This window comes from Micromys minutus (genome assembly GCF_963924665.1).
Source record: "Micromys minutus genome assembly, chromosome: 8".
Lineage (NCBI taxonomy): Eukaryota > Metazoa > Chordata > Mammalia > Rodentia > Muridae > Micromys > Micromys minutus.
The window spans coordinates 39,673,621-39,817,799 of record NC_137977.1 but is presented as its reverse complement, the minus strand read 5'-3'; the positions used below and the strand labels follow the sequence as shown (position 1 = coordinate 39,817,799).

At 41.4% G+C, this 144,179-nt stretch overlaps 1 protein-coding gene across 1 annotated transcript; it reads left to right on the top strand.

Annotated features, from left to right (window-relative positions):
- Window positions 1-61,665: 61,665 nt before the first annotated feature.
- CEP120 (centrosomal protein 120) lies at window positions 61,666-125,311 on the top strand. Its single transcript, XM_080920133.1, has 20 exons — window positions 61,666-61,717; window positions 65,583-65,739; window positions 67,127-67,241; window positions 70,056-70,197; window positions 74,059-74,207; window positions 78,415-78,612; window positions 80,338-80,565; window positions 82,070-82,286; window positions 82,712-82,889; window positions 85,031-85,180; window positions 85,700-85,882; window positions 88,950-89,046; window positions 89,129-89,281; window positions 91,202-91,291; window positions 95,141-95,233; window positions 97,372-97,533; window positions 100,767-100,889; window positions 106,165-106,263; window positions 117,651-117,796; window positions 123,587-125,311. The coding sequence occupies exons 1-20, from the start codon at window positions 61,669-61,671 to the stop codon at window positions 123,819-123,821; spliced, it is 2,964 nt and encodes a 987-aa protein (XP_080776259.1). The 5' UTR covers window positions 61,666-61,668; the 3' UTR covers window positions 123,822-125,311.
- The last annotated feature ends 18,868 nt before the right edge of the window (window positions 125,312-144,179 follow it).

Here is a 144,179-nt window from a genome sequence, read left to right as displayed (position 1 = left end):
TACAGAAAATGTGGTTCACTTACACAATGGAATACTACTCAGCCATTAAGAATGAGGGCATCCTGAGTTCTGCAGGCAAATGGATGGAACTAGAAAATATCATTTTGAGTGAGGTAACTCAGACCCAAAAGGACATGCACAGTATGTACTCACTAATATATGGATATTAGCCAAAAAAATGTACAGAATACCCAAGATACAGTCCACAGAACTCAAAAAGGTCAACAAGCTGAAGGGCCAAGTGAGGATGCATACAAAACTATTAAAGAAAAACACATAGTACTTGAAAGACCTCATTGGATTTGAAATCAACAGATAATATGTTTACTTCTTTGATCCATTTCCAATGGCATGAATAGCCTTAAGCTTTGAATAGTGCCTAAAATAGCAAATAACAAACTAAACATCAACAAACACTAGTTAGTTGACAAAACCTTGCTTTCCATTGGTGACAGATGGGGGGAAAGGGGTTTCATTGGCACATAGCTTACATGCCATCATCCAGGAAAGCCAGGGGAGGAACCAAGGGAAATGCTGTTTACTGGCTTGCTCCCTCTCTCACATTCAGCTACCTGTATTATACAGGCCAGGGACAACTATGTAGGGATAGCACCACCCAAGTAGGCTGAGCTTTCCTACATTAATTAGAAATCAAGAAAATGCCCCCTTAGCCATGCCTGCAGGACCACCTGGTGGAGAAAGTTCTTCAGTTTTCCTCTTCTTGGGTGTATCAAGTAATAATATAGACTATTATTATATAGTACTAATAAGACTAGTTACCACAGTAGTATATGACCACTACTCCAGGCCACTTCTGCTCCTTGGCATCTAATAGGACCCAGAAATTCTGTAGCCTATTGGAGTATACTCTAAAGTCTGTGAAAATCACAGTGCAGGAATCATAGCAGAGGCACCGGGGGTATTTGAGCATAAGCATCTCCTCTTTGCCAAGTAATAATTCTCCTGACAACTAGCTCTTAGTTGCTATTGGCTCCTGGAAAAGAATGAGTGAGACAGATCTGCACTAAAATAAGACATTCTTGGACATACTTGAGCTTGCTAGATAAGCTTATGAAAACAATGGCCACACTGAGATAAATATAACTATGCCCCGGCTCCAAATGTGACATTTCCTGACTAAAGCTGGCTTGGTAATGCCACGGATAAGTATCTAATTTAAGTTTCTAATTTAGCATCTACAATAATCAGACCCGAGGTTCTAATGTGGTACCCAGCCTGAGTGGGAACTAAAGGTATTCAGGATCCCTGTGATTACAAGTCATCATGAGTAGGCAGTTTTTGTCGTTATTGGACAGACACTCCATATAGCTGTAGGGCATCCCTTTGTGGACTTAATAAACACTTTATTCACTGACAACGTCTTCAAAATATCCTTTGATCCATTTTTGTTTTAGGAAAATCAGGCAACATGTTACTTTCCATGAAACCACGCACATCACGTTACCTCATTACTTGAAAGCTATTTGCTGTCATATGGTAGAGTACCAACTGGATATTGCTATGTTACTTTTCCCGAGAAGACACGAACAAACATCTATTCACCTCGGATAAAGCCCTGAAAGAGAAAAAAAAATTCTACCCAAGTATAGTTAGTGAATTGTTTCCTTTATTTGGGGTTACTTTCTTACAGGATCACGGATGAGTTAAATTTAGCTATATCACAAAGCCTGCTTCAGTGTGAGAGATGAGCCACAAAGCCACATCCCTGGAGCTCCTCACACAGGCTGTGGACACTAGGAAGGTGAGAGAATCTCCTGTCCAAAGCAATTATTACTGATTCTTGGAGAAGGGTCTTGTGAATCTTGTAAGTTTTAGGAGCTTTCTGAGACTGTGAGGGTTGCTTACACAAGGAGTTTCCCTAAAAGAGGCAATGTTTTATTTCAGATGAAATAGCTATACACCAAGTATTCAGTTTTATAGCTCAGGAAATATCTGATCTATTTGGGGTGTTATTTCATGGTTACAGTCTTGGCCATCTGGGATGCAGTTCTATAGATGTACTATGTACTTTTATCTTGTTCTATTTTGCCACTGTAACAAACTGCCTGAGACAAGCTAACCTGATAAAGAAAAGAAGTTATTAAGATCAAAATTGTAGGCATTTAATGTGAAAGCACCAGAATTAGCTTGACACTAGTGATGAGAGGATCTCATTGTTGATCAATCACAATGGTAGGTCTCAGGCTGGAGGAAGAAATCATGTTATAAAACTATAGTAAGGAGAGGGTCAAGCAATGGCCTCCAGCTTTGTTCCACCTCCTAAAGTTTCCACCTCCACGAAATTTTCAGTGGGGACAAACCTTTGGATCAGATAATACCAAACAAAGAAACAACAAAAAGACAGAGTACTCTACCCTCTACTTCCAAAGTTAGTGCGCCCCTCACAATGAAAAACCCTCTCTCTACTAGTCCTAAAGTCCTAATTTGTCCCAGTATTGCTCAAATGTCCAAGCTGAATATGAATCACTCAGCTATGTGTTCCCGTAAAATAAAAGTTAACAACTTGCATGATTTCAAGACATATTGGGTGTGTATAAGATATACATTCTATTTTAAAAGGGAGAAATCCAGGAATAGATCAGAGCAAACATCACAAAGCCAAGTCAAATATAGAAGGGAAGAGAATTCCTATTTCATCAGCCTACGGTTACTATCACAAAATGCCTAAGGAAACGAACTTATACAGAGAAAGGGTTTATTTTGGCTGGAAGCTTTGCAAATTCTAGTCTATGATCAGTTTGTTTTGTTAGTTTAAGCAGAAGCATCATGGTAGAGGGGGGGAACCTCACCTCTTGATCAGTGGGGGAAAAAAGTAAGGGACTAGGGTTCCACAATGCTTCCCAGGGCTGTCTTCATTTCTTCTCCTGTTGCTGTGACAAACTAACATGACAAAACTCAAGAGAAAGGGGACTTATTGGTCTGACAATTTCAGAGAAAAAGACCATCATCATGGTAGGAAAGCTGAGGTGACAGGAACTTGAAGCAACAGTCTTATCCCACCCACAGTCAGAGTAATGAGTCAATGCATGCTCCCAGTTCTACATTTCCCTGTGTCCCCTCACATGCAGTGCAGAATACCCTGATATAAAATAATTGCAAGAGAGTGGGAGTGAGGAAATCGTCACCTCAATTGACATTCTCAAAATAATCCTTCACAGGCACTCTCTGAAGCACTAACACAGGGGCATGTCTCCAATGAGCCATGACGCCCACCAGGCTTTGTCTCTTGGTGGTCTTACTAACACACTGAAGAACCAGCATCTACACATAATCTCCGGGGCCCAAACTTAATTATAAACAAAGAGCCCAGCAGCTTTGAACCAGATACAAATCCTTTCTCTGCTCCCACTGCACATGTCCGAGTTGATACAATTGTGTAACAGAATACCTTAGAGTTGGTCACTAAAAAACAACCCCAACTTCTTCTTTCTCTCCAAGTTCTGGAAACTGGAGAAGTTCAGGGCAAGGTGCTAGCAAATTTGGTGTCCAGTGGTTCTTCTTCCTATATCGTCAGGGTTTCATTCCTGTATCCCTTTGAAGAGTATTCAGTAACTTCCCAAAGGTCCATATCTTAACATCATCGTCATTCTGGGAGCTTTGAACGTGTGAATTTGTCTGTAACATGATAATGACACCCTTTAACATCGAGTCTACTGGCCAAAGGTTTGGAATTAGGAGTAGCACTTCTAGTTTAATTGGAATGGTCCCGTTGTGTGATGGCGGCTCCCTGTAGTCTCACCACTTGCAATGCAAAGCAAAACAGAACGAAGATATCACTTCTCTAACGTCAGTAAAACTAGCATTGGTCTTTTATAAGACTATAATGAAATGCAAGATGAAAAGAAGAATCTTTAAAAATATCCATGACCTACGAAAGCTGTGAATACCTAAAGCAACCTTATTTCAACACAACAGAATTACTGCATTATGAAAAGGCTTTTTTTTTTTTTTTTACAAACTCTTAAAATTTATTGAAATAAAATTCAGCTGCCCACCTTTCCTCTTCATCATTGTGTCTATCTCTGTCTCCCTAAATATGTCTCCGTGTGAGTCTTTGTCTCTCTATCTTTGTTCTGTTTGTCTGCCTCCTCTCTCCTCCCCTTCCCTCCCTTCCCCTCCTGTTCTCTCATCTCTCCTCCCCTTCCCTCCCCTCCCCTAATTCCTCTCCTTTCTCTTTGAGATAGATCCTCATTTAGCCTAGGCAGGCCTTAAACTCACTTCATAGTCCAAGGTAACACTGCTGTTGCTGCCTCCCAAGTGCTGGGAGCAGAGGCAGGCACTGCTGTCCTGTCTACCTTTCATGTCACTTGCTGCAGCAGAACACCCTGACAAAAGCAACAAGAGGGTAAAGGATTTAGTTTGTCTCTCAGTTCCAGGTGGATAGAGCCAATGATGTCAGGGGAGATGTGGCAGCAGGCAGGGAAGGCATGGTGGCTAGAAAACGGTGATGGGGTGTGGCCATCAAGCCTAAAGGCCTGCCCCGGTGACTAGCTTCCTGCACAAGGCTATGCCACCTAAATGGTCTCCTACCATTCTAATTAGCATTACCAGCTGAGGACCAAATGTTTACTAAATGAATCAGTGGGGGACATTTCACATGCAAACCACAACATGCCTAGAAAGTGCTTTACCCAGGTCATCCCCCCTGATATGAGTTTTGAGGGCAGAATATCATATAATAAAGGCATGTTCAATGGCATCCTTCCTTACCATACTGGTGATGACTAATTCTGTGACTTGCTGGGTAGGTTCATTCTCTTGAAAGGACCCCCTTATTTCCTTGCCTAGATTCCACCCGAAGATGGGATGCCCCACAGGATGTTTCTGTGGGATCCTGGGAGGAAGCAGAGATCAAGGACAGATGAAATGTTTCTGCTAAGCAGTCAGAAATGTCAATACCAAAGAGTAAGTAAGTATCAGGTATGATGGGAGAGGGATAGCAAAAGCTAAGCGCAAATTATGAATGATGTCATATACTAGGAAAGTGGGATTAAATATCAAAGTGAAAATTCTGGAGAGAAGCTTTTTAGTATAGAGTCTATAAAAGAGGCTAATGTGCAACCATGGAGAAAATGGTAAAGACCAGTCAGAAGTTGTCTGGACTGGACAGGGAAGCTGGCTTACAGTAAGCTTGGAGTGTTGAAGCCTCTTGCTTTACTGTGGACAAACCTAATAATTTGTTGGCTGTGCTTTGCCTATACCTATGTTCATAGCAGTAGCTAGGAGGCAGAGCTTTCTGGTCCTGGATGCCTCTCATATCCCTTTCTGGGTCACTGGGCTACTTTTGCCTTTGAGAAAGAAAGGTGATTCCCTCCGGCACATCAAGTTACATGTGCACTCTCCACACCTCTTCAACTTTCATTTACAGGTAGAACTGTTCTCCTTTAGCTTAACGTTCCTTGCACCTCAGCATACATGCCAACCAGTTCCCTCTCTTTTTCTTGTTTTAGAAATTAAAAAATGTTCAATAACACACAAGAGAACTACCAAGGGTTTGCATGGTTGAAAGGTTTTTCTTTATAGAATTGTCTGAGAAAGATGGATGACATTCCTGTGAGGAATGCTATTTATGTATGTGGGAAATTCCAACAAATGAAGAGAGAAGAGGAAGGATCAAAGCAGATGCTAGGAAAATGTACAGTATTGAATAAACAGTACCATTACTTGGATATTTCTGAACTATTTGAATGTGAATGTTCCCTGTAGGCTCATACTATTGATGTTTGTTTCCCAGTTGGTGAGACTGTTTAGGAAGGACTAGGAGGTGTGGCCTTCTTGAAGAAGGCCTGCCACTTGGGGTGGCCTTTGAAGTTTCAAAAAAGTCATTCTGTTCTTGCTTGTCCAGGTTCCCTTTGCAGACAAGATGTAAGCTCTCGGCTACTGCTACAGCACCTGCCTTCCATGCTTCCTGTCATGATGATCATGGAATACCCTCTAAAACTTTAAGCAAGATCCCAATTAAAAACAAAAATAACCAACGTTTTTTTCTATCAGTTGCCTTGGCCATGAACTCTCAACACAGTAACAGAACATAAACTAAGACATGAACATAATACACTAAACAAAATTCAAGAACCATATTACATACATGCTGTCATAACAATGCCCAAATCATTTTCTATAAAATGATTTATAAAGACACTTATTATTGTATACCTGTCAGCATGAGTGTGGATATAGCTGTGTCAAAGCACATGTGTGGAAGGCAGAGGAGACTTCATGGGGTGGGTTCTCTCCTTCAAGTTTTTCATGGGTTCTAGATATTTAATTTGCCTCACCTGCTTGGATCGCATTTTTCTGCCAATACATAAAGACACTTAATTACCGATCAGTTATTCCTGGTAAACTCCAAATCATATTTTACTCAATATTTCCATGATCTTATTTCATGAAAAAAAAAAACAATTTCATTATTGCTTTTAACTTAAGAGATTACCCTTATTTTAAAACCTAACCTTTAACTTATGAGCCCTTGCCTTCCAGCTGCTGCAGATACAGGCAAGTACCACCATGCCAGACTTTCATTACTGTTTTGAATTTTTGATTTATGTATTTATTCACTTCCAGATAGCTCACACACATAGTCGCGGGCGGGAGAAAACAGTGTAAAATGCCTCAGACCCACACATTTCATAGCTCCAGAAACAGCCATTTCTACTGGAATGCTGTGCATTTGGGCACATATTCAATGTGCATTTGACTATGTTTTACACAAATAAATGATAACACACTATACATCCTATTCTGAACCTCATTCTTTGAAGAATTTTTTAAAGACCAGTCTCATTCATTTCAATAAAAGAATGTTTGATGAATATGTGAAAACCAAGAGTTTACTTAAATATTTCACTAGTATGGTAGTAGGGGTAGGCTAGATTATATCACAGAAACAATTCCACAAGTCTTCGCTGTTTACTGATTTGCTTTACATTTCCTGCAAAATGTCTGTTGAAGTTCTGGGCACCTCTCCAGGGCAAATGGCTTCCATGTGTCTGCTTAGTGTTGATTTGTTAGCAGTTCAATCATCCTACAGGGGTGTTCTCTGGAGCAAGGGTCCTTTGTAGTTGATGCACAGAAGAAGAGAGAGCTTTGAAATAGAAGTAAGCTACCATTCCTTCAGCCTAAAAGATGTACACACAGAGACTATTCCTTGCAATCCACCCACCAGAACTAGCCTCATAAACTCTTCTAAGTTCAAGAATTATAGGAAAGCAAAAGTCTATTATGCTTGCAAAGGCAGGGAGAGTTTAAAAATTCTTCCAAAATTTTTTATCTGAGGGGATGCTCACTGGGTAAGGTGCATGCTGTCCAGGCAAGAGAACCTGAATTCAGATCCCTAAATCCCAAGATAGACAGACAGACAGACAGACAGACAGACGGATGGACAAACGGACAGACAGACAGATGGATCAATGGATAAATGGATGGATGGATGAATGGGTGGATGGGCAATTGGATGGATTATACATGCATACATACATACATACATACATACATACATACATACATTCGTAGAAAGAAAAACAAATAGGGAGGGAGAACCTAGCTCAGTTGCACATTTGTATTACTAGCTCTAGAGACAGAGACAGGTAGACACTTAAATCTTACTCCAGGTTTAGTGAGAGAGTCTATCTCACTCTGCATCAGCTCCTCTTCTGTGATTGTTTTTACTTTGTTTCTACATAGCAATGATAAACCTAACTAGGACATTGCTTGATGCCAACTTCCTGGTCTTAACCTATACAAGCACACGCGCATGCATGCATGAAAGCACGCACACATACACCCTATACTTGAAAGCCACATTTAGTCTGAATCTTCTTTAGGGACTACATCACACATCTTTGGGAGCTCAGTGAATCTGCATTAGCTAGTCAGCTGTAATAGAACATTTATACCCATGGGAAGTATATTCAATCAGCAAACATTACTCTATAACTATAAAATGATTTGGTTGAAAAACAGCACTGTGGGGCTGGGCTGTAGTTCTCTTGGTAGAGTGTGTATCTATCATGAACAAAAACCTGGGTTTGACTCCCAGAACTACATTAAATTGACTTAGTGGTACATGTCTGTAATTCGAATGTCTAGGATTGTAGAAACAGAAGGATTGAAACCTCAAGGTTATCATCTGAATTTGAAGACAACCCAGCATGCATGAGACCTACTGATTCAAAAAAAAATAAAATGTAAAAAGATGCAAATGACTAGATCTACATTCATAGCAGCATAGTCCACAATACCCAAAAGGGAAAACACCCTGTGGTGGTTTGAGTGAGAATGTTCCCAATAGGCTCAAGCATTTAAATACTTGATTCCCAGTTTGTAGAACTATTTGGGAAGGATTGGGAAGTATGGCCTTGTTGGAGATGAATAACCAGGGCAGGCCTTAATGCTTCAAACACGTCCCATTATTCCCAACATGGTCCTTCTCTCTCTCTCTCTCTCTCCTATTTGTGGATCATGATGTGAGCTTTCAGCTGGTCCTGCTGCCACACCTTTGTTCTGCTATCATGGACTCTTATCAATCTGAAACTATAAGCCTAATTAAATGCTTTCTTTTGTAAGTTGACCTGATCATGGTGTTTTGTCACAGAAATAGAAAAGCAAATAAGACACATACTAAATGTTCATCAAGATATGGGAAAATTTTGAAAAAAAATATGCCATCTACATATAAAAGAATATTATTATCAGCACATGAAAATTATGGAAATACTGACACGTGGTACAAACATGAATAAACCTTGAGGGTTTTGTGATAAATAGAATAAGCAAGCCACAAAGGGTCACATACTACATGGTTCCACTTACATGCGGTACCCAGAGTATTCAAGTTCACAGAAACAGAGGGTAGAGTGTGGTTGTCTGTGGGTGTGGAGAGGGAGGAAATGGAGTTATTGTTTAGTGGGTATGGACCTTCAGTTTGGGACATAAAGACAGGTCTGGAAACAGATGATTGTACATTGTGAATATATTCAATGCTACTACTGTAATATGGCACTTCTGTTGTTAAAATAGAAACTGGAGAGATGGCTCAGTGATAAAGAGTACTTGTTCTTGCTGAGAACCTGGGTTTGATTCCTAATACTCATTATCAGGTAGTTCACAAATATTTGAATCTCTAGTTCTGGGATCTGATGCCCTCTGGCCTCCAAGGGCACTATATTCACATGGTATATATAGGGACAATAGAGACATATTCATACACACATATGAATTTTTCATTATGATATGAAAATGGCGCATATTATGTTAGGTACATTTTACCACAAAAAGAACAATTGATAAGTAAATGTCTCTTTAAAGGGACATTTAAAATAGAAACAAACTGTATTGTTTTGATTCCTTAAACTTATGAAACAGTTGACAATGAAAGAAATGAGCTAGCCCCAGACAGGAACAGGTTGTACTCAGGGAAGGTAACTAAGCTAATGATTAGCAGGGCCCAAAGGCTTCAGACAGTAACAATATGCAAAAGATGATCACAGGAGCAGGGAGCTGAGGTGAAGTGAAGGAAAAGCAAACAGGATACAAACTTGTCCAAGAACCAAGAGACTAGAACCCATGGTGGGGCAGACACCAGAGTGTTTAAATCACTGGTGAGATGTCAGAGTTTGGGATGAAGAATACCAAGAAGGGAGGGAGTGAAATCCTATGAATGAGTTTAAAGGAAAACTCTACTCCCGTTGATGAGCATTCCTATTCTAGGTTTCGCTTCTGGATATCCAGCATACACCAGATGTGCTCAAAAGGGATGGCTTATATAAATGGTCATGACAGGTCACTAGCTAAGAAAAGAAATGCAGCGATCCTGTGGACCATTCAAGCTGCAAAGGCAGCACATTCCTTCCCTGTGGGAAATGTGCGTGGGAAAGCACTTTACAATCAGAATCTGTTTAGTGAAGAATGTAGAGAGAAAGGGTGGCAGTGGCTTACAGGAGGAGGAAGGGGGAAAATACAATGTTTAAATACCCAGGGATGACATCGTGCAATATTTTGATGTCTTGACCTCCAAAGTAAGGTCATGTGCTACAGTTTAAGTTCAGTCTTGGGGTTCAAGCATCTCCCATTTATTGAACATTGGCTAGACATTGCCAGATTTTCTCCAGGTAGCATTTTTCATATTCATAGTCTCTCTCTCTCTCTCTCTCTCTCTCTCTCTCTCTCTCTCTCTCTCTCTCTCTCTCTCTCTCTCTCTCCTCTCCTCTCCTCTCCTCTCCCTGCCCCCAAACATTTCCCAGACATGCCAAACTTTCTCTGTAACTCAGGTAGTCCTTGACCTTGAGATGTTCCTGCCTTGGCCTCCCAAGTAACTGAGATTTTAGGTGTGTGCCACCATGCTTGGTTGGTGTCTCTTGCTCTACAGTCAAAGTTACAACCCCATTTTAACTGTTCATTTATTTCTGTATGAAAATGATGATGTCATGTAGTTGTGATTCTTTATAACCGATCTAAGGATTCTGACTTTGTAAGTCACATGGCCATTGGCTATGGAGTAAACGCACCTTGTTTCCATCCACCTTGATTTCCTGTTGAAGCTCGAACTTCCAGGATGATGCCATTGTCAGACAAGACCTTTGGAAATGTGTTATATGTAGATAAGATCATATAAATGGAACCTCTGAAATGAGATTGATGTCCTTATAAAAAAGAAGAAATACAAGATGTCTATAAGAGTAGCACCAAGAAAGTCCTTGGAAGAAATCATCAAGAAGATACTCTCACCAGGAACCTAACCAGTTGCCTTGGTATTGTGATAGGTCTCTGTTGTTTCAGCTCCCCAGTCTGCAGCATGTGTTGAAGCAGCTCACACTAAGACAGTACTTTTAGTTTTGTTAATACAGAGTCTTTAGTAGCCCAGGTACTGTGCTTCCTGACCTCTGAAAATCCAGCTGCCTCTCTGATATTATGTCTTACATCAACTTCAGTAGCTTGTAAAGAGTCATGTGTTTGGTTTACAGTGAGACAGACATTATTTTACTTTTCTTGTTTCTGCTATTCTTATTTCATCATATCCAACTTCTGAGCATGTCTGTGTCAGTTGACCCCAACAAAATCCTGAGGAAAACAACTTACAGGAGGAAACATTTCTTTTGGCTCAGGGTTTCAGTTCTGCGTCATTTTGCTCTGTTGGGGCTCTGAAGAGGACCATTATGGTAGAAACACTTGGTTGAGCAAACCTTTCACTCCCTGCTAGCTTAGGAGCTGAGGGTTGGAGCAGTGTATGTGGGAGAGGAAGAGAGAAGGTTTTAAGGAAAGGTCAAGTTACCACTTGCTCCAAGTAGATCCTATGTCCTGAAGTTCCTACTCTTTCAAGTAATGTCATCAAATTATGGATTTGTGGACATTAGAACCTGCATGATCTGATCAACTTCCAAAAGCCAAACCCCTGAGCATTGATGCATTGTGGGTAGCACCTTTAACAGAGGACCCTTGATTCAGGGGGTGGGGATGGGATGGGGGTTGAGGATAGTATTGTATTTAATATCTAAATCATAACAATGTCTGCCTGATTTATTTGTATATTTATCACCCATTATCTTCTAAGTTTAAGGTGCTTTTTTTATGTGCTGATGTCCCAAGAGCCATAAACTAAGCTGAGGCTATTGGAGAGACCTGGGTCTCTAAAGGGCTGATTAACTTGAGTCAAGTCCCACTGTAAAGAAATGGGCTCTTGTTTTAAACTCTTGAGGAGGCAGTGCTAACTGAATTTTACTCAGGCTCCTGTTCAATTTTGAAGGGACAATTTTTAGCATAGTCTATCTGGTTTTCTGATGGGTCTTTAGAGATGTGATTTAACATTCTAGAGAAAGTTGTAGAATAATATTTTATTTAAACAGATAAATCCTGTGGTGTCCCAAGCATGATATGAGTATTTGTATAAACCCTTCCAGCTCCAAAAACACTAAGCTACTTTCAGCTTTGTGATGGATAGTTTGTTATGTAGTTAGATAGGAACATTCCCATGTGTGCCCAAAATAGTTGGACTTTTAAACTTACAGGTGACTTTTTTTTCCTTCAGAGCAGTGCACGTGGCCGAGGAGATTGCTCAATACTTGAAGTGTTTGTCACACACTGTGAAGACTGAAGTTGGAATCCTCCAGAAACCAGTAACTGCCATGGGGTCATGGTGGCCTACCCATCGTTCTGGCCCTGAGAAACTGAAGTCAGGATTACTAGAGCAAGCTGGCTAGCTGTAGAAATCATGTTGGCAAACTCTGGGTTCAACTAAGAGACCCTGCCTCAAAGAACACGGTGGAGAGGGGTTGAGGGATTCTGACGTCTCCATGCCTCCACCCTCACACACATGTGCACCCATGCACATGTGAACACACACATACACGCAAGCAGACACATAAGCATGCACAATATACACATGCACAAATAAAAATAAGTAGCTAGTAAAAAAAAAACCAGACGAGCAATATAAACAAGTCACAACAGCACATGCCTATAATCCAAACAGAATTTTCAATCTAGGGCCAGTTCAAGCTACATACAAAGCTCCAGATGTCCCTGGGGCTCTGTGGCAAGATGCTGAACGAGAACTGACTGGGAAGACAGTGAAAGAGAAAATACAGTCAACAACCAAATAGGTAGAAAACACAAACAAGCCAAAAAAAAACCAAATGGTAGCTTAATCACATTGAAGATTAGATTCTAACATATTGCTTTGGTGGTGTTTTCTGGGGCTGAGGGACCACTAGTTACATCTCCTTTCAGACTGTGCTATAAAATAAATATTTTAATTGAAATCCTATATAATATACATACATAAGAAATTTACATGCTTTGTGCATGCCTTCTATGTTGATATACATAGTTTTTATTATATAACACTATACAAAAATTTTCCATACAAATAAAGCATATTTTAGGAGCTAGAGAAACCACTCGGTGGTTAAAAGCTCTGGCTGTTCTTCCAGGGGACCCCATTTTGATTCCCAGCACCCACATGGTAGCTCACAACCTAGCTGTATCTCTGGTTCCAAGAAATCCAATACCCTTTTTTGGCCTGGTACAGGAACAAGCCTAGGTTAAGGCCTAGGTGCTTATTAATAAATAAATAAGCCATGGTGAAAAAATATACATGCAGGCAAAACACTCATACACAGAAATTATATTTTTAAAAGACATCGCTACTTTAATTATTACTTAAATAGTGGACATTATTCTGTTTCTAAATGTTTTAATGTAAGTGATTCTGTCATGGAAATCTTCATACCAACATTTTTTTCCCTGTATATCCTTCAGGAAAAATTTCTGAAGGTAGACTTGGCCTTTCATGGCCTTGGCAGGGAGCAACACAGCCCTGCGTTAATCTCTGATTATGAGTGTGGATTTCCATGCTCCTTCTTCAGGACTGGGCATTATTACTATAATATCTATGGGTGACTTCGAATTTACACTGTCTGATCTTCTCTAAGAAGAGCAACTGTAGAACGGAGAAACCTGGATACCCAGGCAGGCAAGCCTCTCGGTTGGAGCCCCCCATCGCCCTGTATCTCCGTTTGTTCCCTGTTGTCCTGAGCAGGACAGACTTCATTTCTGACACTGAACTGAAGCCAGAGCCCCTGTCATTCTATTTCCAAATATAGTGGCATAGATGTAGGGATAGTTTCTTCTGTGCGATGTGAGAGAACTGCCTGTCAATAAAGAAGTGAACAGCCAATAGCAAGGCAGGAGAGGATGGGTGGGCCCTCTGGGGAGAGATAGGATTCTGGGAAGGAGTCGGTGTAGATGTTTCACCAGAGAGCTGTGGAGGAAGTCAGTTGTTTGATATTGAGGAGAGGGAACTAGCCATGTTGCAGACCTAGAATAGTATAAATGGGTTAGCTGAGTTACAAGTTAGTCAGAGAACAAGCCCAGGTTAAGGCTTAGGTGCTTATTAATAAATAAATAAGCTTCGGTGTCATTATTCAGAACTGGGGCAGATATAAAAACCCCAATTACCCACTGACTCATGCACACCTAGATTTGAAACCTAGATATGAAGTAACCCTGGTTTAGCTTCCTGTGTTGGATTAATCACTAAGTAAAATAATTTTTTGAGTGTGCAGACCAAACGCTCAGGCCCTTTGCCACCTGAAACAGCAGAGATCCGGGGACACAGGGCAGGTGAGAATGTGCTGTGAGTAACCAAAGCGCAGAGAGGGCTAGGCGGAACTCGCGGGAAACGTGCCCCTGCTGCCCACAGAGGAGCCGGACCTCTGGAAGAGGGACTCAGGGTCCACTTGGAAAGCCTGTGTGCTCGGACCAAACACTCAGGCCCTTTGCTACCTGGAAGAGCAGAGATCTGGGGACACAGGCCAGGTGAGATTGCACTGTGAGTAACCAAAGCACAGAGAGGGCTAGGTGGAGCACACAGAAAACTTGCCCCTCTGGCCCAAAATAGGGCCAGACCTCGGGAAGAGGGATGTGGGGTCTGCCCAGAAAGCCCGGGCTCAGAGACTAAACACACAGGCCCACAGTAAGGCACAGGCCCTTGTCGGTGGAAACTGGGGTCTACCCTGGAACAGCAGTGCTTGAAGTTCAACTCTACAGGCCCTCTTACACCTGGACCAGAGGGGAGCCTGGCACATAGGCCCAGGGAGAGCACATCAGGAGTTCTCAGAGAGCAGAAAGTACTGTGCTATCTAGAAAAGGGTCCGTTTTGGCCTAGAGAAAGAGCCAGGTCGCTGCCAGTAGTACTCAGGACCTGTGGGCACAGGGCTGAGCTACCAGAACAGCCTCACAAGAGCTCCCACACCGGGGCCCACAAAGACACAGCTGAGTCATGGCTACCAGAACTCACGGCTACCAGAACTCACTGCTTGCCCACTAAAAGCTGAACACACAGAAGCAATTTTCTTTTCCTGAGCCCATAGGCCCTCAGATCCACAGAAGAGACAGGTGCCAATCACTGACAACAAGACCACGTATAATCACAGATAACAAGATGGCAAGAGGAAAACAAAAGAACTTAAGCAATGGAAACCAAGACAACCTGGCAACATCAAAACCCAGCTCTCCCATCACAGCAAGCAGTGGATTGCCAAACACTCCACAAAAAGAAGACTCAGACCTGAAGTCATACCTCAAGATGATGATAGAGATTTTTGAGAAGATCATGAATAAGTCCCTTAAACAAATCTGGGAGGACAACCATAAACAAATAGAAGCTTTTAAAGAGAAAACATGAAAATCACTCAAAGAACTTGAAGAACTACAAAAAAAAAAAAAAAAAGCACAACCAAAGAGATGAAGGAATTGAAAATGAAAATAGAAACAATAAATAAAACACAAAAAGAGACAACCCTGGAGATGGAAAACCTAAAAAAGAAATCAAGAGTCACAGATGCAAGCATCTCCAACAGACTACAAGAGATGGAAGAGAGAGCTTCAGGGGCTTAAGACAACATTGTAAACATAGACAAAACAGTCAGAGAAGATGCAAAAACCGAAAAGCTCCTAATCCAAAATGTTCAGAAGATCCAGGACACAATGAGAAGACCAAACGTAAAGATAATAGGAATAGGAGATGGCGAAGAATATTAATTAAGAGGCACAGTAAATATCTTAGAAGAAATCGTAGAAGAAAACTTCCCTACCCTTAAGAATGAGATGACCATGAGCATAAAAGAAGCCTACAGAACTCCAAATAGATTGGACCAGAAAAGAAATTCTTCCCGACACATAATAGTCAAAACGCTGAGTGTTCAAAACAAAGAAAGAATACTAAAAGCAGTAAGGGGAAAAGGTCATGTAACATATAAAAGCAGACCAATCAGAATTACATCCAACTCCTCAAAAGGGACTATGGACAGACATCATACAGACCCTAAGAGAACACAAATGTCAGCCCAGGTACGATACCCAGCATAACTCTCAATTACCATAGATGGAGAGACCAAGATATTGCAGGACAAAACTAAATTTACACAATATCTGACCACAAATCCAGCAGTACAAAAAATAACAAATGGAAAACCCAACACAAGAAGGGAAACTACATCCCAGAAAAAGCAAGAAAATAACTAAGCAAGAAAAGCAAAAGGAGAAAGACACACAGACATAATTCTACCTCTAAAAGCAAAAATATCAGAAAACAGCAACCACTATATATTAATATCTATTAACATAAATAGACTCAATTCTCCAATAAAAAGACATAGACTATCAGACTGGATACATAAACAGAATTTGCTGGATACAGGAAACTCATCAACAGGAGACAAAGATAGACACTATCTCAGAGTAAAAGGCTGGGAAAAAAACCTTCCAAGCAAGCAGCACCAAGAAACAAGCTGGAGTATCGATTCTAATATTGAATAAAGTAGATTTTTAACCAAATGTTATCAAAAAAGGTAAGAAAGGACACTTTTTACTCATTACTAGGAAAATTTACCAGGATGAATTTCCAGTCCTTAACATATATGCTCCAAATACAAGAGCACCCATATTCATAAAAGAAACCTGACTAAAGGTCAAAACATATATTGTACCCCACACAATAATAGTGGGAGACTTCAACACCCCACTCTCATCAATGGACAGATCATGGAAACAGAAACTGAACAAGGACACAGTGAAACTAGAGAGGTTATGAACCAATTGAAATTAATAGATATCTATAGAACATTTCACCCTAAAACAAAAGAATACACCTTCTGCTCAGCACCCTCTCCAAAATTAACTATATAGTTGGTCACAAAACAAACCTCAGTAGATATAGGAAGGTTGAAATACTCCCATGCATCCTATCAGATCACCATGGACTAAGGCTGGTCTTTAATAAAAACAAAAACAACAAAAAGCTCATATACACATGGAAGCTGAACAATGCTCTACTCAACAATATCATGGTCAAAGAAGAAATAAAGAAAGAAATTAGGGATTTTAAGATTTTAATGAAAATGTAAGCACAACATATACAAACCTATGGGATGCAATGAAAGCAGTACTAAGAAGAAAACTCATGGTTGTAAGTGCCTCCAAATAGAAACTGGAGAGAGTATACACTAGCAACTTGACAGCACAGTTGAAAGCTCTAGAACAAAAAGAAGAAGATAAACCCAAGAGGAGTAAACAGCAAGAAATAATCAAATTCAGAACAGAAATTCACCAAATAGAAATAAAAAGAACCAATAAAAGAATCAACAAAACCAAGAGCTGGTTCTTTGAGAAAATTGACAAGATTGATAAACCCTTAGCCAGACTTACTAGAGGGCACAGAGAGAGTATGTAAATTAACAAAATCAGAAATGAAAGTGGAGCCATAACAACTGAAACTGAGGAAATTCAAGAAATCATCAGATCCTACTACAAAAGCCTATACTCCATCCACAAAGTTGGAAAATCCGGAGGAAATGGATGAATTCCTAGACAGATACAAGATCCTAAAGTTAAACCAGAACCAGGTAAACCATCTAAATAATTCCATAACACCTAAAGAAATAGAAGAAGTCATCAAAAGCCTCCCAAACAAATAAAGCCCAGGACCAAATGGGTTCAGTGAAGAATTCTATCAGATATTTATTGACAACCTAATATCAATACTCTTCAAATTATTCCACAAAATAAAGTCAGATGGAACACTATTCAACTCATTCTTCGAAGCTATAATAATCCTCATTCCTAAACCACACAAAGACCCTACAAGGAAAAAGAACTTTAGACCAATCTCACTTATGAACATTGACGCAAAAATACTAAACAAAATCCTTGCACACCAAATCCAAGAATACATCAAAATGATCATTCACCATGATCAAGTAAGCTTCATCTCTGGGATGCAGGTATGGTTTAATATACAGAAATCCATCAACGTAATCTACCACATAAGCAAACTCAAAGGAAAAAAAAACACATGGTCATCTCACTAGATGCTGAGAAAGCATTTGACAAAATTCAACACCCCTTCATATTAAAAGTCTTGGAAAAAACAGGAATCCAAGGCCCATACCTAAACATAAAAGCAATATACAGCAAACCAATAGCCAACATCAAACTTAACAGTGAGAAACTTGAAGCAATCCCACTAAAATCAGGGACTAAACAAGGCTGCCCACTCTCCCCCTACCTATTCAACATAGTACTGGAAGTCCTGGCCTGAGCAATTAGACCACAAAAGGAAACCAAAGGGATAAAAATCGGAAAGGAAGAAGTAAAAATATCACCATTTGCAGACAACATGATAGTATACTTAAGTGACCCCAAAAATTCCACCAGAGAACTTTTACAGCTGAGAAACAACTTCAGCAAACTGGCTGTTCAGCAAATTAACTCAAACAAATCAGTTGCCTTCCTCTACTCAAAGGACAAACATGCTGAGAAAAAAATTAGGGAAAAGATACCCTTCACAATAGTCATAAACAATATGAAATACCTTAGTGTGACTCTAAGTAAGCAAGTGAAGGACCTGTATGACAAGAACTTCAAATCTCTGAAGAAGGAAATTGAAGAAGATCTCAGAAGATGGAAAGATCTCCCATGCTCATGGATTGGAAGGATCAACATTGTAAAAATGGCCATATTACCAAAAGCAATCTACAGATTCAATGCAATCCTCATGAAAATTCCAACTCAATTCTTCATAGAGTTGGAAAGAGCAATTTGCAAATTCATCTGGAATAACAAAAAAACTTACATATCAAAATCCATCTTCAACAACAAGAAAACATCTGCGGGAATCACCATCCCTGTCCTCAAGCTATATTTCAAGGCAACTGTGTTAAAAACCACATGGTACTGGTACAGAGATAGGCAGGTTGATCAATGGAACAGAATAGAAGATCCAGAAATGAACCCTCACACATATGGTTCCTTGATTTTTGACAAAGGTGCTGTAAACATTCAATGGAAAAAAGGACAGCCTCTTCAACAAATGGTGTTGGCTCAACTGGCACTCAGAATACAGAAGAATGAAAATAGACCCTATCTTTTCTCCTTGTACAAAGCTCAAGTGCAAGTGGATCAAAGATCTCCACATTAAACCAGGTACACTGAAACCATTAGAAGAGAAAGTAGGGGAAACCTTAGAACACATAGGCATGGGAGAAAATTTCCTAAACAGAACACCAATGGCTTGTGCTCTAAGGTCAAAGATTGACAAATGGGACTTAATGAGATTGCAAATTTTCTGTAAGGGTAAGGACACTGTCAAGAAAACAAAACGGCAGCCAACAGATTGGGAAAAGATCTTTACCAACCCAACATCTGATAGAGGTCTAATATCCAATATATACAAAGAACTCAAGAAGTTAGATGCCAGAGAATCAAACAATCCTATGAACCAAAGAAGTACACAGCTAAACAAAAAATTCTCAACTGAGGAATATTGAATGGCTGAGAAGCATCTAAGGAAGTGCTCGACATCATTAGCCATCAGGGAAATGCAAATCAAAATAACACTGAGATTCCACCTCACACCAGTCAGAATGCTTAAGATCAAAAACTCAGATGACAGCAGATGCTGTCAAGGATGGGGAGAAAGAGGAACAGTCCTCCATTGTTGATGGGATTGTATGCTGGTACAACCACTCTGGAAATCAGTCTAGCGTTTTCTCAGAAAATTGGACATAGTCCTACCTGAAGACCCGGTTATTCCACTTCTGGGCATATACCCCATATACCTTGAAGAGTGTTAAACTAATTTTACCATGTGGAAAGGACACTCTTCAACAATTTGAGCTGCCTGATGGCTGTGATCTGAGGTCCAGACTTTGTGATCTGTCACCCCATGTTGGAGTAGACACTGATGATGCACCTGTCTTTGACCCATCTCTGCTCACATAAGTAACCCCTAACCCATATTCCTGTAAGTAACCCCAATAAAACACATTGGTTTGCTAAAGGAGAGTTTGGTTTGATCTGTCATTGCTTCTCTAGACTGAATAAACGCTTGCTCACATCAGCCCAAGAACAGTGTCCTAGAACATCAGGCTGGTCTATTTCACTATGTAGACCATGCCAGCCTCGAATTCATGGGCTATTGCTTTGCCTCTGTCCGGAGTCCCATGCTTACAGAAATGCGCCATTGCAGCTGACTTAAAATCTTCCTGCATCTAGGCTTCTATAAACAGAGCCCCGACATTGTCAGGCTACTCAGTTGCTTAGTTTATATATACTATACCCTCCCACCCCCGCACTTGGCCTCTTCTTCAAGGTAAACTTTACACATTGATCCTGTCACAGGTCTCCCTACTGGTACAGGGAGATTGGTGCTAATGCTATGAATCTGTATCCAGATGCTAAAGGTCCTTGTCCCCTATTGGTTTTTGATCTATCAATAAAGATGCCAGCGGCTAATGGTTGAGTACAGCGTGGGGCACTTAGAGTTTTGCTGATAGAACACAGAGAGAATCTCCTGGTTTGGGGAAAGAAGAACCAGATGCAGTAGCAGCAGGAGATAAAACCACCCAATCATGTGAGACTTCTGGTAAGTGGCCACTGGCTACTTCCCTGATTGGGTCTGGGGTAACAGAGGACGGTTTAGGAGTGATCAGCCTTTGAGTTAGCCAAGGCATTTTAAAATGAACTGGCATGTGTGTGTGTGTGTGTTTTCCATTCATGAATTAAGATAACTCCTGGGCAGGTGCATTTTGGGAGGTCCACTGGGAGCATAAACAGTTATAGTGAAAACTCGGCTTTAGAGAAGGATCATTCATTAATTTCTTTATAACATGACAAATATATTCTTTTATGGTCTCTCGTGTGTAGCTATTTTATTTTCTCTTTTTAAATTTTCTTTGTAAGCTGTAGCATTTGGGGAAAAATCTTGCAATAAAAATACCACACACTGAAATTAACCAGACCCAAAGTCTCTATGCAGCTATAGAATAGCCATTCCAGAACTTCGAAGGGTGACACTGGATTTTACACTTTCCTTATCAAATGTATTTTTGTGCCACCACCCAAAATGAAGACTCTGTGGCAGAGCTGGAACTGGAGAAACAGTTAACTTTATAACCTCATTTCCAGCTCACGTTCCTTGCCTGCATTGAGTCCATTCTTCCTTACCATTCACCCTTTCTTCTTTCACATCTTACACGTGTACATTTGCTTCTATGTTTGACTAGATTTAACATATGAAACAGAACATACAGGGTTTTTTGTGACCTTTTCATATGACACATTTCAAGTCCATTGATTTCCCTGCAAGTTTATGATTATGTTTTTCTTTAGAGCTGAGTAGTATTCCACTTTTATATACTAAAATTTCATTATTCATCCATCCATTGATGGACAACTAGATTTATTCGGATTCCTTGATATAGTGAATAATGCAGCAATAAACATGGGATGTAACTATCTCTATGATGGAGTGTGGAGTTCTTTGGGTATATGCCCAGAAGTGAAACAGCTGAAGTATATGGCAATCTTACTTTTAGTTTATAAAGAAGTCTGCAAACTGATTTCTGAAATGGCTGTCAATTTTCACTGCCCCCAACAGTGAATAAGGGTACTTCCTTTTTTCCCTCCTTCTCTAACAAGCTCTGTGTCATTGAACTGTAGCCCCAGCACTGCCCTTTCTACTATAGTACAATACTATAATACAATATTAAGTGTATTGTAAGTGAATTGATATCTAGCCCCTCCCACTTCAAATCCTCTAGAACTAGCCAAAGTCACCATTATTTTCCTTCCTTTCTTCTTCCTTCCTTCCTTCCTTCCTTTCTTCTTCTTCCTTCCTTCCTTCCTTCCTTTTTAAAGATAACACCAGGCCTTGAACTTGCTTTGCACTGGAGTTTGACCTTAACCTCCTGATTGCCTCCCTCTGTTTCCCTAGTGCTAGGATTACACACATGTGCTGCCACACCTAGTTTGTGCAGTAGTCAGAATGGATTCCAGGGCTTCAGGCATGCTGGACAAGCTCTCTACCAGCCAACATGCATCCACTGTATCTTCCTCTTCCTAACCACAGAGAGCTTCACATATTCTTCCTAATCCATTCCCTATCTCATGTTCTCACCACAGGACCCTCCCATAAAACATCTCTTTAACCGGCTTCAAACTGTACCACTTCCAATTTCGAACCACCTTTTTAAAAAAAAAAAATGCTAGGATTAGATTTTTATTTTGCACTGGGCTTTCTCTAAAGCAACGCAAACCATAGACCCTGATACTTAAAATGTATTTGTTATCAGAAAAGCAGGCTAAAGACTCAGCATGAATAACAAAGGTTTAGATCCTCCTTGGACCACAGTTTATGCTTGATTTCCTTTTCTCATACATGCATCATCCTCACAAATATGTCATGTTCTTACCCATGCCTTTAGCTGAAACTCCTCCTGATGTGCCTCTTTCCAGAACATCTGTTCTTACTCACTTAAAGACTGACTTTAAATACAGGTCAAGTGCCTGTGTTTAATATTTCACTGCCCTTCATTTGCACTGCGGTGCTTCTCGAATGAATAATTATTTTATCATTATGGTAGGTGTTTAGGGAATCTCTGCTCTATCAGACTACAAGCTTTAGGAGGTCAGAGACTGCATCTGTCTTTTTCTACAGCATATTCCTAGCTGCTAGGGAGGTGTGTTGCAAGGAAGGACTCCGTGTTTGTTAGGTAGAAGGTAGTGAAAGGAAAGGAGGGAAGGGTGGATTGCAGGGGAAGCAGGTAGGTCTTAAGATGATAAACTGAGGAAGTTGTGTTTCTGTGGCTATTCCTCTTAGTAGAGTGGGAGGCTGGAGAATCATCTAGAAATGTCTAAAAGTGAAAGAGAGGCTCATGGTGGCAGTGGCTCGTGTTGATTTGCCAAGCTTGGCAGAATGCCATTCACCTGCAATCCCAGCAATCTGCAGGTTGTGATGGGAAAAACTACAAGTTCAAAGTCAGCCTGGGCTACAGAGTGAGACCCCGTCTGAAGTAAACTGAAACAAATCAAATCAAAAGGAAACAAATAGTTGCTTATCGATGTGCCTGGATTGTAAAGCACCTAAAATTTAGCAAACCATGCTTGTCATGTGTCTATAAATACATTTTTAGAGAAGATTGGCATATGGGTATGAAAACTCAATGGAAAAGACTCACCGTGACTATAGGTTACTCAATCCAGTAGGGTGAGGCCCAAATGGAAGGATAAGATGGAGGAAGTTTATGTGTATTCACGCTTGACCCTTCCTGAACAGGTGCGACTCTTTTGTAACTATTGTTAGCATGGGTGTGAGATTCTAGATTCCTTGGACTTGGAATTGTGCTGGCAACTCTCCAAGAACTTCCAGGGCACTTCTTAGAGCAGGGCTCTCTCATTGGTCCCTGCCACTCTGAGACTTCCATCTGTTTTCAGCTAAGCTGATATTTATCTCAGTTTCCAGGCAGCCAGAGATATTCAGCCTCTAGGTATGTCAGCCAATAACTCCTCTCTGGTACTTGTATCTATTCTGTTGGTCCTAGCCCTCTGGAGAATCCTGACTAAGACCAGTTGCATCAGATTTGAAGGGAAAGATTTTACAATCACCATTGAAAAGAATTAAATATAGGTAATGTGAGGCTTAAGGTTTATAATCTTAAATATATAGCAACATTAGCCTGCATAATGTGGTATCTTTATTTATAGTTTCATTTAGGGTTGTTAAATTTCTATGTAAAACAGAAATACAATTGGGCAAGGAGTTTAGATACCAAGAAAAGAGTGTCCCAGATATGGGGCCCGATGTCTGGAAGTATAGGAGGCTTTAGAGAACCGTGGCTTATTACACTAACATGATGATTTCAAGCCACAGACACATTCTATTTTATTGTTCTTGGTTTGGGTGCTTTATTATAGCAATAGAAAAGTAATGAAGATACTAGGTTAATATACAAACCCGATTAACTTAAAGGAAGAATTCTTAAAGATTATATTAAGAGTACAAAGAAAATATCAAAATGTTACTATTGTGAATAATTAGTGTTGGATACTGTACTATTATGCTCTATTATTCTATTATGACCCTAAATACTTTCAGGAAAAATATTCCAGAATTATCCTATTTATGTAGATGAGAAATAAAACAAAAAGAAAACAAAAAAAAACAAAAAAAAAAAAAACAAAAAAAAAAAAAACAGATGTTGGGTAATCTGCCAGTAAGTAGTTGAATCTAGATTTGAATTGCCAAATCATTCCAAAGACTGTGTTTCCAAAGTATGTCAGAGTAGCAGGTGAATAAAAATGCTTGAAACCTTGTAATATCTGTTCATTTTCTATTGTGGTGAAACAAATTACCACAAATTTAGCAGTTTAAAATACCCATTTACTTCATTGTTCTGTAGTTCAGGTGGGATCACCCAGTTTCTCCTGAGTCTCACAGTCTAGAATCTAGGCAGTGGCTAGACCAGGCTCTTATCGGGAGACAGCAGAAGAAATCCATTTCTCAACTTTTATGTTGTCACTCAAAGTCATCCCTGTGGTATAGGAACAAGAGTCTTGTTTCTAGCTGTTGTTAAATTCTTCCCATGCATCTAAGTTCTAAACTCTTTTGATGTTCACCGAGTAAAAATTCCTTTCTTTTTTTTTTTTAATGTTTTCTTTCTTTACTTACATTTTTTGTAAACTTTATTGTATATTTTCTTTACTTATATTTCAAATGTTATCTCCTTTCCAGGATTCTCCCTCCCCCATCCCCTCCTCTCCCTGCCTCTGTGAGAATTTTTTCCTCACCCACCCACTTCCTCCTATCTCCCGGTCCTGGCATTTCCCTACACTGGGCTATTGAGCCTTCACAAGGCCAAGGGCCTCTCCTCTTGTTGATGCCTCATAAGGCCATCATATGCGGCTGGAGCCGTGGGTCCCTCCTTGTGTACTCTTTGGTTGGTGAGTGAGGTAACCCAATCACAAACGAACACTCATGGTATGCACTCGCTTATAAGTAGATATTAGCCCCAAAGCTCAGAATACCCAAGATACAAACCGCAGACCACAAGAAGCTCAAGAAGTTGGAAGACCAAAGATTGGATACTTCAGTCGTTATGAAATAGGGGAACAAAATATTCACAGGAAGAAATACAGAGTGTGGAGCAGAGACTGAAGGAAAGGCCATCTAGAGACTGCCCCACCTGGGGATCCATCCCATATTGTCACCAAACCCAGACAATATTTCGGATGCCAAGAAGAGCATGCTGACAGGTGCCTGATATAGCTGTCTCCTGAGAGGCTCTGCCAGAGCCTGGGAAATACAGAGTCGAATGCTCTCAACTAACCATTGGACTGAGAACGGGGTCCCAAATGGAAAAGTTAGAAAAAGGACTAAAGCTGAAGAGGTTTCCAACCCCACAATAAGAACAACAGTATCAACCAACCAGACCCACCAGAGCTTCCAGAGATGAAACCATTGACACATTTTAAATGAGGGAGAAAAAAAAAAGAGAGAGAGAGAATGCAATGAGAAAAAAGGCTTTAAAAAAAAAAAAAAAAAAAAAAAAAAACAAGAAAACGATGACTCTGTTCTGAGAACGTCAGTCACTACCACCATATTCATGGCTGTTCTCATAAGATGTCTGGTCACTTAAGCCAGTAAATATTGGCCATCGGCAGCAGAATTACCTACTGACCAACAGTTGCCGGCAGACTTGGCTGATCTGGGTTAAGACCAGAAGAGCCACTTAGCCGTGCCGGCTTTAAATTGTCAGAATGAAGCAGAGTAAGGGAAATGCATGGCTATGATTTCTGTCGCGTTAAATTTAGGAGTGGTTTGTTTCATGGTGCCCCAAAAGAATAAAACAACTGAAATCCAATGGTTAAAAACAGAAAGACATCCAAAAAGTCCTCCGTGGGTCACAGTATCCTACCGGATCCCCGGTAAATTGCTGCTCTCTGACGGATGGTTTTCAAGCACACTGAAGATCTTTGGTACGGTCCACATTGGCTGCCTCTCTGCAGACTGGCTTAAAGTCTGGGTAGCCCTGTTTCCCGGCTCAGCACGCTGTATTCCAGCTCTGTGTGCAGTGCCAGGGTACGGTTCTTGCTCACAGAGGGCAGCCAGTGGTAGAGTATGGCCTGTCTGGCCTCTTGGCGGGGGAGATCAACCAAAATCCTCTTCTCCAAGTGCTGTAACATGGTAGAGTCCAGCTCTCACGGCAGGTTCGAGGATGCTAAGACAAACATGAGATCCTCTGAGTGGGCCAAGCCCTCTATCATCTGAAGGCTCTCTTCGAGTCACGCCAATCTTCAGCAAAGATCCTTGGCCTGGCAAAGAGAAGTTTGAGTCAGTGTAAAGCTGTTGCCCCGCCTGACCTGGCCAGAGGCAGCCTAGAGCCTCCCCAGTGTGACTGGGATGGAAGGGAGGAAATTCTCCTTGAAAGCTGGACCAATTTGGACAGCTGCATTACTTTGGAAACAGGAGCTCTTGTGTCACAAATGTCAGCACAGCAGAGATTTCAATTGTGAATGTGTGCTGTTGGGTCAGGCAATAGAGGTTTTACTCACAATCCAACTTAAAGAAAGAAAGAAAGAAAGAAAGAAAGAAAGAAAGAAAGAAAGAAAGAAAGAAAGAAAGAAAGAAAGAAAAGAAAACACCAGAAAGACATGGTGATTATTTTGGTGACTTTATGGGAAATTGTAGAATGAATGCAAAAAAAATGGAATCTTTTAATAAATTATTTTTATTTTATGTGCATTGGTGTTTTGCATGCATACATATCTGTGGAAAGACGTCAGGATCTCCTAGAACTGGAGTTACAGACAGTTGTGAGCTGCCATGTGGATGCTGGGAGTTGAATCTTGCTCCATCTGGAAGGGCAGCCAGTGCTCCTACCCACCAAACCATCTCCCCAGACTGTAAAATGTAATCTTTCACCCAGTTCTTGTGGCACAGCATGTAAGAGATGAACCAGAACGTTTAAAAATATTTGCTACTACATAGGAACTTGAAGGCCAGCCTGAGCTAAGTGAGGGCCATTCAACTGCTACCTAGTAACATCTTACATCATTGCCGCAGCCCGCCAGGTGCACCAGCTAGACTACGAGCTACCAGACCTGTCTCCTTTCTCTTTCTTTCTCTGTATGCACAGGTTCCTGGGCAGCCTCTCCTCTCTTCCTTTATTTCCCCCCTTTCTCTGCCTCTACTTCTTTTCAGGTCCCTGCTCCTTTTTCCCTCAATAAATCTTTAATTAGGTCTGTCACATGGTGTGATTCCTCAGGGGGACACCCAGGCACTCCTTACTCCTGCCACATTACACCGCTTTATATTTCATAACAGTAATGATCTGCTTTACCCTTCTTTCTGATTCTCTGATTCTTATACAACTATAAGGCATAGAAAGATTTTTTCCACATTAAAACACCTGGGCCTATTATAATTATGAATTGATTTTACATTTTCTTAGGATACCCCTTCTTCTCTAGATAAACTACCAATTTGTTTTGTCCTAGTTTCTAAGTCCTTTAAAAATGAAGAAGAGGTCAGACCAGAAGAAGCCAGAGGAGCTGGAGGAGTACGGCTGGGGTGTGTGTGGGGGGGATGGGGGAAGACAGGGATAGAGAGGAGTATGGGGCGGGGAGGAGAGGAAAGATGGCGGGAGGAGGGAGAAGATAAGGATGGAAAGGAAAAGTATGGGGAAGGAGGGAGAAGAGAGGATGGAGGAGAGGGAAGAGAAGGGGGAAAGGAGTATGGGAGAGAAGGGAGAACAGAGGGAAGAGGGAGAGGGAGGGAAAGAGGGGGAAGGAGGGGAGGAGAGAGGGGGAGAAGAGGAGGACTGAGAAGGAGGGAGGAAGGGAAGAAATGAGGAGGAGTATGGGGGAGGGAGGGAGGAGCAGGAGATTATTCTGGTTCAAGCAGTTCTACTGTGTTCCTAATGAGAAACTGTCACATGTTACAAAGATGATTTACTCCACGGGGGGGGGGGGGGGGGGGGAATTCTGCTTATTCATTCAATTGTGTTTCTTTTGTTTGTTTGTTTTCCTGATTCCAAAATGACTATTTCCAAACACAAAAATTCCATCTAAATGTGAGAGAAAGTAAATGCCTAAGGTAGCACGACAGCCTTGCATCCATGATAGTCTGCAAAGGAAGGAAAAGGTGGAGGACAATGAACAGCTGCCCTGGGCCTCTGAGCAGCAGCCTGGCGCAGGCAGTGCATTTCAAAAGGCTTAGTGATTTTAACTCTACATGGACGACAGCAGTGGTTCTCAACCTGTGGGTCATGACCCCTAGGAAGGCTTTACTGTCCCTTTCACAGGGATTACATATCAGATGTCCTACATATCAGATATGAATATTACAATTACAGTTATGGGGTAGCGATGAAATAATTTTATAGCTGGGAGTCACCACAACGTGAGGAACTTTATTAAAGGGTCATAGCATTAGGAAGGCTGAGAACCACTGGCCTAGAGTAATGTGAATAATATTGCTCCATATAGAATATGGACTATTATCAGTACAATCTTCAGAATCTTATGAGAGCCTCAAGTTTATCACCAAGAATATCATTCACTATAGATATTTGCAGTTGTCAGAGGACAAAACACTGGGCACTGTGCCTTTTGCCACACATAAAGGGGTCACTTTGTAATTTGTACCTTACAGGATTTTTGGCATATAAAACATTGTGTGACCTTTTATTGTCCAAGGGACAAACAGTTACCACTAAAACCCAGAATTTTCTATATTATATAAACTACTTTTTAAGCTTTGAAAGGAATGTTTAAAGTTACATGCAGAAAAATACTTCACATGTTTGAGATTCCTTGAATCCAAACTTAAGGCCTGACCGGCGCTGAGTCAGTGGACCACTGTGGTTAGAGCAGTGGGCAGCGCTGCTCTTGCTTGCTTTATAGAAGGTCAGTGATGATGAAGGGTGGGCCGAACCGTAAGTGTCTAGATGGACAGCAGCCTGACAAAGATTATGGCAAGGGTACAACATTGGCAATTAGCTAATGTCATTGATACACTTAAGAAACACTGTGCGAGACAGATAATAAATCATGGCCTGCCATCATTAATAATCCATGACAGAAAGGGAGAAAAGGAGGGAGCAGTCAGTAACCAGATCCACAGTGAAGCAGAAGCGTCCTATAATTAGAATTATTTCTAATACCAGAGGACCCGGGGAAGGCTTTGTAGTGAGCAACACAATAAATGGCTTCGGGGTAGACAGTCGTGAGTTTAATTATTCTACTTCACTCTGGCCATAGACAGGATGCTCTTAAGGGCATAAGGTGCCGAGTTGTGTGGGTGTAATAGGGTTATCTATTCCCAGGAACTTTGTAGTTCCAAATGAAAAATGCATTTCTGGTTGGGAGATTTTATCTAGTCAGTCTCCCCCAAGACAGTGAGTACGGCTACCCACCACTTTCAGACTTTCCATACACAGAGAACTGAACGCTTTTCAATATCATCCAGTGTTATTGACCTTATCAGTGATGCCAAGGTCCATCGTAGTAAGTGCACAGTGCTGGTTGTTAAGCATAGATTGGGTCAGTAAACTGGCAGTATGGTGTGGGGTAAAGTAAGTAAGCCATTAGAGAGAGGAAGAGGCGGAACTGTGAAGATGAAGATTTTTGAAGGTCAAAGAAAGCTTCCTGAAGGAAGAAGGGGAGAATCAATGAAAGTGGGCAGCAGTCACAGCGGTATTACAAAATGGCTTCTGAAGGGATTAGTAGGGCTGGATTTAGAATAACAGATTTAATGTTGATTGCCGGAAAATAAATTCCTAATTATTCTTTCATCACTATTTCACGTAACAATAAATGTTTGTTGAATGAATAAAGATTGCAACCTAACTTGGGAGGAAAGTTCTCATCCCTGTTTCACTCTATTGGATTTTTAACAATGATGTTTCTAGGATTATCTTTCATTGAAGTCTAGAACATGGGGGATGAGAGACTATTTTTCCAAGTTTTTATTTTAGAAATTCTCAACCCCCCCCCATACACACAAACAACCCCAGAGGATAACCAGATACTATCTTTTCAATAATATGCTTCCCTCTCTTTTTCTAGAAAGTGTGTGTGTGAGTGTGTGTGTGTGTGTGTGTGTGTGTGTGTGTGTGTATTATTTGAAAGTTATAGTCAGCTGAACATATTGGCTTACCTATACTGCCAGCACTAAAGAGAATGCAGTTAAAAAACAAAAATCCCACAATTTTGTGGCCAGCCTTAAACTTAAAAAAAAAAAGTTGAAGCCTGGGCTATGTGGTAAGATCCTGTCTCAAAAGAAACAAAACAGAACAGAAACCTTCATTTAGCATACTTTACTCATAGCATCTAAGAATATTTGCATTTAGGCTGTATATTGGGTGCATTCCTATAATATCAGAACTTAGGAAGCTGAGGCAGGAGCATTGTCAAGAGATCAAGGCCAGCCTTGGCTACATAATGACACTTTTGAAAATGCCAACTAAAAGTATATATAACTACAGTAGCATTATTGCCCCCTAAAAATATAACAGTCTAATATGGCTTTGAAGTCTTCCAGTTAACCCCAAAATACATGGCCACAGTTCACAGTTAAGCTTCGTTGTTCTCTTGGGAGAATTAGAGCTTTCTAAATAATGAATAAAAGCAATAGAACAATTTAATCTGAGATGAAGATGCAGAGGATCATTTAATGTTCCGCAGGCAATGTTGAGAAAGCTTGCTTGTTTTCTGATTTCAAATACTTCTTGCTCTTTAGCCAATTAGTTCAGGTGGCAGGGACACTGTAATGTATAAATCTCAGGTCAAGGGCTCACCTTCCATATGGGTCCCCTCTCAGTCCTAGGGGACAATCTCTGTTGGCATGTCAGACAAACAGTCTGCTCTATGCCCCAGGTATTGATTTAAAACAAGAATTGCCCTTTGTCACTGGCAGGAACTGAATGGGCATGATATAAATGGTTATGTAAGATAATAAATATTCATCAGAAGCCATGTCTTTATAACCAGCGCCCTATATGCCTACATCATGGTGTGCTTTTTTCCATTTTGAGATAAGGTCTTACTATGTGGTCCTGGATGAACTATGTAAATAAAGGCTGGCCTCAAACTCTTAGAGATATAAATTTGTCTGTCCTCTGAGAACTAGGATTAAAGGCACACATCATCACACCTGGCAGGGTGTGATTGTTGTGTGTGGTGTTTGCACCGAAGGTTGGCTGGCAACAGAGAATAAACAGAGAAATACCAGAAGCAGGTGGGTGTCAGTCACTCCCATTGGACCTGTCAAGTCATCAGAGCAATATTAAGAAAAAAAAATCTGAGCTTTCATTCAAGGGCTAATATTTTGTCTTTTTGAAATGTATTTATTATTATTATTTTAAGTCAGGGTATTATGTGGCTGAATCTGTCCTTTAACTCACTGTGTGATTGAGGCCAGCCTTGAACTCCTGACTCTCCTGCCCCAGGATCTCAAGTGTTGAGCTCTCAAGAGTGCAGCATTCTGGCCTACGGCCTGAGTCTGCCCACTTTTCACTGAGCTTTATCTCTCTCTTCATCCTTCTTTGCAAACACCCAAGGGTGTATTAATGTGGGTTTTGTTGCTGTAACAAATATGAAAGGCTCGATACTTCTAAAGAAGTGGGCACTGGCAAGAGGACTTAGGCGGTAAAGGTGCTTGCCACCAAGCCTGATGTCCACAGTTTGATCTTTGGGTCTCACATGGTGGGAGAAAAAAAACTGACTCCTAAAAGCTGTCCTTTATCTTCACATGAGCACTCAGGCACATCCACACCCCCTACACACACACACACACACACACACACACACACACACACACACACATAACAAATAATGAATGAAATATAAAACAAAGAAACAAATGAATAAAAAGAAATGTGAAAACAAACCAAAAGAGGATTGTGCTGATCTCAGCCTCAGAGGCTACGAATCCCGGAAATATGACAGTAATTCTGGGGAAGAAACGTCCTGGGGAAGGAAGGTCTGATCTCAGGGTGCAGTAAGAAGCTGGGACAAGGGGCAGGTCATCTTGTGACCTTCCTCCGGATCCTCTCTCTCCTCTCAAGGTCCCAACACCTCCTATATTGCCACAGTGGGAACCAACACTTGAATACTTAGGAGACAAAATGTATCCAGACTATAGCAATGGAGAATTCTTGCTTTCATCTTCCTTTTAAAATGGATGTATGATAGCTACCTTCCTGTCCCATACAGTCTGCTTGTATATCAACACAAGCATCCTGTGCTTTTCCATGAATGCTTATATGGATGGGGATGATTGCATGCCCACGGTGGTTGTGGGATTCAGGTATGGTCCTCTTTGCCTGTGAATGTCCTTTCGGGGCCCAGGAGATGCTTCTGTGATATGTGAAACCTGGCCTTGGTGATGAGGGTTTTTCTCCCTTAAGGTCAGCCTTTGGTTCTAGTCATTGTGTACCAGGCTGTGCCGTCGCTTTTCTGACAATACATGGTCTTGAGGCTAAGGCTGAGGCTCGTCTCATGCAAACCTAGGGAATTCCTATTTAAAGCCTTCTGGTCATGTGCTCTGCTCATGCAGCAAAATAAATGTATGCACAGTCGGAATGCAGGGAGAGAGCATTCCCAAACCCAGTTGTTGATGCTTTTGAGTACTGTCCTTCCCTATTAATGCCAACTGAGAGGCAGAACTCACAATAAGCGTTGCCTTAGTCAGGATTTTCATTGCTATGAAGACACACTGTGACCACAGCAACTCTTACAAAGGAAAAACATTTAACTGGGGCTGGTTTACAGTTCAGAGAGTTAGCCCATTGTGGTGGGAAGCAGAGCCACATGCTGGCAGGTGTGGTGCTGGAGAGGTAGGTTCTACATCTGAATCCCTAGGGAGCAGGAAGAGAGACACAGGGCATGAGCATCTGAAACCTGAAAGTCCATCCCCAGTGACACACTTCCTCCAACAGAGCCACACCTACTCCAATAAGGACACACCTCCTAATAGTGCCACTTCCTATGGACCTATGGGGGAGGGTTCATTCAAACCACCACAAATGGAATCAGATTATGCTTTAGGGTAAATTGCTATTCTAATCATGAATCTCATATATATAGTGAACCAGGGATTCCCAGTCACTATTGCAGGGTAAATTAATAGAAAATCTAGGAAAAGATTCATAACTGGCCTTCAGGCTGTGGTGACGCAGGTACGCTGGCCTGTGTAAAGCCCTGGGGCAAAGAGCACTTTGCATGGCCCCTCATCCCAGTATTTGGAAAGCTCTCTAAATAGCCTCATACATATTTATTTCCCTCTCAGCTTGTCATCACCGTGTATCTCAAAGAAAAAGCCTTCTAGGTAATATTAAATCTGTCTGTTGCCTGAGCTGGTATAACTTTGAATTAAACATTTTATTTTTCTTTTAAAGTTAATTTAGAACCTTGTTAATATTGTGGGAAAATGTGGCGGAAACCGGTTTCAAGGAAGTGTGCGTACTCGGGGCTATTTAACAGCACTGCACATGCTCCGGGGCTTTTCCTGTGCTCGCTTCGTGCTATGCCAAAAATATCACAAAAGCATATGGAAGGCTTTACTTTGTTTAGAAAATATATACATGGAAAATAGTACAGGAATGTTCCATCGCCCAAAAGGGATCACTACGCAGGCGGACATCCACTGCTTGTCCATATGTGGTTTCAGGATTTCCTGACCCCTATGTGCAACCTAGAAGGAGGGCACCGAGCCGGGGCCATTTGTGGATTTTCCTGAGCATGTTTGCAAGGCATTTTCTCACTGAAGAATAGGAAGGAGACTGGAAAGATAAGGGGAACTCTGCCTCGTGTTCCACTGTTGGTGAGCCAGAGCCCAAGCATGGCGCTTAAAGAGGAACAGATGGGACTTAAAGGTGAACGTCCTTAAGACTCCATGGTCAGAAGGGAGAGGGAAATGTCTCTCCTTCTGCATGAAAGGTCATGGCTTTGGTGTACTGAGACTCCTGGCCATCCAGTTTGGAAAATATCTCAGTGGTGTAGGGCCAGTAATAGGGGAGTCCAACGTACCCTGAGATAGCATAGACCCAAAGTGAGAGAATTAGGGCTGGGGTGGGGATAACTTATGAAAACCATATCTGGCATCCCAGAAACAAACTGCTGAGGTTTTAAATGGAGCTAGAACCCCTGCACTAGCTATCAAGGGAGTGAACCAGTGTTGTCCCGTGAATATTAGCCCGTGCGCAATAATGTTAGACCATAAATAGCAAGCCCCAAGCCTGATCATCTCATTGCCCTGTGAGATGGACGCTGCCATTTATTTTTTATGAGAAAACTAAGGCAGAAGTGAAACAATGATTTGCCTAAAGCCCTGGAGTAAATCTATGCAGAACTGCAAATCCTGCCCACCCGGGGTGGTTTGGGTTCAGACCCCACCCCTTACTCCTTTACTGCACAATAACCTGGCCGAGACTTTCAATTTCACTTTTATAACATCATCTGTTCTTTGTAAACCTCAGTGAAAGACTGTAGTACCATAAACCAATTATCATTGAAAGATTTCTATATATAGTTTGATTCATAAGATACATAACTTTTGTGTGGTTACTTACATGTGTGTGTGTTTATGTGGTTTATATATATGTGTGTATATACATATATGTATATGTGTGTATATATGTGTGTGTGCATGTATAATAAATATGTGTGTGTTCATATGCGCATATGCATGCCATAGCATGGATGTTGAGGACAGAGGACAGCTTGTAGTAGTCATTCTTCCCTTCCACTATGTGGGATACAGGATTCAAATTCAGGTCATCAGGCTTAGCAGCAAGCCCCTTTGCTCACTGAACCATCTTGTTAGCTCAGCAAGTTGTATTTACTTGCTGTGGTTTTGCATTAACAGCCATGATTATCTGTATACTGGTATTCTATACAAGCTGCAATAGAAGTAACTCTGTAGCATACTTTCTAAAGGTGTCATTAGGCATTTTTCCCTTTCTTCCCTTCCAGCCAAATGACTTTCTGTTTCTGCACTTTATTCTTTCCTAGCATTCAAGTAACTGGAGGTCAAGGAATACTGGAATTCTTTTATTCATTCATTTATTTATTTAGGCATAGAGGCGTGAAACCAGGACCTCATTATGCTAGACAGGCACTCTGCTATGGTTATATATCACCAACTCTTTTAAATAATTTTTAAATATTTAAGGGTCTTGTCCAGTTGTCCAGGCAGACTTTGGACTCACTCTGCAGCTCAGGCAGGCCTCAAACTTTCCATTCTCCTTCCTCAACTTCCCCGGTAGTTTGGATTCCAGGCCTTTGACAGCAGGTATGACTGGACTTATCTGTATCCTTAAGCTCCTGCCAGGGAATAAAAATACAAGCTACCAAAGAATAAATATATAGCCCATCTATGCCTCGTGAATAGTCATCAAGATAAATATATGAAAAAAATAGAAATTTTCAACAAGTGAAAAATGTAGATTCTTAATTCTTGAATGGAAAAAAAAGTTGTATGTTTTTAATTACCGTATGTTCTCAGTTCTGGTTTAAATTTACGTGTGTGTGTGTGTGTGTGTGTGTGTGTGTGTGTGTGTGTGTGTGTGTCTTCAAACTCAAGTTGCTGGATGGCAAGCCCTTACCTGATAAACTAATTCACTAGCTCCTCAGTCCTAGTCAACATGCTTAAGGATATATAACTTACTTTGGGCTATTGGAGTCCCTTTTAAGTTAAAATAAAAACTCTTCCTAAATGGTACCCTAATGACCTTTAAGCATTAATGAAAATGATTTGACATATTCCCGAGGCTAGCTCATTTTTTCCAGTGAAGGTTCATCCACAATACAGACATAAATAGAAGCAGAGTTAAGGTCATTCCACGGGAGATGAAGCTCCTGCTCGGCCTGCCAGGGAACTGAAGAATGTGGCTTCGTGAAGAAGCATGTCCTAGAATCCTGCCTACTGCCAACTGTGCTGTCACGTTAGCCAATCCAGGTTGAAGCCACCAGTGCCTCTCAGCTGCTGATCATCCCAAGAACAGACAGCGTGCTAGAATCTTCTCAACAAATTCTAAGACACCTTCATGGGAGGAAGCATAAAACTCAGAGAAAATTTTGTTTGGGTTTTTATTGCTATTATCTATTGGTTTTCTTGTCCTGGGGGAACCCAGCAGCCTGGGAAATCAATACCACTTAAGATATTTAAAATCTGTGGAATGGCTAGAGATGTGGCCCAGTTGGTGTGTTAGTTTTTCTTGTGATAAAACACCATGACCAGGACAATACTCAGTAAAAAGGATTTACAGTCTCGGGGTTGTCCACTACAGCAGATATAACATGGCAGTAGGCAGCAGCGTAGGGAACTGAGAAAACTGCACTATCAACTGCAAGCCTAAAGCAAAGACAGAGAGGGAGGGAAGGGGAGGGAGGGAGAGTGAGAGAAAGAGAACTGAACTGAAAGTGGAGCAGGTTTATAAGCTCTCAAAGCCCATCCTCAGTGATACAATTCTTCCAGCAAGGGTCCACCTCCTAAAAGTCCATAACCCCAACACATAGCACCACCAACTGGGGACCAAGTGTTCTAACATATTCACCTCTGGGCAACACTGCTCATCCAAAGCACCAGTTGGTAAAGTACTTGCCGAGTAGCCATGAAGTTTGAGATTTGATTTCCAGTACTACATAAAATGGGAGCTGTGATTTACAACTAGAATACCAGCATTCTGGAGGTAGAGGCAGGAGGATTAAGAAAAGAGTTCAAGGTCATTCTCAGCTACACAGTGACTTTAATGGGATACAGCCTTGGGGGGGTAGAAGGAGGAGGAGAGAGAGGGAGAGACAGAGAGGCAGAAACAGAGATAGAGAGACAGACGCAGCGACAGAGATAGAGACAGTCAATGAAACTAGATGAGCCCTAACACATCTTTCACACTGAACTTGTGGGCCTCCTCTGTCTACAAATATCTGTGTGGAAGAAAGCAAAGCTGTCAATGAGAATTTGTTCTCACTTTCTGGCCGAAGCCGACCCTTATAATATTGAGCTGCCGAAGAGGCTATGAAGTTTTATATCTACAGTGAGCAGTCTGCCTGTAATAAAATAATACCTGACTCTAAGAAGGGTGCTTCGGTCTCTACAAATCTAATTTTATATCAAACAAATCTACCACAAACAATCACAGTTGCAAAAATTAAAAATGGTATTTATGTTTTTCCTTAGATTTTTAATCAGGTGAGACAGGAAATTTTTTCAATACCGCCTGTTGTATTTTTAAGAGTTAACCGTTTTCTATTCTGTATAAAATGCCAGGTCTTTTTTAAAAAAGTGAAACAGAGTAAAATCATCTCGTCTGCATCTCATTGACAAAGAACAACACAGAATGTTCCAATTAGCATAAACAGACAATAGAGCGTCCCTTCTCCCACCTTTGTCTCAAATCTCACAGGAGACGCTGTGTCTGGTGCACGTTGTCAGCTTAGGATCTAACATGTTTTGCAGAATGACAGAACAACAGAAACAAAGTTACAGAGAACAGAAAGGACACAGAAACTGTAGCCACTGGAGTGATAGTGAAACCAAAGCATGTTACTACTCTTCCCCAATGTCTGAGTTTCAAGAGTGAGTCTAGACTGAAAAGTAGCTGTTTTGTAGAACTAAAACCAGAATCTGGATATGTCTTATAATCCTGAGAAAGAAAAAAAAGCAGAAAGGAAGTGATTGTAATAAAGCTGAGAGTGGAAAAGAATGGAACTATATGGACAAACATATATGCATATGTACATCCATAATGTATATGTCTATACACATTCCTTTTTATGAGATAGACAGGTTCTCCTGTAGGTCAGGCCTTGAACTCCATATGCAGCCAAGGGTGTTCTTGAACTTCTGATTCTCCTGCCTCCAATTTCGGAGTGCTGGAATTACAAGCTTGTACCACAACCTTCAGTTTTATGTGGCAGTAGAAATAGAACCCAGGACATAGGGTCGGGTGTGTACCTCAGTGGTAGAGCACTTGTCTGGCACACATGCATCTCTAGGTTCAGTCTCCAGAGGTGAATGGAACAAAACAGAACTACAACCCCCCGACCCCGGGTTTCCTGATGCTATGCGAGCTCTATACTGACTGAGCTAATACCAACTTCGAGAGTGAGCTGGACCACTGTTCTCAGTTCCCAATCCATATGCATGTGTGTTCTTAGAGCAAAATGAACTTTACAGTTTCGTGCACATAAATTAGAGCCCGTTGCCCAGCCTTGCATACTTTAAAGTAAATTTGTAAAGTAAAAGTAAAGCAACAGGCTCTAATTGATGTGCATGAAACCATAAAGGAACATTGTAAATGTGAATGTCACTTTTATTCTCTCCAAGGAAGGGATGAGATGAGAGCTGTGCCTAAGTTGTGTGAGCACATGGCTTGGACTGAACAAGAGCATGACTATCTAACTATCCCCAGGCCTGGAAGTTTCTAGCCTCCATACAATCTAATCTTATGCAGACCCGGACCATGAAGTCCTCGTCTTTCAGTGTTTATCTGATAACTTAGGCCTAGAATGTTTCAGCTCTTGAGACTTACTGCTGGATAACTTGCTCTTTCTAAATCTTTCTGAACTCTGGCTGGCTTGTTTAACTCAGCTGTTTTGGCTCAAACTTCTCTCCAAGCTGACTGATTCAAACTGGCTTCTCTCGGCTTCTGACTAAATTGTTCGGCTTTTGAAAAAACTGCCTCTGAACTCCACAAACTTAACTTCCCTGAACTGAAGTGCTCACAACTTAACTAAACTCAAAGGACTTTCCTTCTCTTTCCTGTCTGTTCTTGTGACAGTTGGGTGTATCCTATCTCCGACCCATTCTGTCTAATCTTTCTCTGATTTTCACTTTGCCTGCCCCTCAATTAGCTGTCAGCGTTTAGGATTAACTGTGTATACTAAAGGCTTGTCTGTATTCCAGTCATATGAATTAAAGGTGTGTGGCATGTCAGCATTACCAGAGCAACCATGCTGCTGGATTACAATTCTTCTACAGAACATGATTTCTAGATGCTAACTTTATGACTGAAACTGTTGAGTTGCATGAGAAGCTGAGAAAATTATCCTCCTTGATCTTTCACATTTCTATACCTCTTGCAACTATATGTTTTACACTGGAGGGTTTCATTTCCAGAAATTCCACAGAACCACATGGAGTGCTGTTATTTTCAGTGTGCCGTTCATGGCTGCTCTCTAGTAATTTAATTTCATTCTACATATAATCTGTTTTTCTGCCTGAAATGGAGTTGGCTATTCCCAGTCCTTTCCTGTCATACATTTAGAGATAATAAAATGATAGTTTCAGCAGCTATGTTTCTGGTCTCATATGAGTTCAGAGTTATTTTGCTTTGCATGCTAAATACATGAAATGAGCCCCAGGCTGTGTGATTTTCATCTTTGGGTTCTTAACGGAGTATCTCCAGGCCCCATCATCCCTATCACTGGCTACTCCTAAGGCTAAGTCAGTAATGTCTGGAATTCAAGGCGTGGAATCTAGTAAGTGTCTTGACGTGTCCTGCATTCTAAAGACATTGCATTAGGTAAATCTCATTAGATGAATAAGGCAAAGTCCAAAGGACCATTAAATTATTAGAAAGTATCTGATGCTTCACTGGGAATAAATCAAGCATCAGCTAATGCCTAAAGCTGGAATACTTTGCTTTATATAAAAATACTCATGTTGATCTTTATAGAAGCTGAATGGATATACATGGGGCCTCTATGCTGTTTTATAACTGGTTGTTGTGAAGCTATACATATTTCACAATAAATGTTAAAATTAAAAAAAACAAAACAAAACAGAAACCTCTCTGGATGTGGCAGTAAACACCTAGAATGATCATAAAAGTGTGGGTGGCAGCATGAGAGGGCTGTGCTCTATGTGTGAGCCAGTCTGAGAAGACAATGAATTCCAGGCCAGTCAAGGCTACATGATGAGAACTTGTCTCAATACAACACACACAAACACACACAAGCCACACACCACATACACCACACAAATGTACACACACACACACCGTACACAAAAACCACAACACATACCACACCACACACAAACATACACACACATATACATATACACCACACACTACATACACACAAGCCACAACACACACATACACCCACACACACCACACACCACACCACACACAAACACACACACCACACCACACAGAAACACACACACACATACACCACACACCACGTACACACACACACCACATACACACAAACCACAACACACACACATACACACACATCACACCATACACAAACACACACACATACACACACATCATACCATACACAAACACACATACACACACATCACACCATACACAAACACACACACACATACACATATACCACACACCACATACACACACACCACAGACACACAAACCATAACACATACCACACACCATGCACACACACATACACACACACATCACACACAAACACACACACACATATACCACACACTACATATACACTCATACACACCACATACACACAAACCACAATACACACACACAAACACATACACACACACCACATACATCCACACATATACACACACATCATATCACACATCACATCACACACCACACACATATATTCTACTTTTTAAAACGAGTTTGATTTGTATGGAAGTCTAAGATGTTCTCACAGTACTTAAAGGGACATCAGAGATTGGGCAGCCAGTGTTACACTGGGATGTCCGTAATGTGTTTGTTCTTCATACTGTAGAGAAGGATATTGATATTTGTCCCTCTTATAAACATCCAAAGTCTATTCGGGAATGATAATGACAAGCCACAAACAATTAAGCTGTCATTTCCAAATGAAAAATCACAGAGCTTGTGACAACTGTCTCAGAAGACAGTTGGGTAATTTCAGATGAGAATTTTCTATTGCATCCCAAGGCGAAAATGGAACTACAACCTTCACACTTCTAATAAAAGACCTATTGTCATTCCTGAGTCCACCACTCGTGTTCTGTATATTGCAAAAAAGACAAAAAAAGAAGAGGGGCAGCGGCGGCGCGGGAGGGCATAAGAGCAGCACCTGAAGGAACAGGCCTCGAGCCTGGGCCATGCAGAGTCCACTGTGCCAGTACCACTGCTGTGCCTCCCCCGGGGCCCCGATGGCTTCAGCCGAGGCTTTGCCCGTGATGGATGTAGGACCATCCTGAGACCAGAAGTCGGAGAAGGTTCTATTCAGTATCCCCAAAACCACAGGAGCAGAAGTTGTGTGGTTGACTTGACAACTTCCTAACAGCATGTGTAATACCATGTGCTGACCATTCCAGTCTCACATAGAATAGATTCATAGTGCTAAACATCCAGTGTGCCGGTGTGCGTTTCCTCCCTCCACCTCGGTTAATTATGTCTCCTTGTTGCCATGACAAAATACCCAACAAAAACATCCTAAGGAAGGGAGGGTTGGTTTTAGTTCAGCTTCAGAAGGGATGGTGTCCATTATCATGCCCGGGATGGCACGGAGGCAGGGGTGGAAGGCAGGTAGATGGTCACATTGGGTCCCCAAATAGGAATCAGGAAGAGGTGAAGTCTGGGGCTCGGCTCAGAAATCCCCAGGCATGGGCTGGTGCCATGACACTCTGTATAGACCTTTCTTTCCATCATCTTAGTCAACCTTTCTAGAAATATCCCTGTAGGCACACTCACAGGTGTAGTTCCATGGTGATTCTAGAGCCAAGGAAGCTGACAATGAAGATTAACTGCCGTCCTACGTCACACCCTGGTAGCCGTAGACCCTTTTGCTCTTGTTTTTGCCTTCTCCAGACCATCATGCAGGCGGTATATTCCAGTCCACAGCCTTCTTGAATGTGCATTAAAGATACAAATTTAAATGATAAGATGTAAGGTTCCCTCAAGTCTTTTAAAACTTGATATGTCTCTGGATGGCTATGCCAGAGTTGGCTTATGCATTCATGCACCTGGTGAGGGACACTTTGGTGCCTCCACATCTTAGCAACTCTGAATAAAGCTGTCATTATTATTCATATAGAAGGAAGGTTCTGTTTGGATGTAAAATTTCAATGCATATTGTAAAAGTCATACACCAGATGATGGTGGTGATGGTAGTGGTTGTGGTGGTGGCTGCGGCAACAGCAGTGGTCTACACCTTAACCCCAGACTTGGGAGGCAGGGGCAGATGGATCTCTGAGAGGCTAAGGTTAGCCTGGTCTGAAGAGTAAATTTCAGGATAGCCAGGGCTACACAAAGAAACCCTGTCTCATAAACAAAACCAAACAAACAAACAAGACGAGGAGTATGATGGGACCCAGTATGGTGCCCTGATTGCATTCAGCTTTGAAAGAAAGTGCCAGGGTACCTTCAAAAGTGGCCACACCCCACCAACGAACTTCCCTCCTTTATCTCCTTCCTTCCTTCCTTCCTTCCTTCCTTCCTTCCTTCCTTCCTTCGTTATTTTTTCCTTTCTTTTGAACTATTCTGACTCTAAAGAGCAAAACTAGCAGTTTTTGAAACATCTTACCTACTTAGAAACTCAAATATATTTTCTCTTCATGTTGAGGAGATTAATAAATCACACTGGTCACGGTGGCACAGGCATTTAAACCTCACACCCAGGAGGTGGAAGCAGGAATTCAGGGCCAACTTGGGCTACAGGTGACCCTGTTTCAAGCAAACAGATAAAAAGAGAGAGGAGCAAGAATGGTTTCTTAACTCAAAAGAGCCCTAGAACTCACTTCCACAAAACAAAGCTAAAGTCCAAGTGGGAATTTGAATTTCCGAACACAATGTTTACAGCTGTTTCCACTGTAACCTCAGATACTAATTAACTTCCTTTGCAAAAGGACACTTGATGCTGTGGAAATGAGCCCGAGTCACATCGTAGCATTCCAACGCTTTATGCTCTGTTGGAAGTTTCTAAGGAGTCCACAGAAAATAACAACCAAGGGCAGTGCTAGACCATAGGGCAGGTATTAATTTTCTTCTCCTGCTTCTCAGTCAGCGAGGGTAGAACTTTTAAATCCTTTTCATCCCTTAAAAAAAATAATCTCCAGAAAGAGAAGCAGATGGTCTGCCCCGCCCAGCACACCTGTTCAACTGGTGACTCTCCAACAAAACTTCAAACACAAGCACTCACGTGGGTTTGCTAAAAATACTTGGTAATTATAACATGTATGTTTTCTTTAGACAATCAAGGAGCTCAGGTGTTTCTCAGCTTTTAGACACTTCCATTGTCAGGAAGGCATGGAGCTGATCAACAACCTCTCATTCTTACTGGAAAACATGTTATTGTTCTAAATAAGGCAAAAGAATATTACAAGTATTATGTTTAAATCGACATCAAAATTTAGAACCAAGAGATAGTTTTACAAATAACATGGTAATATGTTTCCAGGCATCTCTTAACAAGAAAACCACAGGTGAAAAGTTGTATTACCAGTTCTTTCTATTTCTTTAAGTATTAAACCTATTTTCATTTGTCCATTAACCATTCTGTCCTACCCTCTGGTCCAACGACTGCTGCATTAATTAGCCAGGGTGAACTTGGATAGAAAGTAAAGTGGTCTCGGGAAGAAAAAGGTAATGGATAGAAAAAATAGGAAACTGTGTGTGATCGAGGAAGAAACAGTTTTAGAAGGAAAGTCATGAGACTACGGAATAGCTAGGATGAGAAAACAGATTAGAGAATTAACAGATGACGTAGATGCATATAAAAAGTTACTATCCTATTGTTTTGGCTGAAGAACTGGAGATAGTGTCTGGAAAAATTATAGAGACAGCTATTAGATAACAGTTTTCTTTCTTTTTTGTTTGGTTTTTGTTTTAATTTCTTAAGTCAGGGTCTCACTATTCAGCTCTCCTGACCCAAAACTCACTATGTAGAACTTGATTCCTAAATGTGCTGGTAAGTTACTAAAGTTCTGTTGGAGAAGATGAACATTTCTAGGGCGGAATGACCCAGAAGGCTTTACTTTTTAGTCTCAAGATAAAATTTGGATGATGGTTATAAAAATGATTAATTTCATTCTTTTTATCTTGTGTTTAGACAGGCTTTTACTGTGCGGCCCTGGCTGGCCTTGAATTTCTTATGCATCCCTGTGGGACTTTGGGCCAGGCTGGGTGTCAGAAGCCCCACACAGATGGGAGTGGCTTCTGCCTCCTCCGCTGGGCGTGCATGGGTTAAGGGGACCAGGAGAAGAACAGGAAAAAGGGAACCTATTCTGCTGATTCCTATTGGCTTGGCCTGAGTGCTTGGGAAAACCTTGTCTACATATTTGGGGATAGTCCTGCTTCTGTCCTGAGTGTGGTCACATCTTCACCTATGGAGGATAGTCTTGGGGTGTGGCTGATGCCACTTTATGACCAAGAACCAGGGCACTTTTCAAGGCCTGCCAATTGCCCCACACATACCAGTCTTAGCTGGAATTAAGAGTGACCCTCTTACCTCTGTCGCCTGAGGGCTGGGATTAAAGGCAAGCACCACCAAGGAAGTTCTATTTAGTGATAATTTCTAATTGTCACTGTTGATAGAAGTGGTTTTTACTGGCAGTGAGAATGAAGGCTGAAGAAGACAGAAGTGACTTGTTTATATGTGCATGCAGGACATGGATGGCCTTTGTGCATTGTTCTTGCCAAGTTCTTTTCTGCTCTAAGATGACAGAGTGCGGCTTGTTGTCTGTTTCCCTTACAGAAAAGACTGGAAACTCAGAAGTAAACCAGCACATCTGTACAGGCACGGAGCCACCTGCATCTCCAGTTGTACTTTAATAGGTTCTCTCCATCAGACTGGGAGAGCCAGCCTCCCTAAATGAATGCTTTCCCTTTGACTCCTGTAGAACTCGGTGAATGCAGACACAGACTCATCTAAGGTTTGCTTTATTACATCCACTCTGAAGTATTTGGCAGAGGCTGAGAAGAGCTTCACCAATTGTCCCAGAACCTGGAAAATAAGTGGGTTCCTTTCTTCCTATTTGACTGAGAAGAATAAAAATATAGAAGATGAAACTCTGTGACAGATGTAGGATTATCATATATGTATGAATATATATATGATATACTTACTTACAGATATATGCATTTCATGAATATGTATTACATTTGTATATATGTATAAATGTATATTTCTGGTTAACTTTTACAGTGATTTATTTTCAAATATATAGAATATTTTTTAAGTCATTGAAGATGAACTAAATAAATGCATGTGTCTTCCTTAAGGCAAGATTTTGGGTTGAGCCTCTAATCTCATTTGTAAGAGTCAAGTCCTCTATCATTGACCTACAGCCTCAGCCATAAATGCACATTTCTTGTTAATAGAAGCAATCACTGGAGCTGGAGAGATGGCTCAGCGGTTAAGAGCACTGACCACTCTGCCAGAGGTCCTGAGTTCAATTCCCAGCAACCACATGGTGGCTCACAACCATCTGTAATGAGATCTGATGCCCTCTTCTGGTGTGTCTGAAGACAGCTACAGTATGCTCACATACATAAAATAAACAATTCCTTTTTTTTACAGAAGAATGAGAGAAAGAAAGAAAGAGAGAGAGAGAAAGAAAGAACGAGTTACTAGAGACTTGGGTTTTGGTTCTGAATCACAAAATCAGATCTGCAGCAGACTCAGTCTTTACAAACTATAAAATGGAGACAGACAGTGTAGTGTTTTTTCAGGCTCTCCTCCAGCTTTCTTTCTGACTTGGGGTGTGCGTCGGTGCGATGGCACTGTTTGTTTGTCTTGCAGCACTAGGAATTTTGGACCCAGGGCCCAGCACATGCTAGGCAAGTGCTCTACAGTCTCAATAATGCTTCATTCCTGAAGGACACGGGGTCATTAACCAAGGTCACGTTATAAGGAATTCATAATGAAAAAGGAAATCCTGGTTTTTCTTATTCTTTTAACGCTTACAGAAAGAGTAAAAGGTATGCAACCTCTGTGTGAGAACAGAATTACAATGTCATTTTCTTTTTATTCCATAAAACCCTGGTCTGCTTATACAGTTACTGCTGATTTGTGACGATGTTTTCTTTGCTAATTGCAGTCAACTCCTTTGAGGCAGGGGCCTTTGGTTATTTTCTTGTATTCTCTCAGTGAATACCTATTGTAAGGCTTCAGAAAAGTGGGCTAACAGTATCTAATGCATGTGACACAGTTTGGCAATAATTAAAAAGTGCCTTGAAATTTTATAAACTCTCTGAAATTCCAGGAAATATGGCTAAATTGAAAATAAAGGCACTCTTGCTCACTTTCATAGAGCATGAAGAGCCTGCTGTCAACAGGGTCTAATTCATACGTACCGAGTACTCATACGTATGTGTATCTCCCCTGTAAGACTGAATATGACTTTTTACCCTAAACCTTGTAAGTATCAAAACTGTAAGCCATGCATGGGGACCATGCCTATGATCCTAGCAATCAAGATGCTGAGGCAGGAGACTCACAAGCTTGTAGTCATTTGGGCTACTGAGCTAGAGTCTGCCTGGAAAATTGAAACAGAACATTCTGTGATGTTAGGTAACAGTGTGTTTTTTTTTAAATCATTGTTTTTCCTATAAAAACAGCACTCGTCATAGAGATATGGTTGATGCTGTTGAATATGCACAGAGCGCTTCAGGCTTCACTAGTCTTTATTTTTTAATCACAGCCTTGGACCATAATTAAAGACATCTGTGTTCCTATGAGCTTCCTTAGACACTTGCTTCCAAGTGACAGGTGTCTAAAAGATTTACAACATGGTGTAGTGGCCCAAGACATTAATCTTGGCCCATGGGAGGCAGAGGCAGAAGGAATACAGTGAGTTTGGGGCCAGCCTGGTATAAACAGGAAATTCTAGGGCTACATAGCTAAGGATATATACATCTTATATAAAACAACACCAAAATAAGATGTACAACACACACTTCTTAAATATTTTATTAAAGTTGTAGATATGTGAATAAAGGTGCCATGGGGTTGGGAGTGTTGAATTTCCTGGGAATTACAGGTACTTGTGAGCCACATTATTTGAGTGTGTGCTTGAGCCCTCTTTAAGAACAGTACAGGCTTTAACCACTGAGCCATCTCTTTAGCCACATACACTTTCATTCACAAAAGCATCTTATTAAGATACTTAGAGGTCAGCCATCATTTGACATATTTATAATAATCTATATTAATGCCCTTATCCTGTTACCTTGAATAATATCTGTTCAATGAGAGTATATATTTAAAAATATATACTATCAAAATAGATATCCTGAATGCTGTAGTAACTAATTTTACTGAATCCCTGGGTTGGCCGTCTATTTATAATTATGCATAAGATAGTTCCGCTGGGTTCGAAGATTGAAGTTCTAAAATTAAAAAACAAGCAGTGGGTGTTATAGAAAATATAGTGTAACATCCTGAGTATTTCCAAACGTGTTCTGATGCTCCATTTCTTTTTAAATGGGAATATGGGGTGGGCTGGGTCCACCAGGGCTCAACCCCGGAAACTCCATCTCCTGAGGTTAGGTATTATGTACTTGACTTTGATTCTCTCAGCATGCACTAGGGTGTGTGGCATGGGGAAATGGATATAAGCTAGAGAGGATTTCTTACGTCTCAGTTTTTCATCTGTAAAGTAGCTTTAGTATAACGCTTCATTGGCAGGGGAGATGGTTCAGTGGATAATGTACTTCCTGTGCACGTTGAGGACCTAAATTTGGATTACCGGTACCCATGTAAAAACTGGTATGTTGGTTACTTTTCTATTTCTGTGGTGGAACACCATGACCAAGGCGATTTACAGAAGAGTTTATGTAGGTTTACAGTTCTCATTCAAGGCCCAGAAGCTCTGGGGATGGAGGTTGGTTTGTGTGGAGGGGGTTAGCTAGTCTCCCGTAGAGGTCTCTGTAGGACAGCATTCTCAGGTGGGTTTAGGAAGAGAGTCTGGCAACAAAGACAGTTGACTGATCTCATGGTGCCCCAGCACCTTTAGTTCATAGAGTAGTGGTTCTGATGATTTCCTCTGCTCTGTCTCGGTTTCAAGGGGCTCAGGTAACAGAAGCAGGCAGATATGTGTACACTGGGACAGATGGTTATCAAAAGAGTTGATTTTATGATTTTATGGGAGCAACATCTTTAAAAATGTATTTTATGTGTACAGATGTTTTACTTGCATACATTGCTTATACCGTGAGTCCACCTGATGCCCGTGGGGGGTCAGAAGAAGGCACTGGATTCCCCACATCTAGAGTTTCAAAAGGTTGAGAGTCAGTATGTGGGTGCTGGGAATCAAACCCAGATCCCCATTAAGAATAAAAAGAAGAAACTATTATAGACTTTATATTTTTGCTGCATACGTGTTTTGTCTATATGTGTGTCTATGAACCAAGTGCGTGTGTAGTGTCTGTGAAGGCCAAAAGAGGTCACTAAGTCCATGTAACTGGCATCACAGATGGTTGCGAACCACCACGTGGATGCTGGGAATTGAACCTAGCTCCTCTTGAAGAGCAGTCAGTGCTCGTAACCACTGAGCCATCATCTCTCCAGACCTGTATCACTTTTGACTACACATTAATTGCTTCTGTGACAGGCACCCCTACCCTGTCAATGAGATCTACAGTTCCACTTTTAACCTAGGGTCGTCTCTCACTGAGGCACACTCTCCATGACACCAGTGATGCAGAGGACAGCTTGTGCCACTGGACTTAAGCACCTAATGTATCCAGGACATGGCTCCTCATGCACATCTCTATTAGGAGCCTGACAACTGTTCTTCACTGTAGATCCTCACATAAATTATACCTGCATGGGCTCTGAACTTCAGTTTCCTCTGTTGAACTGATTCAGGGACAGGGGAAAGTGTCTTCTGAATTTGTTCCAGTCAGGAAACATGTTGATTTTTCAGAGAGGCACAGACTAGGCCGTTTAAACAGAAATAATTTTTCCTACAACTCTCAAGACCATGATGGCGCTGTGAGCTCACCTGAGTGCTTCTAGGATGCCTCTTCTTAGTCTGTAGGTTGTACTTGATTCCTGCATCTTCACATGAACTTCCTTCTTTTCTGTATGTCTGTAGCCTACTTTCAGAACACCAGTGACCCTGAGTTAGGGCTCACCCCAACAAGTATGCATCCTCTTCAAAGTTTTTTTAGTAGTTATGGGCCTGGACTTCAGTGTAGCTGGGCGGTGCTGGCCTGTCCTTTCAATCCCAGCACTCTGGAGACAGAGGCAGATGGATCTCTAAGTTCAAGGTCCATAGAAGGAGGACCAGGACAGCCAGGGCTATTGCAGAAAGAAACTCTGTCTCAAACAAACAAACAAACAAACAAACAAACAAAAGATGACCCCAGTTTGAGCATTTTGTCCAGGCATGTTGACTCAAGTTTGAAATGCCAGCACACGGGAAGTTGAGACAGGAGGATTCGGAATTCAGGATTATCCTAGGCCACAAAAGAGGTAAGAGTTTGTCTCAACACCCTTTCACCTCTCACAAAATAAAACAAAACTAGTTTGGATTACATGATCCAGTCCATAACACGAGAGTTCATAAACATGGGGCATATGCTGGCTGGCGTGGCAGTTACAGAATTCTGAGGATATTGTCTCTGCTCCTCAGTAGCTGTTAGGGCTGGCTCAGGGCCACCCCAGTCTCCTTTTACCTAGAACAGCATCCAGTAGCACAGTGTTTGCTGGAGAGGGGTGTGGGTCCCTGGGCAGGACGTTAGGTGATATAAATAACTGTGACTCACATAGTAAAAGTGATTTAATTTCCTTGCAGTTCTGGGGAAGTCCTTGGACTGACAGTCTGGGTTTGTTGGTAATGCTTTTAAACGTTGTTAATTCCTCCTTACCCAGTCCAGGACCGTACTTTCTCTTTCTTAAACAAATGGAAATCTGGCTTCAGGCTCAGGAGCCTTTGGCAAACAACAACATCTCGGTTTGAATCAATTTTTTTAAGATTTATTTTTATTATTTATTTGTATATATGTGTCTTCTGCATTTGTCTGTGTATCCTGTGCTTGCAGAACACACAGAAGTCAGTAGAGGGCGCTGGATCCCTGGGAACTGGAGTTACAGCGGAGGTGTGAGCTGCTTGTGGTTGCTGGGAAGTGAATCTAGCTCCTCTGCAAAAGCCGCTGGTGTGCTTAACCACTTCATCCCGAGTGGTTTTTCTTTGCGTACTTATTCTCATTGAACTCACAAAGCCGTCTTGCATTCTCATTTGATACTGTTTTTCCAACCGAAGCTGCACAACAAAGCCATACTGTCTAAAAAGAAAATTGGTGTGCCAATAGGGCAAAACAATAAAGGTGGTTTGTCCTGGAAAGCTGCCCTACTGTGTGGTTCCTTGTTTCTCTAAGGGACGTTCCTTAAGGTGATGACACTTGTTGTCCCTCCCCTTTCAGTGTTTTGCTCCCAACCAATCTCCAGGTGCCATGGCTTTCCTCCTCACACAGTGATTTAATCGCTGTCTCCACCGGGGCTGTGAGGAACAGAGTATGGGAACGTATATATTCCGCTTAAATGCGTCCAAACCCTGTCACAAGGGCCGCGGAAACAAGCTCTTACTCTCAGACTGTAGTGCACTGTGCGCCTCCATTTCTGATTTCAGTCACGAGTGTGAACGCAGTTTGATGCAGACCACTACCGGCAAGCAACATTGCTTACCTGTATCCAAAATTCCAGACAAGTCCCTACCTTATCCACAATTCTTTCCCGTGCTTGTTTTATTTGCTTTACACTTGGGCTGTTTCATTCCTTCCTTCTCTGGATTCCTGGTTTGATGCTGTGTGCAGAGCTCAGGCAGCTCCATTAGGATGTTTGTGTTGGAGAGTTTGGCTTATCCTCAAAAGTAGTTAAATAACCTATTTGTGCAACTGTGAAAGTTTTAGCGGAACTATTAGTCTATGAAAACTGTGAATGGTAATTCTGAACAAGAAAAATGGCATTTCTGGAAAGAGCATTAAAACTTTAAAAAAAAAAGTATACGCAGAGTGGATTCATTCATGATTTGAAAACTATGCTCACTGTACAAACTATATAAACAGTGGCTAGTTGTTCAGTGGAAGAATTAGAGATTTAGTTTTATATTTTTTTAAAATAGTTTTTTAATGTGAAGCGTTATTATCAGTATGTGGTTGCATTTTGCTAGATGATCAGGTGGACACCATAGTAAAGAAAATTATAGTTGTGGATGACCTTGAACTCCTAATTAATCCTCTGGTCTTCATCACTAAAGTACTAGGCTTACAGAATTGCATCACCACACATAGTATTTATAGGGTCTGGGGATCAAACCGAACCCACGGATTCTGCGATGCTAAGAGGCAAGCACTCTACCTACTAAGCCATATCCCTATGGAGAAATACATAGCATTTCTCTAAATGCACTCAGTCCATATTCCTACATCTCTCTTCCTGATTATACCTTAATATCTTCCTTCTAAAAGTTTCTGTCAAACACTGCATTCGATGGGGAGGTGAAGAGATGAGGTTTTCAGCTATCACCAAGCACCAAAGACCTTAAAACTCAGTGAGAAGATTTGTACTCGGAGTCTGTTTTTGCCTGTAATGTCCTTGGCACTGCTCTTAAAATATCAGTGCTGATAAGAAGTGATTAAAATACATCCCTTGGTGAATAATTCATGTGTTACATCATTAAGTTGAAGAATTACATTGAAGAGAAATTGCAAGAACTCCTCGGAGGGGAAGCAGAAAATAAGCCTTGTGCTTTTTGAAGGCAGCTCGTTGTCAAATTGTTTGCTCTCTTTAAAAGATTGAGATAATTAAACTGACATTATCATTATAAAAAATGCAAGTGTTGAAATAAAACTAATAACAAACACAAGAGTAGCAGTAAAACTACGAAATTAAAGATGACACATTGGGCTAGACCCACCCCATCCCCCACTCCATCAAAAAAGAAAAAAAAAAAAAAGAAGAGACAATGAAGGCGAATTCTGTTAAAAGAAGGTGTGGAACTATCCCTTTTTGAAGTGAAATTGTTTCATTGTCTGTTTTGTGTCTAGGAGATCAGTACGTAAAGGAAGGGGGATTTTTCTTTTAAAGTTACATCTAAATTGGTTAGTGCCAAACTAACTGTGGGCTACAGTTGGTTAGAAAATCTTCTGACTTTCACCCACACTTCTGTGCAGTTTGTATTTCCTTTCCATAAACAGGCTAGTGTTTATTTTGTATCCTATGAAGCCTTATGCGCACTCCCCCTCCCCATCATCCACCACCTGCTTTAATTTGCCAGGCTTATCCATGTTTACATGTTATAATAGCCCAAGAAAGCAAAGGAAAAAGCATGTCCACAATAGCTGAGTGTTGATAAGTGGGACTTAAATGCATTTCTATTTTGTTGACACAGAAAGTGAGAGAAAGAAATAACTACACCAAAAGAAAGAACTCTTGAGTTAAGGAAAAGTCAGTTAAGTTAGTTCTGTTCTTTTCATGTACTTAAAGAAGGTAGTTATCTCCTAAGGTCTAAAGAAACCACATGAGCAGATTTGTGCTTTCTACTTTCAAAAGTCGAATCCATTGAGGAAAAAAAAAGTGCATTAAAAAAAATCTCAGTGAGTGAAATTTTAACTGATATAAATAATGTATCTGGATGCTATTATCTTTGAAAATAGTATGGTTGACTTATTTAGGGGCTGGGTGAGGAAAGAAACATTGTGCTAAGAAATGAGGAGGGAAACATGCTGCCCTGTTACTAGGTATCAAATTAAACTCCACTTGTCTCCAATGGATTTGGAGCTAATGAAAGAACTGGCTCCTCGGCAGCTCTACCCTTTCATATGACAATGATAGCATTAGGGACCCATACTCCTGAGAAAAGGTTGGACAAGGGGAGGGTTAATTGATCTTCACAGAAACACTTCAAGGGAAAGGGCAAGGAGAGAAACTTGACCACGTGTGTAAAATGAGTGCCCCCTAAGCTCTACTCCCAGAAGTGGCTAGCTATTGGATGAGGTTATGAGAAGGTTCACTGAGGTCCGTTTGTTAAAGCATTTAATACTCTTAAATGGGAACAGATTTGAGCCCTGAAAAGTCTGCTCAGCTTTCCTAAAATGTAGAAGCTTACTTTCATAAAAAACAAAAATTACCAGTGAACACTCCTGGGAATGGATCTGTGGCAAATTGGTTCGACTCCCTTTTGTTGATTCAGAGGCCGATTACTGAGATAAACAACTATGTGGATTTTAGTGTTTGAAATGTGAAGAAACTCTCAGGAATGTTACCATGCCTGGTGGTTCTAAGATGGTTCAGAGGAAGGAGAACGTTATGGAAAAGGTCTGCTGAATAAATAGAAAACATTGAAGTGAAAAAAGCCAATAAAACAAACAAACAAACAAAACCCTACTATTCACCTATAGCAAACTGGTACTATGATCTTCTGTCTTAAAGAATTTCACAGACCAAGACATGGTTTATGGTTTTGGTGACTATCCGGTGGAAGGTAACACTCACCTATCCTGTCAGGATAGGTTAGAATCCATTGTAACCCCATGTGTGCTACAGCCCAAGTACTTTTCAAGGCCTTGGGACTCAAAAAGAAAGTGAGCAGGGTCAACAGATCACAGAGCTTAACAGATACACCTCATTGTCACTTGTGCTAGCGACATCATTCATTCACAGATTTGGAATGCATTATAAGCCAACAGTGTTAAGGTGTCTGCAGGAAAATTAGTCAGAAAGTGTTCTTTTAACTTTGATCTGTTGAAGAGACCATTTTTTGTTGCGTATATATTTCTTTATCAAGGCAATAGGAACCAGTTGCCTTCATCTGGGACGGAGAAATAAATGCCTCACACCCCAGATCTTTCTTTGGGGCTGCTGTTATGGAGCTGTTAGATAAGAATTCATAGGAATGGCTGACAGATACTTTAAAAAATTAACTTATAAATTTCTTGTTATATCTGCAGGTATTTCGCATTTTAGATAATTTTTTAGATACTAGATTGTTTTTTGTTCTGTCTCTTCTAATGTTTCTCTCTTTCTTTCTGTCTCTGTCTCTCTGTCTCTCTCTGTCTCTGTCTCTCTCTCTGTCTCTCCCTCTCCCTCCCCCCCCCCCCCCTCTCTCTCTCTCTCTCTCTCTCTCTCTCTCTCTCCCACTGAGCCATATGGTCCCATTCCTCTTATATATACAACTTTCAAAATACTTTCAATGTTTGTTTTTGTCTTTCTGAGAATTTCATATGATATTTAGATCATATTCTTTACCCTTTCTTAGCTCCTCTCAGATCGTTTCAATCCACTCAACTTTACATTAGTTCTCTTTTAAAAACAAGACAAAAAGAAAAAGAAAAAAAGGCACACACACACTAAACGCAATACCCATGGAGTCTGCTTTGTTGGCCAACAGCTCCTGGGTGTGGGGCTTGTACTGGAGTGTGGTTGACATGCCCAGTGTTACTCCATTGGGGAAAATGATTCATCCTTTTCCAGAAGACACCTTTTCCAAATAGCTTCCTGGTTAAGGGTAGGAGTTCCTGTCAACTCCCTCTGTTTTGTGCTGCAATTTTGTCTAGTTTGAACCTGTGCAAATCTTGTGCGTGCCGACAGTCTCTGTGAGTTGCTACGTGCATCCTGTTGAGTGTGGAAGATGCTTTTATCCATCATCCATCAACTCTGGCTTCTACAGCCTTTTCTGCTCCTCCTCCATATAGATTCCTGACATTTGAGGAGAGGGCTCTGATAGGGGCATCCCGTGTATGACTGAATGCTCCCAAGTGTCTCACTCTGCACTTTGTCCAGCTGAGGCCAGTGTCTTACTGTGTTGCCTAGTGTGACTTTGAGTACAGTGTAGCTGTCGAGAGCCACCATGTGATTTCTGGGAATTGAACTCAGGACCTCTGGAAGAGCCATCAGTGCTCTTTAACTGCTGAGCCATCCCTGCATCCCCCCCCCCCAATCATCTCTTTATAATCAGCTTTTGTAGGTTTTCATTTATTGTGGTTTCATACACAAGTATAATGAACTTTGGTCACATTCATCTCATTACCTTTATCCCTCTCACATCTGCCCCTCCCCCTTTCCTGTCTCCTTTGTGCATATGCCCTACTGCATTTAATCAGGCTTGCTGCTGAGCAGGGGGGAGGGGAGGGGCAAGGGCAGTTGGCTACTACCTAGACCCTGAAGCCCCTTCTCCCAGCAACCACTGACTACGGTTCCTCAAGGAACTCCAGGAACAGTTGGTCCTTATCTGTGATGGAATGTCACTGGGTCCAGTCATCTGCAAGTGTTTTTCAGGTAACCAACCCTGTGGGTTTATGGAGACAGCAGCCATGTCAAGTTCAGAAGACATTTCACGAGCATTCACTGGCTCTGCCATTCTCCCTTCCCCTCTTCTATGTTCCCGGAGTCTTGAAGGAGTTGACGAAGATGTCCCATTTAGATCTGAGCATTCAGCAATGATTGAGTCTCAGCATTTGACCAGTTAGGAGTCTCCTCATCCGGGGCGAGCTTGTTCACTACACACAGAAGCTTCTCTGACGAGGCCGTGGGTACCACCAATTAACGTGTGTTAGCATACATGCTTAGGAGGCAGTGTTGCACCGTGTCGCTGAGGAAAACAGCAGAGGTAGGCTCCCTCCATGGACTATGTCCTCTCCAGTAATGGGCTTCTCACCATGTTTTCAGTAACTCAACTTAAGTTGTGTTTTCTATATGTTCCGACCGAGCCTTCCCCAGAATTGAAAGAGGTTGCCTCCCTGTGCAATTTATTTGTTGAATTCATTATATCAGGGAGGAGCACAGGACAGCATCATATCCTCCCAGTGAATTTATAATATCTGCATCCCAATGCCCTTCTGACACCTTCAACAACGTTCCCAACAGACACTGCCAGTTACACAATCCGGCGGTCCCTTAATCTACTGCAGGTAGAAGACAGCCTGGGCTAAGGTCTACGTTTAGGGCAACCTGGGCTACACAGTGAGATCCTGTTTTAAAAGTAACAGACCAACACGCTTGCTGACTCAAGAATGTCATTCTGCCAGTGGCATAGTCTCATAAATAAATAAGTGTGTGTGTGTGTGTGTGTCTCCAGGAGTGTAAGAGCCTTGTATGTGGTACACTAGCTGCAGCATGCATATTGAAGTCAGAGGACAACTTTATGTAATGGTGGTCTGCATCCAGCTTTACATGGCGTCTGTGGATGGAGCTCTCAACCATTAGCCTTGCATGGAAATTACCTTTATGGACTGGGAGAGATTGAAGCAGTGGTTCTCAACCTGGGGGTCGCGACCCCACAGCTACCCTGCGAATTAGATGTTCACCTTCATAACCATAACATCTCCGTAACACCCACTTTTTCTTTTCTTTTCTTTCCTTCCTTGTTTTTATTTTTTTCTTTTAAATAGAGCTTCATGTATCCCAGGCTGGCTCAAACTCACTCTGCAAAGAGGCTGGCCTTGGAACTTCTGGTCTTCCTGCCACTACCTCCAGAGTGTTGCAGCTAGTGTGGCCACTGTTAGGCATTGATAAGGACAGAGCCCAGAGCCTCCTGCATGTTTGGCATGTATTCTCCCAGCTCAGCAGCATCCCTAAGCCCTGAAGTTGCATTTTCTATGGCTTTGTCACAGTTCCAGAACTGTCCCTAGGTCTGCCTTCTTCTTCAGAGTAAGTGATGACATTTCCCTCCACATTACTCCTGCCCTCAGAAGAGCTACTGAGACAAACAGGCCGTTTCGGAGCCCTGTCGCCACACCCAACAATCACGCACAAAGCAGGCGCCACAAGGATAACAGGAAAAAAAAATGCTGCTGTTCTTCAGCCCTTAGGTTCAACCCAAACTCCCTTTAAGCTGAAAATTGGTTCTTGTAGTCACTGGATTTTCCCACCCTAGAAACAGAGTTTACCATGGCCACGCTGCGTTCTCATCCCAAGCAAGTACTGGGGACGTCCCAAAATACTGGGAGAAGTCTCGCCAGGTTTTGTCTTGCTGGTCACTTAGGAGATTCGAATCATCTGAACCTGCTTGGTTCTTGGAAGTCTAGTGCGTTTGTTGATCTGGCCTCAAAGCAGAGGCTTGTGAAACTGAGGCAAAGATCCCCGCCCCCATCCCTTTGTTTGTTTGTTTGGTTGTTGTTTTTGCGCTGCTCTCTAGGGTTCGGCCTGGGAATAGACTGTTACAACCTCCTGCCACACTCACTCCGCCCAGTTTTAGGTAATCTCTTCCTGAAAACACTTCTCTTTGCGGGCTGGAGGCGCTAATTGTGATAAACGCGTCAGCAAATTGGGGCTAGAGGTTAACTAGCCCGCGGGCAGCGCCTGCTTTGTTGTCGTTGCTGTTTTACACCGAAACTCATTCCCCAGATTGTAAAATGTGGATGGTTTTCACAGCAGAATCTAGAATTCCTGCTTCTGGGGGAAACTGGAAGATTGTGGTAAACAGCCATAGTGCCAACAACCAGCCTGGGAAGAGCCACCTCCTGCACCGCTGTGGAGTGTCCCCTGGGCTCAGGGACCGGCAGAGTCACCGCTCATTCCCACTGAGCTGTTCTGGCTTCATAAAAGCCAGAGAGTAAGACTGTTTACAGAACCTTCCCTCCAAGGACATAGGTCTAGGCCAAGTTGAGAGAATAGAAAAAAAATTGGTTGTCTTTGCAGACCTGGAAAGAGAGAAATGTGAAGATAACTCTATAACAAGTGATCTTTTAATATTGAAACAAAAACCTGTCACACTGAGAGGTTTTAATTGTGCCCGGGCCCCTCCCAGAAAGGTTGCTGCTTAATCCTAATAAAAAAATCTCGTGAGGCTAAAACACTTGCTGACAAAGAGGACTGACGTTTAGAGCTCCAGAACACATACAAAATGCCAGGCAGATTAGACTAGCAGGAATTGGTGAGCTCAGGGTCGTTAAGAGACCCTGGCTCACTAAATACATAAAGTGGCCAGCAATTTAGCAAGCTGTCTAGTTATGGAGCCATTTCACAGAAATGAATCCATTTGCACCTGTATACATGTGCCCCAACACATGTGGATGCCCATACACTGATACATACCACACACTCAAACATAGGCAAAACAAAGCAATGTAAGTACAATTAACCTAAGCCGGGCAGTGATAGCAAAGGCCTTTGGTCTTAACAACTCTGCAGGCAGAGGCAGGTGGATCTCTGTGGGCTACAAATCAAGTTCCAGGACAGACATGGCTACACAGAGAAACAGTGTCTCAAAAAACAAAACAAGTTAACCTAAGTTTGCTGATGGAAGAACTGAGGCTCAGACCAGAATTACTTGGGAGAGTCATGAAGACAGAAAGTCGTGCTCGGAACTCCGGTATTCCTGATACCCGGCTTTCTGAGTTTTGAGTTCTACAGTCCTAAATGGGTATTAGTGGCTCTTTCTCAAGAGATTAAAGACACCATATTTAATTGTCTCATTTACTGATACAGGATCCTGGTTTGAAGGGCTGTTTACCTTGCCACTGATCCAGTGTCTTTTCCTCCTCCCTTCCCTGCCCTCCCTACTCTCCCTCCCCTCCCCTTTCTCTCTCTTTCTTGAATATTGTTAATTTTTGACAATTTTATATAATGTACTTGCTTGCATTCCAATTCTCTCTCACTGCCCCTAACACCCTCCAACACATCTGACTCCTTACCTTCACGTCCTCTCCTTTCTTTTGTCTGTCTGTCTGTTTGTCTTTGTCCTGTGGTCACTGAGTCTGATTAGTGTTGCTTTCTGGGATGCTGGCTGATCTTGTCTTGACCAGGTGGAAGTCTAGCCCGTGTAACCATAACCACAGTAAGTCCGATGGTCATGCCACACCAGCTGTCACAACACTTTATTCTTCAGGTCTCACACTCTTTCTGTCCTCTCTTCAGTGGTAGGCCCTGAGTCTTGGAGCAGTTGTCTTTCTGATTTAGAGTCAGGGTCTCACTCTATAGCCCAGGTTGGCCTAAAATTTACAGGAATCCTCCTGCCTCAGCCCTTGAGTACTGGTATCACAGAGGTGTATGCCTCCATACCCAGCTCATTCCTTCTTCCAAATGGTGGCTGTTTTTCTAAGCAGTTCTCAAAGGTCAGTTTCTGGTATGGGATTTTTACAAACAGCATGTATTCAATAAGTGTGCTAATTTTATTAGTCCTGGGAGCTCATTTTAGTTTTATTAAATATATATATATATATATATATATCTGGGTCTGTTTACATACACGGAGATGGTCTACAGAAAGGAAATACTAATATAATTTATAATCTCTTCTGTAGTATGCCATAGAAGTTGTTGAAAATAAAACAAAAATACTACAAAGTAGGGTTTATCCAAAATGTGAAATAGATATAGAAAAAAGGGGGGGCTGGCTATGAACCGATGTCTCTTTGATTGCAGAAATTTATGGAAATAGAAAGCTACCTAATACGATTAGTAGGTTGACACATTAGTGAATTCAGTGACTGTCAGTTTGAATTTGCATTCATTGTATGCTCATAGTGCCAGGATGAATCTTCCATTGTTTAATAGATACAAGTTACATATGCTATAAACATTTTCTCATGTATTTGGATACAGTAATTGGTACTTCATAAACCTGTAACAAAATTTCCTCTCATGAACTTAAACTAATATGTGATGCTTTATGCTAGAACCTAAGCCTCTTGTTTAGACAACAGGAAGGGAATTAGATTATGGAAGCATGGTCTTAGATGATGATGGAATTACAGTCTGTGAAAATAAAGGCACCACGTAAATGGTGCTGGCAACTTTTCAGCAGCTCCAGTGAGGTGACTTTACAAATGACGTTTAGGGAGGAAATCCTGACACAGAGAGCTGAACGGCTACTGCAAAGGCTCAGCGAGCAAAGGCTCCTGCTGCCACGCTTGACGACCTGAGTTTGATCCTAGGATCCCACACAGTAGAAGCTGAGAACTGACTTCCAGAAGTTGTCCTCTGACCTCTAAGTGTGCTCCCACAACACACACACACACACACACACACACACACACACACACACAAGAGAGAGAGATCAAAAATTTTACTATAAGAAAAATATCTGTGTGTGTGTGTGTGTGTGTGTGTGTGTGTGTGTGTGTGTATTTCACATGTGTTCATGTGCTCTTGGAAGCCAGAGATGTCATTGGAACTCCCCATGGCTCGGGAATTAGTTGTGAGTTGCCTGCCTAGGTGTCAGGAACTGAACTCAAGCCCTGTGGAAGAGCATCAAGCACTGTTAACTTTGAAGCCATCTCTCCACCCTTCCCTTCTTACTATTTTTCTGGAGTGTAGTGATAATCGAATCTGGGTTTTCAGCCTTGATGGAAATCCTAAAGAAAAATAAGTGTATGTTTTAAATAAATATAAATGATAAAACGTCAGTTTTTATAGGCATGAGATTATTCATGTAAAAAGATAATATTTAACATAACACCTTGGATAGAAAAACAAACAAACAAACAAAAAACAAAAACAAAAACCCCCAAACAAAGAAACCTGCTTCTCACATAAGCCAGCCCTGATTCTTGTTACTTTTAGATAGCCACAAAAGAATACAGCGCTTAACAATGCAAACAAAACTGAACGTCACTTCTAGTTTTATATGAACACCACATTTCAGAAAGAACTCCCAGGATCCCTGAAGGGCTTTAGGGGTAATCTAGCTCAGTCTCTATATCGTTTCCTTTTGGAGACAGAAAGATCACAGCGTAAAAGATAGCAGCAGGACCCAGAGAATGAATTATAATCGCTCTCAAAACATCTAGGTTTACAGAGCAAGAAAGCAGCAGGTGTCAGCATGCTTAGTCCTCTACTTGATGAGACCTCGCTTCAGCTATTTTATTTTTCGCCCTGTTACCTGTTATTGTGTTTTACTTTTGACTTTCTGGGAGGAATTCTTGCAAAGGTTAACTCTTAACAGTGTCCACGACCGCTCCAGCCGATTCACTGTTTAGGCTTTAAATTAGATACTCTTCAGAATACGTCTAAAGATCGGAAGGGGAAATGTGGGTTCACGGCACTTTCCACGACTTAACTAGTTTTTGGCCTTGATTTTGCAAATTTACTAAGTCTGCCTAGAACTTACTCCTTTAAATATTCTCGCCCACGTGACAATGTTTTCTTTTTTCCTCTCCTTTGAGAGGTGTTTCTAAAGTACCGTTTAATCTGGGAGAGATTACGTCAGCGCCAGCAGTTACAGCAACTATTTATTGACGCTACTTGTTTTCATAGGACGTGTAGTTGAAGTGATGAGCATGAACAGTTCACACTCAGGCCATTATTATTTGTGTCTGTGTGAGACAATACATTCAGTTCTGTGGATGTCAGGTGCCTGAGAACTAGCATTTTAAAAAATGCTATTGCTTTACTTCTCGCCGAGCATAACGCTCAAAACACACAGCCGACCGACGCAGGACCCGGAAGCGTTTAGAGCTGTGGTGCGCTTGCGCGGCCTGCGACGGGGGCGGGAGGAGTAGTGGTTGTTGAAGTTTCCTGCCTTTCCGCCTGCGACCAGCAGGAGGCGCTGCGGGCTTATGCTGCCCCGTTTCTCCAGGGCTCTTGGAAAGAGCGTCAAAGGGCGGGAGGTGAAGCCAGCTGATGGGGCGTTCTATCCTCGACCGCCCTGGTCTCTATCGCCCTTTGTCCTCCAGCCTCCCCCGGGCTGTCGGCCTGCGGGCCTGGTTGCTAGGCGGAAGCGGGGCGCGGTGGCGTCCGCTGCGGCTGCCGGGGCGTTTGAATAGCGGCTTAGCAGGCGGCAAAAGGTGCCGGGGAGGCGGGCTTTTTGGGCTGCAGGGCCGGGCAGCGGAGCGGCGTTCGCCGAGTCGGGGCTGGGTTTAGGGCCTAGGCGGCGGCCCCGGGAGCGGGTCCGGCCTGCACACCTCACTCGGCCTCTTTCCTGCAGACCCCGCCGCCGCGACCATGGTCCCCAAGTCCGACCAGCTGCTCATCGTCGTATCCATCCTCGAAGGTGAGCGGCCTCGGGTTTTTTTTTTTTTTTTTTTTTTTTTTTCTTTCTTTCTTTCTTTTTTAACTGCTGCTTCCCGAACCTCAGCAGAGTAATGTGTGACCGAGGCTTTGTTAACCTTACGAACCCTGTCATCTCTGTTTTTGTGGTCCCCAAGGACTTGTTCAGTTGCATGGAGCGAGGTCTGTTAGGCAATTGATTTAAACGTCTCTCCGGGGAACGTGAGTGCTATTAGGGATAAGTGATATTTAGCATGACTAGCCGTAGCCCCAGAGAATGTAGAAAAAACGATTTCCATCAGAAGCAGCCTGTCGATGGCTTTTATATATGAGCTAAAAGTGCCTGCAAAGCATGTTCTGTTCAGCAGTCCCCGCTAATGCCATTTGTAAGAACTTTGCCACTGACTTTAATACACGCTTTGTACCATTTCAGATATATTGCCGAGACTGTTCCCTTTATGTGTCTTGATGGCCTACCCAGGGGACTACCGTGGTTAAGGTGCATTAAATGATCCTTGCATGTTTGTTGAGTGAGTTTATCGGGGACTTACTGAATGTCAGGCGCTGTGCCCGAAATGCAGGTGGCTCAAGGTCTAGAAGCTTAGGGAGTAAGTAAAGTGGGTAGTGTGGGATGACCACCTCTTTTGGGGAATGGTTTCCTGAGGAGCTGGCAGTTATGTGGATCTTGAAGCTAATTAGGAATGGGTCCTCTGACAAAGGCTGGACAGATGGTCTGTCTAGCTGCATAAAGCACTTAAGGTGTGGGGACAAAAAGACATGCTTTGCTCTCAGATTCACTCAGCAAATGCTACTTAGATTCATTGTAGTTAGCTGATTGCAGCAAAGTGAGGTTTCTTAAACTAGAACAAGTTACCAGTCAGGAGAGTTTAACCACAAGGTGTTGTTGGTCCAACCCTTCTCCCTTTGGGAGAAGTCTGATACTGTTTGAGGAGAGGGAAGAAAAAACAGTGTAAAGATAGTTTCTGAGTTTTGGAACAAGAAATTGACCAGAAGCTATTAAATAGTAGGGACAATAATAATAGTCTCTTTACTGCTTAAAAACACAAGATTGAGCAGGGAGTGGTGGCTCAGGCCCCTAATCCCAGCACTCAGGTGGCTGAGAGCAGGCTAATCTCTGTGAGATCAAGGCCAACCTGGTCTACTATTGATTTTCTGCACCCCACAACAAACAAATGAAAAAAAAAAAAACCAAAAAAATTCCCAAATAAACAAAACTCCACAAGGCTGAAATAATCTTCTAATAGGTTGATGGAGCTGTTAAATTTAAAACTGGGCCCGTCTCTATAAAAAAAAAAAAAAAAAAGGAAAAAGAAACTGTAGTGGTTTCCTGCCTTCTGAGATATAAGGGTCCATAGTGTGTAAGACACTGTATGTTGACTGCATTATAATAATGTTGTGACACAGACCATAAATGTGGGTTTGTAAGTAGAAGTAGTGATTAAGTGGCTTTTTTCTTAAGCACCAGATAGACCAGGGTAGAAGAAAGTCACTTCTGAGGACTATACAAATCCAAGATAACAAGAGTGAACCTGGCGGGTGGAATGAGGCCGGAAGAGGAAGGTGAACATTTAGGAATGTTTTACTTGGTCAGAAAGAACCAGAGTGAATCAGCTTTGGAGGACCTCAGAGGGAGTGTGTTACTCTAAGCAAAGTGTTCATGGCTATAGTCTTACCTAGAAAAATGAACTTAACTCGTGCTTGGTTTACAAGTTGTGTTCAGGAAAGAGAACCAGGAGTCAGGGATGTCGGTTAGGTTGTTACCATAAACACACCTAAAACTGGGATAAGGTCCTCTCCCCAGCTCTGGTAATGTTACATTCAACCTGGGCACCTAGGATTTCTCACCATCCTTGATTCCCTTTCCATCCCTATCTCCCAAACGATCACCGAGTGTTGATTTTATTTCATGTTGATTTATACACAGTCTCCACTGCATGCCTGGGTTTAGACTTCACTGTCACCCAACCTGTAGCAATGATCTCAGTCTGTTTTCCTAACATTTTCTTCCTTTTCAGAAATAGCTGCTGCCCTGAATTACCTGGCAATGATCTTTCCGATCCATAGATAGATTTTTTCAGAGTTCTAAGAGGTTGCTACAGAGTTCTTGGAGTAGTAAACATGGCCGTTCCTGTTAGGAACTTCTGCCCACCCTTTAGGTTTCCTATAATGCTCCTTATTAAAAGGACCTGAATTTTTCCATCAAAAAAAACATGTGTGCTGGGTTCCAGGAGAGAAACACGGGGCTTCTGTTGTCTGCCTTCTCACTGAGGTAAAGACAAGGCAGCCTGGGGGAGGAAAGGCTTATCCCATCCTACATCCAAATCACAGGTCATTATTGAGGGAAGTCAGAGCAGTCCATGGAGGACTGACAATGCTTACTGGTTTGCTTCTCATGGCTTCCTCAGCCTGCCTCCATTTGTACGACACAGACCACCTCACAACTGTCATTTGTCAAATGAATGGCCCACAGACTTACCTACAAGCCAATCTGATGGAGGCGTTTTCTCCATTCAGGGTCCCTCTTCCTAGATGACTCCAGCTTATGCCAAATGGCAAAATAAAACACAAAAACAAAGACAACCAACTGAAAAATCCTAACCAGCACAGAGTTTAAAATAAGAGCCTCAGGCTGACTTTTTTTTTTTTTTTTTTTTTTTTTTTTTTTAAGATTTATTTATTTCATGAGTACAATGTAGCTGTTTTCAGACAAGTCAGAAGAGGGCATTGAATCCCATTACAGATGGTTGAGCCACCATGTGGTTGCTGGGAATTGAACTCAGGACCTCTGGAAGAGCAGTCAGTGCTCTCAACCTCTGAGCCATCTCTCCAGCCCCAGACTGACATTGTTAAAGGATGTTTTCAGATTTATTTACTTACGTATCTGTGTGATTGTGTGCACATGTGTGCATACCTGTTCATGTCTTTAGAGACCAGAGTTAGCTTTGGTCACCTCCTCAAGCACTCTGCCTATTCTTCCTGAAGCTGGGAGCCAGCCTACCACAGTGATCCTGATCCTGGTGTCTCACAGATGATGCTCTAGGACCTGCAGTTACGTCACAGGATGCCTGGCTTGCTACTCCAAACTCCTGTCCTCAGGACTGAGCAGCAAGTCTGCTTCTTGTCACATGGTGCAGTTCCTTTTCGGCCTCTTCTGCTGACAGACCCTGGCTAGCGTTTGTTTTGGGCTCTCATTATCCAGGCTCTTGATTTCCACTTTGAAAGAGTTGAGGTTATGTATGTGCACCATCTCAACAAATTTGGTCTTTTCTACCCTTTTAATTTCTAACCAAGGGTAGAGCATGTGTGTTATTTAACTGTGGTTAAAATTCTCTTCTCTATGATTCCCGCAGCAGAGTAGAAGCCACATTCATTGCCTCAGTGCAAGATGTCTGGGGTTCTTATTTGCTGTTTACTTTCTTCCAGTTTTGAAATTTTTCTTTCTTGTAGGCCCTTGGTTTTCTTTTTAGGACAAGTACATTATTTTTTTTGAAGCCATTTATTTTTGCCATTTATCTTCTTTTTAATGTACTTTTCTGTGAGCAAGTGAGTGGTGCACTCCTGCTGTGGGTCCTGATAACCTGTCAGCAATGCAGGCTTTCAGGCCCACCTAGACCTGCTGAGTCTGAATCTACATCGGGACAGGATCCGCAGTGATCCGTAGTCACATTAGTGCTGGAGAAGCAGTTAATTGCTGAATTACAGCTTCTAGTTTATGAAAATAAGTGAAGATGCATTTGTGAGATAATTTATACAATATGCCAGTCAGCTACCTGGAGCACACATCAATATTTAAACATACACTAAGTGATCCTACTTGATTTCTGTTTGTGTGTGCATTCTTTCTTCAGGCCGCCACTTCCCCAAACGTCCAAAGCATATGCTTGTGGTGGAGGCAAAGTTTGATGGAGAGCAGTTGGCTACTGATCCTGTCAGCCATACTGACCAGCCAGAATTTGCTACTGAGTTAGCCTGGGAGATTGACAGGAAAGTCCTTCATCAGCACAGGTGAGGCCGCTCTTCACTGTGTCAGCCTCTTTGTCCTTTCTATGTTTTATAAGCTTTTTATGTTTTATAGCTTACTGATTGTTTTGTTGTATGTTTCTGCATTTTTGCTTTTGAGACAGGGTCTGTCTTAGTTTCATTTCATGTTGTGATAAAGCACCCTCATGAAAGCAACTTAAGGAAGAAAGGGTAATTTTAGCCCACAATTCATGTTACCAGCGTCACTGTTGGGAAGTCAGGGCCGCAGGAACTGGCAGTGGCTATCACACTCCATCTGCAGTAGAGGAGAACACATGCATGTTTGCACTGAGCTCACTCTCCCCACTCCAGCAGTCAGGGCACCCCACCTGGGAATGCAGCCACTCACCATGAGTGCGCCTTCCCACCTCTGCTGGACTTACTACATTATCTTAATGAACTTTATGACTAGAAACAGTCAAGAATAACAGTACTTTTATTTATTAAATGATTAAAAATATATTCCTAAAAACTGGACATAGTATGGTTTGCCTTTTATCTCAGTACTTTGGAGGTGGACGAGTTGAAGACTAGCTTGGGCTACATAGAACCCTGTCTCAGAATAAAAGAACCTACCACCATCAAAACTCCTGCATAAGCACTTCAGAACAGAAAATTAGTAAGATTCAAAATTCTTACTGCTTTTATTGCTAGATTAGAATCTGAATTTATTTGAAGGGCTGTTCTTAATGAATGTTAAAGTTTTCTCTTTGTACTGGCATTCAGCGTGTTTACCTAGGCTGAGTTTTGTTATGAGATGTAATTTTATAAGCACCATGTGATACAGTCCTTTCGTTATTTAGGCTAAGAATTCCTAAGTGAATTTTGTGCTAAGTGGAGTTAAAGAGAGAGTCCCTTGGGTCAGTGTTGCCTGCGTCTGTTCATCTCTGTGTATGAGCTGGAACAGGGTTTCCCAGATTCACAAAAAGACCACGCTACCCCCGTCATTGTCATCTAACAGAGCAATGCCACGTGGTGTAGTACTAAATTTTAGTGGTTAGATTTTGTGGCATTTGATTGTTAAGTTTACTCGTATTTTTTATTTTTTAGCTATAAAGCTGAAAGCAAATATGTATCTTTTATATGGGATAGTACTGTATAAGAAAAATATTTTTTTGTCATTTTTAAATATTCATGATAATCTCTGACTTGCAGAGGGTCGGATATATCACAGAAGAATAGACCTAGTTGGTATACAGATAAATCAATAAAAGTAATAGTTCTTTTCAGTTAAGGCATTGTTTAGAAAATACAAACTAGATAGAGTTGGCCTAGCAAATGTGCATTCTGGAGGATAACGTTATCTTAAGGCTTCGGTAAGCTAGCTTAAGACAGCAAAGTCTCACTGTTTCTTACGTACACCACTGTGCAGGCTACAGCGCACTCCTATCAAACTCCAGTGCTTTGCCTTGGATCCTCAGACTTCTGCCAAGGAGACCATCGGCTACATTGTCTTGGACTTAAGAACTGCTCAAGAAACAAAGCAGGTATTGTCCTTTTGGCTTTGTTAGTTATTACAATAAAGAGTTGATTAAATAAATACCATAAAGAGCAGAATACCAAGCCAGTTGTAAATCATGGCCTCAGGATGATGTATAGACTGATGCTTGAGTTTTTGAGTTGGATTTGAAAATTCCAACCTTTACTTGTTCTTATGAGCTGTCTTTCTCCAAGAAACTTGTTCTGGAGCTCAGACCTGTGTAAAGTGACTACCATCCGCGGCATGGGCTGAGCGTTTCTCTTAGATGCTTGTCCAGTGCCCTTGGTTCAGTGAACATTCTGCACCCCTCTCTGTTTTCCCAAGTTCTAAATCCAGAAGTCTCCTAGACACTTTTCTGCTTCCTCCTTCACAGCCCTCCGGTATAGGTGATTTTGTGCACTTGTGACTTCCCTTCATTTTCACCTCTGCTCCATCTAAGGCTCCGCTGTTTCTTACCGTGGCTATCACCTCGTCCTGGTTGTCCCCTTGATTTCTACTTGTATCTGATTCTTGTAGCTGAGTTACTCAGCTGTGTCTCCTAAATCCTGACTCAGGACACTGCTTTCATCTTCCTCATGAAACTTGATACTTTTCCAGCACTTTTGAGGCTGAGGCAGGAGGATTACAAGTTTGAGGTCAGCCTGGACTACATATATACTAAGACCTTGCCATCTCCAAAATAATTCCTAAAAACATTTAAAAGTTTGTATCAAGCCAAAATAGCTGATTTTAAAAGGCAGTTTGAAGGACAGCGGTCTGGCCCTGGTGCGCAGACGTGTGCCTGTGGCACTGAGAACCCTCCTGCTGCCTGTGGTCACACTCCCCACAGCATCTCAGCTTCTCAAACGAGCCACAAAAGCCTTGGGTGGTGATGCACCTTAACCCCAGCTTTGGGAGTCACAGTCAAGTGGATCTCTGTGAGTTTGAAGTCAGCATGGTCTTCAGAGTGAGTTCTGGGACAACCAAAGATACAGAGAAGACCCTGTCTTGAAGCACCTCCCCCCCAAAAAAGCACCAACAAAATTGTACCAAAATAGACAGTGTTTGTTTTCTGTTCTGCTAAAAACATTGAGTAGGTTTGTTGTTGCTTCTGGCTCTGCGCCGAGTCTCAGGGCTGAAGCTAGGGCCTTTTTCATGCTAGACATGCATCCTATACTGAGTTGTATCTGTAGCTCTTACTTATTTTGAGATAGTCACACTGAGTTACCTCTGCTGGCCTTGCCTCCTAAGTAGTTGAGATTACAGGTTTGCCTTAAGTTTTCCTTTTTATTGATGTGCCTCTTTCAGGCTTTATAAATCTTATATTTTTTATATTATTGTCAACATGATAATGTTATTATGATATTGGGCTCTTTAAAAAAGAGCCTAAAGGTTTTTATAGAACTTTGGAACAATAGCTCATTTAAGGACAGGCATGTGGACCAAGGTTAAACTTGAACTCCAGGCACTCTTGCCTCGGCTTCTTACGTATATAGCACCTTGTGCCAGCTACATTAAGAAATTTAAACTTTAAAATCAGTGTCTTCTCAATCTCCTTCATTGTTGTTGTTGCTTTTCTTTCCATCCTTTATTTATTTTTAAATTATTTGTGTGTGTCTGAGTGACTCTTCTTAAATGTGTGTATAGGTGTGAAATGGCATCCCTGCTGCCTGGTTCCTATACCTGTGGTACATCTTGTCCTGGCTTGAGCCATGTGTTCTGGTTAATCTGGGCACTGGAAATTCTGAGTGTGCGGTCTTGGGGGTGGTCGGGTAGTTTAGTATGCCACATCCTTGGAGAAGGCCTTTGCTGTCAGAATCAGCCCAGCAAATGGGTCATGACGCAGAACCGAGCCTTTTCCTTAACATTCTGTGCTATTGATTAGTGGTGCCTCAGTCACTGTTGAAATGCTGTGAAGAGACTGTGACAACTCTTGTGAAGAAAAATGTTTAATGGGGGCTTGCTTGCAGTGTTAGAGGCTTTGCTCATTACTGTTGTGTTGGAGCATAGGAGTAGGGCAGCAGGCGCGGTAGGCACAGTGCTGGAGGAGTCATTGAGAGCTGCCTCTTGTTTCACAGGCCGGCAGAGTGAGATTGGCCTTGGTATGGGCCCATCCCCAGGGACACACTTTCTCTAACAAGGCCACATGTACTCCAATAAGATCACACCTCCCAATCCTCCTAATCCTTTCACACGGTTCAACTCCTCAGTGACTAAGCATTCAAATATATCAGCATATGGGGGCCATTTCTACTCAAAGCACCGCAGGTCATAACATTTTCATTTTCTTAGTTGTTAGGAACAAGGTAGAGTAGAAAGAAGAGGTCTACAAGCAGCAGTAAGCAAAGGGGTTAGTGGAACGGATGACTAACTAGGCTTATGCTATTGACAGATGGCATGATACCGGAGATAAAAGACTGAAGGTAGATCCATATTGTTTTCTCCCCTGTGATATTTACTTGACAAAGTGTTGGAATGGGAACAAAGATGACCCTTTGAATACTTGAGTATGTTTTGTGAATGGAAATGTAGTTGATGGCTTCCTAATCAATATTAATTTCTTTTGAAGAAAATGTGAAAAGAAATTTTGTACTCTGAGACAGGGAGTCACTGCAGCCTTGGGCTGGAGCTCTCTGTGTAGACAGGTTGATTTGGAACTCAGAGATTTGTTTGCCTCTGCCTCCTTAGTGCTAGGATTAAAGGCTGTGCCACCCTATGCTGCGTTTATATTCTCTTAGGGAAAAAGTACTGAGAAGGCTGCAGGGAAAAAGTGAAAACCTCAAAGAATATTCTGAGTACTTAACCCTGTAAACATCATGGTGCTTTCTGCTTTGTTATCTAGGCACCCAGATGGTACCAGCTGCTGAGTAACAAGTACACCAAATTCAAGTCCGAGGTACAGATAAGCATCACTTTGGAAACAGATACAAAGGCACAGGTGGATAGTTTTAAAGCAAAAGGAGCCCCGCCTCGGGATGGAAAAGGTTTGTACATCCTCTTGGTCGTTTCTGTTGTTGTTGTTTTGCTTTGTTTGTTTGTCTTGAGAGAGGGTCTGAAGTAGACCAGCCGGTCTGGACCTCACTGTGCAGCTGAGGCAGGCCTTGTACTCCTTGTCCTCCTGCCTCTGCTGCTTGGCTGTTTGGGTTATAGGTGCGCACTGGAGTATAAAGAGTTTCTTACACAAGGTCCTCTGTGCACTCACTTTAGGGAGGTTGTGTCCTGGGAGCGGTGCAGGAATATAAGCTGATTCAGCAGTGTGCCAAGTATTGTGGGTACATGTAGCATGTGTGACACTTGTTTACAGGTTAGCTCTTACTTACAAATCTTAGAACTTGGGATAGCATTTGTTTTCTTTAGAGATATTAGAATGGAGAACACTGTATTTTAAAAATTGTTACTTAGAAAAGGTTTCTTTCCAGGATTAGTATAAGAAAACCCTCAAATATAATATGTTTATTTAGAATCAGAGTCTCATTGTATAGTTTACTTGGAGACATATATGTGTGTGTGTGTGTGTGTGTGTGTGTGTGTGTGTGTGTGTGTGTGTGTGTGTGTGTATGTATGTATGTATGTGTGTGTGTGTGTATACATAAACTCACTGAGATTTGCCTGCCTCTGCATGCCAAGGGTTGGGAATAGAAACATGCACCAGCACACCTGGCACACTTAGCCATCGCAGCGAAATTGGAGAGTACAGACGGTTCCCATACCTTCAGTTTGTGTTCATAGGAGTAACTCGTCCACCTCAACTCAGCACTCCAGTGTTGGTGCAGTAATGAACCATCATGGATGCATTCTCACCAGAAGTCCAGTTCGCATTCGATGTCAGTACACACACGCGTACACGTGCACACACTTTAATTGTCTGTATGTATGTCTTATGTATTCTGTGTGTGACTGGTGCTGGTAGAGGTTAGAGGGTATTAAATCCCTGGAACTGGAGTTACAGTAATGAGCTATCATGTGGGTGCTGTGAACTGAACCCTGCTCTTCTGCAAGAGCAGCCAATGCTGTTAACTGCTTAGCCATCTCTCTGGCCCAGCTTTCACTTCTGGTGTTGTCTGGTATTTGGGTTTTAGTAACTGGATACTAAGTTGGTGGGTTTTGCTTAGGGTGATGCCGTGTGCCCAGTGTAGTTGAATTTAGAAGAGGCTCACTGTTGTGCGTTGGGCTCTGCCTGGTTGGAGTTTAGGTTCACCCTGAGAATCATTCATGGGAAAGGGACTTAATTTCTAAAGTCCTGATGGAATTTAGAATTGGGTCCTTTGAGAACTAACTGGACTGCAGGGCTCTGCCTTTATGAATGAACGAATTCTGTTCATGGACTAGTGGATTCTTATGTTCCTGGGAGAGTGAGTTAGGGATCATTAGAGTGGGGTGGTCTTTAAAGTCATAAGCCCTGTACTACCTCAGGACCTGAAGAATCCCCATTAATAAGTGTCTTACAATGGTCATGACTTCTCTTCCATGAGAACTGTAAGATATTTTCTTTATAACATATTGAGTCTCAAGTACTGTGATGCAGTAACAGAAGATGTACTAAGACAGCTATTTATCTTTCTTGCTCTCTGTATGGCTTTGCCTCCCAGGTCAGACTACTGGAATCACAGTTTGTGCACAGGAAGGTATTCTGGTTTTGTTTTGTATTACCTGACTTTCAGCTCTTGTTCAGCCATTCCTCTAAGGACCTCCACTTCCTTTTACTAAAAATGTTTAGAGGTAAAGGCTCAGGTGTTAAGTGTGCCCATTACCACTTCATTGTTGCTCTCAGATGCATTTTGTAGACAAAGTTATGCAATGTGTGCACATGTGAATACATGAATAGTCTTAGCCTGTGATGATGGCTGATGTGTAAGGAACAGAAGTGTCTCACAGTTCTGGAGGTTTGGATATCTGAGAAGACGCCAGTATCTGATGCTGGTCTTGTTGATGTTCTTCATATGACAAAAGCCACAGGCAAGAAATGCACACACTTCCTAAGCTCCTTAATGAGCACAGCGAGCCCCATTCTAAAGGAGCTGTCCTGACTTTACTACTTCATAAGGACTCTGCTGCCCTTTAAAATCTTACTATTCTGTGTGTGTGTTCGCCTGCATGTAGGTGTGTACAGTGTGCTCAGTTCTCAGAAGAGATCATTAGATCCCTTGGAAGTGGAGTTCCAGACAGTTGTGATGTGGGTGCTGATGTAGGATTTCTGCAAGACCAGCCAATGCTCTTAAGCATCTGTCCAGCCTGAGACTCTGATCTTAAGACAGTCATCACAATTAAGTTTCAGCTTCTGAATTTTGGAAGAGACACATGAACTATAACGTACATGTACCTATTTGTATGCATTTATCCATGTTTCTAATGCTACATAGTATGCATTCAAATTGACACTTTTAGTTCCTTTCTATGTCACAGATTTATCTTATTTTCATATTTACAGCTTGTTTCCTTGGTCAGAAGAAACCTCATGCTTTCTGTTTTAAGTTAGTTTTGCAGTGTAATACTAATGTGTAGCCCAGGTTAGCCACAAATTTTTATTTTCTGCTTCATCATCCGAATGTTGTTACACCATGAGCCAGCACTGGAGAAACCGGTTCTAGATACTGTTTTTTAGATCCTGAGCTCGGCCTTATCTCACCAATTCCTCAGTGTCACGCTGAGCGCTTTGCTGTCAGAGTTTAATTTGATCTTCAACAACCACATGAAAGCTTTGTAGAAGGAAAAATGGAGACTGAAGAACATACAGTTTCTGATACAAGTCATAAATTGGGATTGGGATTTCACCACCTGGCTTACGTGTCTGTGCTCCTAACCATAGGCTGTTCTCGGGCAGTGCTACAGTAACATGTTCCTCTGTGAGCCGCTCAGGGAGAGGGCTTGCTCGCTGATGGTGTGCACATGCAGGATTTATAAGCTGTGGCTCAGCTCCCTGTGGTTCATGTTGGCTGCAGCTCTGAGCATGCCCGCTCTGCTGCCTCCCCCGGCACTCGTATGCGGTTCTTTCTGTAGTCAGTCCTCACTCAGTGATCTGCCACTCTTGTCTCAGGACTCGGTTTTGTATTTAATAATGAACAGTGAGCATGGGCCTCAAGCTGCTGGATAGGCTTCCTACTGAGGACCTGTGTCATCAGCTCTTGGTACCAATTTTTTCTTGTTTTGAAATAGTATTCTGGTTGCCCAGGCTGGGAGTACACTAGACCTGTGTTGTGCAGGCAGGCCTTGAAGAAGGAGTCCATTTGCTTCCCAGTATTTGGGGTCATAAGGCTACTCCATGAGGCTTCCTCAACCTTGATTTCTCTGGCTTTGTTAACTTGTGCTTGCTCCTGGGTCTGTTTTGTACTATGTCTGTCTGGAACATGCCTGGTCTGTGTTCATGTACCCTTTTCTCTCAGCGAAGTCTAGCATATTCTTCATTCCAGAACTCATAAGTTTACAAAGAAACCTGTGTTGCATTCCTTTTCTATGTGGCCTATTTAGGAATTTTAAAAATACTTTACTTCAGAACATTGTTTTTATGTATAGAAAAAAAGTTAAAGCTTCCTAGTACAAATTAAAGGAAACCGTTCGTAATACTGTGTCCATGGAAATGGCCAACTTCTTAATTAAATCCCTAAAGTGAGTTTTCAAATGTGTATAATGGCCAGGCATTGTGGCCCAGGCTTGAATTCCAGCACATAAGAGGTGGAGATCAGAGAATTATGAACTTAAAGCCAGCTTAGGCTGCATAGTAAGTTCCAGGCCAGACCGGGTAACACAGTAAATTCTGGACCAAACTGGTCTATATAACAAGATCCTATCCAAAAATAATAAAATATGGGAAATTATGGTCTAATGTGGTTGTGTTTTTGTCTGTGTAGTTCCTGCTAGCCTGTCAGGAGTTGACCCAAAGGACATTGTTGCTGTGTTGAATGAGGAAGGAGGCTACCATCAGATTGGACCAGCAGAGTGTTGTACTGACCCCTTTATTTTGTCAGTGACCATAGCATTTGCCACCCAGTTGGAACAGGTAAGACATTCCCTCAGACTAACGGTTTTTATCAAGTGTTTGAAATCACTCGTGTCTTCTGTGAGCACTTGTACTCACATGCAAATACCCACATGTGGACTATACCCCTCAGACATGTTTAAAAAGTATAAAAATATTTACAAATGTTTTCACGTTAGTAAGCATTTTTCTGTAGATTCGAACATCTTGACGACAAGAGAGTAAACCAATTTCAGGGTTAAGGGACAGTGTCTGTGCTTGTGCATGTGGCGCTTTGAGGAATAATGAAGGACCTTTTTGAAGAAATGTAAGGTCAGGGACATTTGGGTTGGGGGTTATATTTTATTGCCTGTGCTTACAGACACTAGCCTTTTTTCATGGGTGCTAGCAGAAGGTGATGTGTTCCTGTCAGAATCAGGATTGTCTTAGGCTTGGCGTAGTGAACAACATAAAAATGGATGTTCTATGAGCTTCTCTCCCCCCATCCATTTGTCACTTTTCTGTGATAAGTTCCCGTGATAAAACTAAGCAAGGCAACTGCAGAAGAAAGGCTTCTTCTGGGTGCAGCAGGTCCAGAGGGACAGAGCCCATCTGACAGCAGATGGCACGTGTGGTGACAGGGAGCAGAGCTGTGATTTTCTGCATCTGGGGACAGAAAAAAGGAGGTTGAGATTGCTCACTGGTTACATTGTTTCTTTTCGTTTTAAATGTTTTATGAACTCAGGACCTCTGGAAGAGCAGTCAGTGCTCTGGACCACTGAGCCATCTATTTCTCCAGTCCAGTTACATTGTTGTGTTTGGGTAAAACCAAAACTTAAGTGTTTTCCTCACAGTTCTTACTCAAAGGCAGGGAGAAAGCATTTAGGACAAACTAAAGTCCCTTTGCAGAAGCCAAGCAGCCACTGGGAGAGTTTCTATGAGAGTGCACAGAGGGGCAGCTTGTTCACTGCTGTATGGTTAACTTCACTGCCCTTTTGAAGTCTTGGAAGCTTTGAATGGCATCCTGTGCCTGAATTCTAGTATGTAAAAGAATTTCTAAAAGACTCTGCCTGTAGTAGGAATTACTTGGAAGTTAGACATACTATAAAATATAAATACAATTTTTATATCATTTTTTCATCATGAAAGAAAAGAAATAGTTTCCTGGCGAAACTTTCCTGAGGCAGTTGTTGTTGACACCAGTGCATGTCTGCCAGGCACTGTCCTGCTGTCTCAGCCAGTGCTCTGACTGGGCTCTCATGCTGACATAGCCTTTCCTTTCAACCTGACCAAAACACGAGGCACAGAGCTTTTGTGTCATTTTCTGAAGGTTTCTCCAGAATTAGTGTGATGAAAATCCTCTTAAGAACATTAAAATGTAGGTTAAAACAACCAGCGCACATTTATTGAATGTTAGGTGTTCAGTGCTGTGGTATCAGTGTTTAGAGTTTTTAAAAGAATGAACTATAGCTCAACCTTGAAAGAAACTTTTTTAGGTTTATTTTCTATAAATGTTTTTCCTGTGTACATGCATGCCTGCACACTATTTGTGTGCTTGCTACCCTCCAAGGCCAGAAGAGCATGTCATTCCCTGCAGTTGGAGTTGTGGATACTGGTGAGCCATCCTGTGGGTGCTACAAATTGAACCTGGCTCCTCTGAAAAGCACTAAGTGCTTAAACCACTGAGCCATCTCTCCAGCCACTCTGTCATTGTCTTAGCCTAGACTCCATTTTACCTACGTTTCCTTTCATGGCAGTGTGCCATTGTCCACCACGATCTATGATACCTGACTGTACTTCAGCCGTTTCCTATTGAGACATGGAATGTTCATAGTGTAATGCTTGCAGGGTTTTAGTGAACATTCCTAGTTGTTAGGACATGTTTTCTATTTTGCCTGGTGTGCTGGCTCATGTCTGTAATTCTGTCACTTGGAAGGCTGAAGTAGAAGGATTTGTTTGAGACCAACCTGGGCTACGTAAGACCCTGACTTAGAAACTAAAACAAATAAAAAGACAAGAAAGATGTTTTCTATCTTATAAACAAAAATACTATCTTTTAGTCATATATTGCCACAAGCTAGCAGCTGAGAAGTGACATTCCTAGTATATTGTGGAGCCACTAAGGCTTTGGCAAGTGCTTTACAACTGAGCTACATTCCCAGTTTTTGGTTTTTGTGATATATGGTCTTGTTATATAGTGCAAGTTAGTCTGAAACTCAATCCTCCTGCCTTAGACTCCCGAGCGGTGGGTTTTAAGCATGTAGCATACTGCTTAGTTCTAGAATTGCTCCCAAATTACTTATTTGATTAATTTTATGTGTTTGTTTTGTTTTAAAATCAAAAGCATAAACTAAGATTTTAATCTATTAGGTAGCTTGGATCAAGACTTAGCATGTTCTCGTTTGTGAAAGTAGAGCCTTTTACTAGAATGCAGGTACAACTACATGATAGTGAGAAAAGCTTAATTTAAAACACATGGTTTCTTCCAAAAAGAGCTTTCACACATTCATATTAAATGAAATGGAAGTCGGAAAACAGTGAAGTCTTTGGTCTCTTTTGGACTTTTCAAATGTTAATTAATTGGTTATTTAGTGTCTCTTTTAGCCCAGGGTGGCCTCAAACTTAATTGCAATGTCCCTGAACTCTTGATCCTCCTGCCTTTACCTCTGAAGTACTAGAATTACAGGCTTGCTTCACCAGTTCTATGTGCATTTATTTTATCAAATTAGGTAGCTGAGTGGTGGCGTTTGTCTGTAATCTTAGTATTAGGCAGAGAAAGGCAGATCTCTGAGTTCAAGGCCAGCCTGATGCACATAGCAGGTTCCAGACCAGCCAGCTGTACTTACTGAGACTGCCTGTCCCACCCCCAGAATATTAGGGGCTGGAGAAATGGGTCAGTGTTAAGTGCATCCTTGGTTTGGTTTCCAGTACCTAGATGAAGGCTCACAGCTGCCTATGATCCAATCCAGGGACTCCATTGCCCTCTTCTGGCCTCCATGGGCCCTGACTACAAATGGTGCATTTATATATATGAGGGTAAAAATCTCATGTAAGTAAAGTGAAATAAAGCATTTAGGATTAATCACATTGGTAATTTGGAAGCAATTCTAGAAGTAAGTAGTATGCTACTTGCTTAAAACCCACTGCTCAGGAGTCTAAGGCAAGAAGACTGAGTTTCAGACCAACTTGTATAGTATAACAAAACCATATCTCACAAAATGCCAAAACTGAGGGCCTAGCTGAATTGTAAAGCACTTGCCTAGCATTGTAAGACTCCTAGCAGCACCTCCAAAAGAAATCACTAACTAAACGGAAAGAAGTAAAAAAGATAATTTGGCAGAGACTTAAAAATTCTTTATGATTAATTTTTAAAAATTAATTACTCATTCCATTTGTTTACACCTCAAATAATATCTTACTTTCTGCTAACTCCTCCACAAATCCTCATCCCACATCTGACCTGCCCCCCTTTGCCTCTATGAGGGTGCTTCTCCACCTACCCACCTTTTTCTGCCCCACCATTCCAGCATCCTCCTACGCTGAATCAAACCTCCACAAGACCAAGGGCCTCCCCTCCCATTGATGTCAGACCCTCTGCTACACATGTATCTGCAGCCATGGGTCTCTCCTGTGCACTCCTTAGTGGGTGGTCTAGTCCCTGGGAGCCCTGGGTTGGTCTGGCCAGCCAACATTGTTGTTTCTGTGGGGTTGCAGTTCCCCTCTGCTCCTCCAGGCCTTCTGCCAGCTGCACCACCAGGGTCCTTGAGCTCAGTCTGATGGTCGGCTCCAAGCATCCACATCTGCATTGGTCATTTGCTGGCAGAACCTCCCAAGGAACAAACAACCACACGAAGTTTCTGCCAGCAAGCACCTCTTGGCAACAGCAACAGTGCAGGGGTTTGGTATCTGTAGGCAGGATGGATTCCCAGGTGGGGAGGTCCCTGGATGGTCCTTCCTTCGGTTTCTGCTCCATTTTTTGTCTCTGTCTTTCCTTTGGACAGGAAAATTTCTGGGTTAAAAACTTGACTGGGGGGGCATACCTATCTAATGGAGGTGGGGCTCAGTAGGATCTATCTCCCGTTTGCTGCGTATTTCTGCTAAAGTCATCCCCATTGGGTCTAGGGAGCATCTCACTTCCCTGGCTTCTCTGTATGGTTAATTTTAAAGCTTGAAATCAATGGACATTCTAGAAATATTTTTTTGGAGTTCCTTAGATTCTAATACTCTTTTTCCCCCTTTACATATTTAGTTAATTCCATGTACTATGAAGCTTCCGGAAAGGCAGCCTGAGTTTTTCTTTTACTATTCTTTACTGGGAAATGATGTTACAAATGAGCCTTTTAGTGATTTGATCAACCCAAACTTTGAGCCTGAGAGGGCATCTGTTCGAATCCGTAGCAGTGTGGAGATTCTTCGTTTGTACCTGGCTCTTCATTCTAAACTGCAGGTAAGTGCCTGTGCACATTGTTTCCTACTGGAGATGTTTTTAAAGCATTGCACATAAAGCTGAGGTTAGCCCTAACCTGCATTGTTTCTGTAGTAGAGATGATTTTACCCTTTTGTGGGTATTGAAATCTTGAAGTCATTGGAATTACAGTTGCTTCAGGATTTTTGGAGTTAACACATTATTAAGTTACTGAGAAGAGCTACATTAGTTATTAGCCTATACATTATGAGGTAGTACTTAAAGCTGGGTGAGCCTGTTCCTCAGGCAGGGTGTCTGTACTGTTAGTGGAAGTGGTTACTGTCAGTACATAGATCAAATTCTTGATAACAGAATTTACATTTTTATAAAACCTTCCCACAGGTGTTTTTTGTAAATATGTTTCAGTTGGATTCTGTTTAAATACAGACCTTGAGACTAGAAGAAGTTAGTCTGCTATCTTCTCTGATAGTTTGCTTTGATCGGCAGGAAGGTATGGTAATGAGGTAAACATGCATAGTTACACAGCCATTTACAAATCAAGCTCTGTCACTAGACTTTGCATTTTGGGTGGCTCATAAGGTATTAAATGTTAGAGGTATTAAACCTTAAACTATTTAACCCAGTATCTGATAAACCCAAGATATCTAGAAAACTAGAGACTGTATGAAATATTAATATTTGAGGAATAGCACTTTCAATTTTATTCTGCATTGGCTTACCCTGCCTCAAGAATACGGTGGGAAGTGATGAAATGGACCCGGTCCTTGCCTCCAGCTGTTGCCCATGTGCACACATGCAAAGGTGTGCACATAGCACATAATAAGAACTAGAAAAATTTCACCAGTGAAGCTTTATTACAGTTATGTTTGCATACATCTGTATAAATCTGTAGTGCCAGCATACAGGAGACAGAAGCAGGAGACTACAGTTCAAGGCCAGCTTTTTATGTGTAGTAAGACACTGCCTCAAAAGGTATGGTGTGTCTGTTGTAATTCTGTCACTGCTGATATGAGAGGAAAATAATGTAGCGATTTTTTTATTGTTCTTTAGTGTATAGTCTCCCAAGACTTGAGCACAGTAAAGGAAAAAGAGTTTGTGTGTGTGTGTGTGTGTGTGTGTGTGTGTGTGTGTGTGTGTGTGTGTGTATGATCATTAAGGGGTGGTAACGTTGAGCTCTGGTTTGTTGTCGCTGACTAATAGCCTTCTTTCCCAGTGGTTTTCTCTCACCCTTTATTCTTTATAAAGAAAATCAAAATGAAGCAAAAGGAACACTCAGTATGTTTGATGAGTGATTAATACAAAAATTATTTGTGTTTTTAAGATCCTAAATCTAGCTGACTCTTTAAGAACTGTGTTTAATTAATGAGTCAGTGGAAGAAAAATTCTTGAGGTATTCGGTTTCTATTTAAATTCACACTTATTTTATTACATAATTTGCATATTCAAAGTAGTATATTTAATTAAATATTAAAATAAACACAGCTTACTAATGAGACTAAGCATAAAGTTTATGTTTAAGAAACAGGGGTGCTAGAGAGATGGCTCAGTGGTTAAGAGCACCAGCTGCTCTTTCAGAGGTCCTGAGCTCAATTTCCAGCAACTATAAGGTGGCTCACAACCATTTGTATTGATTTCTGATGCATCTTCTAGCATGCAGGTAGAGCACATATACTCAGTCAATCAGTCTTTAAAAAAAGAAAATGGGGGAAATGTAAAGCCTTGTTTTGATTTTTTCCTCCCTGTTAGATCCATCTCTGCTGTGGAGACCAGTCACTTGGCAGTACGGAGATACCTTTAAATGGATTACTGAAGAAGGGCAGTGCAGAGATTAACCAGCATCCAGTCACAGTCGAGGGCGCCTTTACCCTTGACCCTCCAAACCGAGCCAAGCAGAAGCTTGCTCCTGTTCCTCTCGAGCTGGCCCCAACTGTGGGAGTGTCAGTGGCTCTGCAGAGGGAAGGCATCGATTCCCAGGCAGGTGGTGACTCTGCTTTCATTTGTCAGTTCTCCCATGCTCATGATTACAAAAGTTGAATCTTTGTACAATCCCCTGGCACACAAGTATTTCCTTTTTCTTTACTAGGCTGTGTATTTTTACCATATCTCCTTTCTGAATCAGCTTTCAGAAGGCCTACTGACAGTTTTGCAGTTTGTGACTGTCCATTGGGCCTTGCCTTTGGGACAGTCTTCTGCAGTGGAAACTGTGTTTTCCTGCTCCGAAATCATAGCTGTTTATGGTGCCAAAAGGCAGCTGGTGGGAAGATGGTTTGGAGTCTGTAGTAGTGCTGTCTTCTGACCTCAGCTAAGGCATGATTCTTGGCATTAGTGCCTCCTCTCTTCTTCCTCTTCTTCCCTTTCCTCTTCCTCTTCTTCCTCTTCCTTCTCTCCCTCTTCTTCCTCCTCTTCCTCTTCTCCCTCTTCCTCCTCTCCCTCTTCTTCCTCTTTATCCTCTTCCTTCTCCTCCTCTTCCTCTTTCTCTTCCTCCTCCTCCTCCTCCTCTTTCTCATCCTCCTCTTCATCTTCTTCCTTCTCCTTCTCTCCCTTTCCTTCCTTCTCCTCTCCCTCTTCTTCCTCCTCCTTTTTTTCCTCTTCTTTTTCTTCTTCCTTTTTCTCCTTTCCATTATCATCCTCCTCCTTCTCCTCTACCTCCTCCCCATTCTCCTCCTCATTTTTTTCTTCTCTCCTTCCTCCCCTTCCTTCTTCACCTCATCATCCTTTTCCTCTGCCTTCTCCCTATCCTCTTCTGTCTTCTTGTCCTCCTCCACCTTCTCTTCTTCCTCCTCCTCCTCCTCCTCCTATTATTATTATTATTATTATTATTATTATTATGTTTAGCTTTATTAGCAAGTTAACTGTCTTGTTCTTTGAAGGGATTTATATATATATATATATGTCATATATATGTGTCATATATATGTCATATATATATATGTCATATATATGTGTCATATATATGTCATATATATATGTCATATATATGTGTCATATATGTGTCATATATATATATATGTCATATATATGTCATATATATATGTGTGTGTGTCATATATATATATATATATGTCACAAACTAAAGAATGGAAAACTAAAATGAAAGTTTAAAGTACCCATGGGAAGAGCAGACTGGGTGGAGAGGGCATGGGACCTGATGTCTGGGCTTGCTTCCATTGCCCTGCCTTGGTTCCCGGGGCCTAACCCTAACATGCCAGGCCTCACCTCTTTTCTCGGATACCCCTTCTTAGCCATTAGGATGCTTTTGGTGCTCAGCTCTGGATACTATATTTCCTTTCTGTTCATCTTCCTTTTTCTGGTCCTAGATGCTTTAAGGACATTTGAAAATTATGAAGAAAAATAGACTAGGAATATCCAGACTGGGAAAGGAAGCGTGTACTTTCTAAAAAGCAACGCCAAGTTTTTTGCTTAATTGTGAAGGAAAGTATTTTGCAAATTATACTTTATTTTTAAAAATTGTTTTTAGTCTTTAATTGAATTAAAGACCCAGAATGGACATGAGCCAGAGCATTCACAGAAGAGAGTTTTAACCCCCATAAAGGAGAAGACACTCACTGGGCCAAAATCACCAAGGGTGTCCCCTGCCCCACCTCAAAACCAGACACCTCCAACCAAAGACGATGCAACAGAAAGTGAAGTGGAGAGCCTGCAGTATGATAAGGATCCAAAGCAAACTGTGAAGGGTAAGGTGTACGGCTCACTCGTACTCAGGGGTGGGGTCTGCAGTCACTTCATGGCTTAGTGAAAAATCACAGAACTTTGTCTGGGAATCAGAAATATGTGGGGATGTAAATATTTCAATTTAATGTCACTTTAGCCTAATAAATTTTAATAAGGGCTTGATAAGAGAAATCCCCATTTTACTTTTATATTATAAGTAGTTTATTCAAAAGAAATAAAATAATATATATCTTTCAAATAATTTTTTACACTGAAATTTAGCCATTAACTGCTTTCTTTAGTAAATTTTGTAATAGGAAAGTTTGGGAATGTATGTATTATTTAAATCTTTAAACTGTGCCCAAGGTAGCCTCAGTTCCTATGTTCATAAAGCAGAGCTGTCAGATTCTGTGCTTGAAGGTAGAGGTGATTATTTCTTAATGTTTAGGCATTGGTTCCATACCTGCTTCGCTGGCCCAGCCAGAGGCAACCTGCAATGCGTCAGAAGGGGTGACATCAGGACAGAAGATTGCTGTTCCAGCAGCATCACACCACTTCTGCTTTTCAATAGACTTAAGAAGCATCCATGGCTTGGAAGTGAATTTTCCAGTCAACTGCATATTGAGGTAAGGTGTGGTTTTTGTTCTAGGGAAATTGCCCTTCCTGTATAGGGAGGTTACCCAAGAAAATAGCTGCTGTGGAACCAGGTTGTAACCCAGTTGTACCCTAAAAGGCAGCAAAGTATCCTAATGACTAAGTTTGAACCTGAGTGGCTCTGTGGATAGGGACTAGGAAGCTTATCTACTCTGGTGTAATATTTATAATCATTTATTGATGCTGCCATTTAAGATGCAGTGTTAAGATGCTTTAGTTGCTTGTTTTCTGGAAGAGAGGGACTACAGGTCAAAATCATGGTTTGTATCTGAGTTTTCTGTGAGACTATTCCCGTGGATGCTGTATTCCTAACCTATAGCAATAGCAATATAAAGCCATGCTTAATAAACGTGAAATGAAATTTTGATAGAAAGAATTTCTGCATATAATCAGTTAAATGGCTTCATACAGCACCCTGTTTTAATACTGCATGTTTGCAGACATTGTAGACTGGGATAGAAGTTAAATGCACTACAGTGCTGTGACTGGAGGCACACCTGAATTGAGCTGCAGAAGTCAGTTTATACCTGAGTGTGAATTTTCATTTGATGCTCTCAAGTTGTTTCTCCATCTCCCATACTTTGGTATGAGTCATTCATAGAAGTAGATGTTGTACTGTGTATGGCCAGGAATTCATTGAGTGAAAGTCTTCCCATCTTTGCACTGTTCTTCAGTCAACATACAACATACTGTGGTTATTACTAAGATGCTCCTCTTGAGCCTCTGGGGAAAAGTGTCTCAGGAATGCAACTTTCCTCAAAGGGTTTGTTTCCTCTGTTTTAGAAACTGCATTGTTACTTACAGGGTTCTCTTCTGTTTGTTTGTTTGTCTTTTCGCCCCTTCTGCTGCCTTAAGATCTTTGCTGCAATAGCAGAGTATGGTCTTAGTTCACCCAAAGAGGAGCAAGAGCATGCAGATAAGTACAACCTCAGACCAATCACGAGAGGGAGCCTGAGACAGCCCCTTTAGGAAGTATGCATCCTGACTCTTGCTGACAGGACCATTTGTGTGATAATTAACTGCCCACATTAAACCAATACTGACATTATACCAATTATATCTGGTGTTAGGGTTTATAAGAGAAATGAACCAATTAATTTAGGAGGGAGGGTGACAGATTTAGAGATGAATCTATGCATGAAGGACATTAGTACTTCACTTGGTAAAGAAAGAGGGAAGTAATATTCTAGGAAATACATGCTCATGACCTATTTGGCACTTAAATGGAATTACCCCATGCTGGATCGGTGTTTGAGTCATTGGAAGCACGTTTTAGAGTATTGGCCATTTGTTCTGTTTGACCAACCTTTTATCATGTTCCACATATGCAACCATGCAGTGAAATTGGTGAGGTAAGACTGGTGTTTGAAGATGAGTATAGCCTGCAGACAAACCCGTTTGGATATTTCTCTCCTTGCTGGATGCTGTAGTAGGACAGGAGGAGCCGAGGGAGCAGGGCATGAGGCTGAGATGACTGGCTCGTTGGTGAGCAGTTACAGGACTGGGGGGGACACATGCCGTATTTTTTTGTAGGAAGAGCAGTTCTTTTGCTAGTTGAGTTTAAGTTTGATTATAGTTTCATATATGAGTAACAAAATGCAAAATGAAATTTAAGCAAGCATTTCAATACTATAAATTTGTGTTTAAATTTAGTTTACAGGAAATATATAAATTAAGATTTAAACTAAAAGCAGTTAGCCTTCTTATATTTAAGTGATTTTGATGATGACAAGATGATATTGTAGTGTCACTCATTTGGTGAATGTATAATAATATATCTGTATTGTTTTTGTCTGGATTCTCTGTTCAAAGACAGAATGCTATAAATGTGTCCTTTTGGAATTGCAGAAGGACCTTTTAGCCCATACTTATTAGGCCATTACTGTATGAAGGAAACTAGGTCTGTAGTTCAGTATATCAAGAATTTCCCAAATGCCTACTAGGTCACAGAAATTTCTTGTTCCTGAATAACCTTCTAAACAAGTCAAAGTCAACGACTGACTTTATCTTAAAAATTGTTTTACGCTCATAATTTATTGTATGCTGTTTAAAACCATTTGGCCTTCTGTGTCAGCCACCGAGTACCGCAAGACCCGTGTTTCCTGTGTTCTAGGTACTCCTACCCATTCTTCGGCAGTGCAGCTCCTATTATGACTAACCCTCCTATAGAAGTTCGGAAAAACATGGAAGTTTTTCTTCCTCAGTCTTACTGTGCATTTGATTTTGCAACTATGCCTCACCAGCTACAAGACACCTTTCTACGGTAACATATAGACCCTTGCAAATGAGATTTCTTTTTTGAAATCGTCTGTCCTGTTGCAGAACTTTATGTGGTTTCTTGTAAATCCCAACGTGGTAAGGGTCAAGGTGATCCAAGGAACGATAGGGGAGGAAGACTATTTTTGCTAACCGAGCCACCAAATGTAGTTAATATATTCCTTACTTTCATTTCAATCTAGTTATGGGAAATAGATTTTTCAAGGAAAATTGGCCTGTGGAATCTGCTTTTCTTAGAGTATCATACTTACAAACATACATACCCCAAACTCACACATTCTTAAAGGAGGAATGGAAACTGGCTCAAGACTCTGTGATGACTTGTGAAAATAAGTGTTCACAGTTCTCTTTACTGCTTAGAGATACAGAGGACAAATAGTGCTTCAGATGTGTTCCCTGGGAGCTGAGCCTTTAACTGTGTGTTAAATAACTTCCCAGGTAGCAAAGGTCTTGTTTGGAAAGGACGGCTTCAGGCTTGATAACATGCACATGTTCCTCTCCTTAGGATTCCACTGCTGGTAGAATTATGGCACAAGGATAAAATGAGTAAAGACTTACTCCTTGGGATTGCAAGAGTTCAGCTGTCTAACGTCTTGTCTGCAGAGAAGAGCCGGTTTTTAGGTGCTAATGGTGAACAGTGCTGGCGGCAGACTTGCAGCGAGAGCGTGCCTGTTATAGCAGCCCAGGGGTAAGCCCTGCACAGCAGTGCCTTCCTGCCACAACCTCAGTCCTTCGTGTGCTCTTGCTGGCAGATTTCCTTTGACCTGGGGGTGGGTTTTTTAATAATTTCTTTATTAGCTTTTTGATATCCACTTACTTAGAAAAGTATAAGAATTTTTGTGGCTACAGCATCATGATTCTTTTTCAGACTAAGTATTTAAATATTCTTTCCACCCTGAGCCTGATAATTGTAAATTTTATTATGTATTTATTTACATTTTGTGAGAGAGAAGCACGAAATATCTCTCTCTCTCTCTCTCTCTCTCTCTCTCTCTCTCTCTCTCTCTCTCTCTCTGTGTGTGTGTGTGTGTGTGTGTGTGTGTGTGTGTGTGTGTGTAGAGGTCAGAGGACAACTCTTGTGGAGTCGATTCTCTCCTGCCACCTGTGGGATATAGGAATTGGACTCAGGTTGTCAGGCGTGTGTATGAAGAGGGCAATCAGATTCCTTGGCTCTGGAGTGACAGGCCCTGTGAGCTGCCTGATCTGGGTGCTGGGAACAACACTTGGGTCTTATAAGAGATGGGAGTTCTCTTGACAGCTGCGCCATTTCTTCAGCCCCTTAGTTTGATGATTTTATAATTAAGGAGCTGTTATTTGTTGTTGATTTTGCTTTTTTGTTTTGTTTTATTTGTAGCCCTGGGGGTTCTTATCCAAGGCTCTGTGTACACTGGGCAGGTGCTCTACTGCTGTGTTCTAGCCCAGACTTTAGGATCTACTGTTTGATTGGATTATTTCAAGTTAAGCTTATGATGTATTTTGTATTATTTTTCAGGAACAATGTGATTGTTTTTTCATTTAAAAATATTTTAAAGATTTGCCTGAAATTTAAAGAATGAGAATGTTATAAATGTCAGCCTTCAGTGGAAGTTTTGAAATTATATTTTTAGTGGCTTGGGATATAGCAGAGGTAAAACACTTGTCTGGCATGCACAATTGCTAGGTGCAGTCACCAGCACTTACAAAAGAATAATGCCCAGGTTAGCTTTTGTTAGCTTAACATAACCTAAAGTCAGCTGGGAAGGAGAATTCTGACATGAAGTATGGCCTTGATCTGATAAGTGTTGACATGTCTATGTGGTATTGGCATAATTGCTAACTGATGTAAGAGAACTCAGCCCTCTATGGGTGATACCAGCCCTAGGCTGATGGGTCAAGAGTATATAAAAAGCTTGGTTGAACATGAGCCAGAAAGATCCAATAAGCAACATTCCTCTATGCTATTTTCTTCTGTTCCTGCTTGAGTGCTTGCCCTGGTTTCTCTCAGTGACCAATTGTAATCTGTCAGACAAATAAATGCTTATCTTTCAAGTTGCTTTAGGTCATTGTTTTATCATAGAAAGTAAAAAGTGAACTTTATTGCTACAGTGAAAATGTTTACCTTTTTTTAAAAATTAACAATAAAAAGTTAGGTTCAAATTAATATATTATAGACCATTTTTTGGACGTCAAACAGTTTTTAATATTTTTAAAATTCACAGTGTTCAGTGATGCTTCAGGACATTTGTATTGGGAGGGGACATAGGATATAATGTTACTCGGGCATTCAGGAAGCATGACATTAATTTACCCATTACCGTCGGGGCACTTGGAGTACAAAGTGATAAAAATCAAAGCTATGAAGATGATATTAAAAACTATCATTTTAATACCCTCCCTAAGGGAAGGGAATATGACTCTCCTCTACTCAAAGATGGTCACTTACCATTTATTCTTTAAAAAAAAAAAAAAACTAGTAAGAATGTGGAAAAAAATAAGATTCAGCAAAAATTTGAGAATGTACCACTCGAAATGTCCTCCTTACTCCTATCCATCCAGACCACATCCGGAGACTGGAAGGTTTCCCCTTAGTTTTGTGGGTGCTATGGGACACACATGGAGGTCAGAAGACAACTTTGTGGGGTTGGTTTCTTCTTCTGGATTTCAGGGATCCATTAAGTGTCATCAGGCTTGGTAGCAAGTGCCTTTCTTTACCCAATGGGCCATCTTGCTAGCCCAGGGACTCCATTTTATTTAACAACTTTATTTATTTATTTTAGTTTGTAAAACTGGAAGAAAAAGAATGTGGATTTGGTTAATTAAGGAGCTGTTTGTAATATAAGATCTCTTTGTTATAGTTGTGTTTTAAAGGGGTGTTTGGGTTAGACAATACTATTTATGAGCTACTAAATATTTTTTCTAGAATATTTTGTTTTTTGTTATTTAGTAAATAATAGAGTTCTGTGATACAGAAGATGATAATTATGACCAAAGTAGCATATAATTATCTTACTTTCATGGATTGTCTTGAAGCAATATCTGTGTCCAGGAGAAAGCTAACGTGTGTGTACTCATTCTAGGAAAGCAGACAGTTTCTGAATAACTTACATAACCCAGTGTAGCGAGGCTGCTCAGTATATTTTACTCTGTAAATTCATCAGTCTGTTTTAGAGATAGTAAAAAATTACAGTATTGTGCTGGATGGAATTCAGTGGAAGAACTGTTGCCTAACATGCATAAAACCCTGGCTCCCTCAACAAAAAACAAAAAAACAAAAAAAATGCACATATTTAAAAATGAATGCACATGACATGAGAACTCAGGCCTTATTCAAAGGAGAGAAGGTAACATTGTCAGTGTGCACACTTTGTCTGTCTGCAGCAGAGGAGAGAAAGGCCTACCCACGCCTTTGGTCCCAGCACTCAAGAGGCAGAGGCAGATCTCTATGAGTTTGTCTAGCCTAGTGTACATAGCAAGTTCCAGGTCAGCCAGAGCTGCTAATACTTATTAGCAATACTTATATGGGTTGTATGACTTTATTTTTCAGAGCAAATGCACAGCTATTTAGGTAAGTTTTAGTAAATGTAAGTATTAAGGTGCTATGTTGGTCAATAAAAGCACACACTTGAGAACTCCTAAAGCCCATGGAGGCTGGCTCAGTTTGAGCATTCAAAGTGGGGTATGAGAATTATTCCTTACTCCTGCATACTACAGACAAGGGAAGTGGAAGGAAATACAAGTTTCCATGAACTTTACGATAATTCTCATTTTGTTTGTAGGTCAAATAACAGGATAGTAGACCTTTCTTACACATTGACTCTGGAAGACTATGGCCTAGTGAAAGTGCGTGAGATCTTTGTATCTGAGTCATCTCAGGTAAATGCAGTTGTTTCAATTCCCAACCCAGGAGCTAAGGTGTTTATGAGTGTGTTCCATTCCCTTTTCCTTCACATCATAGGGTGTACCTGCTGTGGAGCAGAAGCCATCTTCTTGTCCTCCAGCTCCTTGCCCTTCTGAGATCCAGGTGGAACCCCGAGAGACCTTAGAGTACAAGGCTGCACTGGAGCTAGAGATGTGGAAAGAGATGCAGGAAGACATATTTGAAAATCAGGTAGATTGAAATTGTACTCTAAAATCTGTTCTACCTACCTAGTTTACTTTTTCCTTCCCTACACCTGGGCTTTCTCTCTATGTTGTTGTCTACAGTTTCTTTGACTATCAACAAAATCTTTCTGAGATTTACTTTTAGTTATGTGTATGCATATGTGTTGGTGTGGGTTTGTGCACTTGAGTGTGGAGCTGCCAGGAAGCTGAGAAGAGCCTTGGATCCCTGGAGCTGCAGTTGTGGTGCTGAGATGTCTGATGTGGCTGCTGGGAAACAAAGTTGGAACAGCTATAAGAGCAGTCTGAGCTCTTAATGGAGCCCCCTCTCCACCCCAGAGCCTCTCTCAAAGAACAGGGTTCTAAAGCATGAAAACACTTGAGATATGGCAGTTTCATAGCTACTACTCAGAAAGACTTCTCTGAATCTGACCACTATTGTTGGAAAAGTTAATGATGAGGTGGATTTTGGTTTTTGTTTGGCTTTGTGATAAACTCTGCACCTCTGGCTGGCCTGGAACTTACTATGTAGACCCGTCTGGCCTCCAACTCAGAGATGTGCCCGACTGTCTCCCAGGTGCTGGGATTAAACATAAGCTCGTGCTGCCATGCCAGGCTTATGTTTCTAATCTCAGGCACTTTATTCTCCTCATCTCCTGAGACTACCATCATGAGTCTCAAGGCAGGTGAGTTAGAGACCAGCACTCACTATCAGCTCTGATGTTCGCAAAAGAATACTCATAAGGGATTAGTTCACTCAAGAAGGTTTCTTTTTTATGCTTAGATTTTTTAAAATCACATTGTGTGTGGGCCTCAGGCTTGACCACAAGCACCTTTATGCTCTGAGTTATGTCACTGGCCTCTGATTTTGAGTTTTGAGAGCATCTCACATAGGCCAGGCTGACCTTACTAAAGTAGGATGATTAGTGTCAAGGATGACTTTGGATCTACATCCACTTCAGGTGCTGGAATTATAGGTGTGTACCACCACTATATGTGGCCCAAGCTCCATTTTATCTGCCTGCCTGTCTATCTGCTTATTATTTTAAAGAATAAAATGGAGGGACTGGATAGATGACTCACAGTTAAGAGCACCCATGTGACAATTCACAACCAACCATAACTCCAGTCCCTGGGGATTTGATGTTTTACGGCCTCTGAGGGTACCAGGCACATACATATAAACAGCAAAATACTCTTACACATTAAATTTAAAAGTAAACTTAAAAGGTTTTGGGGGTGGTGCGATGGCTTAGCGGTTAAGACATTGGCTGCTCTTTCAGAGGACCTGGAATAGCACCCAAATGGAGGCTGTCCTACTTAGAGTCCTCTGGCTGTGATGAAGCACCATGACCAAAGCAACTTGGGGAGAAGGGGGGTTATTTTGCTTTCACTTTCATATCACTGTTCATAACTAAAGGAAATCAGGACAAGAACTCAAACAGGACAGGAACCTGGAGGCAGGAGCTGATGCAGAGGCCATGGAGGGAGAGGTACTGCTTGCTGTCTTGTTCAGCATTCTTTTTTTATATAGCTCAGGACTACTGGCACCACCCACAGTGGTCTGGGCCCTCCCCCATCACATCAGTCATAAGCTAAGAAAAGCCTTACAGGCTTGCCTACAGGCTCACCATCTTCCTAATTGAGGTTCCTCCTCTCAGGTGACTTCAGCTTGTGTCAAGTTGACATAAAACTAGCCAGCATAGAGGCTCTGAAACTCCAGTCTCACAGGACCTGATGCCCTCTTCTGGCCTCTTTTGGGCACCAGGCAGAGAGAAATATGCAAATAGATCATCTATATACATGATATAAAAATAAAACAGAACACTTTAAAGATATTGGTGAACAGTATTAATTCCTAAACTAAAAAGTTCTTTTCCTCATTTGAAATATTTGTTATTTTTACATGACTGTTTTTCTTTCTTTATAGCTGAAGCAGAAAGAACTGGCTCACATGCAAGCTCTAGCAGAAGAATGGAAAAAAAGGGACCGTGAAAGAGAGTCACTAGTGAAGAAAAAGGTAAAAAATTAGCTTGTTTAAAACCCGAGAGAATCTGGTAGTAGCTTCTTACTGCATTATAGAGTCTTTGGAAGGAATAAATGTTTTAGTTCTTAGCACAAACCAGACTTAGACTTGAGTCCTAATGCTCCTTTGAACTAAGCCAAAAGAAAAGGACACTTTAAAGTCTCCATTTCTAAGAAATGTTCATCTAAATGGGCCCACACATATCTTAAATATTGTCCTGGTTTACTATTTGAGCTTTATATATATAATAAATGATGTGGCTAGAACTTATATATTTTTATTATTGAATGCAAAGATAACATTTTGAAGTTTTACTTTGAGACAAGCTAAGTTCCTCCTTGGACTGTTTCTTTTCATGTCGTTGTTCTTTAAAGTCAGATGATAAACTAATTTGAGAAATTAATAAAATTGCTACAAATCCAGCTTGTGACCTTGCCTTCCCAAAGAAGTTGTTTTAATATCATGAGGTTAAAAGTAAAAGATAAAAAAACCCACCATACCAAACCTAGGATGTAGCACAGGGGCAGGCATGCATGCCTAGCAGGTGGTGGCCACATGTTCGGTCCTCAGCACTGCAAAGCACGGGACAGGAGACCCTCACCAAGTAACTTTGGGTTTGTTCTTATTTTGGTGATACTTTTTTTTAGTTGATTTTTTATTGGTTTCTATGGATACTACCATTTCTAGCATCTGAGCTTGAATTTATGAGCCCATGATTACTTAGAAACTCTTCAGAAGACAGTGAGGCTGGAGACATGGCTGTGTCAGAGCACCTACTGAACAGGGACACAGCATCCTGGGTTCCATCTCCAGCTCCACAAATAAAGACATGAAATTGAAAATAAAAGAAAGCAAGTAGATTTTAATGCTGCCTTACATATTTACTCCTGACATTTGAAGGCTGATGTGGAGTTGCTGTTTCTTTAGTTCCAAGTACATTTTAAAAACTAAAGATTTTGTTGTCTTAAAGTGCTTTCTTTTAAAACTTGGGAAGTGCTAAGATACATGATTGGTCTTAAAAACCTTACAAGCCACTGTAAAATCAAGTCAGCAGGGGAAAGACCAGTGTGTGCAGCAAGAGGCCCTTTAGAGCTAGAGAAGCTCACTATCCTGTTTGTGTGAGCACAGCATTTGAGCCCTTTCTGTCACCTTGTTGTTTTCATTTTACCAGCACATGAGTTCTATAGTACTTCGATAGTTTACCTTTGCTGGTTTGAATGAATATGGATGTCTGGTTGCTGTTTTGCATTCTAGAATAAATAGCTGATAGAATTTTAGTCTGCCTTACACACTTGTTCATCATCTAGCTAGCTGTCCTGTCTCCCCAAAGCAGGCTGCACCAGCCGTGTACATAGGGGGTAAGGAAATACTTACTTGGTAAGCTCAGGCCTGCATTTCTGGAATTGAGTAGATACTGTCAGATAAGGCCTGAAGGCATTTCAGACAGAAAAAGCTCATTGAAGATGCTTGAAAACAGGCTCCATATTAAAATTTGGATGGTTTGTAAGAGACATCTCAGCACATTGTAGTTTATAGCATCCTTTTAAAAATGGGCCACTTGATACTAGCCCCAAAAAGCTTTAAATACCCTCCCCCAGAAACAGCTCACAGGCCATATGAAGCTCAAAAGAAAAAAAAAACAAAAAACAAACAAACAAACAAAAAACAAAAACAAAAAAACAAAGGCCGAAAAGTGAAAGCCTCAGTCCTTAGGAAAAAAAAATAAGTGTATAGCACCCTCTCAGAGTATGGTATACCTAGACCTTAAATCATTAATAATTCAAGAGTTAAGAATATAGCCTTGTAGCAATTTTTGGTATTCAAAAATCATTATGTTTAATCTATACACACCAAGAAAACTCTGACTGTTTCCATGTTATATTCTGTTCTACATGTACTTTATGCTTATAGTAACTAGTAAGATTTCAATGCATAATATCAAACCTCTAAAAGAATCAAGTACTGACAAAAATATATTCATATAGTTTTATGCCAAAATGCTTTTAAAAACCTGTACATGTATCTATCTTTTTTAAAATAAAGTTGTAAGAAAAAAAATAAGCAACTTGAAGTCAAAACCTTAGTTTAAGAAATGTACTTAGGAGGAAGGGAAAATGTGGCAGAAGTGCAGTGCAGGTTGGTGAGGTCTGAATGAGCAGGTGACACATGGAGGAAGGGACAGCAGAGTGGAGGCTTGCTCACCAGTGCTGCCACTGTCAGCTTTTCAGCCCATCGAGACTGTAATGTACCATTTTAGAGAGGACAGTAGCTGCATTTTCTATGTTCCGAGGTTTGGATGACCCCATTGAGAAAAGGTGATTTAGAAGCCATTTAGATGAGGATTTTATATACATACATACATACATACACACACACACACACACACACACACACACACACATACACACACACACACACTGTACGTAATGAGGATTGTGGAGAAGAGGGAGTGGATTTGTAAGAGCTGATGGCTCCTTTACAGCCACCCTACAATCCCACTGCTTCCTCTACTCAGTTTACCCTCTGACTCCCAAATAGTTGCTGTCACAGCTTTTCTCTTTAGACAATGCCTGCTCATCCTGGCCTGGCCTGTGGGGACTCTGGGTTTTCTTCTCTGTGTGCCCCTCACATTCTGCTGTCATTACTTGTCTTGTTCCTGATTTTCATGCCAGGTCCGACATCTCCATACTGAATTGACTGGTTTGTTTCAGGTCCCCGTCTGTGTGTGTCTTGTGTGTCGTCTTTGTTTTGTGTGTCCTCACCTGTTTGGTGATCTCATCCTTGCTTGACATTGTATATATCAAATTGTATACATTATACACACGTGTGAGCTACACCTTTTCTGCTTTCATCCCTGACTTCTTCCCTGGAGTCTGCTTGGCCACTGAGCTGCCTGTGCTGACTGTCTGACATGCACCTCAGGTCCTGCATACTGAAGCCAGCTTTCATCGCATTCTCTCTGGATTTGTTCCACTTGATCCCCATGTAAATAAATGACATTTTCTTTTCCTTGGTTGTTCAGACGATAAGCAAGTACTCTTTAGTTGTCTTTTGCACCTGGTCCATTAGTACATTCATTGGCTCACATTGAGACAGTGTTTCAGAAAGCAACCACTTTTCATCACATCCATCACTATTTCTTCCTCTAAGCTATTTTTACCTTGCTTTTAAGAGTGCAGGTTACATTCTACTTGGCTTGTCTCACTCCTTTATGGCCTCTTTACTTTGTTGTGCCCTTGTCAGCCCATGTTATCTGTGGCACCTTAGGAAAGAGGAGATTTGGATAGGGCCTGTGTCCTAGAACCTGGGGGTTTGCAAAGGTAGAAAATGTCTTTGGAGAGTCCCAGACACAAGTTAACTGAGGAAACGGAGAGTCCTCCACCCTGAGTGTAAGCTGAACTGATAGCTTTTTATCCTGAATAGAGCTCTATTCGTAAAAACAGACCTTGGGTTGAATGTGATGGTGTACACCCTTAATCCCGGCATTTGGGAGTTGTTCTTGGCCAGCCTGATCAAATTAGTGAGTTCCAGGATAATCAGAGCTTCCAAGAGAGTTTGTCTCAACAAAACGAAACCAAAATTCAGGTTATAGGCCTAAAGAAATGGGCTACTGGTACACAGGATTTCTCCAGCACTTGACATCTCATCTCATTAGGAGAATGGGCTTTCTTGGGAGACCCCAGTGCAAATGTCCATACAGAAGCATGCTTGTCTTCCTTTCTCAGAAGAATTTTCTGCTTTGAGTTGGTATATATTATGTTTCCTTTTCTTTCTCAAATCCTGTTTAGTGAAAGTATGTGTTGTCTTGAACATGAAGATCATTTTTCTTTTTCTGTGTTTTAGGTAGCTGAATACAATATTCTAGAAGGCAAACTTCAAAAAGCCCTAACGGAGCTCGAAAACCGAGAGCAGCAGCTTGCCAGTGCAGAAACAGAGGTATTCACGCCTCTGAGACCTTAATTCCCTAGGCTTTGGAGTCCGTACCCTTTCTCACTTGTTCTGTGCATTAAGTGATAGGTGTTGCATGGAGACTGTATCTTGGCCATGGAGACCACTGCTCTGGTACAGAATGATCGTAGTCACAGAACAGCCAATGTCACTCAACCAGCTTTGCTCACCTCTCAAAGCATGGTTTTACTTTAACTTCATTCTAAGTAAAGAATCATTATTTTCACTGCCTGGAGAAGAGAAACTGAGGTTTGTTCAGAGCCATTAAAAACCTGATTGGGCTTCAGAGGGAAAAAAATATTCCTTTTATTCATTAAAGGTTTGATCCCATGTGCCTATAATCTTAATATTCAGGAGGCAGAGTCAGGAGGACCATGAGTCTGAAGCCAAACTTGGCTATATAACTAGTTCCAGAGCAGCCTGGCCACATAGCAGGGAAAAAAATGGAGAAGATTGGAGTCCAAGATACGTGAAAATTTATTGTAACATTATACATAGTCAGCAGTACATTAGGTCTCAATTACACTGTACCCTAGGTCTTTTCTATCATATATACATTTAATACACATAAACTTATAAGTATGTAAAACATGAAAGTAACTATTTTTCCGTATTAAATTTATATGTCCCTTCTCTAACCATGATGTTTCTTAAGATTTCATTCTGATCTTACCACTGTTACATTTCTGGAGGGTTTTGGTAAATTAGGGGTATTGGCCTGTTTAAATCTTTTTTCTACAGCCTTGGTTCTCAACCTTCCTAATGCTGCAACTCTTCAATACAGTTCCTCATGTGTGGCAACCCCCAACTATACAATTTTTGTTGCTACTTCATAACTATTTTTGCCACTGTTATGAATTATAATGTAAATATCTTTGTTTTCTGACAATTTTTCATGACCCCTATGGAAAGAGTCACTTGACCCCCTCCATCCCCACCTCCAAAGAGGGTCTCAGCCCCACAGATTGAGAACCATTGTTCTAAATAGTTAGGGAGAAATTAGAAACTTCTACTTGAGGAAGTAAACTCAGTCACATTTTTATATAATAAAAAGAGTTTTAAGTTATTTTTTAAACGGAATTTATGTAAGCTGTGGCTGTGTAGATTTTTCTATGACAATTGTATTTTGTAACTGGCATTGAGTTATTGAAAATCAATATACATAAACATTTAAGTCTAATAACTAAAGAGTACATGAAGCAAGTTTATAGGTGTTCTTCATTTTATATGCACATGTGCATACATTTTGGCATGCACATGCACTTGTGTGCACATGCTAGTGGAGGCCAGAGGACAGCCTTTAGTCATTCTTAGGAATATCAACAACTGTTTGAAACAAGGTCTCATTGGCTTAGTGCTCATCAAGCAGGCTGGACTTGCTGTAGAGCTCCAGGATCTGCCTGACTCTTCCTCCCGAGCACTGGGAATATAGTATGCACCACTGTGTATAGTGAGCCGTTTTGCCAACTACCTGAATCTAGTATCCTAAGCTTGGATTTCCTGCCACACATTGGGTGCCAAATGTAGTGGGATTTCTTGGACCCACCAGCAGAAAAATAACACAAAGACTTATTAATTTTGTTATAGCTTAGGCTACCTCCCACCTAGCTCATCTAACCTAATTAACCCTACTATACTAGTCCATGTGGCCCGTTACCCCTCTTTCTCTGGGCACGTCCAGCTCCCTCTTGCCCCTATGTTCTGCTGGTGAATCCTCCTGCCTCTGATTCTTCTCCCAGAGACCCTCTCACAGACCAGAAGTCCCACCTTCCCTTTCTTGCCCAGTTATTGGCCATCAGCTCTTCATTAAACCAGTCGGCAAGCGAGGAAGGTGAGTATATTTACTGAGGCACAACAATCCCAGAGTCAGCCAGTAGGCAGCTCTCTGCCAGTACAAACCTTCTAGTAGATAATATACCGCAGTATTTTCAAACAGCACAGTCCAGCACCCGTGCTTCCCTAAGTGGGTGCTGGGAGTCATGCTTGGCCAGTGTTGGTATGAGACAACTGCTTTATGGACTGAATTGTCTCCCCAGCTCAGTGTACACTGTTTTGAACAGGGACTGATCTGAGGTGGACCTTGCTAGTGGGATAAGCTAGTCTCCTAACGGTGCTTTTCTTCTCAGCTTCAGAGAGAGAGAAAGGAACTGCAGCTAGAACGAGAGCGGAACCTTCAAGAGTTGCAGGACTCTGTCCGAAGGGCCAGAGATGACTGTGTGCACCAAGTGGAGCTGGAGAGGCTGAGGCTGAAGCAGCTGGAAGAGGACAAACACCGACTTCAGCAGCAGGTGGGAGAGCTGTCTGCTTCTAGAGACACTTCCCCGGGAAGTGCTCACACACTGTGCTTTGGACTGCTGTAGCCACTGCCCAGAGAGCCCGACTAAAGTTGCTTTTTCTTTTTTTAGTTAAAGCCAAGGACTATGGTAGTATGATTTTCTTAACTCTTAGAACCATTTTTGTGAAACCATGATTTCAGGTAACTTAAAATGTAAGCAGTTTTTCTGTAAATCTCTTTTTAACAATGTAGACATTCATTAAGGCATTAATGCCTTAAGTATTCTAAGACAATCCAGTGCTTTCTGGAACCTACATTTTGTAAGAAGAGTTCTGCTCTCCTCAAGACCTTTCTGTACACTCCAGTCTCCAGCTCAGATTGCTGCTTCGCGCTCCTTACCTGGACATTTCTGAGGCACTTTAAACCACTATGTCTTCCCAATATACTTCACCTTGTTCATCTCCAGCCTCAGCCTCTCCAGCCCCACTGGGTGCACACAGTGTCATTTATGCCAGTGATGGGCCATCTGAGCTTATGGTGCAGCAAGGTAGTTTTGAAAACCGGAAGCGTCCCACACTGAAAACCTGCTGCTGCTTCCCCCTCCCCCCCGTTTCTAGGGTAACAGTCAGGATCACAAGCCTCACAGCCTGTGCACAGTTTCTACCCATCTGTCTGATGTCATCCCCACTCTGCACCTCTGCTGTGTAGTAGAAAATTATTAAATTTCTACTAATCCTGGCCTGGGGTTTCTAGTCCACCTTTGGCTATTGAATTCCTGGGTAAAACCCACACAAATAAGCATTAATACATAATAGGTGGGCAGCTGCCCACCCTCCATGCTGTTAGAATCGACTTTCCTATCTGTAACCCGTGTTATTACTTACTATTTTCTGTATTTCATCTGGGCTGTTCTTAATTCCAGCTGGGCAGCCCTCAGGGCCACATTTTTATGGCTCAGCTAAGCCATGGCAGCTTCTCCGTTCTCCCACAGACCGCATTGTGTTGTCTTCCACGGGCCTGTGTACTCCGATTTCTTCCTTTACTTACAGTAAAACGTCACGTACCCCAAATAATATGTTCAAGCTCATGTTAAGTGTACTATCACTTAACATGGAATATCACTTTCTTGCTCTTTTTCTTTACAACGTGCCAGTTTTCATTTTCATTTAATGATCACTTAATCAGCCTCAGACTGTTGCTCCATAAAATCCTTTTTGTTTATAGTTCTGTCCTGGAGTTCAGCCTGGTGTCGGCAGTGATAGGAACTCAATAAATATTTGTAGAAAAGGGAGGGAAAAGATCAGGCTGTTAAAAATTCAGCTTTTTTCTTGAAAATTTTCAGTGTGGATAGATGTGTATGATGAATGTTTCAGGGCCTTCTGCCATGAAGTTACCAATAGCAGCTCAAGGCTCTCACCCACATTCTTTCCGTGACTGTAAGTGCCATTTGGTTGTTACTGGGAGTCTCTCACCATCTAAAGGTGGGTGTGTTGTGGGCCCACCAGTAGTAATGTTCCTACTCCAGCTCAAGGTTTAGGCATCTAGAATCAAGGATGGCTTGGAGCACGCGCCCCCTTCTGTCCTGTGCTCGGTCAGTCCACCCCAAGATGGTGCCACTGACTCACAGTTCTGTAGCAGGAGTTAGTGTGAAATTGGTAATTTGAAAAAGTTATCAAAGGTACATCTTTATTCTTGAAGCTCCATTTTCATCAGGGAAGAAACTGGTGAGTTGTCCAGTTTGCTCAAGGGAAGTGTTTAAGGGAAATTTGGGGCCATTACATTGACATGGTTGCATATATCAAATATGTCGTTCCAATTAGACTGGTAGAAGAGACAGGTAAGCACAAGGAGAAGTATTCACGTGAGAGCAGGCACCAGAGCTCTGGGTCATGGCAGTGATGACAGCCTCCCAGGGACTGTCCTCTGCCCTAGCAGCCTTTATCTCCACTGCTGCATTGTAACAGCTATTTAGTTGCTTAATGTCCTTGAATGGCGAAGAACCAGATGTACTTACTATTAGTATTTTTTTGTTTAAAGTATAAAAGTGGAGGCCGGGACCATGTCTTGGTCAGAGAAAGTGTTTGCCAGGCAAACATGTGGACCTGAGTTGGGATCCCAAGCACTCATGTGAAAAGCTGGTCCTGGTGACAGTTCACTGTAGTCTCAGGGCTGAGACAGAGGCAGGAGGACCCTCTGGGTCGCTCTCCAGCCAGTCAGTCTGTGGGAGCTCCAGGTTCAGTAAAAGGCCTCCTTCACAGGGTAAGTTGGAAGATCGTTGAAAAAGATGCTGATGTTGACCTCTGGCCTCCACACGTGTGTATACACACAAAAACATGGGCAGACACATCATGCGCACAAAACAGATGTATTTTTATAAGTGAAATCATTTCTAAATGTTTTTTGCTGGTTTTGGAAAAGTGAATTATGTGGAAACTTTTTGTGTTGGGGACAGTTTCTTGTAAAGATGCAGATGCTTCATTAGGACCAGGCAACTTCACAAGTCTGTCACAGTTTTGCTTTCGGTTGTACCTTAGTCATGTAACTTGTCAGTGTTTCAACCTAATTACATCTGACGTCATAGAAGAGCCTGTCAGTGTATGTCTTCAGAAGTCATCTTCAACAATTGTCATTAGCATTTTAATCTACATTTGAAAAGATCTTACAAATTATTATATACTTTTGTTTAGTTGCCCTTTAAGACATCCAGGCGCTCAGGCTAGCCTGGAACTCATTGTGTTCCCCAAGCTTACCTCCGACATAGGGCCGTCTTCCTGCTTTGCCCTCTCAAGCATTAGGATTAAAGTATTACGTAGTCACCATCCTCAGCCAAAGTGAATGTCTTTCTGCCCTCAGTTACAGTTCTTAAGTAAGGCCATCCACTACCTGCCTGTCCGACTGTTCCCCTCCCCACCTTCCTTGGCTGCTTCAATTATTTACCAAGTATTGGGAGCTGTCCTCAGAGCCAGTCGTGCAGGATGAGGTGCCTCTGCTCCTGGTTAGCCCTGGCGCCTTTGCTATGCCTGTAGGCATTAAGCCTTTCAACTTTTCACCTAGTTTAAGAACAGAAAATGCTTTTCTGTTGATTTGTTAATTTGCTGAATTCTTAAGTACTGTTTTCCTTTTCTATGTGCTTTCCAAATGTTCTGCCCTAACATGTTTTAGAATAAAAGTGATGTCATTAAATCAGATTGTGCAGTATTGAGATTTGCTTGTAATGGCTATAACATACTTTCTCTTTAAATACAGCTTAATGATGCAGAAAATAAGTATAAGATTTTGGAGAAAGAGTTTCAGCAGTTCAAGGATCAACAAAACAACAAACCAGAAATCCGGCTGCAGTCAGAAATAACCCTCCTCAGCCTGGAAAAGGTAACTGTGTCAGCTTCTGCCAGTGTAGCCAGCTGTGGCCACCAGCTTATAAAGTCACTGAGAAACACATGTGCTTACCTCTGTTCTGATATAGCACAGCAGGACCAGTGTGTGGCACTGATTGTGTTTGAATTGGTTGTGTGCTGGCAGTTACAGCTTGCATTAATAGAGCTGTGAACAGAAGTGACTACTATTGGAAGAAAGGAATCAAAACTTGCCAGAAGGTGAAAGACCCAGACCCAAAATCTGAGTAGGAATGTGTAGAAGCAGGGTGCAAGTCATGTTCTGTTCAGTTTGCCCAGGGTACCCCTGCTGCTAGCGCCATATCCTCATGGTGAACATTCAGTGTTGAGGTGGTCACTGGGACTGCTCTATTTCTGTACTTTGTGGATTCTGTGTCTTGCACAGGAACATTCAGGGCAGAGACCCATACTCCTAGCCTTTAGCTTGGAAGAAAGAGCATTCACTTCCCTCCATTTTCTGTGTTTGAAATGCAGTCATGGCTGCCATTTATGTTAGAATTCCTCCACAACCAAACTGTGCAGGAAGGCATTACAAAGTACAGATGTGGGGTACCCAGATGGTACAGTGGGAAAGGGCACCTGCTACTCGGCCTGCTGACCTGGATTTGGGCTCCAGCAAAGAGAAATGACTACTGCAAATTTGGCTTTGGCTTCACATGTGCTTTCTGGCACTGGCAAACACATACACACACTATTTCATAAGATTTATCTTACTATTTTTATTTGTGTGTGTGTGTGTGTGTGTGCCATAAATGTACAGGTACCTACAGAAGTCAGAGAGGGCATCTGCTCCTACAGCTGGAGTTAGGTGCTAGGAACTGAATTTAGGTCCTCTGTAAGAGCCACAAATGCTCTTAAATCATGGCTCCAGCCCCATAAAATATTGTTTAAAAAATTGTGGATATCTAACAGCCATTCAGTGGTTTTGCACTGAGATCTGAGAGGAGGAAGCAGAAATGCAGAGAGCTGGGAGAAGTGTCCAGGGAGATGGTCAGCCTAGAGTGTGATGTGGACCAGGTAGATTTTAAAGCCTTGGCCAGTGAGCTAGGTTTTTCTGTTGTGCAAACGGCAGTCACCATCTTGAACACATAGCCATATGACTTCTACCTCTTTCTGCCTCAGCCTCTTCCCATGTCACAGTGCACAGTTTCTTCTTTCTGTCTATTCCATATCTTTTAAACAGGATTAATAAGATAGACAAAATGCTTAGCATAGAACCTGGGGTATTTATTGTCTGCATTTATTTAGATACCAGAAGTGTGTTGAGAGAAATAATTCTGGGACTGTCTGTCTTAGAACTAAGGCATTCGTCTAGCATTCCAGTTTAGAATATACAGTAAAACAGTTTTTTAGGTTTTTTTGTTTTTAATTCCTTGTAAGTCTCTTTGGAACCAGGAGAGGGCAGAGTCTTATTCTGAAATAGTAACTGATAAAAGCATAGAAAGACTGGGCAGTGAAGCAGTGTCTAAACGTGACTCTCCAGGCTGCCAGTGTCTGAGGAGGAGCTTGTCTCTCCCCTCCCCGCCTCCCTTCCCCAATCTCTCTCTTTCTTTCTCGTTTTCTTTCTTTTTTCCTTTCTTCTTTTCTTCTTTCCTTTCGTTTTTAGTACAGAGTCACTGTTGTAGCCATGGCTGACTTGAACTCACAAAGATCTGAGCTCTGTGATGAAAGCTGTGTGACACCATAGCTGCTCACCTATTAGTCTAGCATATCCATTTTCATCTTCATTTTTATCTCAAGGGTCTAAATTAACACTAAGATACAAATTTTACAAAATCTTGATTCCTTTTATTATTACAAAAGTAAATCATTTATGGGTTTTAAATTTTTCATTGTGTGTGTGTGTGTGTGTGTGTGAGAGAGAGAGAGAGAGAGAGAGAGAGAGAGAGAGAGAGAGAGAGAGAGAGAGACAGAGAGAGAGAGAGAGACAGAGAGAGAGAATGTACAGGCACCATGCATCTGAGCCATCTCACGGTACCCACACCCCAACCACATTTTTCACTTGTTTTGAAACTAGATCTTAATGTGCAAGATGGTCTAGCACCCACTCCATGGCTTAGATTGGCCCCAAACTTGCAGTGGCCATTGGCCATCCTGGCTGCTGAATTATATTTGTGAGCCATTGCACTCAGCTTTGTGGGTTTCCTTTAACCTAGGAAATATTTTTTACATAGTTTGTAAATTATTAAGGCTTTAAAATCTAAAATATGGAAAGCATATGTTTTAATGGGGCATACAGAACTTGAAAAATCCATATATTAAAAGAATGTCAACATTTTAATCATGCTAAAAGTTGTATAGTATTGAATGATATTTTGGCATGCGAATGTGTCACCAATCTTAGAGAAATAAGAGAGAGAGGAAAAGAGAGCGAAAGTATTTATTATTTTTGGGGTACTCATTGTTGCATGGATTCAGAGATGACTTTGAGGAGTAAATGACCATGACTAATCCAATCCAAAGGAAACCATTTGGTGTTTCTTATTGTAGCAGATTCAAGATACCCTTCATTAGAGGTATCTTGAATCTGAGGCCAGCTTTAAGGTTTATGCAAGCGGAAGAAAAGAAATAAAACAATCAGTAGCCTGGGCATTTGGATGAGGAGAGTTGTGGGGCACATGGCTGGGCAGTAGGGTTTCTTGTTGAAGAATCCTAAGGACAGTTGATCAGGAAGTACAGAGATTGTTTTCAATCCTAGGAAAAATAGATGTAGTAAATTTTTCAGTAGAGAGTTAATTAGTAGCAGTTTGCAGAACTTAGAGACAAATTGAAAACTATATGATAAGAGACACTTTTATAGTTGAGGTGAGAAGAGAAACTTGGGCTGCATAAAGTGGTGATAGGAATAGAAAAGGGAAATCTGAAAGTATTTCAAGGGACGAATTGGTAGTTCCTTGTGATAAGTCAGACTGGGAATGGACTCATGACAAAATGAATGCCATGTCTTTGGTAGGGGAATGGGAAGTTTATCTCTGCATTCTGAGTTGACTTAGGTCTTGAGTGATCCGTCTCCTTCCAGGGATATTTAACCTAGCTATGGTGTGTGACCTTGGTCACAGAGCAGTGAAATCCTAAATAAAATTGCAAGTGCGGGTCCAGGTGCATACCTGTACTGCAAGCACTGTGGATGTAGGAGGTCAAGAGTCACGGTCAGTTCCAAAGCAAATAAAGTCCTGATATTGTATTAACAATTTGGAAATCTCCTATGAGAAGGTGTGCCCTATAAATGAGAAGGAAGCCCCCCACCACACACATACCTCAACAATATGGCTGCCTAAGCAAGGCCTGAACAAAGGCAGCATAAGTAGACATGCCAACTTAGAAGGGGAAGTCTCATGAAGTCCTGACTGCAGACAAAGAACTACAGGCACCTGCGGACTGCTGAGAAAGGGAGAGATGGCTTCTCCCAGGGACGATCCCCACATTAGTTCTCCAGTACAAATGGTCAGCTGTGGAACTGTATACATACAAGCAACAGTAAGTGGTGTGTGTGTGTATACATATAGATTTAACAATAGTAAAGAAAAGAGGCCATGAATTTTAGAGGGAGTTAAGGAGGCCTTGGGAGCAGATGGAGGGAAAAAAGAGAACAAAGAAATGTTGTAAATATATTTTAAGTTTTTGAAGTTTTAGTAAATAATAAAAATAATTAAGTTAAACCAAAAGAAACTTTAGTTACATGTATTATTCTAGGAATTAGGTCTCATAATTTTTTATAATCACAAGCACCATATTCTTAAAATAAAAATTAGGGATCATTGATAGTAATGAATTTGTACTTCAGATTTGCAAGTAAGTTTTTAGGAATAAAATATGCAGAATGATGTGTGTGTGTTCTAAATTAGTGTGTATAACTATGAAAGTATGAGTTATTTTTATATTTATGCAAAACTGGTAGAACTGCCTAGTTTTTACTGTTAGAGTGGGTCTGTTAGGCCTCATCCTTGATCTGGTCCCAGATGCAGACCTTGTCCAGGACCCATATGCATGCTCTCAAAGACTGTCTCCACTCTTCTGAGGTATGGCTTGTTGTTAAAGTACCAAGTAATGTGTATGAATCACTGGGACAAGTGGAGGGATTATCTCCAGTGATCTCAGCAATATCATTCAACTCAAGATGCTTGAGACTGGTTGTGAAATGTCAACACATCTGAATCCTAGCACTGGGGATTTGTAGAGCAGGAAGACCTCGACTCCAAGTGTCATATATAACTGCAGAGCGCTCTAGCCTTTGTGATGGGGACTTGGCAGTCTGCTTCTCCTGTCATTTTATTTTGCTCTGAGTTTTCTAACATTCGAGTTTTTATAGTGTCTTCGTCTTTTGTTTTTCTGTAAAACATTTGGAGTTGTATGTATGGGAAAAAAACTAAACTTGATATTTAAAAAAAATCAGCTAGTTCAGAGTGACAATGTTTTACTGTAATTCAAGCAGATTATTACATTATCACTTAACAGTAAAACTGTCTTCTGGCTGCGTGGGTTTGTTTGGTACATGGTTTGAAGCACTGAGTGAGTACATTCCAGAACATAGCCAACTTGGCTTTAGTTCAGGCACAGCAGATTGCCTGCTGCAAGCATAAATAACCAGATTTTTAATTGAATCACTTTAGTGTTTTTCTTTATATATTTCAGGAAAGATAGAAAATAAAAGTGAAATGTGTGTTATTAAGGAACGTTATTTTTCTTCCTCTTGGGTTTATTTTTACATTCTTAAAATATTTTTTCATTTTTGACTTTGCACCTCTTAGTAAATTGCTTTTTGATAAAACACTGCACTGTTTCCAGTGTTCTGTGGTTTCAACAAAAGTTATGAAAGTATCTCTCCAGCTCTCCCTATTACGAGACAGAATTCTGCCTAATGACAGGCTTCCCAAGGAAAATCCTCCTGCTGAGATTGGGGTGCCAGCAGAAGCGGAATGTTAACAGTTGGAGCTGCTTTTTGTTAAAAATGAATGTATTTTTACTCTGTAATATACACATTTAAATACATTTATAGTAACTGTCTAGAGGTTAAAACTAATTCAGTTCTTTTTAGTCTAGCCTGCAAGGCAATAAAAATAATACTATATTTTAAACAAGAAAATGTTCATGTGCCATAATATTTATAGTAAGTTATATAACAGCTTTAGACGATGTCATATGTCACGCTGTATAAACTCTTTTCTTAAGCCCGACTCTTTGTATATATTATCTTTCAGTGATTGCACACAGTGGTATAGTGTTTCACTTGATACGATTTTAATCACTGCTAGGTTGAACTTGAAAGAAAGTTGGAATCTGCAACCAAGTCTAAACTGCATTACAAGCAGCAGTGGGGCCGAGCTTTGAAAGAACTCGCCAGACTCAAGCAGGTACGTAGTAGAGAGCGGCCCCTGTCTTCCTTCGCAGCTTTGTTAGTTTCACAGTTGACGCTGCTGTGTCAGAGGTCTGCATTAGCCTCTCCAGTGCTGTGTTCTAAGATCAGAGGCACTGGGTTCATTTTTTTAATGTGTTATTTGCAGAATCGTGTTTTCACAATTGAAAGCTGACACTTTTATTTTTAGTTGCCAGCAATCTTGTTCAAATAGTTAACTCACCTTCACTTAGAAACACCTGCTTCTTTCCTTAGGGTTCATCTCCATTAGGGACGTCTCTGAAGGGGACCATTTGGGGATAAACTAAATTTAGCATTTCTTAATATTTATGAGCCTAACATATTTTAAAATAATTTTCCTAGGAAGATAAAATTACTCAATTATGAAAGTTGTCATAGGGAAGTTTTGCATAATTTTAAATTTAAAAGATTTTATTTTTTTTTTTTTTAAATCCCTGTTGACACTTTCCTTTCCTAGACAGGAAAGTTATTTTCATCAGAAGTTAATCTTAATTTGGGCCAGAAGTTTTTTAAATGATTAAGATCCAAAGGACTATGAATGAGGCTTTGACTTTGAATGTGATTTATTGGACCCGTTGAAAGACCATGAGTATTAATTACTCTAAATTCCAAAAAAAAAAAAAAAAAATCAGCTTTATTCTGAATGAAGTCTGGTGCATAGTGTCTTTCAGATTTTTAGTATGTTTCCATATTATATTATGTAATATTAGAAATCTGTGATACTACGCGAATTCTTACCGTCTTTTTAGAGCTGCCAGCAGGACGGAAATTAAGGGCTAGTAGAATATGAGCAGCTGTAGCCACATCGAGATTGTAGGCTCTGCAAAGTGGGTAGACTCAACTTGTTTGTCCTTCATTTGAAATTGAACCAGAAATACTGTGAATTTCAGACTTTTTCATATTTTTTATTTGCATATATGTAAGGAGATACCATAAATGTTACATCCTAATGTAAACACAAAATTCATTTGTGTTTCAGTTGGACATCAATTATATAGCCAGGAGGTAATTTTTTTCTTTAGAGTATTTTTAAATGTGCTTGTCTCATGACCACAGTGTTATTCTTATCATGCTAGAGCTCAAAAGTTTTGGATTTTAGATTTATATTTTGCATTTTCAAAATAGCAATGTGCTATTTTAGTGCTTACAGACCTAGTGTGGGTATTTTGTACAGTAATAAGTTCTTCCTAAACTGGAAACACTGTGCTCAGTGTATGTAGGCAGGTAAGACAAGGGCCTTGCCCACTAGAGGTGAGAATTTAGAAATAAGGAAGAAACAGTAGTAGCAGTTAGCTGAGCACTATTCAGAAGAGGAAACATATTTGTTGGGGATGACTTAGGGATGGTGTCTAAAGGGCAGGCAGTGTTTCAGATGGACCTCTGGACGAGTCATTAGAATATTAATAGCAAATCTGGTTGTGACTAGCAACGGAGTAGGGGAAGTGTGGTGACTTTCTCGTTATTACAAAGAATCATGAAGTGAGGAAGCATGATCTCTTGTTAGGTACAGGAGGGAACAGTTTAAAGTCATTTCCAGGAACAGAACCTGGAACTGTAGCAATAGAAATGAAACAAGATTCTTGTGAAAGATGATGCTAAGGGCTCAGCCAGAGAGTCTGGGAAGCATTTCCAGTTTGGGAAATACAATTAAAGAAGCCAATGGAGACAAGAATTCAGTGCACACCTGTAATCCCAACATTCTGGAGGTTGAAACAGGAGGATTACAATGAGTTCGAGGTCAGTTTGGATTACATAGTAAGTTCCAGGCCAGCCAGGTTTTATAACAAGACTCTCTCTTAACTGGAGCAGAGGAAGGAGGTAAGATTTGCAAATGTGAGTGGGCATTTTAAATTTTAAGTTTAGAAATGCATCTTTTTGGAATCTGATTGACCTCAAGTGATGGAGTCCTTGGCAAAGGAGCGATCTGAAGCTGTATAGAATAGAGCCTGGAACACTTATGCATATCACATAAGTGGTATGAGTAGCGTATCACAGGGAAGAAGTTGAGTGATGATGGTATAGTGGTGATATTAGTTCTATAATCCCTAGTTGGCACATGACAAAATGACTGACAGTTGTCATGTGTGCTCAGGGAGACACTAGTGAAAAGACTTAGGTGGAAGCATGAGCGAGCTTGTCCTGTTGTAGTTTCAGTGCCTAGAGGACCAGGGTTTCCCACAAAAGCACTGGAGCAGAGTGATGGTTGGCATGTCCTAGTAGAAAGCATAGTGTCCTTGCCTGCTAGCGAGAACAGCACTGAGAACTGTCTTTGAGGAAGAAATGGCTAGACTTATAAAGTTACAATGCTATGGTTTTATACAGAAGCATAGGGAGGACTTGTGGAATGGATCCAGGAAAGTGGGGAGAGAAGTAGGTAGCATGCTACTTTTGAAAAGGCTTCTTCCTAAGCTGCTCAAACTGCAGTTGAATTTACAATGCTCCTGCCTCAATCACCCAAGTAGTTGAGATTGTAGGCATAAGCCACTGAATGTGGCTGAGGTAGGTTTTCAAAGTAAGAAAAGGTGGGCGCAGAAGGCTTGAGGATTCGAGGTTTTCCTTGACTCTGTGGCTAGTACAAGGTCAGCCCAGACCAAGAAAGACCCTGTCTTAGAGGAAAGGTGGTGTGTCTTGGAGGTGGGTCAGTGGGTCATGGCAGCCTGAGCGTGAACACCAGTACCCATCTGAAATAGCAGGTGCTGCTGTTGTGCCTGTTGCCCTGGCACTGGAGGAGCTCTTACAGAAGGCTCTTGCTGCTTCCTGGATAGCCAGTCTAGTTCACTTTGAAAGAGTCCTTCCCAAAGAAATGGGATGAAAAAGACTGAGGAAGGCACTGATGCCAACCCCTGACCTCACTGGCACGTATGCATGAAAACAGTCTCAAAAAGGAACAAATGAAGCCAACAGATTATGAAATCTCCCCTTTGCTAATTCTACTTCCTCACATCTTGGTGTCATCTACTCATTTGCCCTCTTACTTATTTATTCTTTCTTCCTGTCCATTTTTACCCTCTGGCTCAAATAAATATATTATCTGTTTCTAATAAGTGAGGGTATCACTTTCAAATTTTTCTTTCTCTTGAATTGCTATAAGTTTATTAAGTAAGAAAACTGTTGAATTAATACTTCTTCAAAACTTACAGTCCAGTAAAGAAACTAAGAGCAGTGGGACTGGGGTGATGGCACATTGGGTAACCATACTTGTGCTGAATATGAGGACCTGCGTTCGCTTCATCAGCACCCATATAGAAAACTGTGTGGTCATGTGTGCCAGGAACCACAGCTTTGGAGGAAGGAGTCCATCTTTGGAACTTGCTGGCTGGCAAGCCTAGCCAAAACAGCTCATGCTGCTAGGTCAGCAGAATACCTTGTTTCAACATAGTAAGGAAAAAACTTCTTCCCAGTTTCCTGCTCTGCCCTTCTCATGTGCATGCATAGACATGAGTATCTACTCACGTGTATGCATCACATACATGCACACACACACCACACTGAATATTAATTTACAAATAGCAGTCAGAATGAATGCAATGTGTTTAGTGCTTTGTACTAATTTTATTCTTTATCTTGTAAACTTTCTGCTTTAGGAACATTATAAACAAGATTTGAGATCACTAGGAACCTTTGATGTTTTGCAGGCCATACTGAGATGTGGTAATTTAAGAAAAGCAATAGCCCTTGGGGTCTTCATAGTGAATTATGCTATGCCACTAACAGTTTTTGGAAGATTAAAATTAATAACTTCATTAAATTGGCACATTTCACATGTGTGAAAATTACTTTAAAAATTTCCCCTAAAACTCTTTATTAAAAACACATTTATTCTGTGTTTGAAAATAAAATTGGAAGTGTCTCTTTGCTTTTTGTTCAGAGAATTGTTTGTGCAACTTTTTGTTTAAATTGGATTAGTACCATGTTAATTTTACATTGCCTCTGGTGAATAGCCACGAGGCTATAATCTCTGCCAGTAATTTGTCACATTGAATCCCTCTGGAGGGCCATAGAAAACATTTGTGTAGTGTGGATTAGACGGTGAGAGCCATATCTTAGATTGTTAATAAATGTTAATGACAAAACCCAGCTGGTATGGCTTGGAAATAAGATCTAATGCTTGGTGCCCACTGCCAGACAATGTTTAAAGAGGGCTTGCCATTACTCAGAGGCAGCCGCGTATAGTCAGTTTGTGAATTAAAAAATTGTGACCTCCTGATTGTTTAGAAGAAAACTTTCATTCTCAGCCTCAACCCAACTTGGAAGTTTTCTACAGTGTTTTACTAACTGATGGCAGTAAGTGTAATCAATACATGTGACGTGAAGTGAGCCCCAACTTAGAACAACAGGGAAACGATACTCTTTTATTAAAATGACTTGTTTGATATACAGGGGCAATTTAGTTTCCTTTTTCCTCTTTGTGAAAATATGCTGTAGAAATATTTTTAAACAGTACCTAAATAAATGCTTGGATGATAGCAAATACCAAAGATTGTCTGCACTGGTCTTCGTGTTCTAAATGAGAACCTTACCAAAGCCCCTTCTAGAATGTAGATCTTGTAAGCAGAATAAAAGCTGCATTGTTTAATTAATGAATCATGCTATAAGGCATGAATTAGTCATAAAAATGTAACATTTTCACTATGTTACTTACTTAAAAGCTCTGTGTATTTGTTCTCGGGACAGGAAACAGAACTAAGACTTTTTTTAGTAGCACGTGGGTCTCTTACCATATTTGTGCACAGTAGATGTGTTTAAAACTCAGCCAGTATATTTAGTTAAAGCAACACAGACTTCATCGGCTGACATCAGCACTATCTTGTCCAGCCTCCTGCTTATCCACTCAGAGTAATTAATTTGATTCATTTATAAGTAATTTAGCCAAGGATAGGGATGTAGATCTTTGTTTAAGAAAACAGTTGGAGGTCCAAGTCTTGGTTAAAAACTGTGTCTTGAAACCATCCAGGCCCTCCTGCCGGCTTGTCAGCTCTGGGTTATTTTCAGAAAACTGGACTTGAGTTCCTTCGTTAGTTCTGCGTTTTTCCCACAGACTTGGATGGTATGTGTGGGGGGAGAGTCAGTGGTGGCCACTTTGTACAGCTGTTTAGTCTACTGTATGCATGTTTACATCTGCTTTCTGGATTTATAGGCAGCCAGGGCAAAATAAAGATTATACTCACTTGATTGAGGAGCCTTTAACCCAGAGCACCTGGCAACGGAAAGCATTTGCCCTGACCCTTGTTTTTGCATGCATATGTAATCATTAACAATATGGTATATTTGCTTTAAAATTCAAGGCGTTTAAAAGATATCTCTGGTATGTTTTAGAATAAAAATGTGTCAAGTTGGAGAGGGGGTGTTAAGTTTGTTTTATAAAGTAGCCTAAAGTTAAATAATCAACTTCTGTTCTTTTTTTCTCCTTGTAGTCATACTTTTTCTCATTACTTAAAAACAGTGCAAATTTTTCCAGTTGTTGTGGCACACATTTGCAATCCCAGTATTCAGTAGTCAAAGGCAAAAAGATCAGTCACCAAAAGTGCCTCACTAGACAGGATTTCACAGTAAGAACACTGACTCAAAAAAACTGTAGATGTAGTAGCATGGTGAAATATAAAAGTAATAACAATTAATCTTAACCTCCTTCCCAACTGGGGATACTCATTAACTGTACCTTTGCCCAAATGTTTTCTCTTTCTTAAAAACGTGTCTAAAGAATGTATTTATGTATGTACACCCATATGTGCACCCATGAAGGCCCACACAAAGGTCACATGTACTTTTTCTTGGTTGTTGTCCAGTGAAGCTGGGCCTCTCAGTGACCTTGGAGCTCACCAGCTGGCTAGCCTGTCTCCAGCTTCCCAGTACTGCAGTATAGGCGCACACCACAGCCTCCGCTCCTCATGGGGATGGGGCTGCCAGTGCACATCCTTCAGGCTTATACAGGAGCACACTTTACATACCAGGCTTCTCCCAACCGCTTATCTTTAAACTGTAACTTCTTGCTTTCCACTAAATATCATTATCCTAGATTTTTTTTTTCTTTGTAATTTCAGCACATAAGGTATTTTAAAAATATGACCAGGAAAGCCTGGTAGCTTGGAGCTGCTATCTCAAGTCTTTTTAAGGATGGAGCAGGAAGAATGAATGCAAAGCCAGCCTAGGCAAGCTGGTGAGCCCTTGAGTCAGCCAGTGGCCCTGTCTGTAGGCTGTAAAAAGAGGGATGGAGAAGCACAGCCACCCCACCCCCTTCAGTGCACAGCATTCATCTACAAAACAAGTAAAGAGAGCTGGGGATAAACCTCACATGTTTGAGCTTCCATATTCAGTGCCTGCTAAGCAGTGAGCAATTTACAATTCTAAAGACCTCTGAAAACAGTATTTTCACATGTTTTACTCTCTAGATATGTGGAGTAGTATCCCATGGAAAATGTTCCACACTTATGTAGGTTTTATGTGTAATCTTTAGTAAAACTGCTTTTTACAGATTCCCCTATGTAAGGCGGCCCGAAGCAGTTCTCACACAAGTAACAGTTTTCAGATGTTTATAACAAAAAATAAAATTTCAGATACTAGAATACATTCACTTTCTTTAAGTTTTACTAAATGGTGCTCACTGATTTCCTGAAGTGGTTGTGCTAATTTTACATTTTTAGCAGTCATACAGAGCTGCAGGTGCAGCCTGGGGAGAGACTTGCCTCGCATGTAGAGCTCAAGTCCCAGCACCACAGAAACCAGCACAGGCGGTAGCACATAACAGCGCCTCTTCTGCGCAGTCTTGCCAGTGATTGCCTACAATTAGACTGCTTAAAATTTTGACTTTGATAAAGTTGAAATAGTATTATTTAGTGACTTCAATTTTTCACTCTCCAACTCACTTGTGACTATTGGCTGCCTTTTTACATATTTATTGGCCATAGCAGTCCTAAACTGGAAAACCCGGTTGTTGTTTGTTCAATAGAAATCTATCAAGGAGTTATATAGATCTTAGAATAATCAAACAAGTCTGAAATTCTACAATTACTGTAGTCTAGAGAGAAGATGTTATAGAAACAATATTCTGACTCAGGAATTCTATATTGCAAGAGAAATTAAGAGCTAAAATTAATTTGTTTAGGATGGATTAACAGCAGATTATGAACAACAGAACTAGGACATTGTAACTAGAAGATGGGTCTGTAAAAAGTATTCAGACCGAAATAGGAACAATAAGGATAGTAATCCCAGCAAGAAAGCATAAAGTATAAGTTAAGGGCAGGGGAGAGGCTTCTTGTGCAAGCATGAAGACCTAATCCCTGGCACCTATCAAAAGAAAGTGTGTCCACATGTGTCTGTCACCCTGGCTCTAGGAGATGATGGAGAGAAGATCACATCTCCCAGGATAGCTGAAAACTGTTTAAGGTGGAAAGCAATATAAGATGACGCACAGCATCGTCTTCTGACTTCTATACATTCTTTCCACGCATGAGGACTGCTGTGGCCAATAGTATATAGAAAGGGTGCTACGAGTCATGAGTGAGTTGGAGAATGAGAAATTAAAGTCACTAAATAATACTATTTCAACTTTATCAAACTCAATTTCAAACGCACACGCGCGCGCACACACACACATACACACATGCATTAAAATAAAGTTTGAAACTACATATGTAATTGAAGTTTAAAATACATATACATTAAAAATTCATAACAAAACAATACAAATATGAAGTAACAATGTTCAAGTGTATGAAATATGTTTTGCTTTCTATAAGATTGTCACAGTCCTAATTCATACTGGGTCTTAAGTAAAATCTTATATCTTAGAAGAACCTGAGAGGAAATTAGACAAGAAAGAGTTGATTAAAAGATAAGAAGCAAACAGAGGAAAGGAATAGAAAATAGTCCAGAAGAAAGATGGAAATCTACACGTCCCAGGTTGCTTTAAAACTAACTGAGCTAAGTGCTTCCATAGGGAGAATGTGAATAGCCCGCATTCCAGCCCAGCAGTGTGCTGTGTAAGGAACAGACCTTCACTGTACTGCTGTCCTTCAGCTTTAGCAGAGAAAGGTATAGACCTTTAACACTAAAGAGGTTTGGCATAACAATGATATCAGGCAGATGGTCTAGACTCCGGAAGCATGCCCGAGGCAGCTTTCACAGTTAGTCAGATGAGTAGAACGAGGAAGACATACTTATTACATAACATAGGTGTGTATAACAGCCTAAACCAAACCAAAACAAGTCTCTGTGTGTAGACCTGCTGACATGATGACAAATGACCTCTGGCCTGTAGAGAACAAACACTTCTTGGAAGGACTCCAAGCTTCTGGTACACATGAAGTATTTTGTTAAATTATGTAGAAACTACATTAAACCACAATTCAACACATTTCAGAAGATTGTACATTAGAACGTGCCCTGCACAGGGATACTGAAGTATAAATTAATAAAATTCAATAACATGGGACATTTCTTTCATAGTTTACTTCTAAAAACCCATTGTAAAATCAAAACCATGTATTAGAAAATATTTGAACTCAAAAGAATAAAAATATATGTGAGCAGGAAATTTGGAGGGAGGGATTGTGCTTAGAGAAGAATTTAACCATAGCTGCATTACAAAATAAGAAAAGAAAAATGTGTCTTCTAGACCGAGCTAGGGAGATAGCTTATTCAGTAACGTGTCTCCCATGCATGAGGACCCCATTTTGAATCCCATTACCCATATAAAAACTTGGCATGGTATTATATGCTGGTAATCCCAGCATTGGGAGGCAAAGGTAGAAACAGGCAGATCCTTAACCCATACCATGGAGATATATAGCCCCAAATCTCAGTATCAGCTCAAAAACCAAGGTGCCTGGAGAGACCTGAGTTCTACCTCTGGTCTCCACATGCATACCCACACAAAACCCAAACATTGTTACTTTGAGAGAAAGACTTTGGAAGAGACACCTCTATAAATATCAGAACATTACAAAGAAAGGAGAACTCTAGATCCTACCAGCATGTGACGAGATGAGGATGCTACAGAGAAGTAAGTTTGATTACCTGCTAAGGTGACTCAAAGTTAAATAATTAAACAGCAGTCGTAATGGATAATATATACAAAAAAATACCTGACTCAAACATTTGACTGTACATAAACAGTATAGGAAGAAATAACCCTAAGTTTAAATAAGAAACCAGTGTAATAACCATGATTCTAAAGCTTAAAATTAATGTATAGATTCAGTAATAAGGAAATCACAAGTGCAAAGCTAGCCAGTTAGTCTCAAGCAGGCACAAAATCTGGAAGGGCCAGGCCCTGGGCTGCTCCCTAAACACTGGTTGTCTGTACCATAGATACAGTGCAGGGGAGCAGGGCATCCGTACCAACGTGGAGCCAACGCTACCCTCAGAGTTCTGCTGGGGACAAGAAAGCAGGCCTTGTTCTGCTGATCTGAGTATCCCCGGGCTGGAGGACCAGCGCAGTGGTTGAGAGCACTTGCTGCTGTTCCAGAAGGTTGGTTCCTAGCACCTACAGCAAGTGCTCACAATGGCGTGTGCTTCTCGATTCAGGAGTTCAACACCCTGCCCTGGCCTCCATGACCACCTGTACTTGTGCACATAACCCCCCACACAAACATACACACACATAAATAAATTTAAAATAATATCCTCAAGACTGACACAGGTTAAAAAGGAAATGAAAGGTATAGAGGGCCAGCTAGAAAGGCATTGATGGAGCTTTGCAGGCGATGTTTCCGTGCGTCCTGAATCATACGAGGTGAAAGGGCAAATCAGTAACTGGAGACCCTTGAACTGTAACACCAGTAAGAAAGATAAGAAGGTACAAAGAAAAAAACCAGAGCTTTCATAAAAACTTTATAGATAAGCATATCCAAATGCCATTCAAATGTATTGACACTTGTTTGGTAAAAAATGCAAAATAAAACCAGGGCAAACCACTATGTGATCTGTCAGAATTGTTAAAAAGAAGGAAAAATATCACCAAGCGTTGTTCAGAATTACAGGACCCAGGAACTTTGGCAGTAACCACGCAGTGACGGACTGCCTTGCACACAGTTTGGCAGTGTTTTGTAATTCTGAAGTTGTGCCTTCTGACCCAGCAGCTTGAATCTCGGGTACAGAGCTAGGTAAAATGCATTGTCATCTTAACATCAGCAGTATTCATAGTATGAACTTGGAAGCTGCCCAAATGGTCCTCAGCGTTGCATAAAGTGTGTATTAGTTAAGGTTGTACTGTGGGCTATGAACTGAACAGGACAATACAAATGACTCTCGAGTCAATGTTAAGCGAAAGAAGCCCAGCAGAGTCATCTGGACTTCTCCTTTCTACCCCAGAACTCAGCATGATGAGCCTGTAGAGTTAAGGTGGGGGTTACCTTTGGAAAGTGTGGCTGTTACTGACTGGGGAAATGGGGGGAAGCAGACTCCTCAGTAACTTTCTCTTTACCCTGATGATAGTTATGTGAGTAGTTCACATTGTGACAATTTAACAAAATATTCCTTGTGTTTGACCAATGTTTAATTTGCCATAATCAGAAAGTAATTTACTTAGTAAAAAAAAAAAAAAAAAAAAAGCAAGCTCATATGCCCATGAGTTGAGCTTACAGCACACACCCTAATCCAGCACCTAGGAGGCAGACACAGGTGGACGTCTGAGTTCCAGGCCTGTCGGGAACAATAGAACAGCACAGACACAGAAGATGCCACCTGTTGCCCCCGCTGTCCTAAGAAAAGATTAGCACTTGTCTGTAGAGAAGTCCGTGGGTGGACTTGGAAGTTCCCTGTCACATAGTAGGGGTCTTACTGCAGTACTGTTTGTTTTGACAGAGTCTCTCTCAAGGCACAGAATAGCTTCCTTCTATAGATTGTTACATTTATTTTAAAAACTTTTATCTACCTCTATGGAAGAATTGTTAATTTTTAAATGCAAGTTAAGATATAGCATTTGTTCCCATTTTTATTTTTAAAAAGATCGTGTGCTTAGATGTTCATATGAGCCTAGAAAAGAGAAAACTTTACCCACTAACCTGGTTGGGATTAGTGACCAGAGACTTGTTAAGTTTTTGTAGGCACGTGGTGTGTAGGTGGGGCTTGTAGATGCTCATAGATGCAGTTCTTTCTGTAATTCTTTGTGCTGGCAAGCAGCTGCTTCTGCCTTCACATTCTTATACCCTGCAACTGTAAACCTCGGTCCTAGTGGCCATGAGTAGTGACATCAAAAAGAGAGAAGGATAAAAGAGATAATTAGAAAAGTTGGGCAATTCTAACTTTCATTTGGTCCAGAATTGGCAGCTTATCATTCTCTCCCAGGTACTGTCTGTAAGTCAGTCCTGAGAAATGGGTATATTCACAGTGGCACATGACAGCTTCTTTGTTTCTTTTAAGAGGGAGCAAGAAAGTCAAATGGCTCGCCTTAAAAAACAGCAGGAGGAGCTGGAGCAGATGCGGCTGCGTTACCTGGCTGCTGAGGAGAAAGACACAGTGAGAACTGAGCAACAGGAGCTGCTGGACATAAGGAACGAACTGAACAGGTGCTGTCCTTAAAATGACTCCTTTTCTCACGAACACAGATCCAAAACGAAGCCTTTTACTGTGTCTTCCCTAACCTAAGAAGGGTATGGTGTCGGATCAAAGTTAGGTAAAACAAATACACACTTACACATGCTTGTGTTATATGATAGAAACCATTTATTTTCGTATGGTCTACAAATTTGATAGACAAAAAAAAATTGATCCTCCCTTACCATAACAGCATTTAGCACATAGCATAGTACTTTTTAAATTGCTCTATGTTTTAGAGATTTGTTTTTATTTTATTTATATGTCTGTGTTTGTGCATGTTTTTGACATGTATGTAGGTTCTTATGTAAACTGGAAATGAATATTGGTTTCCCTGGAGTTAGAGGCAGTTGTGAGCTACCCAACATGGGTGCTGGGAATTGAACTCAGATCTTCTAGAAGACCAGCAGGTGCGTTTAACCACTGAGCCACCTCCAGCTTTTTTACATGTTTTCTGTGACAGCACACTTTGGGAGGCGTGGGTCATGTTATTTTGTCAGTGGGCAGCACTATCCATGGTATAACATTTGAGTTGTCAAGTATGTGCTTGTTGTAGAGAATAATACATATTTAACCCTGGAGCAGGGCCTAAAAATGACCTTTATAATGACATTCGGTGAACTTCTAAGTTCTCTTAACTAGTTGGACTCTGGGTCTACATGATACTGTCACTGCATATTTTTATACATGGAGCTACCGTAGAACATTGAATAGATACACATTGGGCATAAACTGGACCATGCTCCCCAGAAGCTTCCTGTGGAAGCCAAAATGTGACAGTATTTGGAGACGTGATCTTTAGCTGACAGGTGAGAGTGGAACCCCCCACAAGGGGACTGTGTTCATCTAAGGATGTTACAGGATTTGATCACACTGTGAACCCTGAGATTGTGCTATTTACTGGGGGTGGTGGGGCTCAGCCCTTAGCACATGCTTTTCATCTCAAACAGTGATGTTGGTCTGTAGAAGGAAGCACCCGTGTCTAAGAGTGAGTGGTGGACAACGTGATGAGTCAGAGAAAAGAGAGAGCAGTAAAGAGAGGAGGAGACAGCTTCACTGGACAGTTGTAGAGAGACAGATTGCAGAGAGAGAACAAGCTAGACACAGGTGAAGTCAGAAGGAGCCAGAAGATTAGAACAGATTGTCAGAGTTAGGCTGAGGCCAAGCAGAGCAATTCAGGAGAAGCCAGGTTGAATCAGTTAGTGTGGAGAGGAGTTTGAGCCGGAACAGGTGAGTTGACCAGCCAACAAGAACTCAGAAAGAGCTAGAAAGTTTGAGTGTATTCAGCAGTTAAGTCTGAGGCTGAAAACATTCTAGGCCTAGATAAGACTGTACAGAGTCTGGAAGTTTCCAGGACTAGGCTTATGTTAGCAGATGGAGGCAGTAAGCCTCAGAGACAACAATTATGTCAGGTGAATAAAAGTTACTTTTACCCAAGAGACACTAGGGAACATGCTCACTTTCCTGTGTGAGGATAGAGAAAGAGGTGGACTGTCTTAGCGCTCTATCTTGGACCCACTAGAACTCGTTATTTTAGTTACCCAGTCTGTCCTGTTTTGCTCTAGCACCCCAAGCCTACTTAAGTGTACTGTGCCCTTAAAAAATGTGTTCCTTGAATAAATGAAGTTAAAAGTTTTCCTTTCAAAATCACTATCTAAAAAAAACTACAGTAGACACTCAAATAGCAGAGTCTTAAACATTGTTATTTGTTATATATGCATCTATATGATGGGGTTTATAGATTAGACATAGTAAGAAATTATCGATAAAATTGAATATTAAACACTATACTGTAATGTAAAAGTTATGTAAACAGTGGGCCTCTCACAAAATACCTTGTGCTTCCGCTTCTCATGGGGACTTGGTACCTGATAGATAAGTGCGCTACTGTGACAGATTATTTGAACGCATGCCCTCAGATGCTGTGATAGTCCATCAGACAATTGAGACTAACAGGCAGGGAGCAAATACAGCTGGAACAGGCTGATTGGTGAGCTGGGCTAATCTGCCAGACAGCCTGGGATTCCAGCACTACTCAGAAGGGCATGCACTTTAAAACTTAGCACTTACTTATGTAGGAGCATTTTCCATCTGGTGCTTTTGGACCGTACAGTACTACGGGTTAGTTGAAACCACAGGAAAGGCCATGCCCAGGGCAGGGTGTGGTAGCTTTGTTTATATGTGCTATTTAGTGATTCCTAAACTCTAATCTTATCTCCAATCTTATTGAATGAGCTGCTTTGAATTTTTAAAAAAGGTATATAAGTCATTTAAAATAATCCCTGGTTTAGTATGGCTTAATTAAAGTTACTATATTACTAATATGAATAACTAAATAAGAAATTTCTTATATATTAATTCTGTTACCTTTATTTAATTAGTATTAACTGTTATCCTCAAATAGTCTCACAAAACCAAACTTTCAAGTATTAAATGCTATCAATGAATCATGGGCTGAATAAGAAAAACAAAAATAAAAAACCTAGAGTGAAGCATCTTTGGTAGAGGCTAGAGAGATGGCGCTTCAGTTAAGAGCACTATCTGTTCTTCCAAGTTCCTGGGTTCAATTCCCAGCAACCACAGGATGGCTCACAGCTGTCTGTAATCTGATCTGATGCCCACTTCTGGCATGCAGGTGTACATGCAGATAAGCACTCATATACATAAAATAAATCTTTAGAAAATAATCTTTGATAGAATTTTCAACAAATATTTGGTGTCTGCAACATTGTAAGCTTGATATCCGGGAAACCGTGAGTTAGAACATGATCCCATTCAAACGTTGCCGTCCCATTTACCACAGAAACCAAATGCATGTCTGTCAAACTGAACCATACATAAGTGAGTCATAGATCGTCATACACCATGAGTGAGAACTGAAACTAGTAAGATGAGATTCATTATGTCCTCTCTAAGTTATCACTGTGTGATAGGAAAGACATGGAAACAGTTCACACAGAAGCCATCCACGGCTGCTCTTGCCACCATGGCTCAGCTGCCAAAGAGCTGGTGCTGCAAAGGACCATCACAGCCACCGTGTTTGCATTTGCTGCAGAAAATGTCTCTGGGGTTCTTAGCAGTGTGTGATGTCCTTTAAAGGACCTCAGATACCTAGACATCTTCAGTGCAGTGGGACCCTTCCAGCACAGTATGATATGTGGTGGCATCCAGATGACTCTGAAAGTGGGGACATGTTGAACATGGAGAAGAAAGCCTTGGAAAGCTGTCTGAAAATCGGGAGGACTGTCATATTCAAAGGAACTAGGCCTTTCCTTTTGGGTGGAAAACCAAAGAGCATTAAGAGGATTAAGACACTTACTGAGCTTATACCACAAGGAACTTTATAACAGCAGTCCTGTGGATTCTGAGGGAGGAAGCAAGTAAATGGAACACACAGCATTTATCAGGCATGTTATCAGAATTTCCTGTTGGAATTCTGAGGGCTTCTTTAGATATCAAGTTTAAATATTCTGTTGTGATCATGACAGTTTCAGTAAGTACTTGATAGCGGTGATATGCTTGTATAAAATACATTTTCCTTCTTATATAACCAAATAATTTTTAAAAGGATATGATTAGACTTGTTGGTCTATAGTTTGGCACCATGGATCATGAATTTGCTTAGAAAGTCCCTTAATCCTAGGTAGCTATTAACGTAGAGAAGGAAGGGAGACAGCTAAATGGATAAAAAGTACTTGCCCTGCAAGCATTCAGACCTGAGTTCGAATCCCAAGATGCAAGAAAAGAATGCACAGCAGTGTACATCACTTATCCAGTGCTTGTGCTCCTGTAGAGGAAATAAGAGGAAGAAAGGAGAATTCCCAGAAGCCTGCTGGTTACCTAGCCTGGCAAACACCACAGACCAGAGGCTCTTCTCAAAGTGGGAGGGAGGACTGGTAGCTGAGGTTGGCCTCTGCCCTCTACAAGACTACTGTGTCGTGCATGAATGTTTGTTCTCTGCCTCCTCTGCCCACACCCCACACATACATGAATTAGGGGAACAGCTAATCAGAAGGAAGTTCTTGCTCATCTGCACGCACTGTTCAAATTCAGTGGGAAACTGGAAGTGTTTAACCCTTCATTGTTACTTGACTCCCACCTAGGTCTCAGGGCACAGCGTCCCTCACTGTTGATGGTCTTTTTCTACGAACAGATGAAGATACTTGCCGTTCTTCTTAAACATTAGTGTCCATATCCTTTTTAAGGAATTGTAGTTTAGTGTTTTAGAGCCATCTGAACAAATGAAACTGTATACTGACAGTGACAAGTGACCTGTCTGGGACCAGGTCTCCTGATGCTTCTCTCTCTCTCTCTCTCTCTCTCTCTCTCTCCCTCTCTCTCTCTCTCTCTCTCTCTCTCTCTCTCTCTCTCTCTCTCTCTCTCTCTCTCTCTCTTCCTGATCTATGTGCAGATTTAGACACAGAATTGTAACCAGTTCTTAAAGAACTGAAGCTAATCCTAAAATATTGCACTGCAAGGTTTCACATTCTTACTGCTAGAAACACCATTGGCACGCCATTTTCAGAGCAGTGGGGCCAGCAGTATTCTCTATGAAGTGCCAGAGTGCCTAGACAGCATCTGCTCCTGTCCCCCCAGAGGAGGCACAGACCAAATCTCTGCACCTCATGCTCTCTGGGCCAGGCTTCCGCGCTCACAGAGATGTACTTTCCTCAAAGTAACTAGAGGAACAAGCTGTTTTGCAGCGTGCACTTTCCTTTTTGACTTACTACTGTGACCTAAGATGAGTAAATTTAAAGAAAATACTGTGTTCCAATAGCAAAGATACTGTATTGAAACATCTGAGGTAAACAATCGAGGATGATTAAGTGAGAGCACGCCTGACTGATGGAGCTCTGAGATGCTGTACAGCACAAGACTTGCGAAAGTAGATGTGATCAAAGTCAAAGACAAAGTAATTACAACAGGGCTGGAGAGACGCCCAGTGCTCCAAGTGTGCACTGCTCTTCCAGAGGACCCAAGTTTGGTTCCCAGCCCTTAAGTCAGGTGACCTACAGCTACCGATCCCTCCAGCTCCACGGTACCAACACCTGATGGCAGCTAAGCTCAGGTGTACATCCCACGCGTTACATACAATTAAAAGTAAATTGTTAGCTGGGTCGAGGTGGCCGCACACATCTTTAATCACCCAGCACTCAGCAGGCAGAGTGAATCTCTTAGTTCAGGGCTTATCTGGTCTACAGAGTGAGTTCCACAACACCCAGAGCTACACAAAGAAACCCTGTCTCCACCAGACAACAAAATATTTTTTTTAATTTTAAGTATTTATATATTTAATATATAACTAACATTTATAATTAAAAATAATTAAGATGCATGTATATTTAAAACAAAAATATTTATTTTCTGGTTTCTGTGTTTGGTGGCTTGTTTGTTTAAGTGACAGGAACTGAACCAGGGGACTTGAAGTGGCTGTGAGTGAGCTGTGTCCCACCCCTGACTCACGTGTTTGAAACTGTCTTGTACAACCCAGCTGGCCTGGGATTTGTGGTCTTCCTGCCTCTTGCTCCCATGTGCTAAGCTTAAAGGCATGTTGTACTGTACCTTACCGTCTGCATGCATTCTGTAAGCACAAACATAGCTTGTGCTTTTATAAATATATCGCTTTTATCAGGTGGTAGTTATTGGGTTTTGCTTTCTTACTTAAAAAAAAACTAGTAAAACTTCTGAATTGTTTAAATAGTGCTATTAAGAGTGGAAATAGTATTTGTCTGCTACAGTGACATTTGCTCTTGATTTCTCAGGTTAAGGCAGCAAGAACAGAAACAGCACCAGGACTGCAGAGAGATTGCAGGTGGGAAGCCGGGCAGCCCCCGGGGCTCGGGGCTGGAAGAAGGCCTGGATGACTACTTGACACGTCTGATAGAGGAGCGGGACACTCTGATGAGGACGGGGGTCTATAATCACGAGGACCGCATAATAAGTGAACTTGACCGGCAGATCAGAGAGGTTTTGACAAAAAGCAGTGCCAGTAATTAACACCTCGGGAAAATCTGCAGGTACTCTAGGTCTGTATTTTGATGTTTTTGTAAAATTCTCAAAAGCAAGGAAAATGGCTCCTTTGGAATGCTCTTTTTAATTTTTTTATAAGCTGAATTTTATATGTTACTGTATATAGTATTTATTTGATTACACTTACGCTACCTCTCCAATGCTGGTTTCACTTGTAATTGTATTTTATATGCTCATTTTAAATGACTTTTCCGTGTTCTTCAGTTTAAAGTCTGTTGTTTGACTTTAAAAACAGCCTTTCACAACTTTCACAACAGGAGAACTGGCCACAGTAGTTCCCAGCTGTATCATTTTTATGTTGAGCCAAGAGAGTATGTGTTGCACTTTAAAAAGGCTGTGCCCTGTTCCCTTTGGTTGTAGATATCTTCAAGTTGAAGCCAAGTATAAGTGTAGCCATTTTTTACAAAGCATTTATACAACCAGTCTTTTTCTTTAACCGGTGGTATTTGCAGATGACAACTTTGAAAATAAAGCAGTCTCGGGCAGAGAAGCTGTGTGACATGTTGGCTGACAAATTAGTCCTTGCTTAAATACAGTTCATTCAGATTAAGTTTAAAAACAAATCCAAGTTTCACTGGACTCCATTTTAAGAACATGAGAAAATAGCTTGGTCTGATCAGTTTCCTGCTCACAACTGTACGAGGCTCCGTGTTGTTAAAATTATAGGTTGTCTTTGTCTCTCAGCGACTGCAATACAGCTTCAGACAGACAGACTATGGAGACAGACACCTAGTGACGTTAGCTAACAGCACCAAGTGAAGCTGAGCTGTTTTCCTCCCTCTGCAGTCTGTTTCCAAAGGCACCTGAGAGTCGGTGCAGTGAGTCTGTAAACCTCCAGAGCTCCCTCACACCGTGTTCCCCAAACCACCCCATCGTCCTGACGGCGCTTTTCCCTATGCATGACACTGAACAGGTTAGCAAATGCCCAGTTCATGTGTGATCTTACAACATATAAAGTAAAAATTCTGATTCCCCAAAATAACAAATTTAAGTTTATACTTCAGCAAGTATGTACTAATGACCAGTAGCTTCAGCACATGCAAAGCTGATTATATGGTAATGTTCATTAAGTATGTTTCTTGTTTGTGAAATTAAAACCTCTATAGGCATCATATGCTTCTTTTCGTTAAATAACAAAGCCTTGTCTTCTAAAAGCAACCCAGCAGTGAATAACAGGAAGGTTGCTGGATTTGAGGGGATGAGGCAGATAATCATAGCAGGGATTTGAAATATGAATTATGGTTACATGTTCCTGATTTTTTTGGTGACATGAATGGAGCAAAAGTATTTTTGTGTTAGAAGGTCCTGGCCCAACGATGGTTCTTCCTCTGTATCCTGTGAGGCCTGGAGCTTTCCAAACACTAGAGGGGGCCTTAGAGTAAGTGGAAAGGACTTCTAAAGTGTGTGTGTGCTTTGCCTTCAAGAAAGCCATCTTTGAGCTACTGTAATTTGACAAATAAAATCCTCACTGTGTGCATCCTTGAGTTCTGTGGTCTCTTTGTTTCTAAATGGAGTGGGTAAGGCGCGGGCCTCTGGTATGTTTGTCTTTTCCAGGCGCTTCCACCGAGTATTTTAAACGACTTCAAGTGAGAAGCTGAAATGTTACCTTTCACTTCATCAGCAATAGCTAGCACATTCCTGCACGCCGCTCCACATGTTCACACGGATCTTTGTCAGGAGCTTTCCGTGCATGGGTGCAGCTGCACACCTAGTGCACGTGTCTCTGAGAAGTCTGTAGTTTTCACTTCTAAAGAAGACACAGGAGAGGAGTTGCCCGGTGTCCTCAAGGTTGAGCGAGCACTGTGTCTGCACTTTGAGAATTCCTTTCTAGGGCTGTCCCAGGAATGCAGACATTGGTGTGTAGGCTGAGTCCAGGATGTGCTGGGGATCTGCACAAACACAGGAGGTCATGTGGCTTTCTCTCCTGACTGCCCTGCTCAGATACTAGTAAGAGTTCAAGGGTTGTTCCAGTAGGAATTATGTGTCTGAAGATATTGGAGAGTAAACTTACCTGGCCAGTACAGCTTATAGAAAGGGCTCACTACCTAAGCAGGTGTGGTCTTCCCTACCATTGCATCTGGCTTCCCTTACTGATATTTTTAAAAACTTTAAAAATGTAATAGTGTATGTTTGCATGATGTGTATGGGGTGTCGTACACTGTGTGTGTTGTGAAGCATGTGTAGTGGCCAGAGGGTGACTGTGTAGAGTCAATAATTTCCCTATGCCTTTCCATGGGATTGAACTCAAGTTACCAGGCTTAGATGGAGAGCACCTTTATCCTCTGAGCCGTCTTGCCAGTTTCCCTGACATGGTTTTACTTGGTAAAATTCATATTCCACATAAAATCATGTTGAAGTATATAATTGTATGGTTTTGTGTGTTTATAATGTGCCAGCATCATCACTTAAAATAGTTTTGTTACTCCCAAAGAAAACCCCTGTACAATGCAAGTGTTCTTCATTTTCGTCTGTGCTGGCCCAAGCAACCACTAATCTGCTTTCTGCCTCTATGAATTTGCCTCGTATAGACATTTCACATAAGAGAATCCCAAATCTTATATTTAAAATTCAAAGCTATTAACGAGTCTGAAGTATAAATTTTGTATAATTAGTTCTTTTAGTATAAAACATTATCAGAGGTTGAGCTGATAGAAGCATCCAGAAGGCTGGCTTTTCTTTTACCTGTCATCTCAATGTTGACCATAACTAGTACAAAGTAGATTATGTTCTTGATAGCGATGTTGAGAGTCCTGCTGTTAGAACTAGACCGTAGGTATAAGACCTGTGTCGGCCATTGCTGTTGACCAGAACAGCATACTTCCATGTTTTATAGAGTCTGGGTTATGTGAAGCATAGGCAGGCAGAAGCCTAAGTCCCGTGAGGACAGCAGGAAGCAGGTCTGTCTTATTTTCTGCCACATGCCAGACCTAATGTAGTTCTTACCATGCATAGGTTCTTAGAGAGAGAGTACACGTATTCCTCATTGTCCATAGAGGAGGAGCCACATTCCAGGAGCCACATTGACAGCAGAATCTGTGAACACTCAGGTTCCATGTATAAAGTGTAGTGTTCACATATGACTGTTGCACAGTTTTTCATGTGCTTGACTCACCCAGAGAAGATCTATTCCTTACTGCAATTAAGCACTGTGTAACTGGTTGTTAGTCTGTATCCTGAAGTGAACTAGGAAAGAAAAATCCATGTATGGTCGGTCCAGATGCAGTGTTTCTCTGTGGTTTTTGTACGCCTAATTGGATCCATGGAGGCAATCCTTAGACACTGAAGTTGACTGCATTTGCTAAGTCTAAATGAGGGTGACTGAGATATGGTTGTATGTGTGTTGCCTGTTAGAGTGCAGGCTCCCCTGGCTGACTGTAGGCTTATGACAGTGGATGACTGGCTGCCACTTTGTCGAAGTGAAAGGATTAGATTCTATTTGCCAGATAGGTTAGAAAAGCAAAGCTAATGCTTTTAAAGTCAAAGATACAGAAAATAGGTTTCTAAAGGGTTGGGAGTTGCTGCTAAACAGCTGTAGAGTCGTTGCTTTTGGGGAGGAAATGGTTATACAGCATGGTATCCCTAAGCTACAGGGTGCTGGAAGTGCCAAGCTTGTGCTGGAAACTATTGGCTTCAAGTAGTGTCTGCCTTTTCCCAGACTGATGGTCTATGTCCAAGTGTCACCAGCCCTTCATGGTGATAGCACCTCGGCACAAAATCCTGAGCTCTAAAGATGAATGCAAGGGATTTTGAAACTGAGAATTATAAACTCCTGCTGTATAATATTAAGACCTGTTCTTAAGAAAAACAAAGTAACAATAAAAACAGAGCCCAAAGAAAAACAAAAGAAACACTGCTTTTTAATTTTAGCAGGCAGTTTAGACTTTAGACATAAATTTCAGAGAGTTTTTCTGTATTTTACTGGTCACCAACATTAGCTGGGGTATCTTTTTGTTGGGAATAAATAGACCTCTTGTTGGTTGGTGGTCTTAACTGACAAAGTGATTTGGTTTGAATGTCAAATAAAATCTGCAATTACTTAGAACTTGAAAACTTGAACCTATCTCTGGTGTCTGTCCCTTTTCAACTGTAACCTTGGAGCCTACACTTTACAGTCTGCCAACCTCTCAAGAACAGTCTTAATTGATGGACCATCTGCATCTCCAGGACTTGGGAGACAGAGATGGAACTTGTCCATCTTTAGGTAAGTGGGAAAGAGACGTGCTTAAGGACCTGAGTTTTTCTGGAGCCCCAAGAGCAAACCTTAACCCTCTTACACAGTGATTCTCAATATGTGGTTCATGACCCCTCTGAGGGTTGTATATTAAATATCCTTTATATCAGAAAGTTGCATTATGGTTCATAACAGTAGCAAAACTATAGTTATGAAGTAGCAATGGGCTAATTTTATTATTGGGGATCAGCATATTAAGGGGGTCACAGCATTAGGAAGGTTGAGAACCACTGCTCTTACATAACCTCTGGCATGGAGGTGGAGTCCACGAGTGTCAGGAATGTACCAGTGGGAAGGCCACCCTAGACTTAACACCTCTTTCTATTTGCTTCTCTGGGGGTTGTCTTGGTGTTTTCATTAGAAATGTTTGTACAGATGTAGGCCCTTCAGATACAATGTTGCTGAAGTGGAGACTTAGTGTAGCTTTTAGACTGAAAGGGCTGGAGATCTCTTTAGAGAGATTAATGTGTAGATAAATAATTTACTGACTCTCGTTCCTAAATGTACAATAGTCCCCAGAGGCTTTTAAAGATGTAGTCATTATATTCTCAAGATTGTGAGAATGTTGTTTAACCTGTCATTCATAATAGGGACCTAAAACGAGACCCATTTGTCATTTCTCTTTGGAAGCACTTCACCCACAGATTCAAAGAACTTAAATAAAATTGGGCAGCACAGCCCTTTTCCCAAGTAAACTTGTTAGCTAGTCAGAGGCAGATTAAAGTTGGCTAGAACAAAGAAAATATCCCTGCAAAATCCTGCTTGGCCCTGACTGTGCCAACATGCATGAGCCCTGACACAGCAGAGACACGCTGAGCTTGCTCGGGTGCTGTCTCCTCCAATGCTGCAGTCAGCTCTCATCCTAGCACACTGAGCAGGAGTGAAGGCATTTTCCAAAGCAGTCCAACGAGATGAAAAGGTTCGGTTTGCTAAAATCTCCATCTATTTTCTTGAGAGCTCTGGCCCTCTAACAGTGGTTCTTAACCTGTGGGTTGTGGCCACTTTACAGTCAAATGACCCTTTCACATACCAGAGGTTTATTTTCCAACTCGTAACAGCAAAATTAGTTATGAAGTAGCAAGCAAAAATAATTCTGTGGTTGGGGGTCTGTAAAAGGGCACCAGTAGGGAGGTAAGAATCATGGCTCTAGCGAGAATATTCTAGGACTTGAGTTTAGGCTACACAAGATACAGCTGGAAGTCACATGCCAAATCAACACCTCGGGGGCATTAATGCCCTCTCCCAGTTTAGATTGGAGGAGATGGTTGAGCAGGCTGCTTGCTCTGTCCACCTTGTTGCTTTGAAGAAGGACATTTCAATTCCTAATTTAGGTTCCTTGTTGGCAGGTGAGATTAATGGTCTTCTCTTGGCTTCTGGCAGAACTTTGTTTAGGGAACTTAATTGAAATTTATAAAATTGGCACAAAGAAATAAAAGTACCAAATAAGAAATGGGTGTGTAGTATAGTTTTTAGAAGCATTTTAGCCTGTGGACTTTTTTCTTTTTGACAATAAAAATTGCATTTGCTGCCACAATCAGATTTAACACCTTTATGCTAACTTTAAAAAAAAAAAAAAAAAACTGCAACAGAAGAAAACTGCACCTGCAAGCCTGAACTACTCTACCATCTTTCCCACTGCTTCCTCTGCCGCTCTGAGAACGTGTGATTATCTAACGAGCAAGCACTTGCCTTTGAGCGGGCTTAGGAGATGGCTCAGTCGGTAAAGTGCCCGCTTCATAAGCAGGAGGCCCTGACCTTGGAGCCCAGGACCCACATACAAGCCTGGCCACATCTGTAACCCCAGTACCAGACATAGAGATGGGCAGATCCCTAGTGCATTGGCAGGTGTCACCAAATAGATGAGATTCGGGTTCGGGGGGATTCTGTCCCAAAAAAGTAAAGGTGACATGGAACATGGATCTCTGAGTTCCAGGCCAGTCAGAGATTCATAGTGAGGAAAGGGAGGGAAGGGGATGGAGGGAGAGGGAGGGAAGGAGGAAGATGGATGGAGGGAGAGGGAGGGAAGGAGGAAGATGGATGGAGGGAGAGGGAGGGAAGGAGGAAGATGGATGGAGGGAGAGGGAGGGAAGGAGGAAGATGGATGGAGGTTCAGTGGGATGGCTCAGCTGTCATGGCATTTACTGATCAAACAAGCATGGCACTCTGACTTCTCCTGGAATCCTAGAAAGAGGAGAAAACTGACCTCTACAAGTATGCCATGCCAATATGCCCTCCTCAATATCATACACACACACACACACACACACACACACACACACATTCCGTTATATTCCAAAAGTAAAATTAAAGTTGAGAAAAAGAATGAAGCTAGACCTGGTGGAGGCTGAGGTAAGAGGAGCACAGGCTAAGGGAGTCTGGGTACCCTAGTAAAGCTCTATCTCAAAGAGTTAAAGAGGGCTGGGAGGTATAACTTCATGTTAACGTATGGCCAGTAAATCCCCAGATCCAGTCCTTAGCACCAAAATCAAGCAAACAAAGATCAAAAGGTGTCTGTGTCTCCCTCCTCAGTGCATGCTTTCCAGTGTTGGCTGCACTGCTGTGCTGGAAGGTAGACAGAAATTTCAGAGTGCAACCTTATTTTGGAAAGCTCTAGTTATGTCCGGTGTTATGTGGAAAGGAACTTGTGCAAATTTAGTAGGAGTATTTTGATACTGAGTTTAACAGTTACTCAGTTGTCAAAGCTGTTTGAACTAGAGATGCAATTTGTGTTATACACATCAGATAAGCTTGCTAGTCATGGCAAATCTCAGAGGTAGGCTGTGAGACTTTACCACTGCTGTGTGCTTTTTGAAAAGGGTTCAATGGGGGCAGGGAGTACAGGCAAACCCTTCTGTAATCTGAGATGCCCCTAAAGTCTAGGACCTAATGTGATTCATAGACGATGACAGTAGCCATTTGGAAATACAAGTACTTCTGTAGTCTGAATGGGTCCTCATGATTCCTACCTTGATACCCAATACACCAGACATGAGATCAGGAGACAACCTTTGGGAGAGGAAGGCATCACGAAGGTGAAGCCCTTGGGACTGGGAATCCCAGCCTGGTGCCTTCGTTCAGTGTGAGTCTACTACCATATTAGGTCATGGTCACAAGGTACCATGTATGAATAGAGTTGTACCTTAAGGCACTAAAGGCACTCAGCTTCCAGTGTTTTATCATAGCCATCCAAACAGATTAAGACACGTGACACTATTTATTGGTCAGGTGAACAAAAGCTTTGGCCAACAACAACAACATCCAACATCCATTCTTTATTTTAAAAAATTCCCAGCAAAATAAGAAGAGAAATTCTTCCTAGCAACACGATGCTGTTCGAGTGAAAACCTACAGCTAACATAACAGGTTTCCTTGGAGATCAGGAACAAAAAACAATTGTCTTATCTTTCTCTGCTCAATATTTTATTGAAGTTCATAGCCGCTGAAATAAGACACTAAGGGGAATTAAATACATTTAGATTGTAAAGGTAAAAATAAAGTTCTTTCTGCACAGAAGATAGGCTCAAGTGTCTAAATCAAATATCCAATTCAGACTACAAAGTCACCAGAACCAGTAAGGGAATTCAGCACGGTTGCAAAATACAAGATCAATATGAGAAACTCAAGAATTGGTCCCATCTCCATAAACTGTTGTCAACAATCTTAGCATAAAGATACTGGACTTTAAAATAAATGCAATGAAAAGGTGAAATACACACTTAAAAGGCTCCTGGGGAAAAGGAAAGGACAGCTAAGCAATTGGAGACGTGCCACATGTCTGTCAGGTGTTTTGCTGGGATTAGAGGCCTGTCCCATCACACCTAGTTTCAATGAGATTCTTTACACTGATAGAAAAAAAATCATAAAATCCATATGGAACTATAAAAGACCCCACCACTACCACCAATAACCAAAGTGATCGAGTAAGATGATAAAGGCATCAAAATACATGATTTCAAGCTATACAACAAAGCTATAGTAAACAAAACAACATGGTACTGACATAAAAAGCAACATATAGACCAATGAAATAGAAAAATCCACAGATAAATATGTAAATAGGTACCATGATGCTTCTTCTTGATTGCCTAGTTGATGAGACTTAGGATCACCATGGAAACAGATCCCTGGGTGTCAGGGAGTTTCCAGACTGGAATAACTGAGGTGGGAAGGCCCACCAAAATTATGGGAGGACCATTTCATTGGGTGGAATTCCAGACTGAATGTCAATGGAGAAGGCAAACTGACTGCAGTCCTCTCTGTCTCTGCTTCCTGCTGCAGATACACCCCTGCTACAATACACCCCTGCTGCACATACACCCCTGCTGCACATACACCCCTGCTGCACATACACCCCTGCTGCACATACACCCCTGCTGCACATACACCCCTGCTGTACATACACTCAGGCTGCAGATACTCCCCTGCTGTAGATACACCCCTGCTGCTGATACACCCCTGCTGCTAATGCACCCCTGCTGTAGATACACCCCAGCTGCACATACACACCTGCTGCACATACACCCCAGCTGCACATACACACCTGCTGCACATACACCCCAGCTGCAGAGACACTCCTGCTGCACATACACCCCTGCTGCAGATACTCCCCTGCTGCTGATACATCCCTACTTCAGATACACCCCTGCTGCACACCTTCCCCTGTGACAGACTGTACCCTTGTCATAGTTAACATTTCCACTATTGTGACAAAATAATATGACCCAAACAACTTGTGAAAAGAAGAATTTGACTGAGAGGCTCACAGTTCTAGAGTGTCGTAGTCCACAGTCATCACGGTGGGGAGCATGGCAGCAGACAGGCAGGTTTGGTCCGGGAGTTAGTGTTAAGGCAGAAAGTGAGCAAGAACTCACTGGGAATAGTGTGAAATCTCAAAGTCCGCCCCAGTGACAGAACTCCTATAAGACCACACCACTTAATTCTTCCTAAATAGTTCCACCAACTCGGCACCAATATTCGAACAAGAGCCAATGGGAGCCATTGGCATTCAAACCTCCACAACCTTCAAACTGGAAGCCAACATGAAAGCTCTTCCCAACTTGCTTCTGTCAGATATTCTGTCAGAGCTTTGTCAGAGCCGAGGAACTGCTACAAGCTGCAAAGCATGCAGTGCATTAAATCAGTGTCTGCACTAAATGGTGCTGGGGGAACAGGAGATCTGTGTGCAGGCGACAGAGCTATCCCACCACACTTGGAAACTATGAGCAGCGAATGAGGGACCAAACCAAGCAGAAGCTTCTGTGCAGCAAATGCATTCTTTAGGTTGAATTTGGTATTTCTTACAGATTTATACTTTGCTTCCTTTGGCAAGGTAATTAAAGCAGTTTGTGATACTATATTTAATTCAGAAGGAAATTAAAATTCTGAAGGAAGTCAAGATGAGAAAATATGTCTTGTAAACACTGAATTTGGGGAAACACTCAAAGGCAGGGAAAACATTCTGACTGATATTATGACTGTGATGGAAATCCAGCTTGAAGTCGCTGGGATGTCACATAAACTACAAAGTCGTACAACAGCCGACAATTGGCCTAGCATTTGTAAGGCCCTGGGTTCCATCCACAGCGAAGCCAGAAGATGAAACAGATTCAACACCTCTGGTGTTTAAAGAGTATAATATTGAAGTATTCACTAACAGTTTGTCAGTAGATTCAAACAGGCCAAAGAAAGAATCCACGCACTTGAAAAGAAGCCAAATGTGGTTGCCAAGCCTAAGGAAAGAGAAGCTATTTGTCCTGCATGGACACCACTTTGCCCACCAGTGCAGTGGCACTATGAAAATCCCAGAAGGGGAAAAAATGGCAGAAGCAGAGGGTCTATCAGAAGGATGATTAAATACTTCCAAACACGAGGAAATGTGGACATACAAATTCAAGGTGCTAAATGACCTCTGTGGGAGTTAATTTTAATTGTCAACACGATGAGCTTTAGCATCATCAGAGAGAGCTTCTGGGCTAATCTGTGCGGGACTTACAGGTTGGGTTCATTGGGGTGGGAAGACACACCCAAAATATGGACTGCACCGCTCCACAGGCCAGGGACTAGTGAATACGAAGGAGAAAGCGAGTTGAACACCAGCGTTCAGCGCCCTCTGCTTCCTGATTGTGATGCAGTGTGGCCAGCCATCTCTAGCTCCTGCCACTGTGCCTCTCCTACCATGGTTTCTCAAACTGTGGGCAGGGAGAAACCCTTGCCCTCTTGAGTTGCTGTTGTTGGGTATTATGTCACAGCAAGAAGAAGAGTAACTTAACACACATGCTCAGAAGGTAAACTCATTATAATCAGAGCTCAGGAGTCAAACGGAAGCTTTGAAAGGAGAGGGTGACTTCATGCACTGTGGGTGATGCAGACAGCTCTAAAAGGAATAGCCTAGCAGTCTATCTCAGAACTTCTTCAAAAATGAGGACAAATGTAAGACATTCTCAGGCAAACAGAAGCCGAGGGAGTTGCTTGCCATTAAGCCAAGAAAAAATTGCTAAGGAAGAGATCTTCAAACTACAGTGGCAATGCATTGAACGATGACTTAAAGCCATGGAATTACAAATTTGTTTGGTGAAGGCGAACACATGAGGAAATGTAAAATTTTAAATTATGTAATTTTGATTGTAATATTGTTTTAAGAAGCAAAAATTATATATATACATACACTATATAATTTTCGCCTACATATACATATGTGTGTATACATGCATATATATAGATATGCATGTATATGTATATGTATGTATATGTGTATATGATGTATATGTGTATGTATACATGTGTGTGTATGTGTATGATGTATATGTGTATGTATATATGTGTATGTATATGTATATGATGTATGTGTGTATGTATATGTATGTATATGTATATGATGTATATGTGTATGTGTATGTATATATGTGTGTATATATGTGTATATGATGTATATGTGTATGTATATGATGCCTATGTATATGTATGTGTATATGTACATATAAGAATATAATTTGTGATAGAAAACAGAGTTGGAAGCTTTCTGTGAGTACAGTTTTTATATGTAATTGACGTTAAGTTATTATCAGTTTAAATTGGATGATTTGGGGCAGAAAAGATGGCTTGGTGATCAGAAGCACTTGCTGTTTGTCCGGAGGACCTGAATTTTGTTCCCAGCACCCATGTCAGGTGGCTAACAACTACTTGTGGATCCAGCGCTAGAGGACCCAGTGCCCTTTTCTGAGTTTCATAGCCACCCACACAGACACGGCATGCACACATACACAACATAGACATGCATACATTAAAATGGATTGTTTTAAAATGAATGATTTTAATTTTAAGACGTTATACATAACCCCAGTGTAACAATGAAAAGAGTGTCTACAAGATCTACATAAAACAAAATGAAAGAGTAGCCAAAATATGTCATCACGTAAAAATCCACAAAGGAAAAAACAAACTTTTAAGACATAAGAAAGAATAACAACATGGCTGTAGTAAGACTTTGTAATTGTTTTAAATGTAAATAGATTAAATTCCCCCACCAAAAGTCATAGATAGGCTGGAGATACTGAGAGTGGCTCATTAGCAAAATGGCGTAGTACTATCAGGTCCTGAGATTTATCTCCAGTAACACACACACACACACACACACACACACACACACACACACTGAAACAAAGCCAAAAAGATGTACATTGGCTGAAGAACCAAGAACAAATTTATAAACATAAGCACCAAACACTAGGGGACATAAATACATGAAGAAACTTTGACAGAATTAAAGAGAGAAGTAAAAGTCAGCAGTGGACTTGAGCACCCCGCCTTTGATAATGAATGGATGGACCAGAAAGGAGATCAATAAGAAAACAACTGATCTAAAAGGTATTGCAGACAACTAGACCTAACGGATAAATCAAAAACATCCCATTTAGGGCTGGGGAGATGGCTCAACAAATAAAAATGCCGATTAAAGTCTTGACCACTGTGTTTGGTCATGGCACCCACATGGTGGAAGGAGAAAACTGATCACACATACACACACACACACACACACACACACACACACACACGCTAAATAAGTTATTTTCTTTAACCCCTTCCAACAGTTCTTCCCCAGAGCATGCAGAGCATCACATAGAGTGCACACTAGATGACATGTGGATGTGTGCATTCACAAGTGGTAGTGCAGTGCCCTCAGTGGCCACAGGGTGCTGTAGCCCCTGGAGCTGGTGTCACTGGTCATTATGAGCTGCCCAGCCTGGGTCCTGAGAATGAATCCCCAGAGAGACGTATCTTAACCACTGAGCACTTTCTCTAGACTTTTAATTTTTTTCTAAATAAATTTAAAAGACTAAAACCATATAAAGTATCTTTTTCTGTTCACTTTCTTTTTATAATTATTTGGAGATTTGAAATTTTTAAAGTTTTATTTTCTTTCTTTCCTTCCTTCCTTTCTTTTCTTTCTTCCTTCCTTTCTTCACGACTGGGAAATCTAATGTAAAGGCATTTGATGGAATTATGCCAAACTTTGAGATACCTGTGCAGAGGACTTATCTTAGTGCTCTGAACATCCTGCAAGGTTTGCAGACACTGCAGCTTACTGAGAGGCTGAGGAGATACGTAAGGAAAGGCAGGGCCAGGACAGAGAGCAGCAGCTGCTGCTGGGGGACTCACTGGGCCTAGGGAGGCCGTGGAGGGTGGATGAACTGCAGTCAGCTTCCTGGAACCCACCAAGTTCTTAGATGACAGGGGTTGAAGAGGGTTGAAGTCAAGTTAGTCACACATCAGAGATTGGGACAGAGAGAGGCTGTGGCACAGGTTTGGGTTTTTCCTCTCCCTGTCCCTTACCAAAATCCACCTGCATAACTCACAAAAGAGTTGCTTGGGAACCTGCTACAGACTATACTTCAAAACCCAGCCATATCAAAGAAATTACAACAGCCCCCTAAAGACACAACCCCAGGGCAGGGGACACAGCCCATTTTTATACCCATGTCCCACCTAAATAGGGGTTCTGCAAACATCATAGGAAAATGAAGCATGTTTTGATTCTAGAGCATCCTTCTAGAGCTCTTCTGAGACTATAAGGGGGGCACTGAGCATGAACCACTTGCTTTCTTTTCTCCTTTCTGTTAAAAGGATAAAATGGTTGAAATGAGACAAACCTCTCTATACTGTGGGACATGATTGAGCCAGATGCCAAGCAGTGTTGGCGTGAGTGTGTCTCTGAGGTCCTCACAGGCTGCTGGGTCAGAGTGGACACTGGAGAACACTTTTCTACAGCCGTTAGTAGTTTATGGCAAAGGCAAAGATAATATTACCCTATGATTCTTGAGTTTCACCTTCTCAATACAAGCAAGTGTTCACAGGAAGATGTGCCAGAGTTCATGAAAGCTTGCTTTACAATGGCTACAAGTTAGAAATAATGACTCAAGGAAGAAAGGCTGATATGCAAAGCTACATGGATAGAAATGGCAGCCCAAGAGATGCACATATGAATACGAGACACACAATGCTTCCACTCACATGAAACAAGGACAGGCAAAGGCAATGCATGACGGAGAAGAGCGTTCTCTTTTTGAGAGAGCAGAATCTTTGTCTTGGGTCAGAGCTGTGCTCTGCTATGCTCAAGCCAGGTTATAGATTACTCAATCAGGAGTTTATAAGGGGGTCTGAAGAGATGGCTCAGAGGTTAAGAGCACTGACTGCTCTTCCAGAGGTCCTGAGTTCAATTCCCAGCAACCACATGGTGGCTCACAACCATCTGTAATGAGATCTGGTGCCCTCTTCTGGTGTGTCTGAAGACAGCTACAATGTACTTATATACATGAAATAAATTCTTAAAAAATAGCTTATAAGAATTATGCATTTAGGATACTATACATTATTGAAATTCTAAAGTTACACTAATCTCTCCTCCTTAAAGGTTATTTTCTTTTTAGTTTACCTACTTCCTGCCAGATGAGAGACAATTCCCTGTGCCCATGTAGACGCTGGCCATAGAAAGCCCTCTATCACTATTACTGCTCAGATCATTTTAAGACTGACAATAACCAGGAAAAGGAAGGCCTATGAAGACTAACCAAGAAATAAGTATTTGAAAAAAAATAATGTCATCTCATAGGCCAAAATAAACCCCAACAGGAAAAGAATTTTATAAGGTGAAAAGTTTTCAAAGAGTTTTAGGATGCTAAGGATATTATAGAACAGGACAAGATGTCTCGACAGGTAAAATGTTGGCTGCATAACCCTGGTGACCCAAATTCTATCACTCAAACCACTTCCACAAACTGTCCCACACACAAGCTGTGAAACACGCATGCCCACTCCAATCACACACACACACACACACACACACACACACACACACACACAAATAAATGAATAATATGAAGACAAAGAAATATTCCTTTAAAGAAATGATACATTTAATTCCATTAAGTCAAAACCCAAGGTAAGTAAAACCAAAGCAAGAACAACAAACTAGGAAGACTTTGCGGCACATGTGACAGACTTCGGGTTTTATTTTATAAGGATAATAGCTGTGTGCGCAAGAATATATACAAAAGGCTTCATAATAGTAATGTTAGGCGATTCAGTGACAAAGAGATGCAGCTTATGGGACTGGACCCAAAGGGAACAGTAGACATTTGTTACAAACGAGGTGAGAAAAGAATCCTTGGTAGGTATGTGTACTTACAAACAACATAATTATAAAAAAACCCAAATACTTATAGAATGTTTACATCAAATTACATAAAATTATGTCCTGACACAGGATGTTTGATATCATGCAATTTCAAGTAAGTGTATTCTTTTACGAAGTGGCCCAAATATGATGACCTCTCAGGAATGTGATTATTAGTGTCTTAATTTTTCTTTTTTTAAATTATTTTATATTTTTTTCTTACAACTTTATTTTAAAAAACAGAGATACATGTACAGATTATTAAAAGCATTTTAGCATAAATATATACATGTCTTAATTTTTCTATTGTTTTTTTTTTGTGTTTTTCAGAAATATGGCAATGAACATAGAGACTTTAATCAAAGCACCAATATTTTGCCTTAAAATACACCACAAGCAGATTAAAAATACAGTGAGTGGCTGAAACAATCCAACATACTTAAAAAGTATGTATGCTTAAAAGACTGCTCTGACCAAAGTCAACAGTGCTAAAAACCCATCCAACTTACCTGTGTGGGCAAGTAGACCCCTTTCAGTAAGGTGTCCTGGGGCTGTTTAAAATCATAGGCCACTTCTGTTCTAGAACAATCATCAGGCTCAACCTGCAGGCTTCCCACGCCCCCAGTATGGTCCATTATATTACATAATTTTATTTTTATTATGATGACTGCTCTTCTGTTTTCCATAGAATGTTGCCAGGAATTTAACGAGAATGGATGACTATGGGTACATAGAACAAACTTTTTAGAAAAAAATACACAAAGTCATAAAATTTGACTATTTTAGATTGTGTAATTATGGGTAGTGAATGTTTAGATTTACTTAGATTGTACAGTTTTTCTGCACAAAGGAAAATGTAAGTTTACCCTCTCTCTCTCTCTCTCTCTCTCTCTCTCTCTCTCTCTCTCTCTCTCTCTCAAAAGATATTTAGCCAGGACTCTATCCTCAGGATCATTCTAGATACCTCTTTTTTCAAGCACCTGGTGAGGAAGTACTTTTATATGCCTTCCCATCAACCTGTGTTGGGGTTTAGTATCCCTGTGAGTAAAATTGCTTTTCTGTTTACACTGTTGCCCTTGGCAAGTTAGATGGTGTCTGCGGGTCTCTTTCAAGGCTGAGGAAGGAGGATGTTTCTCACCATGGTGTGCTGACTAAGGAAAGAAAGGAGGGGAGGGAAAAGGCCCAGTAGACAGGGTTGTGTGGTCCTTCTCTCAACTCTGAACCCCTGAGGTGAGTGAGGGTTTAAGTGTGTGTAACAGAGCCCCTGTCCTCAGGGGTTTTTAATTCCACCGAGAGCCTGGAGCCTGGAACCCGGGGTACAGTGTTTACTCTTCGTCTTCTCTCGGAACCTGAGCCAACATTTACTCTGCAGGCATCGGTAGCTCCCTCGGTGGCCCCCTGCTGGGGGTGAAAGTTGACAAACTTGTGTAATAAAACTGTATCCATTGTTCAAAAAAACAAAAAAAGACTGTTATCCTCCATTATCTGCCCTGCCCCCACCACACATTGGTAGCTCTCTTTTCCTTTCTTTTTAATTCGTAGCTGGCTTTTCCCTAACATAGTCATAAAACTCACTTAGAAGGTTCTGGACCAGCAGTTCTCAATCTGTGGGTCCTGACCCCTGGGGGTGTCCCATATCAAATATCTTGCATATCAAATATTTACAGTTCTACTTATAACAGTAGCACAATTACAGTTATGAAGTAGCAGCAGAATTTTATGGTATGTTGGGGGTGGGGTGGGGGGTTATCAGCACCACGCGAGGAACTGTACGAAAGAGTCACCGCATTAAGAAATTTGAGAACCACTGTTGTAGAACAACTTTCAGCCTGGCCTAGGGCCTGGAAGATGGATAATTCAGCAGGTAAGAGCTCTTGCTACCAAACCTGGAGTCCTGAGTTTCATACCCAGTACACACAGAGTGGAAAGAAATAACTGACTACACACACACACACACACACACACACAATGTAATTTTTAAAAAATCTTAAGAAAAACTGGCCTAGGTGAGACGCATAAACAAATCTGGAACAGAACGATTCACACTGAAACCAGAGCCAAGTGTAAACAACCGAGCTTTCGGCTGTTGTGGGCCTTCCGGCTAACTAACAAGACAAGGAGGAAGTGGCTGCTTTCTCCTTCCAGGACACATCAGAGTCTAAACTGGTTATTTCTCTCACAGAATGTTTTTGATAAGCAAACTTTGATGGTTTTCTTCAAAAGAACCCAAATTCCTTTTCCTCATGAACCTTTATATTCTAACCATATTATTTCTCGCAGGAACGATTTCCGGTTCTCCGCACCATCCCAAAGCCGTTCCCCCCCCCCCCTCCGCCCCCGTCCCCGTCTAACACCACGGCTGCGGCTCATGAACTGTTGTCAGGTCTCAGGATAATTTGGCCTCGGCTCGGATTCTGAACTGTATTTCCATTTTTCCATCCAGATAAAGCATACTCCCTTAGGCACCCATGGAACTGGAATTTCTGCTGACTCGTCTGCACGTTCGTCACTGGTGTCCTGCCCTTGCTAGCCTCCGGCTGCCGGGTCCTTGTGGTTTGATGCTATAGTCCAGTGAAATTGGAGTCAGGACACCTGGCATCTAGTTCCCTCTTCGCCCTTCCTCGGAGGCTTTGGTTACATCTATTTTAAATCTCCCAGGCTGTACTTGGTGGCTGTGAGCATTAACTTCAGGAGTCGATGTGCAAATCCTTTCCAAACTGGCCTCATAATGACTAAGAAATATTTTCTCTTCTAGGTCTGCTGAATTGCTTTGTGACATGCTCCTCAGCCTCCTCATCCCTTGGTACTGCCCCTGCCTTCAGATGCCACCGTCAAAGTTCCCAACCAGTGAGGCTCCCACCTCCACCTGGACCTTTTAACCAGGGGGTGTCCCATTCAAGCTCAGTTCTTGGAAGAGCCACATTTTTCAGTGCGTGCTCCAATTCCAGCATTTCAGGGGTGCAGGTAGGAAGATCAGGAGCTCAGGGTCATCCTTGGCTACATAGGGAGTTTGAGGCTAGCCTGAGTTTCCTAGTTTGCTTTCTACTGCCGTATAAAACACTGACCAAAATGAACTTGGGGAAGAAAGGGTTCGTCTGACTTACAGGTTATGGACTATCCTTGAGAGTGTCCAAAGACTAAGGTGAGGGGACTCTGCAGGTGATCACAGCAGCTGTGAGAATGAGAGTTGGTTCAGAATGACTTTGTCAACTTGGATCAAACTTTTGGGAACTCTGATGCCAGATGGTTTATTACCAGCATTTTAAAACCACAGTATAATTCCTAGGCAAGGTTTCCCAGTGTAATATAATCCCGGGTACATAAGAAAGTGTAATTATATCGAAACTCTGCTCAGAGCACATGCCATTGCTTCCAAGAAGATGGGTTCTAGAGCTAGGCTACTCACAGTTAAGGACCTAAGGAAGGATCCAGCCTGGTCTCAGTCATACATATAAGCTAGAGGTCATTTGGGCTACTAGCTACCCTGGTCCTGGTTGTAGAAGCTTTATTTGGCCTGGCCCGACAGATAGCACAGACCACCAGGCTGGTGAGTACCTCTAGCTCACAGCCTTACAGATGGCAGAATAGGGGGTTTGTTTTGTTTTGTTTTGGGGGGGGGTCTTGCTTCTTTGTTTCTGTCCATTCTTTGAGAGTACAATTCTGTGTGCCTAATGTCTCTGGGTTTCCTGGAGATCTCTGGGTCCAAGGATCTCCGTGCTGTGTTCCCAACACCAAGGCAGGAAGCTGGAGGCAGACACCGAAGCAGAGGTCTGGGAGGAACACTGCTTAGTGGCTGGCTCCCAGGCTCATGTCAGCTACCTTTCTTATATCTCCCGGGACCACCTTACTCGGGTGGCACAGCCACAGCAGGCTGGGTCCTCCCACTCTGATCACTAATCAACAAAATGGCCTCACAGACTTACAGACCAATCTGATGGAGGCGTTTTCTCTGTGAAGGTTCCCTAACTTGGGTCAAGTTGATATTGGGCTATATGAAATCCTATCTCAAAAACAAAACAAGCAAATGAAACAAAAAATAAATAAATAAAGTCATAAGTAACTAAAAAAAAAAAAAAAAATACCCTGATAACTGGACGTCAGTGTGGCCCGAGTCTGCTCCTCGGTGATGCTTACCAGCCGTGACTTTTTTGAGCACTGGAGGAGATGTGTCTGTACTTTTGAAATATGATGCAAAGGTGACCATAGTTCCCATCTGTCTGACCGCTGTGACATTTACCTGAGTCAGAGCGTTGATAAAGACATCCTGGTATTGTGTGAAGGGCGAAGTATGTATCTACAGCCTCCACCTGTCTGGAAGGACCAGAAGGACCCGGCTTTGTTTCTCAAGTGCAAAAAAAAAAAAAAAAAAAAAAAAAACAAAACTTAGAACAAGTGTTCGGTCAGGTTTGTTGATTTTAATGTATTAGGTATTTGTGGACATAAAGCTTAAGCTGCAAGTTTCATTTTTACCCCGTTACCACACTATACTGAATTAGGTAAAAGGAGAAGGCACCAGGGATATAGCTCAACACCAGTGTACTTGTATAATATGAGTGAGAGCCTGGAAGCATGGCTGGGAAGGCTTTAAACCCTTAGAAAAATCTCTCCCAAGTCTCAGCTAAGACATGGGTAACCATTTGTACACACCACAAACTTCCTTTAATGGACGTCTGTTGCTTGTGAAATAATTATCAGCCATTGACCAAAGCACAAATAACTCTGCAAGGCATTTTGAATAATATAATGAGTCGGTTCAAGATGCTTGTTACAAAGTTACGATGCAGTGTGGGTATGAAGCCCAGGAGAAGAGACATGTTCTATTTGCTGATGGTAGAGGGTGGAGAACTTTCATTAGGGGTCAGGCAAATGGAAAAATGCTAACTAAACTCAACTTTGCTTCCCCCTTTGCCATGCCCATCAGTTTGTTAGGAGAAAAAATTCCCTCCGAATTTACTTGCCTTAGGCTTCTGTCCTGTATTTCTGGTTTCCCCCTTAGTGATTTTTAAAGCTTTGTTTTTAGAGACTGCTTGAATAATTTTCATTGTATCAAGTTTTTAGTCTTAAAAAAAAAACCAAGATATCTTGATTGCAAATGTTAAAAAGCACACCTATTATGTCAGCAAAGAGTTTCATTCACACCCTTTCCTGTGTGTAGATGCACTAGGACATGTGATCTAGCCCTGCCATTTATGACAACCTAGCTGAACCCAGAAGGTATTATATGGAGTGCAATGAGCTGGACTCAGAAGAAGCATTGCATGATTTCACTTATATGTGGAATCCAAAACCTTTTCAATCTCACGGAAACAGAGAAAGGAGAAGTTGCCAGGGGTTGGGGGAAAGGGAGAAATGTGTTGAAGGGTAAACATGTGATTACATAGGATGAAAATGTTCTGGAATTAATAGTATGTAGCTGTTAGAAACA

Excerpts from the sequence above, each read along its gene's own strand:
- CEP120 (XM_080920133.1), top strand. The coding sequence starts at position 61,669 with ATGGTCCCCAAGTCCGACCAGCTGCTCATCGTCGTATCCATCCTCGAA. Across the intron at positions 78,613-80,337 it reads CTCTTCATTCTAAACTGCAG|ATCCATCTCTGCTGTGGAGA; the intron begins GTAAGTGCCTGT and ends CCTCCCTGTTAG. Across the intron at positions 100,890-106,164 it reads CCCTCCTCAGCCTGGAAAAG|GTTGAACTTGAAAGAAAGTT; the intron begins GTAACTGTGTCA and ends AATCACTGCTAG.